Source organism: Crotalus tigris, unplaced genomic scaffold (genome assembly GCF_016545835.1).
Source record: "Crotalus tigris isolate CLP2741 ecotype Arizona unplaced genomic scaffold, ASM1654583v1 scf7180000017666.27876245, whole genome shotgun sequence".
NCBI classification, from domain to species: Eukaryota; Metazoa; Chordata; class Lepidosauria; order Squamata; family Viperidae; genus Crotalus; species Crotalus tigris.
Window position 1 is genome coordinate 5430764 of NW_024096551.1, and position 118442 is coordinate 5549205.

The following is a 118442-nucleotide window of genomic DNA, read 5'->3' on the forward strand; positions in this document are numbered from 1 at the left end:
GAGGACGGTTGGTCACCTTAAGATTATTGAATTTTATTTCAGCTTTGTACTTAATCTGTACAATCCTTATTCAACAGACTATATACTATACTATACTATACTACTTTCATATATCATTTCTGAATTTCCTAACACTTGCACTCTTTTTACTTTTCATATATATATGACTAATAAATGTGCAGCATTCTGCTGAAAATAAAATTTTAACTAAGATTGTTAAATCTTCATGCATTGCTTTTCACAATAAATATAGAGAAGCATTAAGCAGTTTGATGTAGTCATTCATATTCAAATTCATATATTTATTTTTTAATCTTACTGTACCTATAGATGTTCCCACATTGTACCCAGTAAACATTTTATTATTCCTTCTTAAATCACATCAATCATCTTAAAATTTTAAAAAAGTCATGGGGTTTTATTGTCAATATTTTGAAAAGTAAAATTTCTATAATACAAATGGAAGCTGCATCAAAAATTGCAAGGTATATCCTGTTCAGCATTCCAGAAACTATGTCCATTCTGCTTTCCCAATAATTAGACATTTTCTCTTCATACCTGTAGGATTTTTAGCGTATACATCTAGGTTTTTGGTTCTGTCATTAGTCATCCAGTTCTTGATAGCCTTCAACTTCCACTAATCATAGCTTAAGCCAGAGATTGTACCACTTTTAGGATATGCCACTATTCGAGTACTACCAGTGGCATAGCAGGTGACCATGGCCTGCTTGACGCTACTCACTGGACAGAGCTGACTCTAGACGGCTGGGTCAGAACAGAACAAGTCGCACTGGCTAACTCAATATGGGGACAATTTGATGCCCCACAAACTCCTTGCCTTCCCAAACTGCTAACAACCAAGTGCATGCGCGTGCGCACACACACACACACGCACACACACTACATTCCAGGTTTGTGGACTTTTATTCACAGAGGAAGGAGAGGGCCTTGTCCCCAAGCCCAGACATGGTTGGCAATTTGCTAGGTCAGATATGGATACAAGTCTCCAAGCTTGGTGTGTGTGTGTGTGTGTGTGTGTGTGTGTGTGTGTGTGTGTGTGAGAGAGAGAGAGAGAGAGAGAGAGAGAGAGAGAGAGAGAGAGAGAGAGAGAGAGAGAGCACGCTAAAGAGATGTTCTTTTCCCAATCCCAGACATCCTTGGTGTTTCCCTGTCTGGTGCCCCTTCCTGGCAAAGCAGGAGGTGGAGGATGTTTGCAGGAAGCAGTTTCCTCTGAATCCAACTTCTGGCTTAACAGATCTCTGTTAAGAGCAAGAGGAGGCAGCAGGGGAGCAGCACTCCTGGGTCCTGCACAAGGGAGGCTGGCCCTTCTCAAAAGGGAATTTCCATTTCCAATTGTGGGTGGTAAGAATGCTGGCTTGTTGGTGCAGCCTTCCCTCACACAGCTCCCCTACCACCCCCTCCTCCTCCAGAGATCTGCAGGGTAGACATGGATCTGGAGGGCAAGGTGCAGCCTCCATATTGGCTACTTCTACTTCTCCAAGCCCTCCTCAATTAAACATACATTATATAAAACACAGCCAAAAAGAAAACATAGTTAAATCACTAATTACAGCTCTTCACATATTTTCTGGAAAAAACACCTTTATTAATGTTAGGAAGGAAGAGCAAACCTTATTAAGGAACTCTTATCAGGAAGGGAATTGAAGACCCCAAAAGGTCTCATTCTTTCTAATCTGCCTTCCCTTTGAGTCTTTAGTTCTCGTTATTTTATTATTATGTATTTAAGAAGACGATCAAAGGCCTCTGTAACTCAGGATACTCACCTTAAAATCAGAACCCAGAAAAATTTAGTTACTTCACAATATGCCCTATGAAGAATGAAGATAATCTTTGGGCCCTGAGAGCATGCAAGTATTAAATCAGAATATTAGTAGCACACCTGTCAGTAACTGGAAGTGCATGTCCATGTACTTCCCTTTCCTGTCTCGCAATCCATACATTCTTTAATTTTCAGACACATCTTTTTCTCATAAGCTCCTTAAAAAACCAACAAGGTATACTGTAATTAGCAGGAAAAATAAATCTAACACTCCTGAATTCTTGCCCCAAGAGGGAAAGAAAAGTCCACAGCCTGCAGTTTACTAGCAAAGTTGTCAAACAACATAGTTATTGCTGCTAAAGGCAAGAATAAATAACAAATCAATTTTGCAGCTCTCTCCTGTTACTACATCCTCTTACCTCCAGAATGTGACCTGGGATTGCACAAGGGGCTAGGCTAAAATCTGGTTGAGTAGTTTGCAGCCCGGTGTTCAGTACTGACCTTGCCAATGTGATTTTAATCGCCCAGGAAGGGATAGGAAAACCCAAGGAAAACTTTGCAATCAATATACCATGGTGAACTCTGCTTGTTTTGCCCTATTTTGATTCTCCTGCCCAGTAGCAGCCCATCGATTTTAGAACTTCATGGCCATAAAGACAGAGGCCTTCAACTTCCCAATCCCTGCTTAGAGAGGGATTTTCATTTTAGCCAGGGTCAGGCCATACTCCCCCAATCAAAGGAAAACCCCAAATCCGGAGGGCTAGAAAGCAGCCCAGCCACTGCACCCCTCCGGTTCCTTCTCCTTGTCCCCTGGGCAAAGACGTAGCCATTGCTCCTCACCATAGCTGGGGCGGGACTTGCAACTACCTCTATCCAGTAAAGCAGCATTCCTCCAGGACTCCCTTCTGCCACCATGCCAGCAGCCCCGACTAAAGGCCGTGGCTGCAACCTCGCCCTGTCAAGGAAGGGGGCGGTAGCTGAGACTACAGCAGATCTGTGGTATTATGTATTTTTTCATGTATAGTCCTAGAGGAGATCAACCCTGACTGCTCTTTAGAAGGCCAGATCCTGAAGTTGAAACTCAAGTACTTTGGCCACCTAGTGAGAAGGAAGGACTCACTGGAGAAGAGCCTAATGCTGGAAAAGATTGAGGGCAAGAGAAGAAGGGGACAACAGAGAATGAGGTGGCTGGATGGAGTCACTGAAGCAGTAGGTGTGAGCCTAAATGGACTCCAGAAGATGGTAGAGGACAGGAAGGCCTGGAGGAAAGTTGTCCATGGGGTCGCAATGGGTCAGACATGACTTCGCAACTAACAACAACAACAATTTTGTGGAGCTAATATCTACTGAAAAATAGCAACATACATGAAATGAAATCAAGATGAAAAAGGAACTCTAAAATATAGTGGATTTTTAATAAACATTCTTCATTCTCAATGGATCTTATGTCAATAGGTATATAGTTATAGAAATATATTAACGGTAAGAGAAATGAAAACTAATCAATAAATCAAAAGTTTAAATTGTATGGTTGAACAAAGAGATTTAAAATTTCTCACCAAAAAAGAAATTCACACTAACAATGGGAGGAAAACTGAAAAATTCGGATGCAACCATGTTAAACAGTATTATTAAGCATATAAAGCACTGTCATATTCACAATAGCTTAAATAAGATGTCCATTTTAAGAGTAAAACTAAGCGGCAGAAAATGCAAAGAGGTAAGAAAAAGATTTCTCAAATGCAATGATTGTTGGTTCATGGTGAATGTTTGCAACATTTGCCAGTCACAGCTGGTTTGATGCAGAATATATTTTCCATTTGGAATCTTAATTTGGATTCTCTTAAGTGGTCATTTCAACAATATGAAACGATCAATAAGACATAATTTCTCTTAAGTGCTTATTTAAAGAATAAGGTATAATCAAATATTTCTTGAGAATATAATCCAAGAAATATTGGATTATATTTTATGGTTAAATTTTAAAAGAGAACATTTCTCTTTGTTTATAAGAAGGAGTCTTTCTCACCACTACAGATAGTCCTTGACTTATGACCATAACGGAGCCTACCCATTGCAATCACAAGTGATGATGGCAGTTAAATGAGCAGTCTTGCTTTTTTTTTATTAAAAGTTTTAAAGATTTTATACAATATATACCCCAAATCTCTCCCACCCCTCCCACCCTTCCCCCACTTCCCAGAGCTGATTACAGGGTTACAAATAAATAATCATAATCTAACTAACATTACCCAACTATACAAACAATCAAATCCATAACATACTTTAACTCCTTTTCAAAATAAATATTAACAAATTAAATACGAAAATAATAATACAATTAAACCATAAAACTAAAACTAATATAAATTCTACCATATTAAACTATTAATAATAATCTAAAATTTACTCATAAGCTAGATAATACTTTTTAGTCTCATATTTATTCTGAATATAATCTATCCATCTTCTCCAAACCGAGATATATCTTTCTTGTGAGTAATCCTTCAAATAAGCGGAAAATTTTGCCATTTCTGCTAAATTAGACACCTTGAGTATCCATTCTTCCATAGTAGGCAAAGAATCTTTCTTCCAATATTGCCCCACCAATAATCTTGCAGCTGTTATAAGATTCAACATCAAATTAATTTCTTTATCATCAAAATCTACAATAACATCTAATAAAAATAATTGTGGCGTAAACTTTATCTTTCTCTTAAAAATCTTTTGAATGTTCCACCAAATCTTAATCCAAAAAGCTTTTATGTTTCTACAAGTCCACCAAATATGAAAATAAGTTGCATTAAGCTATCACATCTCCAACATTTGGGCTATAAATTAGGATACATACAGGACAACTTTTGAGGATCCAAATGCCACCTATAAAACATTTTATAAAAATTTTCTCTTAAATTTTGAGCTTGACTAAATTTTACATTTCTAACCCAAATTGTCTCCCATGTATCCAATAGAATCGGCTCTTGAATATTTTGAGCCCATTTTATCAGAGGCAGTCTTGCTTAATGACCCCACCCAGTATCTGATGCAGTCATTAAACAACTGGCATTTAGAATTAAAAGAGAATAGTTTCTCTTTAAAAGAAGGACCCTATCTCACCAGCTAGCCTCCAGTTACAATCATACTGAAGCCTGTCAATTATGGTCACAAATGGTGATGGCCATTAAGCAAAATACTCTACTCTGCTTGATGCAGTTGTTAAATAACCTTGTAGGTCATTAAACAGTGTATGGGATGTGTTGGGTGGAGAGGACCTGGACAGCTTAGCACAGGCTCAGGTCTGCCTGCCTTAGGCTCCCAAGACTTCTCCCATCTCTTGCGACTTCCCACCCCTTGAGGTCCTCACACAGGCCTTGAGCCTACTTTCCACCCATCCACCCCACTGCAAGGATCCCCGCAGGTCTTTTCCTGCCCTCTGGGTCCCTGCAGGTCCTTTCTCCCCCAGCAGGTTCTTGCAGGGGTTAGGCCTCTTTCCCACTCCCCATCACACACATATCTTTTGAAGATTTCCAGACCTCTGGAGCATACCTCAGTGCCATACAGATTTCCTCTGCTTCTATCATTCCCAGTGTTCTATTTTCCTATGTGTACAGGAATGTTCTCTGTTAACTCTGTTTTGCCAGTAGAGTTACAAAATCTTCTAAATACTTAGATCTTCTGGCTCTCTGTGACCTCCTGACTTCTGGGTACCTACCAAGTACCCCTTGACTGAGGGGTGATGTATGCTTGTCCCCCTTGCTACACCCTGTAGTGATTCCCAAGGACTGTGCTCCAATGCCTGGCCTGCTTGCTTGCCCACCGGGCTCGTCAGGCCAGGGCTTCTTTCTCTGTTTGACCTGGTTGTCCTGCCTGGCTGCAGGCTCTCTGGCCCTCTTAAGTGACTGTCACTGTTGGGCAATTCTGTAGAACCTCCCAGGTCTGTCCTAGACCTGTCAAGAGATTGTCTTTCCCCTTGTTCCCGTTCTGTACCCGGGCTTGTTGGGGTTTCAGTGCTGTCCCAAAACTCAGTTGTCCCCTGAGTGATGTCAGAGGTGTTGTAATCGGGATTTGGTTCCTCGACCACCTCCCTGTGTACTTGCCCCCTTCTAGGGAAAGGGGTAGTGTCAGGCCAACTAGAGGGAATGTGTGCCAGCTCTCTTGCAGGGTGTGATTTGTTTGGACGCTCCCGGATATCCTCCCTGACTGGAGTACTGAGTGATGCGGATGAGTAGTGATTATGCCCCCGGGGTGACTCCCTGGCTGGAGTAGGCATTAGTGCCTGAGTTCTAGTTGGGCTCCGTGAATTCCTGTTTGGAGCACTCGCGGAACGTTGGAATGGGCTGTCTGTAGCCTCCTCGTTAATGATGGGCAGCAGCCCGTACTCTTCCCTTTGCCCTAAAGGGTCCCCCTCCCCCCCTGGAAAAGACCCAGGAATCTCAGTGGGAAGGTCCCGTCTAGTGCGGAGCTGGTCGATGTGTCGACGCAGGACATGACCGTTGTCCAGAGACACCTCGTAAGACAGAGGACCTGTGACTCTGGATACAGTGGCAGGGACCAATGAATGGCCAGGCCCATAGTTACGAGTCCAAACTGGGGCACCCATAAGCAGTTGTCTAGGTGCCCTGGGGCGTGTGAGTGTGGAAGGAAGTCTGTCCGGATGCAACCGGTCAAGCTTGGTGGTCAGTTTGCGCCCCCAACGAAGTTCAGCTGGGCTCCTCCCGGTAGAAGTGGACGGTGTAGTGCGATAAGAAAGGAGGAAGTCAGCCAACCTGTGATGCCAGTCTCCATAGATAATTTTCTTCAAGGCGTCCTTGGTGATGCGAACCATGTGTTCAGCCATACCGTTGGTGGACGGGTGGAAAGGCGCAGAGGTGGCATGACGAATCATGTTGGCCTGTAAGAAAGCTTGGAATTCAGAAGAAGTGAATTGAGGGCCATTGTCAGACACGAGGACATCAGGAAGCCCGTGTGCAGCAAAAATCCCCCTCAGTACTTGAATAGTCTTTGCAGTGGTGGTGGAAGAGACAGGTACAACCTCAAGCCATTTTGAATGGCTATCAACTAGGACCAAGAAGAATTGACCCTGAAAGGGCCCAGCGTAGTCAATGTGCACCCTAGACCATGGAGACTGTGTTTCCTCCCATCTATGTACAGGAGCTTGGGGCATTTCAGGGCGCGAGCGTTGACAAAGGTGGCATGCATGCACCTTAGCTTCAATGTCTCTATCTAACCCAGGCCACCACAAATGGCTGCGCGCAAGCGCCTTCATGCGTACAATGCCAGGATGACCCTTGTGGAGGGAACCAAAGACCCTAGTCCTCATTGAGGTAGGAATGACAACTCTGCTTCCCCAAAGCAGACAACCCTGGAAGGTGGACAATTCGTTCCTTTTGGACCAGAAACTCTGAAACTCAGTGCCAGGACAGCTCTCTGGCCATTCAGATAAAACCCAAGCAAGGACACGTGAAAGTGTGAGATCTGTGGCTGATTCAGCGGCCACATCCCTGGCATCTAAAGGAGACTCAGGTAAGACCTGAATGGAGAGGATATTGATAGTTGGTGCAGGATCAGCTTCTATTACCGGCAGGGGTAATCTACTGAGGCCGTCAGCATGGCCCATTTCTTTCCCAGGTTTGTGAAGTAAGGAAAAATCGTAGGCAGACAGAAAGATAGACCATCTCAGCATTCTGGGGGAGATGATTTGGGGAGTTTGTTTATGTGTAGTAAACAGCCCCAACAAAGGCTTATGGTCAGTGAAGACCGTGAAATGCCTGCCATATAGGAAATCATGGAATTTTTTGATTCCAGCAACAACAGCTAAAGCCTCCCTGTCAATTTGAGCATAATTTCGCTTTGCAGAAGACAAGGTTCTGGAGTAATATGCAACAGGAACCTGAGTTCCATCTGATCTGAGGTGGCTTAGTACGGCTCCCACCCCATAAGGAGAAGCATCACAAGCGATGCACACAGGAAGGGATTCATTGAAATGTGTAAGCACACTGTTAGAAGTGAGTAAGGCCTTAACCTCATTGAAACTTGCTTCGTGTTTTTGTGACCACTGCCACACTGCCTGTTTGTCCAAGAGCCTATGAAGAGGCTCGGCTACACTAGCCTTGTTTGGAAGGAAGGAGTTGTAGAAGTTCAGAAGGCCCAGAAAGCCCTGTAGTTCGGCCTTGGACTTTGGCCTAGGAGCATGCATAATAGCTTTCAATTTGGATTCAGCAGGGTGAATTCCGGTAGCATCAATTTTGAATCCCAGAAAATCTGTAGAAGGCACCCCAATTTTACATTTGTCCTTCTTAAGTTTGAAGCCCGTTTTCCTGAACCTCAGCAGGACAGCCCTTAATCTCTCAGCTAAGTTGTGTGTAGAGTCTCCTGCAATTAAGACATCATCAAAATAGGGGCAAATCCCTGGTATACCCCGTAGTGTGTTTTCCATTACACTTTGGAAAATTCCAGGAGCGACATTAACTCCAAATTGTAACCTCTTTATCTTGAATGCCCCCCTGTGGGTCACAATGGTTTGAGCTACAGCAGCATCATCATCAACAGGCAGCTGTTGATACGCTTGAGCTAGGTCAAGCTTTGCAAAAACGCGCCCCCCCTTGAGGGAGGCCAGGATATGACTGACCACAGGAACAGGATAGGCATGTTGCTGCAATGCCTTATTCAGAGTGCATTTGTAATCTGCACAGATACGAATGTCCCCATTTGCCTTAAGAGGCGTGATAATGGGGGTCTCCCAAGGACTGGAGTCGACAGGTTCTAAAACTCCTTGCTGAATCAATTTGTCTAATTCAGTATCAATTTTACCCTTTAAAGCAAAAGGAACCCTTCTTGCTTTGATTCTAATAGGGGTGACAGTGGGGTCTAACTTCAGTGACACAGGGGGTCATTTGTACGTGCCCAGCTGGGGGCTGAAAACATCTACAAATTCTTTGCAGACTTCTTGTAGGTCAAGTGTTTGCAAACTATTGAGCCCTGTGACGTGTATTCCCAAGGCCTCAAACCAATCGAGTCCTATGAGACTCATTCGTTCCCCCCCTACTACTACTACATCTAGTGGACCTTCAAAATCCTTATACTGTACGTTAAGGGTGGCCTCCCCCTTAACACACACTCTGGAGTTTTGAAAGTCCGTTAACACAATGTCGGAAGGCCTCAGCTTGGCCTGAAATCCGCAGCCAGAACAAATCTTCCTAAATGTGTGCATGGAAATGATCGAGAGTGCAGACCCCGTATCCAGTTCCATAGCCAATGGAACCCCTTGTAGCTTCACTTTAAGTTACAGCTTTTTCTTTATGGGCTTGTGTGTGCCTGTCTTGTAAATGCTTTTTCGCGAAGTGCAGAACCCCACCCTGTTTTGGCTGGGAACCCTGGTACCTTTCAGGCGCAATTCTTCCCGAGGTTGTACCTTCTGACGGCCCAGACACACAGCTGCAATGTGTCCCTGTTTTCCGCATGCCCTACAGATAGCGGAGCGGAATCTACAGTCGGTCCTCTTGTGGCGACCTCCACAACCGAGGCACTTGGGGAGAGCTGAAGAGCTTCCTTTCTGTTTCCCTTCTTTCGTGGGGTAAAGACGATCTACTTCATCGTCAGGATCCTCCTCTGGGTTCCTTTGGGCTCCTTCCTGGTGCACGGACGCAGCCTCTGGAGTGCTTTTGATCGGCCTCATGTTCTTGATGGCGCCGCCAGCTGCCTCTTCTGCAGTAACCTCTCTCAAGGCATCTTGGAATGATAAGTCTTCTTTAGCAAAAAGTCTCTGTTGTAATTCTCTCTGCCTCAGTCCGCATACAAATCTGTCTCTCATCCGTTCTTCTAGATCCTTGAACTTGCAGTGTTTAGCGGCTTTTCTCAGTGCAGCAATGTATTCTTTGGCTGATTCTCCGGGTCGCTGATCCCTCTGTTCGAAGGTGTGGCGCCAAGCAATGACGGACAGCTTGGGCTGGAAGTGTTCCTTGAGTAGTTTTTTTTTTAATTAAAAATTTTTATAAATTTTTACAAAAAGACAAAAAAAAACAATACAATAAACAAAACAAAACAAAACAACCCTTCCCCAACCCTCCCCAAAACCCCCACTCCCTCCCCCCCCCGGAGCTTCCCAGAGCAGAATATAGGTTTAATTAAAAAAAATTAAAAAATTATATGAAAAAAAAGAATATAACACTAAAATATATGTGTATATATAAAAATAAAAGTTATAAAAAAGCTAGATGATATTTTTTATATCCAATTTAAATTGTATAAACTTTATCCATTTATCCCAAACAGCAAGAAATTTCTCTTTTAAGAAAGCCGAAATCTTTGCCATTTCCGCCAAATAAGACACTTTAAGAAACCATTCCTGCAAAGTAGGCAAAGATTCCTTCTTCCAATATTGTCCTACTAACAGCCTTGCGGCTGTGATCAAGTTCAACATCAATATAACCTCCTTTGTATCACAATCAGTAACTATACCTAGTAAAAATAATTGTGGAGTAAATTTTACCCTCCTTCTAAAAATTCTCTGAATATTCCACCATATCTTAATCCAGTTTTTTGAGATCTGTGTAGTTAACAGATTCTAGAGGTACGGGTGCTGCTATGTTTTCAGCGATTTCGAATGCGTCTTGACTGCAAACGCACAGCAGGGCGGCGGCCTTCAAACTATCTTCTCTTACTTTGTTGACTTTAAGATAGTTTTCCACCCTGGCTACGTAAGACTCCCATCTTTCCGGATGCGAGATGTCGAATTCTGAAAGTCTTCCTACTTTTGCCATTTTTGTAGAAAAGGAAGGGTCTATCAGCCAGCCTACCCCCGATGCTCGCTGGATTGGCGGGTAGCTGCCGAGTCAACGCCGTTCCTACCGCTCAGGACTCTCTCGGGTAAGCTTACACCTGTCTTCGGTCGATGTAAGGCAATCCCACCTTCGTTGCCAGTGTTGCGTCCTTCGCGAAAAGGCAATGACACGAGAAGCAGTTGTAGTTCTGAGGAACTTCTTTATTTCTGTTCAGCATACTGGTTACAAGACGCCGACAACGCCCAAATCTCCCGGCCTCTTTTGTAGGCCATTCCCGGGCCAATCTGCAACATTTGGCGTGCCAGCACCCGCGCATGCGCGCACGTGCTGGTGACAGCCAGTCTGGTCCCGGGCAGCTTGCACCTGCCCAGGACCGTTGCAATGCCCCGAGCCTGCTTCCACAGGCTCAGGACATAACAAGTTCCATCTTGCATGTTTTTGTTAGCTGTTCCCTCAACAGGTATGCATATTTTGAAGAAGCAAAAGACTCACATGGTAGCATCTAAAAATAGGGGAGAAGAGGAAAGGCTAGAATCAACATACTGCAATTTGAATGGTAAAGGTCTCATTACATTTAAGACTTCAAAAATACAGTATCTCAAATAGCAAAACTTTAGAGTAGCATAGATGCCTTCTATCAAACCATGGGGGTGGGCTGGGGTACAATCAACCAAATATGAATCCTGGCTGCATTAAAATCTGAAGTGTGATGAGCCCATTAATATGTGTTAGAAATGTGTTGTGCTGCACCTGAAATATTTACTGTATTTAACTAGCAAAGCATATTGGGACTTTTTGTCTAATATTATGAGAAGACACAAGTAATGTGTCTTAAATTTCTGAGAAGTCAGTAAAAATCAAGATTAACCAGTTGTGTATCTTTTTTTTTAACGAAACATTTTTTAAAATCAATCTTTTTAGGCCATTTGTCTAGTTAAACATACTTTAATTGACTCTATTACATTATTTTTCTAAGGGCAAATAAATAATGACTTACTGAAATATTGCAAATACGAAAATCAGTTATCTACATGTGTGATGGAAAATTTGGGATATGAATTTATCTTGGTTGGTCAAGAAAATCTTTTCTTAAAAAGATTAGCAAAAAAACTGCAATAAAGTTACTCCTTGAATTCTACAGTTACCAAACATAATGCCTACTTCAGTCTTGTTTATAAATTGTATAAATTTTGATCTTGGTCCAATTATTCTCAACCTAGGAAGCAGGCAATGGCAACCCTCATTTCTGAAACCTTGCTAAAACACCTGCAGGGACTTATTCACATAGGGGTCAAACACCGATCTGAAGGCACACACACACACACAAAAACACAAAGAATCCATATTGGAGTGTTGTGACACTATGGTCATCTCACAAGCTACTTGCAGCCTACTCTGGACCTTTGTATGGTCAGCTGTATGCAGCATACCCACTGCAGTATATGTACTATGCTGCAGCCCTTGTAGGAAGGATGGTGAATGAAGTCATCATCTCAGGAAAACATCTTCCAGATCACTCAGACCTGTGAAAAGTTATGGAAAGACTCAGTATTGTTACTGAAACTTTGTGATCCATTGCAAATTCTTGGGTGACTAAATTTAAGAATGCATTTGAGGCAGTTGTTTTCCTTCAATACATCTTCCACCCAAGGATGCTTTGTAACACTGGCCCACTTGTTGTGTCTTCTTTCTTTCAGCAGTTGCCATCTTATCTTCCTCTGACGGCCAAGTAATTGTTCTTGCTTTTTACACATTTTCTTCCAATGACGTTTCATAAAGAAGCATATTTATGCTTCAAACTATTATTGTGCAAATATATTTTGCCATATCAATTTAAAAGATGAGACCCAGATCATTTTAAAAAAATCCTAAATCCCATATATAAAACCGTTCCCTTCTACTGCTTGAGCATCAGGCTACAAAGTGAGATACTGTGAGTCCTAGCACACCTGATGCACAAAAGCAGCTGTGTGACCTTGGGCCAGTTAGTCTCAGTCTAGGAAGCAGACAATGACAACCCCCACTTCTGCAATCTTGCTAAAACACCTGCAGGGACCAGTAAACCTAGTTGCTAGGAGTCAAAAATTGATTTGAAGGCACAAACACACAGATAAATTATCCAAATTTGAGTGTTTTTGATACCATGGTCATCTCACAAGCCACTTGCACTTACTCTGGCCCCTTGTTTGATCAACTTTGTGCAGCAAGGCCACTACAGCATTTGTTCCATGCTGCAGCTCTTTTTGGATGGATGGCGAATGAAGTCAATTATCTTACTGATTCATTGCTGGTTTTTCTCCCTATCAACCAGCTCCTTGACAGATTGCCAGAATTGTTATTGAAGCAGGGAAGAAGGACACGTTCAGGTCTCTCTTTTGATTCATGATATGAGAAAGCAACAATTGCTTGTCAATAAAGCTACTTCTTGAATTCTACAGCCATTAAATATACAGTGCATACTTCGGTCTTGTTTCATAACCTTTGTATATGCAAGTAGAATGAAGAATCCTGCATAGAGCAGAAAGAAATAAAACCCAATTTCTTAGGGTCAGAATATGTTCCAGTGTCATTTTCACACTACAGGCATAAATTAGGTAGAGAACCCTCATCTTTCTGGTTGTTCTCTACCTAGGCCAAATCATCTATGATGATGTGTAAAATTTGCGAAGTGTTTCCTCCTTGATGATTATGACGAAATGTTTTGCTGCACAGATGTATTTTGATAAACAATATCTCTTTCCATAGTAAAAGTGGTTTAGTAAATATACTTATAAATCAGTCACTCAAACCCTGAGTTCTAATTTTGACATAAGCTTAAACTCTCAGTAAATACAGAGAGTCCTTAACTTACAGCATTCATTTAGTGTTCAAAGTTACAACAGCACTGAAAAAAGTGACTGAAATGTTTTTTACATTTTTGACTGTTGCAGCATCCTGTGATCATGTGATCAATATTTGGACTCCTGGTAACTGGCCTCTATTTAGGACAGTGCTGTGTTTGGGGTCATATGACCAACTTTGCCATCATTAAAGTCAATGGGGAAGCCAGATTAATTTATCAACCATGTTGCTAACTTAAGAAGTGATTCACTTAATAACTATGGCAGAAAAAAACAACTGTGATAAAGTGAGGAAAAACTCACTTAAAACCTGTCTTGCTTGGCAACGTAAACTTTCAGCTAAATGTGGTTATAAGGAAAGGACAACCTGTATGTGCAAATTCCTCTTCTGAGTTTATTTCTGCAGCTCCTATTTTGGACATTGAGTTTGCCAGGTGTAGTGCCTTTATTTTAAGCATCTCGGTCCTAGTTGTGTACTATATTGCTCTTTATGGAAAAAACTGAAAAAGGGAAAGTGGCATGTTTGGTAAAGAAGCATCTTTTCATTTTGTAAAAAAAAACTTGGAGGCATGAAATTTGGAATAGTCAACAGGGAAGAGTTTGCTGACCCGATTGATTTCAAACAACCATCCTTCTTTCCATTCTTTTGATAATGTTATAGCATCAAGGTTAGACTTACAGATAGCAAGTTTATTTTATTTTATTTTTCTTGTGAGGAGTTTATTCCTTCGCCTCTATGCTTAGTTTATCTTACATGCCAAGGAAAAAGACACACAACAGAAAGTGGATGAGAAGGAAGGAAAAATAAGACATTCTGATCATTTGTATCAGTGGTTCTCAACCTGTGGGTCGGGACCCCATTTGGGGTCGAACGACCATTTCACGGGGGTCGCCAAACAACGCAGTCCGCCATTTTTTCCCCCTTTTCCTTAGCTGTGCTACTCCCTTTTATTATATTGGCTTTTGAAAGCCAACAGAATAGACTCTCTTGAATAGAGTCTAATTCTATTGGCTTTCAAAAGGCAATAGGAATTGTCCAGGCTGTCTCTGCCCTGCTGAGCCCGCCAAAAGTCCCAGTTTGCAAACGGTGCTGCACCAGTTGAGTAGTGCTCGACTTACGACCGGTTGGGGGTTGTGGCATTAAAAAGGTTGAGAACCACTGATTTATATGAATATTTTATTTTAAAGCCACTGTGAGAATGGACTTAGAATAATGATATTGAGTTGCATAAAATAATTACATCTGTACTCTGATTTTCCAACCTACAATAAGTATATGTTGATGATTAATTTAAATTATAAAAAATATTTGAATTAATGTCCCAGAAATGAAGGATGAAAAATAATATGTTTAATATTTTTCTTCATTTGTGGGATTTCTTAGTTGTTTTAGTAATCAGGTAATCTTTCTCACTTCATAGAATAGAATAGAATAGAATAGAATAGAATAGAATAGAATAGAATAGAATAGAAACGAACAGAATAGACCTCGGAAATCTTCTAATCCAGCCCCCTGCTCAAGCAGGAGAAGTTGAACCTCTACCATTTCAGACAAGTGACTGTGTAGTCTCTTCTTAAAAATCTCCAGAGATGGGGTGCCCATGATTTTTGAAGGCAAGCTGTTCCACTGGTTAATTGTCTTCAGTGTCAGGAAGTTTCTCCTTAATTCCAGGCTGCTTCTCTCTTTGATCAGTTTCCAACCATTGTTTCTTGTCCTTCTCTCTGATGCTTTGGTGAATAACGTGACCCCCTCTTCTTTGTGGCAGCCCCTCAAATACTGAAATACTGCTATCATGTCTCCCCTATTTCTTCTTTTCTTTAGATTAGCCAAACCCAAGTCCCGCAGCTATTCTTCATATGTTTTAGTCTTCAGGACTTTGATCATCTTAGTTGCTCTTCTCTGAATTTTTTCCAAACTCTCAATATCTTTTTAGTGATATGGTGACCAAAACTGGCTGCAGTATCCAGGTGTGGTCTTTCTAGAGTTTTTTTAAAAGATACTTTATGTGATCTTGATTCTATGCCTCTTTTTATACAACCCAGGATTGTTTTAGCTTTTTTGGTTGCTGCTGGCTCATAGTCAAGTGATCTTCCACTAGGACTCCAAGGTCCCTCTAACACAGTGGTTCTCAACCTTTTTAATGCCGCGACCCCCAACTGGTCATAAGTTGAGGACTACTCAACGGTCGTAAGTCGAGGACTACTCAACTGGTGCAGCACCGTTTGCAGAATGGGACTTTTGGCAGGCTCAGCAGGGCAGAGACAGCCTGGACAATTCCTATTGGCTTTTGAAAGCCAATAAAATTAGACTCTATTCAAGACAGTCTATTCTATTGGCTTTCAAAAGCCAATAGAATAAAAGGGAGTAGCACAGCTAAGGAAAAGGGGGAAAAAATGGTGGACTGCGTTGTTTGGCGACCCCTGTGAAATGGTCATTCGACCCCAAATGGGGTCCCGACCCACAGGTTGAGAACCACTGCTCTAACAGGTGCTATTTTTGAGCCAGGTCTTGCCCAATCTGTACTTGTATCTTTGATTTTTCCTGCCTAAATGTAAAACTTTGCTTTTTTCCACATTGAAACTCATTTTGTTGGATAGGGCCCATTGTTCAAGTTTGTCAAGTTCTTTTTGAATCCTGAGTTTGTCTTCTAGGGTGTTGGCTACTCCTATCAGTTTGGTGTCATCTGCAGATTTGATGAGTTCCCCTTCAAGTCCCTCATCTAAGTCATTTATGAAAATGTTGAAGCGTACTGGGCCTAAGACGGAACCTTGTGGTACCCCACAGCTTACTTCTCTCCATGTGGATGTAGTGCCACTGAGGAATACTCATTGAGTATGGTTTGCCATCCAGCTAAAGGTCCATCTGGTGGTGATGTTGTCTATTCCACCTTTTTCTAGCTTACCAAGGAGTAGGTTGTGGTCTACTTGATCAAATGCCTTACTGAAATCTAAGTATACTACATCCAAAGCATTTCGCTGGTCTACTAGTTTAGTCACTTTATCAAAGAATGAAATAGGATTGGTTTGGCATGATCTGTTTTTAACAAATCTGTGCTGGCTACTAGTTATAAATTTGTTTGCTTCTAGTTGATCGCAGATCTGTTTTTTTATTATCTTTTCTAGGATCTTCCCAGGTATGAATGTTAAACTGATTGTTCTGTAGTTTTCTGGGTCCGTTTTTTCCCTTTCTTGAAGATGGGGACCACATCAGTCCTTTTCCAATCCTCGGGTAGTTCTCCAGTGATCCAGGATTTATGAAAGATGTGTGCAATGGTTCTGAGATAACATCTGCCAGCTCCTTCGGGTCCCAATGATTTATACTTGTTCTCTTACCATTTTCTTGCTTATTTTAATTTTTGTTTCTAGTTTGTCTTTTGCAGTGTTTTTTTTAGTATGTTGGGCTATAGTTTATTTTTGTGTGAAGACTGATGCAAAGTACGAGTTAAGCATCTCTACTTTCTCCCTGTTGCCTGTTTTTTCTTTGCCATCTTCTCTCTTTAGTGGATCTACAGTTTCCTTGACATTTTTCTTGTTGTTAATGTGTTGGAAGAAACTTTTTTTTTATTATCCTTGATTTCTGTTGCAAGTCTTTGTTCGTTCTTTGTTCAATCTTAGTTATGTGCCCCTCTTTTCATTTTTTGTATTTATCCTTTTTGTCTTTCAGTTTGTCAGAGAGATCTTTCTACAGCCATGCTGGTTTCTTCTTATATTTCTTGTGTTTTTTTGTTAGTGGTATTGTGCTGGTCTGGGCTTTTATGATCACATTTTTCAGAGTTTCCCACTCTTCTTGGGTTGTTTTCCCCTTTAGAATTTCCAACCATGGGATCTTTCCTAGGTTCTCTCTGAGTTTGTTAAAGTCAGCTCTTTTGAAGTTTAAGACACTAGTTTGATTGTTTTCTATTGCTAGTGTTTGCATTATATTAAATTCCAGTATGACGTGGTCACTTTCACCCAAGGTTCTGGCAATTCCCTCTATCACTTCTCTATTAGTAAGGATTAAGTCCAGTATAGCTTAGTTCCCTCTTCCACCTTTTGTGTGACGAAGTTGTTGACTAGGTTGATTGGGAATCTGTTTGATCTCTCAGTAATTGCAGAGTTTGTCTCCTAGTTGATATCTGGATAGTTGAAGTCTCTTATTACTACTGTGGTATGCTTCCTACATATATTTGTTAACTGGTTGGCAAAGAGTTCATCTATTTCTTCTGATTGGTTGACTGGCCTGTAAGATACACTTATGGCAATGTCACTTTTTTTCTCTTTTATATTGACCCATATACATTCTGGAGAGATTTTATTTTTGATCATGTGCATTTTTGTAGATATGTAGTGTTCTCTTACATATAGTGCAATTCCCCCTCCTCTTCTTGTAGACTTGTTTATTTTGAACAATTTATATCCATCCATAAGTCCATTCCATTCATGGGTTTCATCCCACCAGATTTCTATAATGCCAATTATGTCATACCCTCCCTCATGTACTATTGCTTTTAGTTTGCCCTGTTTGTTCCCCAAGCTTTGAGCTTTTGTATATAAGCATTTAAGATTTTTATGCCTGTCTGTAGATATGTTTCTGCATCTCCTGATTGTTGGGATTTGTGATTGGTTTTGGGTTCTAGAGATTGGTCACTCTTCCCCCTCAATTTTAGTTTAAAGCCTTCCTGATGAGTTGGGCCAGTCTTTTTCAGAGTACTTTTCCCCTGTTTTCGTGAGGTGCAGCCCATCCCTTGTCAAGAGTCCTTCACGTAGGAAATTCAGTCCATGATCCAAGAAACCAAAATTTTCTTGGCGACACCAACCTTTAGCCAATAGTTTATTTCTAAAATTCTTTTTTCCCTCAGTCGATGTTGGCCTTTCATTGGGAGTACTGATGAGAAAACTACTTGTGCTCCTAGCTTCTTAACTTTATTGCCTAGTTGTTTGTATTCTCTCACTATTGTACACAAGTTCTTTGTTGTGTCGTTTGTCCCAATGTGGAGGAGGAGGAAGGGGTAGTAATCTATTTTGGTTAGGTTCTCAGCCACATCTTTGATTTTTGCTCCAGGGAGACAACATTCCTCCCTGGATCATATGTCTGGTCTGCAGATGGATAATTCTGTTCATTTGAAGATAGAATCTCCTATAACCAAAACTTGCCTTACTTTTAGGGGGGGTGCAGTTTGGGGTGCTTTTCTGTTTATTTCAGGTGTGTTTGTTGATGTGACATTTTTAGGGATATTTGAAGTTGTTTCTTTGCTAGGTGTTTGAATGTTTTCTTTGAGGGGGAGCTTGTGGGTCTGCGTGTTTCCCTCTAAGGTGAGAAATTGGTTGCTCAGTTTTAATGGGGCTGCTTCTGGTTGGGTTGGATTGGGCAGAACAGTTTTGTTAGTTGTATGCTGCTTCTTTATTTGAGTTTTGTGTTTCCTTCTATGTATGACATACCTCCATTTGTCTTCCTCCAAGGGTTTATCAGTAGGGTCAAATCCTCTGGGAATTATTTGTTCATTATTTGGTTCGGTTTGGGTGGAACTTTATTTTGTATGTTGAGGTTTGATTAGAGTTGCCTCTAAGTTCTTTACTTTTTCCTGTAGTAGTTCACATAATTTACATCTAATGCATCTATAGTTTGAGTGTTCTTTGGGCATAAGCTCATGCATGGAACATGTATTGCATACCACAATAGTATCAATCACCTGTTCCATGAAAATCCCTCTTTTTGGTGGTGGATGTGCTTTGCTGTTAGCCTTGTTTCTAGCTTCTCTGTTTTAGGTAGTTAGGCCTATTTTTTTTCTGTCCTTTTTCTGCCTGTTTTTGCTTGGTTTTGTGCCTTGTTATTTTGGTATAGATAAGTGGTTTTCAACCTTTTTAATGCCACGACCCCCAACCGGTTGTAAATCGAGGACTACTCAACCGGTCGTAAGTCGAGGACTACTCAACTGGTGCAGCATCGTTTGCAGAATGGGACTTTGGCGGGCTCAGCAGGGCAGAGACAGCCTGGACAATTCCTATTGGCTTTTGAAAGCCAATAGAATTAGACTCTATTCAAGAGAGTCTATTCTGTTGGCTTTCAAAAGCCAATAGAATAAAAGGGAGTAGCACAGCTAAGGAAAAGGGGGGAAAATGGCGGACTACGTTGTTTGGCGACCCCCGTGAAATGGTTGTTCGACCCCAAATGGGGTCCCGACCCACAGGTTGAGAACCACTGGTATAGATAAACGTATGTGGTAGTATGCTCTTTGGTTTTAAACGAAAAAGTTTCCAGTTTATATTGAGGTTAAAAGTTAATGTTAGGATAGGGCTATTTAACGAAAAGAAGGGCTGCTTTCTCCCCAACAAGGGATTTGCTTTTAGCTTTCTGCTCTCTGCCTAAACATTCATCTCTATCCTTCCTTTTCTTAATTTGTTCCTTATTTAACTCTATTCTCTCTGCCTTGCTTTTTTGACTGCCTTCCTGTGCTCAGCCGGTCTTTCTCAGTTGCCTCCAGCCATTGCTCCATCTTCAACATTTAGCCAGGTTCTCTTTTTTTTTCTTCTTCTTCTTCTTTTTCTGCAACCAATGACAAGCATAACTGAAAATGCTGCCATTGAAAATTCATAACCATTTTCTGCTCTTTAGTTCCATATTTTTACTGGTTTGCATATCTTTTATATAGAATCTTTGTGGACAGTTGCTTCAAATTTTTAACTTTGATTACCCAGACTTGTGAAAGATTATGGAAAAGATTTAGTATTGCTACTGCAAATTTGTGATCCATTGCAAAACCTTGGATGATTTTTGGGTCCTAATCTAAGGCTCCATTCGAGGCAGTTGTTTTCCTTCAATACATCTTCCACCCAAGGATGCTTTGTAACACTGGCCCACTTGTTGTGTCTTGTCTCTTTCAGCAGTCGTCATCTTATCTTCCTCTGATAGTCAAGTCCTTGTTCTTGCTTTTTATACATTTTCTTCCAATGATATTTCATAGAAACATATTTTTGCTTCAAAATATTGTTTTGTAGATTTTTATGGCTTATCTATTTAAAATAACCAAATTCATTTTTTTATATACACTGGTTGAGCATCAAGCTGGAAAATGTGAGTCCTAGCACACCTGATGCACAAAAGCAGCTGCATGACCTTGCGTCAGTTACTAATTCAAAGCCTAGGAAACAGGCAATGACAATTCCATTTCTGCAATCTTGCTAAAACACCTTGTGGGAGAAATTCATGTAGTTGCTAGTAGTCACAAACTGATCTCAAGGCACATACACACAAATACAAATTATGCATACTGGAGTGTTTTGACACTATGGTCATCTCACAAGGACTTGCAATCTGCTTTGGTCCTTTGTATGGTCAACTTTGCACAGCAAAGCCACTACAGCACTTGTTTCATGCTGCAGTTCTTATTGGATGGATAGCGAAAGAAGTCAATCATGTCAAGAAATCACCTTCCTGAACTACTGCAGATTTCAGCTTTCAGCTCAATGTGGTCATAAGGCAAGGACAACCTGTATGTGCAAATTCCTCTCCTGAAACCCAGGATCTAAAACAAAGTACTTCTTTAAAAGAGTATGTCTTCTAAGCTAAGAAAGAAGGATTTGTTACATAGAATTGAATCATCCAATAAATGATTGAGTGCTTGATCACTTTTATTCTTTACCAACAGGTGTTACCTTTCTTTATTTCTGAAGTTCCTATTTTGGACATTGAGTTTGCCTTTGCTAGTGCCTTTATTTTAAGCATCTCGATCCTAGTTGTGTACTATATTGCTCTTTATGGAAAAAACTGGAAAAGGGAAAGTGGCATGTTTGGTAAATAAGCATCTTTTCATTTTTGTAAAAAAAAACTTGGAGGCATGAAATTTGGAATAGTCAACAGGGAAGAGTTTGCTGACCCGGTTGATTTCAAACAACCATCCTCCTTTCCATTCTTTTGATAATGTTATAGCATCAAGGTTAGACTTACAGATAGCAAGTTAATTTTATTTTATTTTTCTTGTGAGGAGTTTATTCCTTTGCCTCTATGCTTAGTTTATCTTACATGCCAAGGAAAAAGATACACAACAGAAAGTGGATGAGAGGGAAGGAAAAATAAGACATTCTGATCATTTATATAAATATTTTACTTTAACAGCCACTGTGAGAATGGACTTAGAATAATGATATTGAGCTGCATAAAATAATTACATCTGTACTTTGACTTTCCAACCTACAATAAGTGTATGTTGATGATTAATTTAAATTATAAAAAATATTTGAATTAATGTCCCAGAAATGAAGGATGAAAAATAATATGTTTGATATTTTTCTACATTTGTGGGATTTCTTAGTTGTTTTAGTAATCAGGTAATCTTTCTCACTTCATAGAATAGAATAGAATAGAATAGAATAGAATAGAATAGAATAGAATAGAATAGAATAGACCTTGGAAATCTTCTAGTCCAGCCCCCTGCTCAAGCAGGAGAAGTTGAACCTCTACCATTTCAGACAAGTGACTGTGTAGTCTCTTCTTAAAAATCTCCAGAGATGGGGTGCCCACGATTTTTGAAGGCAAGCTGTTCCACTGGTTAATTGTCTTCAGTGTCAGGAAGTTTCTCCTTAATTCCAGGCTGCTTCTCTCTTTGATCAGTTTCCAACCATTGTTTTTCGTACTTCTCTCTGGTGCTTTGGTGAATAACGTGACCCCCTCTTCTTTGTGGCAGCCCCTCAAATACTGAAATACTGCTATCATGTCTCCCCTATTTCTTCTTTTCTTTAGATTAGCCAAACCCAAGTCCCGCAGCTATTCTTCATATGTTTTAGTCTCCAGGACTTTGATCATCTTAGTTGCTCTTCTCTGAATTTTTTCCAAATTCTCAATATCTTTTTAGTGATATGGTGACCAAAATTGGCTGCAGTATCTAGCTGTGGTCTTTCTAGGGTTTTTTAAAAAGATACTTTATGTGATCTTGATTCTATGCCTCTTTTTATACAACCCAGGATTGTTTTAGCTTTTTTGGTTGCTGCTGCACACTGCTGGCTCATAGTCAAGTGATCGTCCACTGCAGATTTGATGAGTTCCCCTTCAATTCCCTCATCTAAGTCATTTATGAAGATGTTGAAGCATACTGGGCCTACGACGGAACCTTGTGGTACCCCACTGCTTACTTCTCTCCATGTGGATGTAGCGCCACTGAGGAATACTCATTGAGTGTGGTTTGCCATCCAGCTAAAGATCCATCTGGTGATGATGTTGTCTATTCCACCTTTTTCTAGCTTACCAAGGAGTAGGTTGTGATCTACTTGATCAAATGCCTTACTGAAATCTAAATATACTACACCCATATTAGCATTTCACTGGTCTACTACGTAGTTTACTTTATCGAAGAATGAAATAAGATTGGTTTGGCATGATCTGTTTTTAACAAACCTGTGCTGGCTACTAGTTATAAATTTGTTTGCTTCTAGTTGATCGCAGATCTGTTTTTTTATTATCTTTTCTAGGATCTTCCCAGGTATTAATGTACTTTGACTTTCCAACCTACAATAAGTGTATGTTGGTGATTAATTTAGATTATAAAAATATTTGAATTAATGTCCCAGAAATGAAGGATGAAAAATGGTATGTTTGATATTTTTCTTCATTTGTGGGATTTCTTAGTTGTTTTAATAGTAGGATTAATTTTTCTACCAGCTTCACTTCTTTTTCTGCAACCAATGAGAAGACACTAATTGTAAAAGCTGAAATTGTAAATTCATATTCATTTTCTATTCTTTACTTGCACTTTATAAATGCCATGCAAATCTTTTAAGTAGAATCTTTATGGACAATTGATTCAAATTTTGAACTTTGATCTCCCAGACTTGTGAAAAGTTATGGAAAGACTCAATATTGCTACTGAAACTTACTGATCCATTGCAAAACCTTGTTCACATAGGGGTCAAAGACAGATCTGAGGACACACACACACAAAAAAACACAAAGAATCTATATTGGAGTGTTGTGACACTATGGTCATCTCACAAGCTACTTGCAGCCTACTCTGGACCTTTGTATGGTCAGCTGTATGCAGCATACCCACTGCAGTATATGTACTATGCTGCAGCCCTTGTAGGAAGGATGGTAAATGAAGTCAATCATCTCAGGAAAACATCTTCCAGATCACTCAGACCTGTGAAAAGTTATGGAAAGACTCAGTATTGTTATTGAAACTTTGTGATCCACTGCAAATTCTTGGGTGACTAAATTTAAGAATGCATTTGAGGCAGTTGTTTTCCTTCAATACATCTTCCACCCAAGGATGCTTTGTAACACTGGCCACTTGTTGTGTCTTCTTTCTTTCAGCAGTTGCCATCTTATCTTCCTCTGACAGCCAAGTAATTGTTCTTGCTTTTTACACATTTTCTTCCAATGACGTTTCATAAAGAAAAATATTTATGCTTCAAACTATTATTGTGCAAATATATTTTGCCATATCAATTTAAAAGATGAGACCCAGATCATTTTAAAAAAATCCTAAATCCCATATATAAAACCGTTCCCTTCTACTGCTTGAGCATCAGGCTACAAAGTGAGAAACTGTGAGTCCTAGCACACCTGATGCACAAAAGCAGCTGTGTGACCTTGGGCCAGTTAGTCTCAGTCTAGGAAGCAGACAATGACAACCCCCACTTCTGCAATCTTGCTAAAACACCTGCAGGGACCAGTAAACCTAGTTGCTAGGAGTCAAAAATTGATTTGAAGGCACAAACACACAGATAAATTATCCAAATTTGAGTGTTTTTGATACCATGGTCATCTCACAAGCCACTTGCACTTACTCTGGCCCCTTGTTTGATCAACTTTGTGCAGCAAGGCCACTACAGCATTTGTTCCATGCTGCAGCTCTTTTTGGATGGATGGCGAATGAAGTCAATTATCTTACTGATCCATTGCTGGTTTTTCTCCCTATCAACCAGCTCCTTGACAGATTGCCAGAATTGTTATTGAAGCAGGGAAGAAGGACACGTTCAGGTCTCTCTTTTGATTCATGATATGAGAAAGCAACAATTGCTTGTCAATAAAGCTACTTCTTGAATTCTACAGCCATTAAATATACAGTGCATACTTCGGTCTTGTTTCATAACTTTTGTATATGCAAGTAGAATGAAGAATCCTGCATAGAGCAGAAAGAAATAAAACCCAATTTCTTAGGGTCAGAATATGTTCCAGTGTCATTTTCACACTACAGGCATAAATTAGGTAGAGAACCCTCATCTTTCTGGTTGTTCTCTACCTAGGCCAAATCACCTATGATGACGTGTAAAATTCGCAAAGTGTTTCCTCCTTGATAACTATGACGAAATGTTTTGCTGCACAGATGTATTTTGATAAACAATATTTCTTTCTATAGTAAAAGAGGTTTAGTAAATAATCTATCCATTTAGGTCATAGTACTAAAAACTCAATCAGCATTAAATTAATCATGAAGTAATCTGCTTCTGAAACTTATGATTTGAGCTATGCTATGCTATTCCTTTTCTTCTAATCAATTTTAAAAATCTATGGAGGTGGTCCTCAACTTGGTCATTTAATGGCCTTTTAAAGTGATGACCTACTTCCTGAAAAATTACTTATTATCCAGGGCTGAAGTTATGGTCATTACAGCTCCCCTACCATCATTTGCCCTAAAAATTGACTACACAGTCACTGTAGTGCCCCCTAACCTATCTCCTCCCCAGCCTTCCACTAGATCCCCACAGGCCTTTCCCCCTCAAACTAAGTCCCTGCATACCTTTTCTTCTCCCAGGGGCTCCCTGCAGGTGTTAGGCCTGATTTCCATTTCACCATGTCCCACACCATCCTTTTCACTTACTTTTTGAAGAGCTGCAGTGTCTTCCACAGTCCTTGAACAGATCGCTTCTTCCTACAGCTGCATGACACAATTCTGGAAGCAGCCATCATGTTCTCAGTGGCTAAACTGAATTCTGGTAATTGGAAATATGGCGGATGCTTCCAGAATCATGCCCCATGGCATGCTCCATGAGCAACAAAGTGACCTATTCTGCTTCACTAATGGAATCTGCACAGAGCTGTGAAAAGTTCTGCAGTTTTCTGCAAAGAGCAAAGAGCATTAAAAAAGCAAATGGAGCAGTTCATCATTGGGCTGCATGAAGTGACTGCTATTTTGGTTCATGCTAAAAATGGTGGCCATTTTCAGAGACAGGTACAAGGTCCAGGGATGCATGGCTTGTCTTCCTTCTTCAGTATGAGGTCTGCAGATCTTCCAAAGGTAAATGTGCAATGGGTGGCAGGCATGTGGGGAGAAATTCCAAGGTCTGTGAGAAATAGGTGTGGCAGGATGGGCAGGGGAGGGGACACTGAAGCACCTTGCAGTCAATGGTAAGGGCAAATGAAAATAGGAACTCTAGAGTGTCCACTTTGGACACAGTTTGGAAGTAGCTTTTGGGGGTCTGTCATAATTTTAAATGGCCACTAAGCAACCAGGACTACAACATTTCTTGTGGACCCTGGTCAAATAATCATGAAGCGAATAGTTGAACAGAAACAGCTAGAAAGCAACTCATGAAATCAAAAAACGATTCAGCCATTAAATAATCAGCTGGTCTAAGCTGTAAACCTCAATGATTTTTACTACATGCTGATCATAGTTCAAGAGATTTGGTCTTTTAAAGCAGGGACCAGTTCTGGGGAGAGTTTTTTTCCACAGACCGGAGGGTGCATGGTTTTGTGTGCTGCCTGCATCTCATGGATTGGGCTTTGCTTGTTTGTGCTGCCCAGTTGCTGGCATGCTGTGGCCCAGTATTGGTCCATAGACCAGGGGTTGGGAACCCCTGTTTTAAAGTGAATCTCAATCATTGTATTTTATTTCAGTTTTGTATTTGTTCATGTACTGTATCATTTCTGAATATCTAAATTTTATCATAATAATACATAATAAGTATTTTCAGTGGTAGGATTCAAATATGTGAACAACCAGTTCTCTGTGTGGATGCTGCTTCCAGAAGTCCATTCTGGCTTGGGCAACAACTTCATTGGAAGAAAATGTGTAAAAAGCAAGAACAAGAACTTTGACCATCAAAGGAAGATAAGATGACAACTACTTAAAGGGACAAGACATAACAGTGTTACTAAGCATCCTTGGCTGGAAGCTGTATTGAAGGAAAACAACTGCCTCGAACGGGTTAAATAAGGTCATCCGAGATTTTGCAATGGATCACAAATTTTTAGTAGGAATACAGGGTCTTTTTCATAACTTTTCACAGGTCTGAGTGATCAAAATAAAATGAACTTGCTATCCTGTAAATCTAGCCTTAATGCCATAAAGTTATGGAAAAAAAATGGAAGGAAAGATAGGTGTCAGAAATTTTTAAAACAAGTGTCATGAAAATTCTCTTCTGTTGATTAGTCCAAATTTCATGCCTCCAGTTTAATTATATAAAAATTAAAAAATGCCTCTTTACCAAACATGCCACTTTCCCTTTTCCAGTTTTTCATATAGAGCACTACAGTACACCAGGACTAAGATGCTTAAATATAAAGGTACTGTACTTGGCAAACTCAAACTCCAGCACAGGAGCTCCACCACTTCATGGCTTCTTCAGAAACAAAGGCTAGGAAGGATAGTTGGTAAAGAATAAAGATGATCAAACATTCAATCATGTGTTGGATGATTCAGTTCTATATAACAAACCCTTCTTTCTTATCTTAGAAGACATACTCTTTTAAAGAAGTACTTTGTTTTGCATCCTGGGTTTCAGGAGAGGAAATTGTACATATTCACTGAGAGTTCAAGATTAGGTGAACATTTGACCTCAGGGCTTCAATGTCTGAATTATAAATATATCGGCTGAATTACATATATTCCTTCTATTATTATCAAACTTCAGCCATTATCTTTTCTTTTCATGTGGTGGTCTCCCATGAAGAATAAGACACGCACGTAGGTATCTCGGGATGAGAGCCTAGAGCTGACTCCCAGACCCCCTTTTATTGTTACTATCGTTTTTTACATCACACAGCATAATAAAAAAGCGTTTACTAGGGCGGTTACAATATATCACATAACACACTTTCCAGATGCAAGGTTGTGCAGGTGGATGATGATTCATCCACCCTGTTCCCCGTGTTCTTATCAGAGCCTGTCCAAATGGCTGATGGATGTGTTCCGTGGCTAGAACGGTCTGCTTTGGTATGTGAAGGACTTTATGGGAGCAAGTCTATAAGCACATCTATGCAATTACTCCCACATCTCCCCCTTTTGTGTTTTTTCAATGTTGCCTTCCTCCAGTTCCAGAAGGGATCTTGATTCACTGGTTAAGATGTCCTTCCTAGTGGAGGGCGTAACATTTTTGCACATTTGCAGGAGGGAGGGAATACATTGAATGCAACAACATAGCAATACAATTAATATCAAAATGGTTACTATAATAGAAATCAAAGATCGTAGCCAGGATCCATCCGGTAGCCAGGACCAAAGGGCACCCCAAATATCCACGGTGCCTGATCCATCGCTGAGTAAGGGATTGTTTTGGATCATAGATTCCATTTTTCTTACTGTAGCAGAAATATTAGGTTGAAAATCATGTATATATATACAACAATGAGAATGAATTAAAGCACATACACCACCTTTTGCTGCTAAAATAATATCTAAAGCATACCGATTTTGCAAAACTACTTCCCTTATTTCCCCCATTTCTTGATTAATCATTTTAATGCTGTTGATTGTTTCATTAAACATATGAACAGTCCAATTGTTAAGCAAATGAAGGTCCCTATAGTTCATGGCAACTCCTAGATTGGGCAATATTCCTCTGCTGATTTGAGTCTCTAAACTACCACCCAATGTTAGGGGTGGATCTGAGGAATCAGTATCACGTTTGTCCCGCAGGCATCCATCAGGGAGATGAGGCAAGGCATATACAGCAGGGGTCAAAAGGCCCAGTGTACAGGTGCCTTTCCAATCCTTAGGCACCTGGCGATAGGCTCTACGGCCACATAGTAGCCACATATCGGGTAACTCATAATAACCCTGGCGAGAATCATTAGCAAATGTTATTATGGATTCCATGTCAAGGCAAGCCATGTAGGTACTGACGTTCGTCCATTGATTGCTTCGATAAGTGTGTTTATCTTAGTAAGGTTGCTTTTGATGGATTTGCATTTCTTTGCTGAATTCCATATAATAACTTGTTGACAATTACTATAATTTCCCAAATAAGTGGCAGTACTGAATAGTCCTGTGCTATAAAAACAAAATCTGGCAGGTTCCATTATACGAGCGCCCACAGCATATGTCATATTCAATGTCTCTGTAGTTACGTTCCACAGCTGCTTCCATCCTGTTTCATTGAACGGGATGGCATGAAAAATAAGGCCACCACGACTGTCACCAGGAATTTGCATGCAAATCCAACAGTTTGTGAGGTTAAGTGTAAGAGCAGTGCGCCTGGCATCCCGTACAAAAGCATTAAAAGCCCACAGTCCCTGATCCTCATATGCCTGGCTGAGGTGGTGTTCGCTGAGCCATATAAGGATGAACACAACGAGCTGGAGTCCAAATGATCTCGCCATGGTCATCTATTGCAGCGTATCCTCGACCCCAGGTAATGAGGGAGGCAGGCCCTTTCCAGGTGGGATCAGGCAAACGTCGATAGTATACCTGGGGGCATGAAGAATCTGTGGGAGAAGCAGAAAAATGCCTGCTGGCGGCGGTTGAGCCAGGGGTGCCAGAAACATTCAAAAAGTTTAAGGTAAAAAGTACAAGATTAAGAGTGTTTTGTATCCCACGCAAGCTGGGGGTATTTTCCCCTTTCTTTTTTGCATGCATGTCTAGAGCCCTTTTTACAGTCTGATTGGCTCGTTCCACGTTCGCTTGACCAGTGGAGTTATATGGAATGCCAAATTTATGAACAATAGACCAGCAAGAACAAAACTGCGCAAAGGAGGTGCTGGTATAAGCAGGACCATTGTCTGTTTTTATTTCTTTTGGGTTGCCCAGGATAGAAAAAGTACGAATACAATGATTAATAACATGTTTAGCAGACTCACCCCGTTGAGGGGTGGCCATAATAAAACCTGGATAGGTGTCAATGGAAACATGCAAATATTTCCAGGGGGCAAATGGCAAATATTGCGTAACATCCATTTGCCAAAGTTGACAGCTCTGTGTCCCTCTTGGGTTGACCCCTTGAAGAACAGAGTGTGCTTGGAGGCTGCAGGTGGGACATTGTTGTATGATAGCTGCAGCCTCCGTAGCCATTAAAGAAAATTGTTTCATTAAAGCCTTCTTATTTTGATGAAAATACGAGTGGCTGTCCCATGGGGTTGTGGGAGATAAAACAAGGACAGAAACGTCCTGGTGAGTCGAGGCGGCCGAAGTGGCAGCATCCGCTTTGGCATTACCTTCGGAGATAATACCGGGGAAAGGTTGGTGACTTCTAATATGAGCAGGAAAAAAACAAATAGAGCTGGAATGAAGAAGGGATTAGAGTGTGAGAAATAAACTAAGGAGAGAGTCATCCAATGAGGGGGACACATATGAGTCAGATAAAGAGGTGAGAACTTTATATACATAAAGACTATCTAAAATAAGATTAAAAGGTTCAGAAGAAAAAGTTTGTAAAGCTAAGATTGTAGCGGCAAGTTCAGCACGCTGAGCAGAAGTTTGAGGAGGAGTAATTTTTGTGTGCCATTGTTCACCCTCCTTCCATACACATGAACCATATGTCTTGCTGCCATCAACATAGAGTGTGACAGCATTAGGAATGGGGGGAAGAAGAAATAGGGGTATGCAGAGAAATTGAAACATTATTAAGGAGTTGGAAGCGAGGGTCAGAGGGAATATGACAGGAAACAGATCCTGCCCAATCAGCAAGAGAAAGTTGCAATACATCTGAAGAGGCAAATAAAGATTCCCATATAGTAAGAGACATGGGGACATATAAAAAAAATATCAAATCCAATTAAACATTTTGCTCGAAAACGGCCCTTCGTAATTAAAAGAGCAAACATACATGGCAGTGGATTGATAGATTTGCGAGGGGTATTGGGGAGGTGAATCCATTCAACAATGGAGACCCTCCCCTTTTGATGTTGGAGAAGGGCAGCTGTAGGAATAGAGGGAGTATTAAATATAGCTAAAGACAGAGGCTCATTGGGAATGGCTTGGTCCACCCAGGGGGTGGAGAGGGCACTATTAATTAAGGCAAAAACATGTTTTTGAGTGGGGTTAAGAACAACAACAGAGGAGGGGGAAGTGTGGCCATGCAGAGCCAAAAACAAGGGTGCCAATTGGGCAGTGGTGACTGCAAGAAATGGGCACACAAAATTTATGGTGCCCAAGATTTGTTGTAAAGCAACTAAAGTGAGAGGAGAAGGAAGGTGGATGGCAGGGAGTACCGAACAGAATGAGAGGCTAGGACTTTGTGTCCCAGATATAAAAAAGGAGAATGGGTCTGAACTTTTTCCGGGGCGACAATAAAGCCATAAGAAGCTAAAATCTGAATGAGTTGGGGGAGGACAGTTTGCACCGTGCCGGGAGGACCTGGTGCGGCTAGGAGAATGTCATCCATATAGTGATAGAGCAAAAAGTTAGGATAGGATTTGAGAAAAGGCAACAAGGCAGCGTCCACAAAAGCTTGACATATAGTGGGGCTGTTAAGCATGCCTTGGGGAAGAACAGTCCATTGATAGTGAGGAGTAGGTCGGGACATGTTAGTTTGAGGCAAAGAAAAGGAAAAAAGTTGTTTGTCATCAGGGTGTAAAGGAATGGTAAAAAAACAGTCTTTTAAATCAATAACTGCCAAATCATAGTCTTTGGGGATCATATTTGGGTTGGGCATTCCGCACTGTAGTGGACCCATGGGTTTAATTATTATGTTGATAATGAATAATTCTCCAGTTGCCTGATTTCTTCTTGACTACAAATACTAGGGTGTTATAAGGACTGGTGGTTGGTTCCAAATGGCCAGATTGTATTTGCTGATATACCAGTTTCTGCAATGCTTCCTGTTTTTCTAAAGTAAGTGGCCATTGGTCTACCCACACGGGGGTGTCAGAAAGGAGCGTAAGCTTCATGGGTGAAGGAGGCATTATTAGTCTTCCAGAATTAACTTCGCATCAAATTGAGAGAGTAAGTCTCTGCCCCATAAATTTGTGTGAAGGGGGAGGACGACAGATTTAAATTTAGCAGAAATGCCTTTTGTAACTCGTTGTGCAGTAAGCCAATTTTTACTGGAGCTTGCTTGTTGAAGTCCTCCCACTCCCCTGATTGCTGGTGAGAATTCGAGGGGCCAGTTAGAGGGTCATTCAGCTGTTCTTATGACTGAGACATCCGCACCAGAGTCTACAAGACCAGAGAAGAGAATGCCATTGATTAAAAAAGGAATCACCGGTTTTTGGAGAGTAATTTGCTTTGTTAGTGCCAATAAATCAGAGGAAGAATTCCCAGAGTGAGGTGCATAGGCAGCCTCTGGAAGGGATGGCACTGCACGGGGTAATAGAACCAAGCGTGCCACCGTATCCCCCCAGTTCATTGTGACAGGGAGATTGGTATAAAATTGGACTTTTAGGGTGTCTCTATACGTGGGATCTATCATACCTGGAAGCACAAACACTCCTTGTTCCCGGGCAACAGGTGTGGGGAGGATCATTCCCTCTGTTTCCGGAGGCAAGGGTCCAGAATAAAGGGTTTCAGCAACCATGAGTAGGTTAGGAAATGTAACAGAAAGATCAGAAGCCAATTTTAAATCAATGCCAGAAAAATATTGCGAAGCAGAAGAAGAAGTAGAGTCTGAAAAGGATGCAGCCTTTGGAGAGGGGTTAGCTGCAGACCCCTCTGTTAGTTTTCCCGATTGAACTGAGAGGAACGACAGTGATTGGCCCAATGAAAACCCTTTTTACATTTTGGGCACACAGTTTTGGGCTTGGCTCCGGGGATCGAGCCGCACCGCCTCCTGGGGCTCTGCATTGCTTTTTAAAATGACCAGGTTTTCCACAATTGAAGCAAGTGCCTTGGGGTTGATTCCCCTTTTGAATTGCGGCTGCAAGAGTGTCCATTTGAAAAGCATTGGTTCCCACAATGCGGCAGGCTTTAAGAAAGTCCGCAAGGGTTGCCGTGGGGCTGGAAACAAGTGGTTTAAGAATGGACTGGCAGTCCGCATTTGCATGTTCATAAGCCAATTTTATGAGGATTTCATTTGCCACATCTCTGTTAGAAATTTGACGCTCAATGGCAACTTGCAGGCAATTCACAAAGTCTGCATAGGATTCAGTCACAGTTCGGCGAATGGCAGAAAAAGACTGAATCGGGGTGCCAGACTCATCAACGTGAGCCATGGCGGAAAGAACACAAGAATTAATGATCGGAAATGCAAAGGGGATGAAAGTTTGAGCCTGAACATTAAGGGTAGCAAAAGTGCCTTCTCCGAAGAGTTGTTCCGCTGTCCATTGTGAACCTGGGTGATTAGCTCTGTTTTGTGCCTCTCTCTTATATTCAGATTCAAAAACTACGTATTGCGTTCCGTTAAGAAGCATGCGGAACAGATCTTTCCAATCTTGAGGCAACATTCAATATGCGCTAGCAACTGAGTGTATCAGTCCTCTAGTACAGGAACTGGTTATGCCATAATCTTTTGTAGCCTTTTTCAATTCCCGGATCATAGCCAGGGGAAGTGCTTCCCAATCAACCACTATGCCCGCTGTGGTCTGTTGGTAAGTAACAGGGAACAACTCTGTCTCAGATAGGTCAGAGACGCACAAATCACCATTTTTCAAAGCCTTTTGATAAGCGCCACGGATGATTCCGGGCCGGGAGACAGGCAGTAACGTGGCAGGAACAGGAGAGGCTGTTTGTTGTTTATCAGGATCCATAGAAATTGCAGGGGCAGAAGGAGGGTTAAAACCATCTCCAGGTGGCAAGGGAGTGGCCAACATAACAGATGGACTCTTGTACAGTGGAGGGTCTAATAAAGGCTGATGAGGCGAGTCAACATGGGTTTGAATCAGGGTATAGGCAATTTTCCAAACGCACAAAATCTATGGTGGGGCTCTTGGAGACTGATGGAGGACGGTGCCAATTTTCCTCCATGTATCTACTTTTAAAGATCCAGACTCTGGATAGGATGAGCAATTAGCCCATACATAAGCAAGCAATTTAACAGCCTCAGATTTAGAAAGGTGACTGGTTACTTTCTGTTCCTGATCAGTAAGATATTTTTTCCTGCCAAGTAGTCTCAGCTCTTCCACATGATGCTTTTGAGCATGAGACATTCCACACACCCCATACTTACGAAGAGGAATCAGTCGCCAGCAACTTCGTCGGGTGCACCAAGCCTATTCCAGGCGATAAGTAAAGGGTCGGCAGGGACGTATCCCTCAGTGGATCACGTCGGGGTCACCAGTTGTGGTGGTCTCCCATGAAGAACAAGACACGCACGTAGGTATCTCGGGATGAGAGCCTAGAGCTGACTCCCAGACCCCCTTTTATTGTTACTATCGTTTTTTACATCACATGGCGTAATAAAAAGGCGTTTACTAGGGCGGTTACAATAAATCACATAACACACTTTCCAGATGCAAGGTTGTGCAGGTGGATGATGATTCATCCATCCTTTTCCCCATGTTCTTATCAGAGCCTGTCCAAATGGCTGATGGATGTGTTCCGTGGCTAGAACGGTCTGCTTTGGTATGTGAAGGACTTTATGGGAGCAAGTCTATAAGCACATCTATGCAATTACTCCCACATTTTCACAGAGCATTATTTGAATCAAAGTGAAGCTGAAAATATAAACTTCTTAACTATACATTTGCTTATCTCTTTCAGGTTCACAAACAAATTAGTATTTGAAGGTAATATGCGATATGGGAAGAAATATTGTTAACCAGAACAGGTCTATGCAGCAAAATATTTTTTCATTTGATCAGTTGGGCAATCAAAGTGGCATAAATAATAGTATTTCAATTTTATCCCTACAAAAGCCCAATGGGAGAAGTTGTGCTAAAAGGCAGTGCCAGATGTAAAGTTACCCAATCACTTCCATTATTGCTTTGTGAGATTTGAATCTGGGCTTTTTAAATTGTGTGTACCAACTAAGTGGGTAATCTTAAAACTTTAAGATGTATTACTTCTGTCTTCTCATAATATTAGAAAAGTTCCATTATGTTTTGCTAGTTAAATATAGTAAACATTTCAGGTGCAGACATCACATTTCTATCACATACTTATGGGCTCATCACACTCCAGATTTTAATACAGGCAAAATTCACATTTGGCTGATTGTCTTTCACCCATCATCCGATTTGATGGAAGGCATATATACTATTCTAAAGTTTTCCTATTTGAGATATTTTGGAAGCCTTAAATTTAATGAGACATTTACCATTAAAACTGCAATATGTTGATTTTAGTCTTGTCTCTTCTCTCCTATTATTTAGATGCTACCATGTGAGCCTTTTCTACTTCAAAATGTGCACACCTGTTGAGGGAAGATACAACAGTCTGATTTCAGTGGCTCTGAAAAACGTTCTTACTGGGCATAGAGTGCCCTCTTCTGGCACTTTTGAGATACTTCTTGGGCTACCGCAGCCTGTTCGTATTTCTTGGATCCTCTGAGACAAGAAGGGTGGGCTGTAAGAAAAGATCCTGTGGGAAGGAAAGGATCCGTCTTTTAAACAAAGAAAAATGATCCTCTTTTAATTCCAGCTCCCAGTATTTCATGGATTGTAGACCAATTCTTTATGACTGCTAAGGGGAATCCAAATTAAAAAATCAAAATGGAAAATATATTCTGCGTCAATCCAGCTATGACCAGAAAAGTTGGAAACAGTCACTATGAACTGTTGCATCTCAGAAATTGTTTTCTCATCTCTCTGCATTTCCTGCCTTTTAAAATGGGCCTTTCATTTAACCAGCCGTGAATATAAGTTTGCTTTTTATGCTTAATAATATTGTTTAAGATGGTTCCACCCCAATGTTTGGATTGTGCTGCCCGTAATTCACACTTTTTTGGTGCAAAATTTTAAATGTTCTTGTTCAACCATATAATTTAAATTTTACATTCTTTTGATTTGTTTGGTTAGTTTTCATTTCTCCTACTATGTATTTTTATTATATTTTATAACTGTATGCTTATCAATATAAGGTGCATTGAGAATGAAGAATGTTTACTAAAAATCTATTACATTCTAGTGTTCCTTTTTCATGCTGTTATACACAATAGTCCAGGGGTGTCAAATTTCCGATCCACGGGCTGGATACATCACATGGAAGCTGCGCCTACCCCATTGCCAGAAATGGCAAAATAGTCCCGATTATGTCGCATGACGTCACATGACATCGTGAGTTTGACATGTCTGCTATAGTCAATTTATACTTATTTTATTACTAATGTACATGAAAATACAATTCTTTATTATGATCACAGAAGCCGTATCAAATTATCTAGAATGGGTGAAAGAAGAATTCAATATATAGTAGTGGAGAGAATGAAAAATAGTTATATTGATTTATTTTTTAATACTATTATGCATTTATAAATCTACACATAATGCTTAGAGAAAATTCTAGTACATCTGTTTTGAAGAAAATACAATTTTACTAGGGATTTTAAAAAATGATGAATGTTTCCTCTATGCAGTCATGTCCAATTCTAGGGGGTGGTGCTCATCTCTGCTTCTTAGCCAAGTGAGCCAGCATAGTCCGAAGACGCTTCCATGATCATATGACTGTATGCTGAGGTGCATGGAATGTTTTTACCTTCCCACCGAAATGGTATCTATTTATCTACTCACATTTTCAAGTTTTGAACTGCTAGGTGGGCAGAAGCTAGGGCAAGTAATGGGAGCTCACCCCCTCAAATGATGCTGCTGGACTATTACCTGAGAACATGAATGACTATCCTTGGTGTTCGAATGTATAGATAAATTTATTTTTCTATTGATTTCTAATGATGAAATGTTTTAGCTTTAGAATAAAACAGCACAATATATAGGGAAGACTGGGTAAATGACTGTCTGCAATATGCTGGGAGAAATTTATATTTTTCAGGAGATATTAGCTTCACAAAATTTAGAGAGCAATACATGGAAAAAGAGCAGTACATAAAACAACCCTTGTCCAAGAGAACAGAAGCATCATCCCACCTTTCCTTCCAGTTTCAAGGCTTCGGAGAAGAGTCAGACTTTTAAAGAATGGTTAAAGGCAGGCAAGGTGGGGCCTATATGAATATCCAGGGGATGATATAGTTCCAAAGCACAACAAGATCCCTGTGGCTAAACTAGGAATTGCACTGCATCCAAAGCTACAGTATATCTTGCCTAAATAGTCTCAGGCTGAGGAAAGGCATCAAAATTAGCCTGCAGCAGTGCAGCCAACTCCTTGCCTTATTTCCACTCAATATACTTAGCATTTTGATTTTGAATGGCTTGACCTTTCTAGAGCAAAAATACTAATTAATATTTTTATTAATACAATTGATTAAGAAAGTTAATTACTGAGGCTTCTGGTTTTGTGCAGTTAGTACAACAGCTGAGGAATTGCGGGGCTCCGCACCCTACAGCTGATTTCTCTCTGTTTGGGGACCCTAAATGGGCCAAAAGCCACCCCAAAGAGGTGGCAAAGAAGGAGAGAAGCCCTGCCAATTGTGGAGAGACGGCGGTTGATCCAGACATCTGGGGAAAGCTCTCCAGAAACCAGCAGAAGAAAAGCTAGGGTCATTGGTGAGTCTAGCCTAAGCTACATGCAGCCGAAGCCAAAAAGTACTAAATTAAGCGTAATCATAAATAGTGTGATTGAATCAGAATACTGATTTTCTCTCTTCTACCTGATTGATTTCCTGAAAAAAAACAGAAGTAAAAATCCTCCAAAAGTGAAGGGGGGAATTTCTGTTCCACCTCCTCTAAACGGAAGTGACGAATTAAATTTATGGGGAATCGAATTATACAGAAATGAAATCAATATAAGACTTAAACTTGGAAAGTGTGAAATCGATGGATTATGTTAAGGTTCTCTTGACAAAAGATTATTGATGGAAATAAATAGTAATTATTTATTTTGAAAACTGAAAAATGAACTGATACTGATATCTAGTGGTGGATGAAAATACTGCCCTAAATATACAGCCCAGAAAAAAAACTTGTTATTGTGACCTTCGAAGCTTTAACTAAACAAAGAACAGCTGCAATAAAAGAAAAGAAAACATTATGGACTATCTACAAAACAAGAATTATAAAACTTGATCTTCCTGGATTATAAATACTTTTTAAACTGACTTTAAAGCAGTTGGCAGAGAAAGGAGAACTTTGATTTTTGATCATTATGGAGCATCAGAGGTCTGCAGAAAGAACATATCAAGAAAAAAATAAATACTTCCCAGGAGGAAATGTATGTTATGTTACAACAAATACAAATGACATTAATTTCAAACCATGAGAAAATTAAAAATAAATTTAAAAACTTAAATGAGTACATTCTCAATTTAACAAACAAATGATCAGAAAACAAAAAAGAGAGATCAAGTAAAGCAGATAATTGAACATAAACTAATGGAAAGAAACTTAGGGATGGAATTTAATAATGGAAGGAACTGTGATGTAATCCAGATGGAGAAAAGCTTCCAGGAAATACTAGACACAGAAAAGATAACCTATACATCAAAATTCCAAGAACTTGAGAGAAAAAAGGTGATGGGAGAAACTAAGAGGAAAAAATAAAAAGATCTCTGAGGAATATTCCCACAAAAATATTCTAGTCGACTTATCTTTTGTACTGACAACAACATCTACAAAACCAAGGGAAGATCTTGGGGTTCAGTGGAATATACTGATTAGGAAAAATGTTTGGCAAAAAAAAAAAGGGCTAAAGCCAGAATCAAGACATCAGATGATGGTATACTTAAAGACTAAGCACTTGTTTGAATATGGTTAAAGAAATAAAATTTTGAATACAAATGAATTTTAGCTTAGGAAGGATAGGCTCCTTAAACAATACAGTATTTTTTTCCTCTGATATGAGAAATACAAATTTATATGAGGGAAATGTACTAAATGCTTAAATATAATGGATTTTGAAGACTTGAATATGCTTAAAAAATGAAACATTGATTATAAATGTATTCTAGTTTAAGAGGAATATGGGGTTTTTTAGACAATATATTATCTCTGTTCTTTGTGTTTTCTGTTTCGAGATATGGAAAATATAAGTGTTGGTATGGTTCATGTGAGGAAAAAGACTTCAATATATAAGTGTAATTAATAAAATTTTAACAGGTAAAATGTTTTCTTTTGAATATTGAGGGGAAAATAAATTTAAATGAGAACTCTAAAAACAGGATCTATGATAAGGTGATCTAGATCAGAGGTCCCCAACCTTTTGGACACCAGGGACCTTCTGTGAAAAGAGGTTTTTCCGCAGACAGGAGGGTGCGTAGTTTTGTGTGCTGCCTGCATCTCTCAGATGGGGCTTTGCTTGTTTGTACAGCCTGGTTGCTGGCATGCTGCGGCCCAGTACTGGTCCACGGATTAATTAGAAAAGAAGCTTAATAATGAGGTAGAGGATATTCATAGATATTTAATTATCTTCTAAAATTATCAAAAAATGTACTAATTTAGGGTTGATAAAGCAGAATATTTTTGGAGGAAGAGAAAATCAAGGAAAGCTACTATGTAGAATATGGAAATACAGAAACTAACTGTTATTGATTGTTTGTATATACAAACCCAGACAACACACTCTTTACCAAATATTGATGGTGATATGTAAAAACAACCCAATAAAACATTTTTTTTAAAAAGAGAAAGTTAATTACTGCTTCATTGAAAGCCATTTAAGGTTTATACCTGCCAAGCAAGAGTTATGTAAGCGTGATTCACAAATAAACTTGAAAACTTTACAAAGAAATGTATGGATATCTGTTTCAAATTAGTTCTAAGCTCAAAACTTATATGTAGTTTATTAATGATATGAGAAGCCAGGGCTCAGGAATATAGATTATTAATGTTATATCCTGAGGAAAAATTCACTCAGTATTGGATATATAGCAGTTACATCAAGCACAACAGCAAAGTAATTTTCTTCAGGGTAAATCTGGCCTATGCAAGCAGCAAACAGATATACACAACACTTTAAAAAACAGTATGGTGTTTCTTCCGCCTAGGGAAGGATGAATTGTCTTGAAGCAGATAAATGTTACATGTCAACTTCTCTTTGGGTTCTCTCAAATGCACAGTTGAGGCTTGTTGGGAAAAATTACAAGATCCTAACAGGTAACATACTGCAGTGTAACTGTCTACCTATGGCAACAGCATACAATAGATTGTCTTACAAACAACTCTGAGTTATTTTTAAGAATTTTTAACAAATAGTTTTTAATTAACTCTATTGATTCCAGTTCAAATTCCCATCAGTATTGTGCCTGGTCTAGTGGTTAAAACTACAGACTAGGAAATGAGTTCTATTCCTCCCTTAGGCATGAGTTCTATTCCTCCCTTAGGCATGGGTGACTTTGGGTCAGTTGCTCATGTTCAATTAAAAAAAAAAAAAAACACGCCCAGCGCTTGCGAGAAAAAAATGCTAGAATGAAAATATTATTTAAAGCAGTTTTTCCTACAGTTTTTCCTGTAGGCTGGAATGATGGGAGAAACCAATGTAGGGAAAGAAGCATTATAAGGAATCCAACTTTTCTTGCTTTAGGGTTGCAGTTATTTAATACAAAAATGGTGCAATCTGGAACTAACTCACTATTCAATTTATATATCTTCTTTTTTATTATCTTCCACAAAATTACCATGGTTAAAACTTAACTGGGAATAACTATTACTGGATACCATATAATTACAATTACAAAATTTTTAATAAGTGCTTAGTTGAATTCTCCAATGGTGCAAATGATGAGGAAAACAGAAACTGCCCCAACCCCAAATGGCAGAATATAAAGGATGTATTAAATATCAGTGAAGAATAAACTCACAAGGATATATTTTCTGTATTCTCAATGATATTCCAACTTTCCCATTGCAGAGGTATTTTTAAAGGTAAAAATGGAGGAAAAAGAATACTGGAGTGATTTATTTATTTATTTATTTATGAGACTTATATACCGCTTTAAGTGCGAGCACTCTCTAAGCGGTGTACACCGGTAAGCAATGTATATATATATATATATATATATATATATTTACATTGCCCCCAACAATCTGGGTCCTCATTTTACCTACCCCGGAAGGATGGAAGGCTGAGTCAACATTGAGCCAGCGAGATTTGAACCGCTAACCTGCTGAACACAGTCAGCTAAAGTGGCCTGCAATACTGCACTCTAAATGCTGCGCCACCTCGGCTCATGGATTTATATGCCAAACTCTGCAATGTATCCTTTTCCTCCAGTTATTCCTAAACCTTTTGCATTCAGACTTTCTTCTAGTGTAATCTTAATGCATATAGCACACACAAAAATCCAAACAATAAAATGAATACAAATGAATAATGAAGACAAATCAATGAAATTTTGATAAAAGTGTGTTTATTATAACAGTGTATTTAAAAGTTTCTTCACACATTCGTTGGATACTGTCTGCACTTTCCCAGAGGAGGTACATTTCACAATTTCAGTACTAAATCCATAAATCCACAACTGCACAAATAAAAGTTGTTGTAGAATAATGAAATCTGTATAAAAATGTGTCATAAAAATGAAAAAAAATAAAAAAGATATAATATTGGATTCATTTATGAATAAATATGATCTGATCCCAAATAGAATTCACATACAATCTGGGGGTCAACATTAGCAATCACAAGGTCTACCGTATATGCCGGTGTATAAGACAACTTCCGGAAGTGCTAAACTTGGCGCCAAAGATGAGTTTAGCCGAGTCGTCTTATACACTGGAATACTGGTAGTTTCCGGCGTATAAGACGACGTTTTAGGAAGGCGACTCGGCGATAAAGACAGGGGTCGTCTTATATGCCGGGTCGCCTAATACGCCGGCATATACAGTAATGGTTCTTGTCCACAATATGTATATCTAAAAAAAGCTATCAATAGGACTCTGTATGTCATGTATTATTTATACAACCATAATAGTAGTTTTTCACACTTTAAATGTTATTCAAATTGCTTAGATTTCAACTTGCCAGCATGGTTGGTAAGGTATTATGGTTAGCACCAGGTGGGGAAAGATCACTGTAAATAGCTGAGTCAGGATTTGATTCAGTATTATTATCATAGTATTATCTCTAGCAGATTTACCGTATATCTGTTCAGTCTGAGTCTCATTACAGAAGCGATAGCTTCCACAGCTGTGGAGATGATTCTATAGATATATATGTTTTGTTTTTAAATTGTCTCTTCCACTAAGTATACAGGATAGTTTATAAGGATATCAACACAAGTGCGACCAAGATGATAAAAAGGAAAGCATGACCATTTAAAGCTACAGAATAAAATTGTTATGTATTGTGGTTAAATTACTTAGAAACTATTGGAAACGGTCAAACGGCTGCACCTGTTTAAGCTTCAGGTCTATATGTTAATTACCTTGTCTTTAAACGGGAAATACTGCTTTAATTCTATTGGCTGCCACCTAGTAGTGAGCTGTATAAATAGTTTGGGCTGCTTCTGTTGTGAACTGAATAAAGAGTTGTTGTTTGCACCATTCGCCTCGTCAATGCCTCACCAAACTAGAAACATAACAAAAATCACTATTGACAGCTAGTGCACTAAATACCCAACATATCGTAGATCTAGATAGACTCAAGTTCAGTTCCCAGCTGAGCTATGGACTGTGAGTCAGTAATCATTGTTCTTTCTACAGTACTTATCCCATAGCTTTTTGGATGATAAAAGAAAGAAAGAAAGAAAGAAGAAAGAAAATAATCTCATTTGTGATACAGCTAAACCAAATACATTTAAAAACATCCCACCAAATCAGTAGGAATGTAGCATATATGTTTTAGGTGAAAAGAAATAACCATATTGATCAATGACAGAGCAAAAATCCAGTATTCTTGTTCTCCCAACTTTAGCACCTGGCAGGTGGTACGCAACCCCTAGCCATGTGTAGTGGGGGAGGGAACCAGCTAAAGCAACATCGCACAGACCTGGAAGAGACCAGATGGAGCTTCAGAGCTCGGCAGAAGCCCCAGGATCTGCATGCGTAGCTACATGCTGATTGAAACTTCTGGCACACGCAGAAGAGAAAAGGAGGAAGAGGAGGCAGAGAGATGAGAAGCTACAAAAAGAGCAGGTTTTGGTGGGAGAGAAAAAAAAACACATGGAGAGAGAGAAGAGAAGAGAAGAGAAGAGAAGAGAAGAGGGTTTTGTTAGCGAAGCAGTGAGGAGAGAGCGAGGGGCTTTTGCAAGCAACGTGTGAGTGAATGGAGCAAGAGAGAACTTTTGTGAGCAACGTGTGTGTGGATGAGAGCAAGAGAGAAGCTTGTGTGAGCAACATGTGAGTGAATGAGAGCAAGCTAGAGGTTTTTGCTAGCAAAGAGTGAGGGGAGCCTGTGAGTGAAGGGTGAGAGAAAAAGGGAAAAGTGAGGGGGAGAAGGGAAAAAGAAAAGGCATAGACTCCTGAGTTCCACTGTTGCAGTAGGAAGGAAGCATTAACATTGAACCTCAACTTTTTACTTTTCCATAATATTATAAACAAGCCATTTCTGTAACAACAAATTAATCTAACCAGTAAAGCCAAAAATCCCCCCCCCTTTTTTTTAGTCATCAGGTTTTTGACACCTTGTTAAGCACTGGTGGTACTTGAATATTGTCATGTCCTAAAAGTGGTACAATCTATGAAAAGGTTGAAAAGCCCTGGCATAGGATATAATGTAATGAGCTCTTCCCCAATTACATCAAAATAAACCATCTTTATCAAAATCACTAACCAGAAAAGTATATAATTATGTAAAGAATTTATAGAACTTGAAAAGAAATACATTAAAAAAACCAATTAGAAATAAAATAAAATGGAGCAATGTAACATGAATTAGAAAGCTAAAGGAATAGTTTTAAAACCTATCATAACATTATAAAATTACTTTGCAAAAGTGTAAAAGAACACATAATTATAAAATAAAGGGGAAGAAAATGACATAAACTTGAGTAAAGTTGTCATATTATGTCCTTTGTTTTGAGCCAAATTGCATAATGTTTTTCCATCTGCTTCCTACTAATACAAACCCTGGAATGGAATCTGGCAACATTAAAAGTGACATCGTTATGGTTTGTGAGGAGAAATAAAAATTAGAACTTGATGGAAGTGCAGCAACAAATAAGACACAATTTCAATGTTTCCAAACAAACAGAGACAAGACTTTTCTAGTTATTTGGTATCTCCCAAGAGGGCTAAGGCAGTGTACAGTATTAGAATATACTAAGGTAAAGGTCTTACAATATTTTATAATAGGAAGATTATAATAACCAGACAAATGTTTACACATTTCCTCTTCCCTAAAACAAGGAAAGACGCTAGAATTATTTCTTCGAAATCAATAATCATTATTTACTTCTTACAATTTCTTTTAGCTTTGGTAACATCCCAAAGGGCAGGGCTGTTACAGATTGATCAATATCTTCTAATTTTAGATGGAACTGCCTCCAAAATTTAGAAGTCCCTGAACTTATTAGATTGTTTAAAAATGTTTCTTGCATTATGATGAAATTAAGAAAGTTATAATTGTGACGAACATTTAAGGCACAGCACATTCTGTTTGCCCTAGGGATTTTTAGACGTTTTTTCTATGTCATAATCCCAAACTTATTTCAAACCAGTTTTTTAACTATTCTGGAAGCAAGATGACCATCTACAGTAAATCATGTGGTAGTGCAAAACTGAAATGTTAACTCAGGATTAAGACCTACTGGATTCCTGCAGATCAATGCATCTTAGTTCTTAGGGACAAATGTTCGTCAAACTGTTGAAATTCGAATTCCTGTGCATACCACTTCTAGAATTCCTAGCCAGTAATAAAACTGGAATGAATGTTGCTGAAATTTAATATGAGGTTGAACATCTGAACAAATATACCTTGTTGACATTGCGATCAACTCCTAAGGATTCGATTGTTTTGCATTCCAGAAGGCTACATTTTACATTTTGTATACAATTTTGCCAAGATGGTGGCACTATTTGTAGTCTTGGTAGTTTCCATCAAATTTTCTGTTAATGCTGTAATCCTAGGATACATATTGTATCTCCTGTTTTGCTATGTGGTTATGGACTCCAGAACAATATGTCTACAATAATAGAAGTACTATATTCTCTTTTTTTGTGGATATTAGCTGGACCATTTTATCAAGAGAGGAAATATTCTAGTATGACAAGTGAGCAGTCTTCTTAGCATAATATTATATTCATGCCTTTTGCTTTGCCTTTTCTTCCACAGAGAGCATTTTCCTACCTTTTACTAGATAAGTCTGTTCATTTGGAAGATTATCAGCCTTTTGAATAATAGCTGTTGGAGAAAAAGTGGAAGCCACTATTTTGTGAATGCATCTATCTTTAATAAGATATAATAAAATAGATTACTTAAAAATAAAGAAAAATTAAATAAATGAAATGCACTTTTTGGGGTGTTAGAAGGGGAGTATACATAGGACAAAACCTCATAACTAACAAGTGAATTTTATTTACTATATTTTATTATTATACAAGCATAATGCAAAATCTATTTACAGTTAGTCTATTGTAGAGTGTTTATGTATTTCTATCTATATATGAAGTGACCAAGCACTAAATGGAGCAGTAGTTAAATGCAGTATTGCAGGCAAACTCTGTCCATAGCCTGGAGTTTGATCCTGATGGGGTTCAAAGTGACTCAGCCTTCCATCCTTCTAAGGTCAGTAATATGAGGACCAAGATTATTGGGGGCAATATGTTGACTCTGTAAACTGCCCACAGAGTGCTGTAAAACATTATGGAACAATGCTACTGCTTTTGATATTTAATAATGTACACTAATAAAATCTAGCTATATTAACAGAATTTTTAACCAACTTTTTTTCTCCCCCTTTATGTTTATTTGGATATCCATCTTCTTCTTTATAAAGTTTCAGTTTACTTGTGAATCATGTTTACATAAAACTTGCTTGGCAGATGTAAAGCTAAATTCAGTAGCTGCTCAAATAATTAACAAACTATATATATATATATATATATATACTGGTATCTTAATAGCTTAGAACAGCAATGGCGAAGCTATGGCACAGGTTCCAGAGGCAGCACTCAGATCCCTCTCTGTGGGCACACGTGCCATTGCCCCAGCCTTGCTTCCCCCCGTGACCCCCTCTGTCCTGCAGCCCTCCTGAAGAAGAGTCACCCCCAAGCATGGCCCACGGAGCAGCGCAGCCAAGGATATGGCAGCCAGGCAGCTTAGACAAGAATCTGCCCTCACACCCCATCGTGCAGTTAATGCTGCAGGGCGCGGGTAGAGGATGTGGCCACCATAGCGCTGCTGGGCTGCCAGGGTGATCTGCGGCGGGCCCTGGAGGCAGTGAGTGGTCCTGTGGGCAGGTGGGGTGGGGGATGGGGGACAGAGTGGGGGCGGGGGCGGTTTTTGGGCACTCAGTCTCTAAAAGGTTTGCCATCACTGGCTTAAAACCTTACCAGTTATTAAATCTTGTGATGAAGGTATAGGTCATTTCTTTATATATTTCTTTTCTTTATTATATTCCTTTTTTATCCTTTTCCATGTTTTCTTTTTTGTGCTATTTTTCTTTTTGCTCACTTATTTTTTCATCTATAGTTTTTATTTTTTTTTTCACTTGTAAGGTCTAATAAAATTAGTATCAAAAAAAGTTTAAAGGATATTTGAGGCTGAAATATTATTTATCCTTGAAATACTCTTGGGCTCCAATTTAAAATCCTTCTCCATAATGATGGAATTTAGCTTCTGGAAGGCAAAGCCTTCCCAGAGATAGATATATTGATTTTCCCTTCATACCTGTAAGTTTTTAGTGATAAAAATAAAACCTTTGGTCCCATTATCAGTATTCTGGAATCCTAATCAGGCATCCAGGTCTATAACCTATAATATGACCTGAGCTTCATCTAAGTCAAACTAACTTGTAAGTCATCAGGTAGGACCTATATTATCCGCTTTGAACAGCATTTGGCTACCTCACAATATGTAAAAGCACTTGGCCAGCTAACTGTTAACCAATAAAGTTAGCAGCATAAAATTGAATAAACAGTTTTACACATTTTGCATTGTGTGTTACTTAGGCAGCCACAAAAAAAAGAGAGAGAGATCTTACATTCAGTTAAGGCACCTGGTGCTTCGTCAGGAAGTTTTTGACCTGTATAAAAATATTAGCTAGGATTTTTGTCATTCAGAATCAAAATACTAAGTGCATTGAATGGAGAGAAGGCAATGGTGCAGGTAATCATTCTTTAAAAACCTGACTCTTTCCCCAAGCCTCAAGGCTAGGCAGGCCCTTTTTTAAGCTGTAAGGATATTTCTATTCTTTCAGACGGGGATAGTTTCATGTATGGCTCTTTTTTCATGTATTGCTCTCTAAATTTTGTGGAGCTAATATCTACTGAAAAATTTAAATTTCTCCCAGCACATTGCAGACTGTCATTTACCCAGTCTTCCCTATATGTTGTGCTGTTTTATTCTAAAGCTAAAGAATTTCATCAAGAGAAATCATTAGAAAAAGAAAATAAATTAATCTACACATCCTAATGCCAAAATAATCATTCATGCATTCATGTAGTCAGCATTCTTAGTAAAATTGTATTTTCCAGAATAGTTACTTTCTTTAGAATAGATATACTAGAAATTTCCCTAAGTATTATGTGTAAATTTATAAATGCATAATAGTATTAAAAAATAAATCAATATAGCTATTTTTCATTCTCTCCACTAATATATATTGAATTCTTCTTTCACCCATTCTACATAATTTGACACTGCTTCTGTGATAATAATAGAGAATTGTATTTTCATGTACATTAGTAATAAAATAAGTATAAATTGACTATATAGTGTATCACAACATGAAAAAGGAACACTAGAATGTAGTGGATTTTTAGTAAACATTCTTCATTCTCAATGGACCTTATATTGATAGGCATACAGTTATAAAAATATAATAAAAATATATAGTAAGAGAAATGAAAACTAACCAAACAAATCAAAAGAATGTAAAATTTAAATTGTATGGTTGAACAAGAACATTTAAAATTTTGCACCAAAAAAGTGTGAATTACGGGCAGCACAATCCAAACATTGGGGTGGAACCATCTTAAACAATATTATTAAGCATAAAAAGCAAACTTATATTCACGGCTGGTTAAATGAGAGGCCCATTTTAAAAGGCAGGAAATGCAGAGAGATGAGAAAACATTTTCTGAGATGCAACAGTTCATAGTGACTGTTTCCAACTTTTCTGGTCATAGCTGGATTGACGCAGAATATATTTTCCATTTTGATTTTTTAATTTGGATTCCCCTTAGCAGTCATAAAGAATTGGTCTACAATCCATGAAATACTGGGAGCTGGAATTAAAAGAGGATCATTTTTCTTTGTTTAAAAGACGGATCCTTTCCTTCCCACAGGATCTTTTCTTACAGCCCGCCCTTCTTGTCTCAGAGGATCCAAGAAATACGAGCAGATGGAACAGGCTGCGGTAGCCCAAGAAGTATCTCAAAAGTGCCAGAAGAGGGCACTCTATGCCCAGTAAGAACGTTTTTCAGAGCCACTGAAATCAGACTGTTGTATCTTCCCTCAACATGTGTGCACATTTTGAAGTAGAAAAGGCTCACATGGTAGCATCTAAATAATAGGAGAGAAGAGAAAAGACTAAAATCAACATACTGGAGTTTTAATGGTAAATGTCTCATTAAATTTAAGGCTTCCAAAATATCTCAAATAGGAAAACCTTAGAGTAGCATATATGCCTTCCATCAAATCGGACGATGGGTGAAAGACAATCAGCCAAATGTGAATTTTGCCTGTATTAAAATCTGGAGTGTGATGAGCCCATAAGTATGTGATAGAAATGTGATATCTGCACCTGAAATGTTTATTATATTTAACTAGCAAAACATAATGGAGCTTTCTCTAATATTACAAGAAGACAGAAGTAATACATCTTAAAGTTCTAAGATTACCCACTTAGTTATAAATCAACTTTTTAAATAAATCTTTTTAGACCATTTGTCCTGGCTTAATACAACTGATGCAAAAATATACTTTAATTGATAAAATAATCACTTGCTGAAATATTGCAAATAAAAAAAATCAGCTAGCTATATGTGAGATGGGAAATTTGGGATATGAGTTTATCCTGGTTGGTCAAGAAAATCTTAACCTAAAGGAGATCAGTGAAGAAACTGCAAATTTTTTGAATAACTAACAAACGAAGTATAAATTGCTTGGCAATAAAGCTACATCTTGAATTCTACAGCTATCAAACATACTTCAATCTTGTTTTGTAAATTTTGAACATACAAGAAGATTGCAGAATTCTGCATAGAGCAGAAGGAAATAAGAACAAATTTCTTAGACCAGAACAGTTTACAGTGTCACTGCCAGACTACAATATAACCTAGAGAGAAAACCCTCATGTTTCTGGCTATTCTCTACACAGGCCAAATCAGCAATGAAAATATGTGCAAAATTGCCAAAGTATTTCTTCCATTGATTATTATTTTAAGAGCAAAATTGGAATAGTGGTTAGGATCCCAAGTCAGAATTTAGTAAGGCCAGATTTATATCACACATAGTCATGATGGAAGTGATTGGATGGCCTTAAATATGTCATTGTCTTTTATTTCAATATTTCCCATTAGGTTGTTTTAAAATTGAAAGTGAAAATACTGTGCATGCCACCCTTAGCTGCCTGAGCGAAGAACATGTTACTTTCATTTGCTCTATAGATCTAATAAATATATAAGCGGAACAGATCACTATCAATTCCCTATCGTTCCCCAAATTAAATAATAAATATAAATAGATCATAGAATCAAACTAATAACATAATGGATCTTTCTATGGACTAAATAATGCAAAGAAAATGGGCAACACAGAGCTGGTTGGTGAAACTGATTCATTGGGATCTTACCTGTTGACTGAGTATTACAAGAGACTTTGTAAGAGAGCCATATACTTAGGAAACACATAAATGTAGCTAAGAATCCGAAGACCTATTTTTAAAAAAAGCATCAGCAAAGGAATCATACTCAAAAATATCTTACATTAAGATTCTATAGATTCTAAATAAATAATATTGTGATCAATTGTGATCAGAGGTTAGTAATAAATACCCAAATAGACATTTACTGCAGGTACTGTCAAATGCATACCTCTTTGCCCTCCCACTCTTTTATTCCAACCAGCAGAAATCTGCTTTCAAATTACTGTTTGCAATTTGCAACAAATGATTTTAAGTAATTGGAAAGAGTGAGCTTTGTCCACTATCACCTTTCCAAGACAGATTTTCTTTCTTTTTTCTGCGTAAAGCATGACAGAATGCATTTTCATTATAATGTAATGAAAACACAGCGATCAAGAGCAATGGGAGAAGACAAGAAAGAAATTTCTTTCCATTAATCTGTTTCCATTATCTGGGATGAGTAAAAAATTGAGGGCATGAGAACCCTGGAACAGGCTGCTCAGCAACTAGAGCAATTCTTGTTGTAAATTTGTTTTTAAAATGTGTCCAGTACCAATGATTATTCAGCATGCAGTCACCAAGCTGATTCATTAAACATTAAGTTTAGAGTTCAAACATAGCTATTTTATGAATATGGCATGTACTCGGCTATTAAACAACATTTGAGGTAAAAGAGCAAGCCACAAATAGCTGTTACCCAGAAATTTGAAATCTTCATAACTTCAAAAGCTCTGCAGAATCTGGTAATAGGATGGAGTTTTTTAAGAATGCCATTGTTTTATTTGGGCCAAAATTACAGCCCAATGTATAGTATAAGGCCAGCAATGTGAAAACAATCTATTTGGAGTTCTTGTGCAGATTCCACTGAACTTAATAAAGCGTTCCTCAACCTACAGCACATTAAGTTGAATAATTGCTTGCTTAGTTATTATAATTTATGTAAAAGCAACATAATAAAAAAGATACATAGCTTTCGATAATGGAGGATTAGAACAGTAATGAGAAAAAGCAATGTTAAATATCTTTGCCAGTGTTTTTTAAGATTTATCATACCCAGTCCTCAGTCAATACGTACGCTTGAATATATGAATTCTCCTTTCTTTTAGTGTGCTTATTATGGGGAAAAAACTGAAATATATCTTAAGATCTGATAAAGTTGCTTATACGTAACAAAAAATGGCAAACAGCCTCACCGCTCCAGCTACCAGGCCTGCTGAATTGGAGCTTTTGGCAACTGCCACAATGGATGCAATAAGAAGCAGAATAGTACCGATTAGGTAATGGAGAAACTCCTAAAATGAAACAAAGACAATGTAGTTTAGAAGAAAAGCTACAAAGAGTCTGTACTTTACATCAGAAGGCTATCAAAGGAACATTTCATTGTGACTGAAGCCCCAAGTATAGCTAATGAGTTTATATAACAGAATAAGAGAATTGGGAAGGACTTTGGAGGTCTTCTAGTCCAATCCCCTGTTCAAGCAGGAGACCCTACACTATTTCAGACAAATGGTTGTCCAATCTTGTATTAGAAACCTCCATTTTTGAGCAACCACAACTTCTGCAGGCAAGTCATTCCACTGATTAATTGTTCTCACTGTCAGAAAATTTCTCCTTAGTTCTAGACTGGTTCTGTCCTTGATTAGTTTCCATCCAATTGCTTCTTCTTCTTTTTTTTATTGAAAATTTTAAATTTTACAAAACAATACGATTCACTTCCCCAAACCCCCCCCAACCCTCCCATGCCCTCCCCCGACCTTCCCAGAGCTGAATACAGGCTTAATTAATATTTTTTCAAAAAGTCTTAAAACAAATATAAACCATAAACAAATCTAAATACATTAATTAAAGAAATTGTAAACTAGTTAACAATAATATATGTATAAAAAAAACAAAAATACAAGGAAATACGAGAAAATAGGAAGAAAGAAAAAGGAAAAAAGTCTATAAAATATCTTAAATTTTAAGTATAAGTTATTGAAAAGCTAAATAATATTTTTTTATATCCAACTTAAATTGTATAAAGTCTATCCATTTTTTCCATACCAAAAAATACTTCTCTTGCGATTGGTCTTTCAAGAAAGCTGAAATCTTTGCCATTTCCGCCAAATAAGAAACTTTAAAAAACCACTCTTGCAAGGTAGGCAAAGATTCCTTCTTCCAACATTGCCCTACTAACAACCTTGCCGCTGTGATTAAATTTAACATCAATATAGTCTCTTTAGTATCACAATCAGAAACAATACCTAACAAAAACAGTTGTGGAGTAAATTTTACCCTTCTTCTAAAAATTCTTATCTTAATCCAAAAAGCTTTTATATTTTTACATGACCACCAGATATGATAATAAGTAGCATCCAAACATCCACATCTCCAACATTTAGGCTGTAAGTCAGGATACATACTAGACATTTTTTGTGGATCAAGGTGCCACCTATAAAACATTTTGTAAAAATTTTCCCTTAAATTTTGGGCTTGTGTAAATTTAACATTCCTCACCCAAATAATTTCCCAAGTATCTAATAGAACCGGTTCATCAAAATTTTGTGCCCATTTAACCATACATTTTTTAACTAATTCTACTTCTGAATCCAATTCTACTAACACCCCATAAATTCTCTTAATATGGGTTCGTCTTTGATCTTTTATTTGTTTTAATAAATTCTCATCTTCTCTAAGGAAACCCACATTACGATCTATCTTCCACCTCTCCACTATTTGTCTATAATGAAACCATGAGTAAATAATATTTTCTTGTATTAAATCTTCCAAAGATTCATCCAATTGCTTCTTGTTCTGCCTTCAGGTACTTTAGAGAATAGGTCAACCTCTTCTTTGTGGCAACCCCTGAGATATTGGAATACTGCTATTATGTCACTCTTAGTCCTTCTTTTCATTAAACTCGACATACCCAATTCCCGCAACTGTTCTTCATATGATCCTGTGTGCTGTCAGTGCAACCTCTGGTCAATTAGATTCTTGTCCTCCTGGCTGGTGAAAGCCTGAAGGATGGTGATCAGCAGATGGGTTCATGCAATGAAAATTCCTCACTGCAAGAGGAAACATTCCCAGGAGCTTTTAAAGAGTCCCTGCTTTGTCCTTTCCTTAAAAAACCTTCACCGGAACCCATCTGCTTGGACAACTTTTATTCAGTCTCCCATATTCTTTTTTAGGAGACGGTAGTGGAAAATGTAGTTGTTTGGCAGCCCTGGGGGTCCTGGATGAAACAGATTTCCTAGACTCTTTCAGTCAGACTTGGCTCTGGGACAGAGACAGTTTTGATCATATTCATGGACAATCTCTGGCAGGAATGGGATGGGGGTAGTACAACCATTCTTGCTTTTCTTGACTTCTCAGTGGCCTTTGATACCACTGACCATGATATCCTTTTGGTCCAGCCACATGAGCTGGGGCTGGGTGACACACTTTTGTGCTGGTTCAGTTCCTTTCTTCAAGGTTGGTCCCTATTGGTGTTGATAGGATTAAGAGATCCAGCCCCCAACTGCTTATTTGCTATGTCCCAAAGGGCTCAGTATTCTTTCCTCTCCTGTTTAACATCTACATGAAGCTATTGGGTGAGATCATTTGTTACCATGGGTTCAGATATCATCAATATGCTGATGATAGTCAGCTCTACACCTGGTGACTCAAATTATGCTGTTTCTGCTTTCTCGCAATGCCTGAAGTGACCTGGATGGGGATAACAGAGTTTGACTGAACCTTGGCAAGACTGAATGCTTTTGGAGTGCATGGATCCTCACGATCCGAGTTTTTGCATCCTTAGTTCTGGACAGGGTTGCACTATCTATTCAGATCCAATTTGTAATTTAGGGGTTCTCCTGAATTTACATCTCGTGCTCAAAGAGCAGGTAGCAGGCCTGACTAGGAGATCTTTTGCCGCAGTTTGTGCACCAGCTACAAACTTTTCTGGATCATGAATCCCTGCACTCAGTTATTCAAGTCCTTGTCTGGACTACTGCAATGTATTCTACCTGGAGCTACCCTTGAAATCCATTCAGAAGCTTTAGTTGGTGCAAACTGCAGCAGCAAAAGCAGTCTTTAGTGCCCCTAGAATCATCCATCTCTGCTCCACAAATTTCACTGGATAACAGTCTGCTTCCAAGTACAGTTCAAGGTATTGATTATCATCTTTAAAGTCCTTAATGGCATAGGTCCAGGCTACCTGATGAACTGTCTCATCCCACTAAGACAAGCCTGTCCTACTTTTGCTGGCAGAGAGGGCCTGCTTTGGATACTGTCAATCAAAGAATTCTGCACGATCTCTGCCACAATGTCCAGCCTTTGGAACATCCTACTCTCTAGAGTAATATCTGCCCCATCCTCTATTTTTCTGCAGGAGCCTGAAGACCTCCAAATTCCATCTCCCCCTCTTGCTCTCCACCCACCCATCTCTTTATTATTGTACTGATGTATTTTCATTTTCTTGTTCATTGTTTATTTTCTTGTTCTCTTACTTTCTTTTCTGTTTTGTTTACACTCTTTTCATTTCTTCCTTTTTACTGTTCTAAGGCTCGTGGTGTAGCTCCACAGTAAGATAGGTGGCAAATAAACTAAAAAATGCAAATTTGAAACTATTTATTCATTTTCTTCTAGATAACCTTTCCCAAATGAAAGACAGAAGGGAAAAAATGCCATTCTAATAAAATGGATATGATTGTTACCCCACTGCCTAGTTTTTTTTAAAAAATATAGAAGCATGCACCACTTTTTTTTCTTTGGACAGTTACTACTCCATGAAATCATCGAACAACCCATGTTCCCTTGGCTCATCATTGCAGAGATATTTCCTTACCAGATTCCTCAATGCCTTCAAAAATAGCATGGTTTCTCGTTTATTTGAAAAGTTTTTTTTTAAAGATTCAAGGAAATATTCAAAGATGTACCTGTCTTGGAAATAGCCCATGCTGAACTATATAGAAAACATCAGGAGCTAACCACAAGAAATGTTTTATGACATTTAGTATTATGTGATAAACTCCTTTATGGTACTGTTATGTTGTTAAATGTTCCACAGGAGTCATAGCTTCCAGATTTTGGAGGCATTCTATAAGTTAGGTCATTTGAGGTACCTTGGTTCAGAATGTTTCGCCTAGTTAAAGGTTACAAATATGAGATTTTAGTAGTATATAAATTAAAAGTTATGCATTCAGCATGGTAGATTTTTCAGAAAATATGAAGTTGCCTTATACTTGGTATATCTGTCTTAGATTTTTCTATTGACCAGTGATGGAATGTAATTGTATTTTTATAAAGAGATAGACATTCACTTTCAAACAAGTAGGCCATTCCTCCCTTATTGGTTAAGATACCAGCCTCCTCACCAATTCACACAGGAACCTTCAGCTGTTCAAGAAACTTCAGCTATTTAAGTTTATGCCTTAGGAACCTTGAAAATAAATGGAAAGGAGGGGGAGGAGAAGTGAAAAAATCCAGGTGTTGAGATTTCTCTCCTATCCTCTTTCAATAAATCTTGGATAAAACACTCTGGAAGAATATTGCTTTCTATGATAGTGGGATGGCTAAGAATTTAACAGTCATGGCCAGATGCCTTTCAGGTTTTTCAGTCTAGAGATGTATGGGTCTAAGGTTGGGATATTCTACATGTTGTACTACAAGATACAGTACCCTCTTTAATTGATGATCTTCCACTGCAGTGAGCCTGTCCCTGGTGGGTGGGTATGTCTGCCTAATGCAGAGAGGTAGCAGTGGAAAACATAGAACTAAAATCAGGAAATACAGAGGCCATTACACCTCTAAGCGATTATGTTTGGCAATCTGAAAGGATGATAACTAAACCAGAGCAGATTATGAGTAGCAAAGTGTGTACTATATCTATTCCCATTACCTTGCTAAAAATGCAGGTTACACAGATTGATAAAAATTCAGCCATTTAAACTTTATGAGGACCCAGATTGTTGGGGGCAATGTAAATATATATATATACATTGCTTACTGGTGTACACCGCTTAGAGAGTGCTTGCACTTATAAGTCTCATAAATAAATAAATAAATAAGACATTCAGTGGTTCCTGTTTGTATGTTAATATTTTCCTTAGGTACTAGAAACTATGTATCATCAGATGCTGAAATCCTAAATAATAACTTCTAGTGGAAATTTGGAGTAAAAATGCTACATAGGAATTGCTGGAGTTCAGATACAAGTGTAACAAAACAATTTAATGTAAGCAGTAATCTTTCTGGAAGTTGACAAAGATTATTTTAATTATGGATAGGAACTTACCGCAAGAGGCCAGCTAATGCAAGTCAACTTTCGATAGGCTCTAAAGATGTAGATAATGTAAAAGATGAAGATCATAATTAAGTCACATATGCAGACAATTTCAAAGTAGCTGTATGCACTGTGATCTGTCCACTGTGAAGATCTTATACAAATGAATCCAATCAGCAACAATAACTGTAAGATAAATAGCAAAACAAAACAAAAAGGTTGTGTGAAGATCGCATAAAAGACTACATTCCAAGACTAATAAAATGTTTAGAATTAACAATTTTGAAAAGAAAAAAAAACAATTCCAGGTAAAAGAAGACTAACAATATTCAGGGCTGAAGAAATCATTCAGATACTTCCAAATCAGAATGGATTTTTAAAAGTTTAGAGAATTCATTCTAACTAGTTCTCATTCTGGACTAAAAAGAGTGTGCTATAAGAAATAATCTACTTATAAGATGTTCTTATGTGACAATCGGTATATAGGTGATCCTTGACCATAATTGAGCCTGCGTTTTCAATTATAAGTTATGATAGTCATAAAGCAGATCATCACATGATCATGCCTGATTTTATGTCATTTTCTGTGAGTATCATTAAGCAGATACATTATTTGCTATCGGGCATTTTTCACTAGCAACAGAAAACAAATTCAGATCTCTGGGAATAGCATCATAAATTGTAGTTATGTCACTGCAAATGGCCAGATGTCGAGTGACCAAAATATAGTTATGTGACTGTGGGGAGGGGAAGGTGGGTAACTGTCAGAACTTCGAATCCAGGTTATAAACTCCATTAACTTTTGCAACCTGCTGACTAGCAAAGTCAATAGGGAAGCTAGATTCACTTACCCACGTTTCCCCTGAAAATAAGACTGGATATTGTATTGTTTTGGGGACCAAAAGACCTATTAGGGCTTATTTGGGGGGGATGTCTGACTTTGCGGCCCCCCTGCTGACTCCATCCCATCATCTGGTTGCTCACCTTTGCAACAGAGTAGCACAGCGTGCATCACACCGGTGCCACTGCCACAAAGTGAGGTGAGGCAGGTAAGGGGGTGGAGCTGCACCCCGTATCGCTTACCTCAGGCTCCCCGTAGCCAGGCTCCCCGTAGCCAGGCCACACCCCGCTCGTTGACCTCTCCCCACCCATTCAATGCCCCGGCTGCCTGCCTGTCTCTTCCCTTTCACTACCCTCCCAAGTCAGATGGGCGGGGGAGGCTTGGTCACCTTAGTCTCCCTCCACTGTTTTGGAACCAGGGAGGAGTGACGGCAAAAGGCCTCTGTAGCCGCTGTGCATCAGCCACCTCCACCACTGGAGGTGCTTTCTTCAGTCCACGACGGCTCTACTCTGCAGATCACCTCTCTTCGTGCTGGCAGCACTGGTGCAACATGCGCTCTGCTGCCCAGTTGTGGCTGCGAGCAATCAAATGGTGGAACAGAGTGAGCGGGTTCTTAACTAGGGCTTATTTTTGGAATAGGGCTTTTATTAGCCACATGCCAAAAATCCAGCTAGGGCTTATTTTTTAGGTGGATTTTATTTTCGGGAAAAACTGTGGCAAGTTCCAGAGCACAAACCTAAACATCGGTGAACAGCATGCTTGGAATTGGTGAGAGTACTGATCTTCTTTCTTCTATCTACTATTTAAATCCTTAAAAAGATCCCCAAAGCAAGAAAACCTCCAGAAGTGAAAGGAGGGGACTACATCCCCATTCCCTTACAGACGGAAGCGGCGAATTAACATAAAAGGTGCAAAGAGATATACTAAAATTTGATTTAAAATATTTCAGTCTGGACAAATCTAGGAACTAAAAAACTGTCAAGATTATACCCTAAAAAATTTATGATGGAATTATAAAAATATGTAACAAAAGTAACTTTTTGATTGAAAGAAAAACTGAAAAAAGAAATAACTACTGATATCTAGTGGAGAATCAGAGAATAGAACACTAAGGACCCAGAAATTGGCAGAATACCCAGGAAGAAAAAGTTGTTCCTTTGAATTGCAAATAACCTTGAAGACAGCTGGGAACAAATGAAGAGCCAGCTATAAGATTAAAAAGTGTTTGAAAGAAAACAACAACAACACCTGGACTGTTGCTTAAACCTAAGAACTGTTTATGGGGGAAAAAAACCCCTTGGCTCTAATCTATTAGAGGAGAATTTGCAGGAAGGATTTAAAGTGACTTAATATACTGAATCTGTAATTTTGACTGACTGATAATTGATTTTTGAATTAAAACATTGATGAAGAATTATTTGAAGGGGGGAGACAACATGGATATCACATACGTATCAAAAAATGACAGGGTGCCATATTCAATATTTTCTCCTGAAGGACTTAGCTTGGAAAATCAAGGGCCTCCAGAAACAATACTTCAAGGCAAGATAAATACTTTCCCGGAGGAAATATATGTAATGTTAGGACAAATACAAACAACAATAGATTCAAACCACAACGAAATTCGAAACAACTTTGAGGATTTAAATAAGCATATTTCCAATCTAAATCTACAATTAAAAAATATCTAGGAAATAACAACAAAGGAACAAACAAATCAGATAGCAGATTACAAACTAGAAGAGTATGATCAAATTGATGAAATAACAAAGGAAAAGAATTACAATTTGACACAAAACAGGAAAAAAATCTACAAGATTCTGATACAACAAGAAAAATGGAATTATTAGGAGAACTATTAAAGTTTGGGGGACAGAAAGAATTTATTTTACTTACTTCATCTTTTGTATTCCCAACATTTGTAAAAATATAGGAACTGTTGAGTAAGCGGATTATATCAACTTGGAAAATTACTTGGCAAAAGAAGATCAGAGACAGATACAAGAGATTTGACTTGCCCTACCAGATAGACTATTAACGTGAATAAACATTTGTTTGAATATGGCTAAAAGAACAGAGAATTTCGAACATAAAGGGGCCTTATAACAAGAACGATAATGAGATTTAAGTAATATAGTATGTTTTATAATATATTAAATGTTAAAAGTAGGTTGATGTAACTTTTATTAATAAAATATAAATATAACTATATTTTATTAATAAAATATAAATTGATTAAAACGGATTTATATATAGATATTAAAAGACAGATAAAAAGTATTTGTTGTTAATTTCGAAGTCATGTCCGACCCATCGCGACCCCATGGACAACGTTCCTCCAGGTCTTCCTGTCCTCTACCATCTTCTGGAATAAAAAAAAAGTATAGTATTTTTATAATGCATGACATAAAACAATGGGATGATGTACCTAAATGGGAAAATTTAGACAGTGAGATGACTAATATGAAGAAATTATGAGTGATAAGATTTGGATTGAATATAAGGGAATCTAAGCGAACAAAAATTATAAAAATAGGATGTATGCTGAATTAATGATTATGAGAATATAAGCTGAAAAAATGTTATATAGAGAGATTATTCTTATTTGTATAAATATAAAAAATGCCTATACCTAATCATTTATATATTGAAAATATTAAGAATTATATTTTGGCTAAGGTTGAAGAAGGAAAATACAAATGGGAGAAGGGAAAATCAAAGAAATGTACTATTAATTAATATATTAATTATGGAATTATCAAATTTAATTATTATTGACTGTTAATTATCACTGTCCTTTTTTCTTGTTAAAATATAAACCAAGACAACATGCTATACATCAGGCACTGGAGATTGTTATAGATAAAAATCAATAAAATATCTATTTAAAAAAAACTAGTTAAGAAATTACTAGTTTAATCCAAGACATAACTGCATTGTTTTAAATATGAAATATCATGTATCCCAAATCTAATACCATCCATAAGTTTGGGGATATCCAATACTTCTGGCCTGAGTACTCTTAAAGTATTGGCTCCAAATATCTTTTAGGTTTTTAGAAAGTCTGGTTGGGAAACATGAAGCATGGAAAATTCAATGTATTTTTAAATTGATTACAGTTAGACCTTGACTTACAGCCACAACTGAACCCAAATTTTCCATTGTTAAGAAAAAATTGTTAAGTAATTTTGCCCCATTTTATGAGGTCATAAAATGGGGCTAAACTCACTTAGTAACTGTTTCATTTAGCAACCAAAATGTTGGGCTCAATTGTGGTTGTAAATCAAGAAGTATCTGTATAATAAAATTCATGGAAAATCCTAACTCGACTGTTAAGATTTTTATATGAGATTTTAAGATTCATTGATCCTGCAAATTTAACAAAATTCAACTTAGCGAAGAGTGATGTTTAATTAATTCTCAATTGACATGATAGGGATGCAAAATGTTTCTGTAAGGACCCACCCCACTTTGCATCTTAAGAAGACAGAACTCTTGGAATAGCTCTTCCAACAGGAATCCTTTATTAAGAGAAAATGGTTGCAGGCATGCTAGACAGGACTTGGGGTTCAAGCTCTCCCATTCAAGGTTTTAAGGGGTTCCCCAGTAGTCCCACCCAATCAACCCCCTTTCCAGTGATAGTTTCAAGTATCACAATTCCATCCCCTTTCTTCTTCCGTCTGGATGGAGACTTCAGATAACTACATGAAAGGCAATTACTCTTCTTTGATATGTTAAAGCTTAGAGGCCACAATAAACACACATTCAGTCCTTTGAAGTGTGCTGAAGGAAGTGAGGGCCATAAAGCCCCTTTGCTCTCCCCCTTTTCTCCCTCTTATGGCAGAATCCAGAGAAGGCAGAATTGGGAGTTTCTATGTTTGATAATTAAAGATGAAATATAATTGGATTCTGACATCCGGCCCCTCTTAACAATAAGAGAGATCCACCTGAAAGAAAACACAAGTAAAAAATTTAGTTAGGCTTGTTAGGATACTCTGTGTGAAACTTCTTCAATAGCTTCGGGGCTCTGACGTGACGTTTATGGACCCACTCATTTTGTGAGGCAGGGAGGTGTTTCCAGGCAACTAGGTACTGAGTTGTTCCACGATATCTCCTAGAGTCAAGGATCTCTTTTATTTCGAAGTGTTGTTCCCCCTCCACCATGATTGGAGGTGGTGGGGGGGGGATTTTTGGCCGTAGAGGTGACTGATGCTCTCTTTTCAGCAAGCTGCAATGAAAAATTGGGTGTATTTGCCTGAGGTTTTTGGGTAATTCTAATTCTACTGTTACTGGATTTATGATCCTTTTAATTGGAAAAGGTCCTATATATTTTGGTCCAAGTTTTTTACAGGGCTGTAGGGACTTTAGGTATTTTGTAGATAAGTACACCATTTCTCCTATAATGAATGGTGTAGGCTCAACCCTTTTTTTATCGGCTTGTGCTTTGTATGCCCGCCTAGCTTCATCTAGTGATTTTCTGACTATTGGCCAGGTGTTTTGTAGGTTTTCCATCCATTCTTTCAGTGAAGGGATCGTTGGTTCTTTTGGGGTTAACTCTGGCATAGGGTTGAAACTTTGGCCGTTGGCTATTTGAAAAGGAGTGTAGCCTGTGCTGGAGTGGACTGCATTATTGTAGGCAACTTCTGCAAAAGGAAGTAAGTCCGTCCAATCACTCTGTTGGAAATTTAAAAAACATCTCAAATATTGCTCAAGTACCGACTGGCAGCGTTCCGCTTGTCCATCTGTCTGAGGGTGATGGCTAGATGTCAGTCCCTGAGTGGTCCCTAAGAGGGATAAAAATTCCTTCCAAAATGTAGACGTAAATTGCACTCCCCTATCAGAGATGATGCGTTGGGGTGCCCCGTGCAATCTGTAAATGTGCTGGATAAAAAGTTTTGCTAAGGCCTTTGCAGTGGGAATTTTTTGGCAAGGGATAAAGTGCACCTGTTTGGAAAATAGGTCCGTGACTGTCCAGATAACAGTATTCCCATTGCTTTCAGGCAATTCCACTATAAAATCCATGGCTATTTCCCTCCAGGGGGCTGAGGGACTTGCCACTGGTTGTAACAGCCCTGGCGATTTCCCTTGCAACCTCTTTGCTGATGCACAGGTTGGGCAGCTGGCAACATAACTTTCTATGTCCTTTTTTATTGATGGCCACCAAAATTGCCGTTTAATTAAGTGTAAAGTTTTTACAAATCCAAAATGCCCTGCTGATTTTGTGTCATGGCAAAGTTGCATGAAAGTTAGTCTTTGAGTTGTTGGTATATATAACTTTTCCCCTACCCAAGGCAATCCGTCTCTCATTGTGCACACATGTTTGTTTTTCTGGAACCAATCATCTGTTTCCAAACTTTTTCTGAATTCAATCCCAGTTTGGCTGTCCAGTTGTGGTTTTATTTTGGCTTGGGTTCTTGTGGTTACTGGCGCTGCCAGTTGTGATTCTGCCATTATTGGTCTAGAGTCTGTGGTTCGTGCGCTGTTATATTGGGGCATGCGAGATAGTGCATCTGCCAGGAAGTTCTTTCTTCCTGGTAAATGTTTGAGCTTAAATTGGAATTGGTGAAAATGCTGGGACCAGCGGGCTTGTTTGGGATTGAGTTTCCTGGAAGTTTTCAGGGCTTCTAAATTTTTGTGATCAGTCCATACCTGGAAGGGGATTTTGTTGCCTTCCAGGAACTGTCGCCACGTGAGTAATGCCCAACGTATCCCATAAGCCTCCTTCTCCCATACGGGCCAGCGCTGTTCTGTTTCCGTGAGTTTCTTAGATGTATATGCACAGGGTTGCAATACTGCATCATCATTTTCTTGTAATAGCACAGCCCCCACTGCCACATCACTTGCATCTGCCTGTATTATGAAGGGCTTGTCCATATCTGGGTGCCTTAGTACTGGTTCGGCAGAAAAAAGTCTCTTTAGTCTCTCAAACGCTGCTTGGCACTCCATTGTCCATGTTAGTGGCTGGCTAGGTTTTACTGAGGATGTTCCCTTCGTTTTTAGTAAGTTGGTGAGGGGCAAGGCTATCTGTGCAAATGAGGGGATGAATTGGCGGTAAAAATTTGCAAAGCCCAGGAAACTTTGTAGTTGCTTTCTTGTGCGGGGTGGTGCCCATTCTAATACTGCTCTGACCTTCTCTGGGTCCATTTCAATGCCCTGTGGGGATATGCGATAGCCTAGGTAGTCTATCCTTTCCTGGTGGAATTCGCATTTTGAGAGTTTGGCATATAGGTGAGCGGCTCGCAGCTTCTTTAAAACCGCTCTGACAAGTTTGACGTGTTCTTCTTTTGTTTCGGTAAAGATAAGAATGTCGTCCAAGTAAACAAGGACCCCCTTAAACAGGTGCTCCCTTAGAACGTCATTGATTAATTGCATAAAGACTGCAGGGCCCCCTTGTAATCCAAATGGCAAGACTTTGAATTGATAGCACCCCATGGGGCAGTTAAATGCAGTCTTCCATTCGTCCCCTTCCTTGATTCTCACGCGATAGTAAGCTTCCCTTAAGTCTAGTTTAGAAAAAATTTTCCCTTTCGATAGGTGTGACAGCATGTCTTTCATGAGGGGCAGCGGGTATAGGTTGCTTTCACTGATTGTGTTCAGGGCCCTATAATCCACGCATAAACGTAAAGAGCCATCCTTCTTCTCTCTAAAAAGGACCGGGGCAGCCACTTTAGGCTTAGCTGGTTCAATGAAACCTCTCTCCAGGTTTTTTTTTATAAATCTTTCCATTTCCTCCTTCTCCTTTGGGCTCATGGAGTATAATCTGGGCTTCGGGAGTTTTGCCCCAGGCTTGAATTCAATGGTACAGTCTGTGGGTCGGTGGGGGGGGAAGCTCATTCGCCCTCTCCTCACTGAAGACTTCAGCAAGGTCCCTATATTCCTCTGGTATTTCTGTTAATCTTTTTTCCTCTCCTATGGATGCTTTTTCTATTCTTGATTCTGGTAGCCTCTCTTGGGGTTTTAAGTCCATAGGGTCCCCCTTCGGGAATTTGATTTCTGTCGTCCTCCAATTTACCCAGGGGTTCCATTTTTTCAACCATTCCATCCCTAGAATCATTGGGCATTCCATACCTGGGGTCACCACAAACGTTAAGTCCTCTTCATGGTTGCCCAGGGAGAGGTGTATTGGCAGAGTGGCTAGGGTAGCTGGCACCCCCCCTGCTATGGATCCATCTAGCTGGCCAAATGAGATTGGTTGTTCCAGTCTCCTGGATGGGATGCCCAGATTCCCCACTAGTGTTGGGCTAATGAGGCAGCGGGTGCAGCCAGAGTCTATTAAGGCTTTCACCTTCACAGCTTCGGGCATGGGGGGGATTAATATAGTCACTGTTTTGAAGATGGGTGTGATGCGTCCACTTACCAGGGGTTCGCCTTCCGAGCTGTCATCTGAGGCATCCACCGTCCCTGTGGTGTAGGCTGGAGTTCTTTCCCCTTGGTGAGCAGAGGTGGGGTTTTCTGCAATTTCCATCATTTTCATGGCTGTTTCTTTTGGCTTAGCTGAATACCCTCTGGGTTTGTTGATTGGGGATCTGTCTGGGTTGTGCTGGGGGGCCTTTGAGCGGCATTCTACAGCTCGATGCCCTTCTCTTCCGCACTTGAAACACCCCATCTGCTTCTTGGCTGTATCCGATGATTTCACCGGTTGGTGTGTCAGCTCAGGCGGGGGGCGGCTCCATTGTTTTCCTCGGCGATGCCTCTTCAATATGTCGATCTCTGCTTCCTCTGCCAAGACGTACCATTCCTCAAGTCGATGTGGGTCTCCTCGGGGCAGGCAAGCATCATATAGATCATAGTTTAGTCCGTCTTTGAAACGGCCAAGGAGGATGTCTTCTGGCCAATTCAGTTTGCTGGCAATGGCTCGGAATTCTTGTGTATACTCAGCCACTGGGCGTTTGCCCTGCCTCATCGTTGTTATTCTTTCACGGGCTTTGCGATCAGCCAGGGGGTCTTCAAATCGTCTTCTCAACGAGGACATGAAACGGTTGAAGTTACTGAGTTCTGGGGCATTGGAGTCATGCAGGTTCACCACCCAATCTGCAGCTGGTCCATCCAGGGCAGATTGCACGATCCGGATGCGGGCTTTGTCGCTGGGGATGTCCTGCCCATATTCCTCCATGTAGCTGAGGACTTGGGTTAGGAAAAACCCCAAGCGTGTTGGCTCCCCTTTGAATTTCACCTCCAACGGTGGACGTCTTGGAATGGATCGGTGCCTCCATTGTGGGTGGTAGTGTCTTCCGTCCAGATTTCCATCTGTGGTCCGGTAGGGGGTGGGAGCTCCTGGATCAGTAAATGTCCCTGGGGTTGCAGGTTCCACGTCCCCCTCGGTGTCTCTCCCTTTGTGGCTCCAGGAACTGGGGCGGGCGTAGGGCTCAGGAATCTCCTCTCCTAGGGAGCTGAGAGTTCTCTTCATCAGGTCAATAGCTCTCTCTAGGATCCAGTCTGAGTACGGCATACAGCTTCCTCCCTCTTCACTTGCGTGCAGGGATTTCTCCATCTCCTGCTTCCATTCTGGTTGCTTGGTTCCCCGTCTCAGGGTCACTTTTCTTGATTCCTTTCCCCACTCGCTTTTCTTTCCAACGCCCATCGACCAGCGAGGCTTGTGGTCCTGTGTCTCCACCACTTCTTCTTCTGAGAAATCTGGCCTCTCGGATCCCAACATCTGGCAAGGTTCCAACTGGGTCAGCGGCTCTCTTTCCAGGGAGTTTTCTCCCTCTCTTGCTTCGTTGTCTGACATGGTAAATTTTTGCAAAATCCCCCGGCAAGGGTCTACCTTCCAGGTGGATTAATTTTGCAAGTCCTGTCTAATGTAAGGACCCACCCCACTTTGCATCTTAAGAAGACAGAACTCTTGGAATAGCTCTTCCAACAGGAATCCTTTATTAAGAGAAAATGGTTGCAGGCATGCTAGACAGGACTTGGGGTTCAAGCTCTCCCATTCAAGGTTTTAAGGGGTTCCCCAGTAGTCCCACCCAATCAACCCCCCTTCCAGTGATAGTTTCAAGTATCACAATTCCATCCCCTTTCTTCTTCCGTCTGGATGGAGACTTCAGATAACTACATGAAAGGCAATTACTCTTCTTTGATATGTTAAGCTTAGAGGCCACAATAAACACACATTCAGTCCTTTGAAGTGTGCTGAAGGAAGTGAGGGCCATAAAGCCCCTTTGCTCTCCCCCTTTTCTCCCTCTTATGGCAGAATCCAGAGAAGGCAGAATTGGGAGTTTCTATGTTTGATAATTAAAGATGAAATATAATTGGATTCTGACAGTTTCTTTTTCCTCTTTGAACAAAAACATTTAGAAAAAGTGGGATATTCTATTCTATTTTATTAAAGATTCTACCCAAGAACCGCTGAGATCACAGTGACTACATGGACATATTTTCATGTATTGTGACATTGTCCTCTTCCAAAATTGTTATTTAAATTTCTCCATCTAATTCACAACATTGAGATTTTCAGATGCTCTCATTTAAGGGACATCATTGCTAATCCTGCTGAACTTTTTCAAGATAGGTAAAGTTGGTTAGATACTGTCACTTGCTGTGCACATTTTATTAAAGGAATTAAAACAATTGAAAGAGATGGAGAAATTCACTCATTCCTTCAATCTTGAAGAGGCTGGACATAACTCAGGACACATAGTAATATGGATTTTCAATAAGACAGTAATAATGCGATAACTATAACTTTCAGCAACACATAATTTCTAGATCTTCAAATGCCTGATTTGTGACCGTAATAAGAGATTGAATTCTTAAAAATGCCAAGTATGGTGTTTCTTTAGATTTTGCAATGCCATTTATTTTTTTGTTTAGTTTAGAGGAAATAATTGACTGCAAAATTTCTCACTTTCTAGATTTCTTTGCAACAGGAAACACGTATTTAAGCTTCTTGTTTTAACCACAAGTTGAACTTGATAACAATCAGAGAAAATTACCAATAATTTTACTCTACTGACAAAGTCTTATCTTTTGGGATAGTAATGCAGAAACTTTCAAATACTGTTAAGTTTTCAAATGCTGTAAATAAGATCAAACAGATTCCTGTCAAGCATAGCAGACAACTTTGTCACCCAAAAGGTAGAACAGGGAACTAGAGGGTCAGCCATACTGGACTTAATTCTCACTAACAGAGATGAAATGATAGAAGATGTTGAGTCACAGGAAAGTTGGGAGGGGGGGGAGTGACCATGCAATGTTGGAATTCAACTCTATGTAAGCACAAGCAATAGAACAAAGTCAAACTAGAGTCTTAGACTTCAAAAGAGCTGATTTCAATAAACTTTCAGAGAGCTTGGGAAGGATACTATGGATGAGAATTCTCAAGGGAAAACAACCGAAGGAGCTTGGAAAACTTTGAAAGTGAGAGTATAAAAGCCTAGTCTATCACAATTCCAATGAAGAAAAATAAGAGATCTCAAAAGAAACCAGCATGGCTGCACAAAGAACTCTCTGATAAACTGAAAGACAAAAAAGGACAAGTATAAAAAGTGGAAGGAGCACATAACTAAGGCAAAATAGCAATAAATACCCAAACCTGTAAAAATGGAATCAAAAAAGCTAAGGCTCAAAATGAACTAAGGTTTGTGACAAAAATTAAAAAATAATAAAAATAATAAAATTGGTTTGTATTGTATTGTAGATGGCAAACTATTTCAAAGAAAGAGATCTTATTTTATTTGATCTTGTTTATAATGGGATATGGCTTCTGGTTTTTAGGCTTGAAATAAAAAATGAAATTAGAATTTGAAGATTTAATAATTGTGTAGTTATAGAACTGGTTTGTAATAATTGTAAGTAATGTAAAAAGTTGGTCGTAATTCAGTAATATTTTAATGTGTTAGAAAATATTCAGAAAACAACATTTTTTCTTCACTTTTTTTTCTTGTCCTCCTGCACCCACCTTAATCTTTATTTTCACTATATTTCATGATATAATAAAAATTTACTTATATACATGAATACATGTCAGTGACTCCCTAAAAAGCAAAAAGTGCAGTTTGTGTATTACTTGTCTGATATAAACTCAAACTTACTTTCACATCTGTTCCCCTTACACTCCATCTCCCATTCATTTTGTTCGAAGATTAATCCATTGTCTACTACAGTATTTCTTTGTATAGGATTTCTTAAATCATGTTTAATCAATTAGAAAATAAATTAAAACTCTAGGTGAGTTCTATATCACAAAATAGTGGCAAACTGCCATCACTTTTCAGTAGTAGAGAATAGATTATGAGGCATGCAATGAAGGGGGCCATAGGTCCCTGTGGCCTTGGAGATGCCTGCCTATCCCAGATTTAAATTATAGTGTGATTTGTTTGGGTTCTGCTTGAAATATTGCATAAGGTTATTCAATCAACCATAATTAAACAATTCATATTGTAGAATGACGTATGAACTTTCCAGTGTCTAGAACAGGGGTAGACAACCTTGGCTCTTTTATGACTTGTGGACTTTTAACTCCCAGAATTCCTGAGTTTGCATGGCTGGTTCAGGAATTCTGGCATTGAAGTCCACAAGTCATAAAAGAGCCAAGGTTGCCTAACCTTGGTCTAGAACAATCCTCTCTGTTTCCTGCTGGGAAACCATTGGATGTGCAGAGAGAAGTGGGAACAGCCTCTGCTGCAGCATGGAAGTAGTTAACAAGCCCTTTTTCTTCAAGCAAGTGAAATGTTAATGGAATACTAAAATGCCCTATTTATTTCAGATCGAAATGAAGGAAATTAGTAAATAAGGATAATCAAGCAGGGATGGCTGAACACCTTTTTAGTCCCTAGTGTGCAATTTGTGTCGTTACTTACCTGTCCAAAATTGTTTGCATTTCTAATTCAAGCCTAGAGATTATATTTTCAGCTCCTGAAAGACAAGTCTCTAATTTTCAATGTAGTTCTCAAGATGAATTTGTCAAATAAACAAATAACAAATCTATGCAGGCTACAAACAATAACTCACGTTAGTTATTGAGAGGACTGCAATCATTAAAAAAGGGCATAATAAATTGGGGCATTCTGCCTTACAGTGCTGCGATTTCTTTCTAGTTATTTATTCAACATTTCTATAGGCTTTCCTTTAAAAATCTTAAGCGGCCCTCTTCTCAAGTGTGTGAGCTACGTCTGGCACATTGTTCTGAGCTGCCTGGAGAGACTCAAGATAGAATTAAAACAGACCTTGACACTGGCCAAAATCTGCACGAAGGAGCAGCGCTGCCCCTCTGAAGAATCGGAAGGGACCGTTCCCAGATCGCCCAGCCGCCCTTCTCTCTTCGCTTCAACCCCCCTCCCCGCCCTGCTTTCAGGGGGACTTTGTCGCCAATCAATTCCTGGCGGGAACTGGGGTAACACGTGCAGCGCGTTGCCCGCCCTGAGGAACGCAGCCAGCAGAGCCAGCTGTAGTTGGCTGGGCAATGCAAAATCTTCCTGCCCTTTCTGGGAAACGCCCAACAGGCAAACAAATCCTAGCAAAACTCGGACAGAAGGCGCAGTTGCTCCCGCAGTTTGGCGAAACATTCAAACTTCCCCGCACCCGTCTCTGGGACCGCCTATCCCGTCTCATCCTTACCATTTGGGCCACTTTCAGCATGGCAGAGCAAGAGCTCGCGTAGCCTCTGTCGAATAATCCGGTGTCTGGCCCGTAGGAAACGGGCGGTGGAGCAGAAGAGCTGGGAGCGCCCCCACTGCTGGCATCGGTACGGATGACCCGCATGCCGTGATATAGCCAACACCTTTCTGAACGAATGGGTGCAATTTACTCCCCCCCCCCGAACTATTGCGACACTCCTTAACTCCAGAGGCGGGACAGTGCGGGGCGGGGCCCGGCAACTCTCTGGCTAGGGTCCTCTTGTGCAGTTAGAGCCGGGCGAGGAGACAGGCCCGGGCCAGCTCCTCACTAAAGCCACGGGAGTAAGGTGGAAGGGCGGAGATGCTGCTCCGGGGAAGGGATCACATTGGGGAGGGGGCTCCTGGAGCCTTAACCCAGTGCTGCGTCGTGCTCGATACGCGAAGAGGGAGAGAAGGTAAAACAGGAAGGAGGAGGTGGCAGATGGAAGAAAAGGGCCCCCTCCTCTCTCTGCACACATATACGATAAACAGGAAGTCCATTAAATTGGTGGCGAGGAAAGAGGTGGTGAAATGCTTCGGGGCTGCTGCTGCTGTGTTACTACGAAAGGCTTTCGAAAGAGGATGGGCAACTATTCTACAAAAGCAAGAGCTGGGGAGAAATAAAAACTACATTATGAGGCTAATAAGATAAGAAAGTACTTTTTTAAAAAAGAACTCTTCATGTTCATGCAAAGCAAAACAGTGGAAGAGCAAAAGAAACTGCTGGTTGGAGTTGCAAAGTTTTATAGGCATTCTGCAAGTTTAAGACTGTCCTAGAGTATTTTTAAACCTGTTGGGACAAATAAATGAAAATAGCTCATATAAAAGTTAATTATAATGCAGATGTTAAGAGGGTCTTTCTCCTAAATGTCTTATAGAAGTTGTCAATATAAGAAAAATCAGATATCTAAAGCAAATAGTTCTGAATACCAAGAAATCTAGAAGTGATTTCAAGTGGTGCCATTTATTTTAAAAGAAAAGTCAGTATAAGTTAAGAGTAGATTTATCATATAATTGAGTGCCAATGTTGAAGCAGATCCTTGGCCTGATCCCACAGAATGTAAATTAGGTCTGTCCCTTCTCCAGCTTTGGATTTTCCAATTATAAAGAACATAATAGATACAGATTCTGGGAATTGCAGTCATACTTTTGGAAGTGGCTACTCTGCAGAAATATAAAACAATATGTATGGTCAGTTATAGGGATTTATTTATTTATTAAATTTATTCACCCGCCCATCTTACTGTCATGGAACTCCATATCCACTGGCAACGCTCCCTTATTGAGATTCACTACATAGTAAGTATGTGGCATCTGAAAGAAGCTTCAGGACTCCAACATAGCTAACACTAAAGCTGAGAATTCAAGAAATGAATTTCTCAAGGTGTGCCAAAATTATAGAGCCTTACCCCAACTATACGGATTAAATAAAATAATTTCTAGCTGGCAATTAACTGTGATTTGAGAGCATGACATTAAAAAAAAAGATCCATAATCAACCTTGACTACTGGCAATTTGATGGACACACCAATGCAGTTTTCTCAGAAATAGCATATACTGTAAACAATTTGCCACAATCGCCTTCCAAGATATTTTTCAATTTTCCATAGCCAGAAGCCTTGACATTCTCTGGTAGTCTCATGTTTAATTATCTAATAATCAGAAATACCATGGTTGGCTTCTCTATTTAGACATGGTTAGCTAGATACTACCACCTGCTGACTGTACAATCTATATGGGCTTCCTTTAGCCTAGAATGATTTTGTTACTTATTGGCAGTTTAATGTAATTAATTTCACATGTATTTTAATCTGGTTGTTCCTTCAAGTTACTTAGAGATAATATATGTTGTGCACTCTGCATTTTTACACATAAAAATGTCAGTGGGTGGATTAAATTGAAGAGCCTGACTAATACAGTTTCAGGCTGAATTGTGAAGTATTTTTTTTTAATTTTTAACCAACAAAACAGAACAAAGCAAAACATAATACATATACACACAATATATATATATTCCTCCTTTTTTTACAGCAGTTACGTAACAGTAATCTAATATTTACATTTCCCCCTTATTCTTCTTTAAATATTTATCCTTATAGCCACATTTCTTATTTACATTTTTCTTCCTTCATGTTCTATTTCTAAGAATAATTCATATTATTATTATACATTGTATATATATTTTCACTTTTGACCTTTCCATATTTATTCTCCTCTATTATTTCTAGTCTCCAACCAGATATACACCTTGTTCCATACTATATAATACTCTATGTCTTCCTTTTCTTTTATCTCTTTTGTTAATTTGTCCATCTCAGTACAGTCCAGGATTTTTCTTATTACTTCTTCCTCTGATGGTATATTCTCATTTTTCCAGCACTGTGCATATGCTATTCTTGCCGCCATTATTATATGTAAAATTAAGTACCATACTGCTTTATTATATTTTCTATTTAAAATACCCAACAAAAAGATCTCTGGTTTCCAGTCTACAGCTTGGTCTATTATTTCTTGGATCCATTTTCTTATTGTAGACCAGTATTTTTTTGCAACTGGGCACGTCCACCATAGATGATAATATGTTCCATGTACTTTTTTACATTTCCAACATGTTGGCGAATTATTCTGGAACATCTTGGCAAGCTTTGCAGGTGGAAGATGCCATCTGTAAAACATTTTCAACTGGTTTTCCTTGAATGCCGCCGACATAGTCAATTTTATATTTATTTCCCATATTTTTTCCATTTCTCCAATTCTATATTATATCTGAAATTTTTTGCCCATCTAATCATTGTATCTTTGACAACCTCGTCTTCCATTTTATATCTCAATAGGTATTTGTATAAATTGCTAATTAATTTTATTTCTGTTCCATGTATAATTTTATCCAATTCTTGCGGCTTTTTGGATTTCATATAATTTTTTGTCCTCTGTATATTTAGATTGAATTTGTGTAAATGTCCACCAATCAATCTCTCTGCCAATGTCTTGTTCCATGAATTGTGAAGTATTTAATTGTATATTGCCATGACTGTCACACTAATTCTGAAATCCTTAGGGAAAAAATTCCAAATTCACGTTCAATGTATTTTGGTTGGTTCTGGATCTGTTTGAAGATGACAGAATTGAAGACAAAATTGATTAGTTTCTTTTTTATGCTAGGTTTTCAGATGGTACTGCATTAGTGCTGAATTTTAAGAATTATTGTGCTTCAATGAGGAATCTAGTTATTTTACTTCTTTAATGTTCATAAAATTAAAGAACATTTACATTATAAAAAACTTTTACCATGAACATGGGTAAAGTTTGTAGATTGTAAATTCAATGTCCCACAAAATACTCAGTGTAGTTCCTGGCATGAAGCTTTATTTAGAAATGGGTCCACTTAAAAAAACATAGCCTGCTGATCTTAACCTGTGAAATTAAAATTTTCATATCTATCATAGTCTTTACATAACATAACCAGAATGAACTGGCCTGCTGGCTATTTGAGAAAGGAAGTGAAGTTAACCAGAGATCTGTATAACTCTGGGATACAATATGCATCAGCTTGCCAAAATGAAATCTGTCCATCCAGCTCAGACATCCAGAAAGGATTTGTTAAAGATTCCCCCATGAGAAGTACATTGGGCATCAACAATGGGGTAGCCCAGTGGTGGCAAACCTATGGCACGCGTGACAGAGGCAGCACTCAGAGCCCTCTCTATGGGCACGCACGCTGTTGCCCCAGCAGAGTTCGCCAGAGTAGTGAGCATGTGGCGTTTGGAAGCGATGCGCCAGGGAGTGAGCAAGTGGGGTTGGCCCCCCAGGGATGCCATGCTCACCCAGTCTGCTGTGACCACTGCAGCCATGCCCACCCAGTGGGCCATGCCCCCCACCTCCCCTGAGGGCACCACAATGCTGATGCAGCCCTGGCACTTTGCGATAAATAAGTGGGTCACTGGGGTAGCCCTTCCCCCACCCCATGGATCATTTTTCTTGCATTTTCAGAAGCAAGTAAAAGCCATCCAGTCTAGTTGAGGGTTTGTTTCAATCTGACACAATTCAAACATATTTTAGGAATTTGTATTCATAGTCTGCAATTATGGGTTGTTTGGTAATACATATAATTTATATGTATGTGTGTGTTATTTTGTTGTGCTATTATTCCCCAGCCAGAGAATGACAAGATTTTCTTATTTTTTTTTTAGATTTCTTTTTTAATCTCACCTTTATTTTATAAGTAACTTAAGGGGGTAAACATACATAATACTCTTTACTTCTCCCATTTTCCACACATCAATAATCCTGGGAGGTGGATTGGAAGGAGAGAGATTAACAGGTCCAAAGTCACCCAGCTGGTTTTCATGCGTAAAGTGGGACTGGAACTCAGTCTCCTGGTTTCTAGCTGAGCTCTTTAACCACTACACCAAGCTGGCAAGTTCTACGTTAAATAAAATATACCAAAAATAGGCATCTTCTAAGAACAGTGTCCCCCCTTTCTGTGCTTAATATGGATGAGTACATAATTTTTAAAAAAGTTTGTTGCAGCTACTTCTGAGAGCAAACTCCTATTTTCATGTTAAATTTCAAGAAAATGTTCTCTAAGATTATAATTTTTCCTTTTGTTCTCCCTCCCCCCAACCATAGGCTTCTATTGCAGTAACTTTGGAATATTAATGCTGATTTTTGACAGTGTCAGGTGATGAAATTGTGTTCCACTGATGCAGAATTTTGTTTGTTCAGATCCCTAGAGGGTGAATATATTTGTTTCTCTACTTTGGTTGCATGTAAAAACTCCAAGAATGACCTCTAAGTTTATAAAAGATTTTTGCTTTTAAGGGAAAGTAGTTCAGCTGCAACCATTTTTATACAATATGGTGAAGAACCTCAGGAAGTGAGAGCATGCATGATGACATTTTTAAAGTTTCCACAGTATTCATGTTTTTATGTCAAAACTTTCCCACACAAGTTCAATTTACATGTTTTTCTATAACAGTAACCCTAAGAGATGAACCAAAATCAGCCAGGACTGATAGTGGGATAGATTCCTGATCTTCCAGATGTAGTCAGGCATTTTATATCACTGCACTACATAGATGGATCTCAAAATGGAGCTATCTTTATACTAATGTTGTGACTGATATTAAATCTAATTCCTGATTATTGAAAACTCAAATTATAGAGGTTTATTAACATTTTCACTGATGTTTCTCAGGAACTAGTTTTCAGGGGAATGCTGTCAGCAGCATATGATCTCCTATTGGGCACCTCTATCCTTTCTGAATTTGTTTAATTCCTTATACAATAGTTTAAGATGGCCATCCTCACACCATACAGGAGTAAATTCCAGAGTTCAGCTATGTACTCTTTGGAACAATCTCTCCTCTTTGTCTGCCCCAAATCTTATACCATTCAGACTCATAAGATAATCTTCAGTTCTAGCATTGTGAGAAACAGAGAAATTGTTACCTGCTTTTTCAGTATTACACCATGTATCACATGCTTATCATTTAAGAAAAATGATTTAAAAATAACATCTTTAAATGAAATTATTCATGTCCCTGGTCAGTTAATTCTTTTTTCTCCATCTTTTCCAGATCTAAAGCCAAGTCCAGTTACTAGAATGGAACACAATATTTTAAATGTGATCATTCTACAGACTTATGCAAGTAATGCATTTCTTTTATTCAGTCTTCCCTAAATGTATGCCCCAATGAATTATTAACTATTCCCATCTATATCTAACTGTAATAAATCTGCAGCCTTGAAAGTTATATACATTTGCAAATAATAGGAGGTTCTGTAACAGTAGATTTTGCTAATAAATAAATCATGATTAAACAAGAACATTTTTGAAGAAAACAACTGTGAAGTCCACTGATTTTGTTACAACAGTATACACTATCTAAGGAAATTATATGCATTGATACAAAGAGTAACAAGTTCCGGTTAACAGTGTTTTATCTGAGGATACATGTTTTTCATGTTTAAAAAGCTTTCAGATTTTAAATCAATCCCATCAGATGGTGGTGCTGGTTATACAATGCTCTTCAACACTATTGACAAGAATCCTGAGATCTGGAGCAGCTTTCAGAGACACAATATTGTACGGAAGTGACTGGAGTGGAAACAACATTGAACGGCTTCTGTGCTTTATTCTCTTCCCTCCTATACCATCAATTCTTCCTTCTGTTTCTTGTTTGTGGTAACTGAGCTGTGTCACAATGATTAACTCAAATGAAGACATTAATAAGAGAACTGTGTGTAGAACCATTTCTGTCAGGTGAACTACCCTTTCCATAATTTGCAAAAAGAACCATTTGTTTTTACTTTTGAGTGAAAACCATTATTACCTAAACATTTTCATCAAAATTATATAACATTTACAAACACAGAGATCTCTTTTATTAGAAGAAAATACTTATTGCAAGGTCCGTGATCTCCAAGATACAAAACTAAAGTACGTATTTCCACCATAGCAGGAAGCAACAACGAAGGCAAAGAACTGCATGGGGGGGGAGAGGGGGAGGGACAGAGAGAAAATAATTAGAAAACAGTAAACATCTTCAGCCAGATTTTTACTTATATTTAGGTATAATAGAAGGTATAGTATAAAAATAAATTTAATATCACATTGTTTCCATTCCTAGCAAGACACTAAATTCTGTGGAAGAAATATTATTGAGCCTTAATGTATTCATAGTATTAGGATGACTTTGCAATAGCAATTCCATATTGACATTAGTGAAAACAAGTGACATTTTTGATTGCTATTAACTGGAAGTTAATGAGTAGTTAAATAATATTGCTTTTTTACTGTTTTGTACGTATTTAACAAGTTTGTTTCCATGGTACTTTATTTATATTAACTGTGGCTTAACACTGCAAATTCTGATTTAATTTGCAAGAGAAAAGGAAATAAACATTATTAAATAGTCTTGTATCTAACAGTCCAATAGGTTGGAGAACTGATATTCTCAGTAAACAAAAAGTAAATTGAAACCTAGATGTTCCTCAAAAATAAATCTCATCTACCATGTTTATCCTTGTTCCGTTATACATAGGTTCTAACATTTTACCTAGAGCTTTCCACATACTCAGCCATATATTTATAGCATGAAAGGCTAAACAATACTTTTTTTTTTCTTCTCATGAAGAAAACAAAAGATTTTATGTGTTTGTTTGATTTCCAAAGCTGTCTAATTGCCATGTGACTCAAGCATTTTCCAAATACTGAATTTCATGCATAACTCCAAAATAAGAATTTGGCTTTTCTAGGCAGTTTTGCCCCTTTATGCATTACTGCCTTGTCGTGGCGAAGGGGCTTGCGTAATTCAATGAAGCTATAAGCTATGCCGTGCAGGGCCACCCAAGACGGACAGGTTATAGCAGAGAGTTCTGACAAAATGTGATCCACTGGAGAAGGAAATGGCAAACCACTCCAGTATCTTTGCCATGAAAACCCCATGGACAGTACTAAAAGGCAAAAAGATATGACGCTGGAAGATAAGCCCCTCAGGTCGGAAGGTGTCCAATATGCTACTGGGGAAGAGCAGAGGGCTAGTACTAGTAGCACCAGAAAGAATGAAGCGACTGGGCCAAAGCCGAAAGGACGCTCAGCTGTGGATATATCTGGTGGTGAAAGGAAAGTCCGATGCTTTAAAGATTTTTTCTCCATAGGAACCTGGAATGTAAGATCCATGAATCAAGGCAAGCTAGACGTAGTCAAAAAAGAGATGACAAGACTGAACATCGACATCTTAGGAATCAGCGAACTAAAATGGACAGGAATGGGTGAATTTAACTCAGATGACCATCAGGTATACTACTGTGGGCAAGAATCCCTCAGAAGAAATGGAGTAGCCTTCATAGTCAATAAAAGAATAGGAAAAGCAATACTGGGATACAATCCCCAAAATGACAGAATGATCTCAATTCGAATCCAAGGCAAACCATTCAATATCACAATAGTCCAAATCTATGCCCCAACCACTGGTGCTGAAGAGGATGAAATTGACCGGTTCTATGAAGCCCTATAGCACCTTATAGAATTAACACCAAAAAATGATGTACTTATCATCATGGGGGATTTGAATGCTAAGGTAGGAAGCCAAAAGATAACCGGAATAACAGGCAAGTTTGGCCTTGGAGTACAAAATGAAGCAGGGCACAGGCTAATAGAGTTTTGTCAAGAGAATACGATGGTCATAACAAACACTCTTTTCCAACAACCCAAGAGACGGCTCTACACATGGACATCACCAGATGGTCAACATAGAAATCAGATTGACTATGTGCTCTGCAGCCAAAGATGGAGAAGCTCTATACAGTCAGTAAAAACAAGACCAGGAGCTGACTGTGGCTCAGATCATGAGCTTCTCGTTGCAAAATTTAGGCTTAAATTGAAAAAAGTAGGGAAAAGCACTAGGCCACTCAGGTATGAACTAAATCATATTCCTGATGAATATACAGTAGAGGTGACAAATAGATTTAAGGAATTGGATCTGATAGACAGAGTGCCTGAAGAACTATGGATGGAAGTTCGCAACATTGTACAAGAGGTAGCAACTAAAACCATCCCAAAGAAAAAGAAATGCAAGAAAGCAAAATGGCTGTCTGAGGAAGCTTTGCAAATAGCTGAGGAAAGAAGGGAAGCGAAAGGCAAGGAGAAAGAGAAAGATACACCCAATTGAATGCAGAATTCCAGAGAGTAGCTAGAAGAGATAAGAATGCCTTCTTAAATGAACAGTGCAAAGAAATAGAAGAAAACAACAGAATAGGGAGGACCAGAGATCTCTTCAAGAAAATTGGAGATATGAAGGGAACGTTTCATGCAAAGATGGGCATGATAAAGGACCAAAAATGGCAGAGACCTAACAGAGGCAGAAGAGATTAAGAAGAGATGGCAAAACTACACAGAAGAACTATACAAGAATGAGCTTAACATCCCAGATAACCACAATGAGATGGTCACTGACCTCGAACCAGACATCCTAGAATGTGAAGTGAAATGGGCCTTAGAAAATCTGAGCAACAACAAAGCTAGTGGAGGTGACAGTATTCCAGCTGAGCTATTCAAAATCTTAAAAGACGATGCAGTAAAAGTGCTACACTCAATTTGCCAGCAAATTTGGAAAACTCAACAGTGGCCACAGGATTGGAAAAGGTCAGTTTACATTCCAATTCCAAAGAAAGGCAATGCCAAAGAATGTTCAAACTATCGCACCATTGCACTCATTTCACATGCTAGTAAAGTTATGCTTAAAATCCTACAAGCTAGACTCCAGCAGTATGTGGATCGAGAACTACCAGAAGTACAGGCAGGATTTCGAAGAGGCAGAGGAACTAGAGATCAAATTGCCAACATACGCTGGATCATGGAGAAAGCTAGGGAGTTCCAGAAAAACATCTACTTCTGCTTCATTGACTATGCAAAAGCCTTTGATTGTGTGGATCACAACAAATTGTGGCAAGTTCTTAAAGAGATGGGAGTACCAGACCATCTCATTTGTCTCTTGAGAAACCTATATGCGGGTCAAGAAGCAACAGTGAGAACCGAACACGGAACCACTGATTGGTTCGAAATTGGAAAAGGAGTCCGGCAAGGCTGTATACTGTTGTCCTGCCTATTTAACTTATATGCAGAGCACATCATGAGAAAGTCAGGGCTAGATGAATCAAAAGTTGGAATTAAGATTGCCGGGAGAAATATCAACAACCTAAGATATGCAGATGATACCACTCTAATGGCAGAAAGTGAAGAGGAACTAAAGAGCCTCTTGATGCGGGTGAAGAAGGAGAGTGCAAAAGTTGGCTTGAAACTCAACATTAAGAAAACCAAAATCATGGCATCCGGCCCTCTCAATTCCTGGCAAATAGATGGGGAAGAAATGGAGGTAGTGACAGATTTTATTTTTCTGGGCTCCAAGATCACCTCAGATGGGGACTGCAGCCAAGAAATTAAAAGACGCTTGCTCCTGGGGAGGAAAGCTATGGCAAATCTAGACAGCATTCTAAAAAGCAGAGACATCACCCTGCCAACAAAAGTGCGTATAGTCCAGGCCATGGTTTTCCCAGTTGCAATGTATGGCTGTGAAAGTTGGACCATAAGAAAGGCTGAGCGCAAAAGAATTGAGGCCTTGAACTATGGTGCTGGAGAAGACTCCTGCGAGTCCCTTGGACTGCAAGGCGTTCAAACCGGTCAGTCCCAGAAGAGATCAACCCCGACTATTCTTTAGAAGGCCAGATCCTGAAGTTGAAACTCAAGTACTTTGGCCACCTAATGAGAAGGAAAGATTTACTGGAGAAGAGCCTAATGCTGGGAAAGATTGAGGGCAATAGAAGAAGGGGACGACAGAGAATGAGATGGCTGGATGGAGTCACTGAAGCAGTACGTGTGAATTTAAATGGACTCCAGAAGATGGTAGAGGACAGGAAGGCCTGGAGGAACGTTGTCCATGGGGTTGCGATGGGTCGGACACGACTTCGCAATTAACAACAACAACAACAAGGCAGTTTTATTTTTAGAAGTTATTTTGGGAGGAATAACAATATTTTAGATAGGAAGATTTTTCTATCCTGGAATAAAAGCCAAGAGATGAAAGGAGTTGGAAAATGAAATATATCAGTGGGATGTCAACATTTTTATAGTACCCAAGCATGACCTATTGAGAACAGTAATGACTTGTGCATACATGTCTGCCACAGGGATATAATTATGTGAATTTAATCATTATAATATTCCCTCCATGGAAAGACAAGGGAAGGAATGTAAGACCATACCTACCTGCCTCCATCATTCTACATCACAATTTGCTGCACAAACCATAGTGGCCTAGTTAATATGCTACCATAAATCACAATATCTTCTAAGCCAAGATCAAATCAGCCACTTTATACTTTAAAACGGGCATGTCAAACACTCAGCCCGTGGCCCGCATCCAATCTGCACAGTCCATGCCCACCCTGGCCCTGCAAGGTCAAAACAAATCCTGATATGTCACAATACAGCCTATGATGCGATCAGGTTTGATGCCCCTGTTTTAGAATATACCTAACCTAGACTGATAGTGGCAAGATTACGAAGTCAGACCTGATTAGTATTTGAATGGTAGACTAGCTAAAAATCCCAGGACTGTAGGGTGTTTATTTAAGTAAAGATAGAAGATATTTTTTTAAAATACTTTTGAATCAGTTTTTGACTCCTGGCAACTGCCTAGAGACTATCACTGCAGTTTTCTTGGCCAGATTTTTTGCTACTACCTCCTTTCTAGGACTGAGAGAGAATTATTAGACCAATCACTACGGCAGACTAGAACTCATCATTTCCTGGTTTCTAGCCTGATGCTTTAATCACTACACCTAGCTGGTTCTCTATGGTTTAGTTTTAGTCAAAGAAATTTAGTTTTATAGTAAACTTGGTTATAAAATCTGTAAGAATAGGTAGTTCCACATAAAGGTAGAAAAGTGGCTTAATCTATCATGTGCACAGGAATCTTTTTCAGATTTCAGCTCTACATCCCAAGGTCCAAATAGCAGAGCAATTAAATAAGAAAAACTCTTCTCCTTATTAATGAATAGAGCATTTATTTATTTCATATGTGATATAATCCAAAAATCTTACATGATGTGGCCATTAGCACACTGCTAGGTGGAAAAAAAGCAGGAATTAAGTAGTACTTAAACAAAAAGTAAGTACAATTTTAAGAATGTCTGGTTATTATAAGTTAACTTGAATCTTATATCTGATTTTGGAGGTAAATGAACCAAAGCAAATAAAAATTCTTTCCCTCACTGCTGATATTAAGTTTAAACATGATCTTACCGAAGATGCTGCCCAACTATTATAATTGTGGTAGTCAAGTTCTTTGGTGACTGTACATGCTTCTGAAATAGCAGCAATTAAGTACAAGAGGAGGGCACTGCCGTTAAAATACAGACCCTACAGGATGTAGGAAAAAAAAAATCAGTATTTCCCCCCCCCTGCAAACATTATTCTATGCATTTTGTATCATTTCCCAGTTTAAAGCCAGTCTGGCTGAGCGTGAAGGAGATGTATTCCCTCATCTGAAAAACATCATGTTGGGGGCAAAGCCACTGTAGCTAAATATTTGTCTGAAATAATATCTTAAGGAACTTAATTTCTCAAAGTAGGTTTGCTGGTGAGAAAAGCCTCCAAACTACTGATTAAAAGAGGAAAATCTTTCCCCTAAACACAATTTACAGGCTGTACTCTTCTCATTATTGTGTACACAGCTTCATGTGATACCAGGATGATCTAAGACACTGGTGACTGCAGGAGAATAGTCAAATGGTAACCCTCATATATTTGACTCAAGCACTGACTAAGAACAACACTTAAAGGTTTCTGGCAGGGCTAAAGATCACAATGACTGGGATAAATCAAAGTGAATGAGGCAGAAGGTATATGCAGTCAGATTGGTGTTCTCAATTTTTCTGTGTATATATCCTGCTGCCCTGACAGTGATTTTGAATAGTAACAATGGATTTTGGCATGCAAAACAGTGGATTAAATTGGAATATGCTGCTTTTCAACCCACTAGTGCCAGGGAAATTATAATTTATCAGAAAAGAGAGAGGAAGCCAAGCTTCTTGCAGATATTCTTTTAGAAGCTAATACATGGGGAAAGGTTAATCTGCATTTTACCATGAAGTCTCTCCTAACTAATCCTCCCTTGCCAAACCAATGTTTTAAAAAAATCTGGCTCAGATGCTATGGAGTGTTTCATAAAACGATGCTATGCCAGCAGAACTGTTGCCGTAGGTTGGTAGACTCTAGCCAATAAAAATGCTTGGGAGTCTCCCTGCAAAATGGGAAATACTGCTCCACTTACAATGTGTTGTGTATTTTCTTAAGGGATCTGCATAAGCTTCTACTTCCATCTTCTTAATTTAACAGTGCAAAGCCAAATATTATGGCCTCATCCACTACAGAAATGTTCTGGGAAGTGTCAAAAGACTGCAATGGATCTGTTTGAAGGTGACAGGTTCCTCTTTTTTGCAATATATATTTGAGTTTCCTGTAAAAAACAAACATGTACTCACAACTGTGGTCCATGGCACTTGAGGTATCCTAGTATAGGTCATTGTCATATAGATGATCAAAAAAAAGAGTGTAAGAATCCAGTAAAACACAGCCACAAACATTATCCATCCAAATACAGGATATAGGAAATAGTCTGTTCCAGCAATCAACATCCACACTAGCAATCCTAGAACCTATAAATATATGAAAAAATAAGGTATTGTTATTGAATGCATACAAATAAAGAAGAAATGTATTATTATGGTATGCAAAGTAAAACATCTAAAAATTGTTTCTGAAAATTTTAATAAAATCTGATTTGATTCCAGAATATGAACTTTCAGATTTTTTTTTATACTTCTGCTCCATTAAAAAAAATAATCTAAACCTGTCAAATAAGATACAGCATATACTGTGTTTCTCCGAAAATAGGCCCAGGTCTTATGTTTACTTTTGATCCAAAAGACCCATTAGGGCTTATTTTGGGGGGATGTCTTATTTTTTCATTATTAAAAAGTTTTATAAGTTTTACAAAAAAAACAAAACAATACAAAAACAAAAAACAACATATACAAAGAAAAAACTAAACATTACACAACAAAACCCCCCTTCCCCTACCCCCACCCAGACACCCCCCCTTCCCCCCCCTGAGCTTCCCAGAGCAGAATATAGGCTTAATTAAAAAACAATTAAAAATTATGTTTATAAAAAAAAGAAAATATAACATTAAAATATATATGTATATATATAAAAATAAAAATTATGAAAAGGCTATATAGTATTTTTTTATATCCAGTTTAAATTGTATAAATTTTATCCACTTATCCCAAACAGCAAGAAATTTCTCTTGCGTTTGTTCCTTTAAAAAAGCCGAAATCTTTGCCATTTCTGCCAAATAAGACACTTTAAGAAACCACTCTTGCAAGGTAGGCAAAGATTCCTTCTTCCAATATTGCCCTACTAACAGCCTTGCGGCTGTAATCAAATTTAACATCAATATAACCTCCTATGTATCACAATCAGTAACTATACCCAAGAAAAATAATTGCGGAGTAAATTTTACCCTCCTTCTAAAAATTCTCTGGATATTCCACCATATCTTAATCCAAAATGCTTTTATCTCTCTGCACGACCACCAAATATGATAATAAGTAGCGTCCATACAACCACACCTCCAACATTTAGGTTGTAAGTCAGGGTACATAAGAGACATTTTTTGTGGATCAAGGTGCCATCTATAAAACATTTTATAAAAATTCTCCCTTAAGTTCTGTGCTTGTGTAAATTTGACATTTCTCACCCAGATGGTTTCCCAGGTATCCAATGGAACTGGCTCACCAAAGTTCTGCGCCCATCTGATCATACAATCTTTAATTAGTTCCGTTTCTGAATCCAATTCAACTAAAACCCCATAAATCCTCTTAATGTGGGTTTGTCTTTGATCCTTCACTTGCTTAATAAAATTTTCATCTTCTCTAAGGAAACCCACCTTACAATCCACCTTCCATCTATCTACTAATTGCCTATATTGGAACCAAGAATAAATAATATTTTCTTGTGCTAACTCTTCCCGTGACTTAAACTGCCAGTTTAGTCCATCCCATCTAAGTAGCTGTCTATAAGACACCATATCCATTTTAGCACCTCTTTTTATTCCTTCTATCGCATGCCAAGGTATAGCCCATAATGGTACTTTAAAATCACTTTTATAATATTTTCTCCAAATCCTAAGTAAAGAAATTCTTAAAATATGAGCTTTAAAGATCCAATCCATTTTTTTATTAAATATTAAATAGGCATGCCACCCAAAAAGTAAATCCCATCCCTCTAGATGGAGTATCTCAGGATTTGTCAAATTTACCCAATCACTAATTAGTGTTAGAACCACCGCATCATAGTATAATTTCAAATTCGGTACCTTGAGTCCACCCCTCTCATGGAAGTCTTGCATAATTTTAAACTTAACCCTTGGCTTTTTCCCTGCCCAAATGAATTTATTGAGGCCTTTCTGCCATTCACTTAGATTAATCTCATTCTTCAAAATCGGTAACATTTGAAACAAAAAGAGAAACTTGGGTAGAATATTCATTTTTATCACTGCAATTCTTCCCATGAGGGATAATTGCAACTTCTCCCAATTCTTCAAGTCTTTCTGTACCCTAACCCACAACCTTTCATAGTTATTTTTAAATAGTTTTGCATTAGAAACAGATAACATCACCCCCAAATATTTTACCTTATTAACAATTTCAAAACCCGTCAAATTAACCAAAGTCTGCTTCTCCTGACTAGTCATATTTTTAGGTAGAATTTTAGTCTTATTAACATTAATCTTGAAACCCGAAACCAAACCATAATAATGAATCAGTTGTAATAACTTTACTACAGAATAAGTAGGTTGTGACAAAGTAACCACCAAGTCATCCGCAAAGGCTCTTAACTTATATTCTTTTTTGTTAACTTCTATTCCTTTAATTTCCTGCGACTCTCGAATTTTGATCAACAATATTTCCAATGTTAAAACAAACAACAACGGTGATAGTGGACATCCCTGCCTAGTACCTTTCTCTATTGTAAAAACCTCTGACAAACTTCCATTAACAATAAGTTGTGCCGTTTGTTTTTGATATATTACCGTAAGGGCTTGTACTATCTTTTCACCAAAATTCATCTCTTCCATTACTCTTAACATAAAATGCCAATTCAGTTGATCAAAAGCTTTTTCAGCATCTAAAAATATCAGCCCTGCAGGAACTTGGTTGTTCTTATCTAAGTATTCTAATAAATTGATAATTTGTCTAACATTATTTTTCATATACCTTCCAGTTATAAACCCAGATTGATCTTTATGCACAAGGTAATGCACAACCCTCATAAGCCTATTTACTAAATTTTTTACAAATATCTTATAATCCACATTTAAAAGAGATATAGGCCTATAATTCTTTGGTAAGGTAAGATCTTGATCCTCCTTTGGAATCAATGATATAAAAGCACTACGCCATGAAGGAGGAATCTCTAGACCAGTGATTCTCAACCTTTCTAATGCCGTGACCCCATAATACAGTTCCCCATGTTGCGGTGACCCCCAAGTGGGTGTGGCCACCAATAAGAGGGAGTAGGACAGCTAGGGAAAAGGGAAAAAAATGGCGGACAGCATGGTTTGGTGACCCTCATGAAATGGTCATTCGACCCCAAATGGGGTCCCGACCCACAGGTTGAGAACCACTGCTCTAGACCCTGTAAAATATCATTAAAAAGATCACCTAATGGTTGAATCATCTCCTCCATTAGAGCTTTATAATAAACAGCAGTTAACCCATCCGTACCCGGTGCTTTCCCTGGTTTCAATTGTTGAATTGCTAACGCAATCTCCTCCTTAGTAATTAAGCCATTAATTTCCTGTTTCTGATCCTCTGTCAGTTTGGGGAAACTAGCCTCACTTAAATATTTGTTTATATCTAAGATTTGCACATCGGTAGATTTATATAATTTTTGGTAATAGTCCAAAAAAGATTTCTTAATCAATTCCTTCTGGGAGACTAATTTACCCTTATAATTTATTTTATCTATTATTCTCTGTCTCTGTTTCTTTCTTAACTGATAAGCCAACCATCTCCCTGGCTTATTAGCATTACAAAATGTATTTTGTTTCATAAACAATAAGTTAGTTGCAGCTTGATCTGCTAACAACATATTAAATTGTGTTCTTAACAACTTTACAGATTCTTTGATGCTTTCATCAGAAGGATTTAAGATCAAAGACTTTTCTTTTAATTTAATTTCATCTTCCAATTCTTTACGTTTCTGAATCTGCTTTTGCTTATGACAGTTATTCATTTTTATCAAGATCCCACGCATAAATGCTTTACCTGCATCCCATACCATTGACATTGAAGTCCCCTTATACATATTTAAGGCAAAATAATCCTTTAAACACTCCTTTAACTTTTGAACATTCTTTTCTTGTCTGAATAGGTTTTCATTCACCCTCCAGGATCTTCTTTCCTCTTTTTCTTGAATCAGCTCCATCCAAACTGGACTATGATCCGTCAACGACCTAGGAAAAATCTTTACATTCTTTACTCTATTATATAAGTCCGTTGTAATAAAAAAAAAGTCAATTCTTGAGAAGGATTGGTGTCTATCTGAAAAAAAAGTGAAATCTCTCTCCTCTTGATTACATTCCCGCCAATAATCCCTTAGTTCCCAATCCTCTTTCATGTCAAAAAAAGGCTTTAGGTAATTTTGCCTGTTTAAAAAAAGGAGAAGAACCTTTCTTATCCCTTTGTATATCTAAAACACCGTTCCAATCACCCATTAGTACCACGGATCTATAGTCCAACAAAGTTATTTTTTGATGTAACAACCTATAAAATTGTTCCTGTTGCTGATTTGGTGCATAAAGTCCCACTATAAGTACTTTCTTACCATATAAGCCAAGTTCAATCATCACATATCTTCCTTGGGGATCTGATTCTACCAGACAAGCTGGTAAATTTTGTTTCACATAGATAACAACTCCCCCCTTTTTCCCAGGAGCAGAAGATACAAAATGAGATCCCAGACGAGCATTAACTAAATATTTCTGATCCTTAAGTAAAATATGAGTTTCCTGTAAACAAATAACATCATCATTATGTTGCTTCAAATAATAAAAGATTTTTTTCCTTTTCTGAGGAGAATTCAATCCATTAACATTCCAGGTCAGAAACTTTGCCATCTCCCTTGGCCAGGAGCCCGGAGAAGACTCCTTCAAGATCTGCCATTGCTGCATGTGTTGCAGAACTCTTGGGTCTTGCTCCTCCCACCGGCGATGAAGCACTTTCAGAAGAAGATTCTTTGGCCTCTTTCTTGCATTGCTCCTTCTCCTTATAAGCTGCACGGGTCATTCTCTGCTCTTTAACCTCCGTTTGACGTTGCCATTCAGCTTGCAGCATCCCAGCAGAGACCAGACCTAATGCCTCAGATTGCTGCCCCAACTCTTTACCACTCAAGGATTTCTGAACAGATGAAACTGAGCCTGCACCCAGGACCGTATTATAAAACTCTCTGGCTTTATCAACCGTATTCAATCTATAACGCGTCCCCGCATGGCTCAGAACAATACCCATCGGGATCTCCCATCTAAATGGCATCGATCTGGCTTTAAGCTCATTAACTAGAAAAGAAAAATCTTTCCTATTTCTTAAGATTTTGGATGGGATTTCCTTTAAAATAATAATATCTTGGGAAGCAATCTGGAATCTCTTATTATAAAAGGCTTGTACAATTTCATTACGCAGAGACTTCTTTGTAAAATAAATCACCACATCTCTAGGCAAATTCTTCTGCTTCGCAATCCAAGAGTTGACTCTATAAATTTTTTCCACTTCTCTGCGTAATTCTCCTTTATCCATATTCAGAGCAATAGCTAAGTCAGTAAGCACCATCTCCATCAGATCTTGATTCATGTCTTCCTTAAGGCCTCTAATCCTCAAGGCATACTCCATCTGTCTGTACTGAAACATAAGAATATCTTCTTGTGAAGTCTCCACCTTCCTTTCCACATCTTGAAATTTCACATCAAAAGAATCAACTTTATCTTCCACTTCCTCTAGTCTCGAATCCAGCTTCACCACCACCGTAGCCAAGCCTGATACAGCTGCAACTATATCTTGCCGCAAAATGGTATTATTGTCTTCTAATAAATTCTTTATCCCACTTATCTCTTCTTTAATTTCGGATTTAATCTGTATGACAAATTGCTTCATTTCATCTCTCATTTGAGACACAGCATCTCCCATTATGCCTTTAACCTCTTGTACTGACAGACCTGGCAAAGGAGGGGAGGGTGGTGGCTGAGTCGGTGGTACATGTTTAGATTGTTGTTGTGATTGTGCAGTAGGAGTTATAGGAGAAGAGACCGCCTTAGATGTTATAGAAGGCGGCTGTCTCTTTGAAGCCATTTTATATGACACAGTTCTCACTTCCCTTCTCCCCAAAGAAAGGGGAGGGGGAAGAAAAAAAAAGAATTTTTTAAAAAGACAGCAAAAGCACTATAATCCTTAAAAATCCAAGGAAAAAAGAGAAAGAAAAAAAATCGAAAGAGAAATCCAGTACCAGAAACAAAAAAAAAAAACCAAAAGCAAAATCATTAAAGTCCAGTTCTTTAAAAACAAAAGAGAAACAAAGGGGGAAAAAAAGACTCCAACACTTTCAAAACGCCATCTTATTTCCTCTCTCCGTATCAACAAAGGAAAGAACAAAGGAGAGATAACCAAAACTAAATAAATTAAAAAAAAATCCTAAACTATATAAAAGAATCCTTTAAGCCGCTCTGTCCATTTTAAAAATTACTCACCAGGACGCTATATTCACGGAGATAGAGGCGGCGGTTTCTTTTGCTTCCAAGAAGCAAAAACAGCTGGGAGGCGGAGATCAGCAGGAGCTCCGAGGGAACACTCCTTTCACCCCCTCTAGAAATGAATCCAGAGGGGGTTCAGGGGTTCTACCTCTACTCCTGCGTTCTCTATCCCTTCCCTTTGCCCAGGAAGGGAATTCCGAACCGCGGGCCAGCTGATACGCGCTGCGCTCCGCGATTCTGACACCTTCCCAGCTGGACGGCTACAAGGTAGCCGCCATCGCCCCGTACCGGAAGCTCCTTATTTTATTATTTTTTCATCACAAGACCCAGCCTGGCTGATGCCCCCCCCAGGTGACTCAGTGTGGGGGAGGAAGACTTTGGAAACTGCCTTTCGTTTACATTCATCATCAATATTGTAATCTGTCCCTTTATTTTTCAAAAAAATGATTTGTATTTACCACAATTAGCCTCCTTGAACGCCAATGGCAAGGGGCGGTGTGAATTCTGTGCATGAGCCGCAGAAATACAAACACTCGCATCCTCAAAGCTCACAACACTTCCTCGCTTGGGGCACACCACTGTTTTACAGGTGCACTCAACTTTGTGGCTCAGCTAAACTCTTCAGCTGCAGCAGGCTGCAGTTCCCATCACCTTCAGGAAGCCTGGGCAATGGAAACAGTTCCTTGCAGCTGAAGCAATCTGGCTCGCCCAGGGTCAGCTTGACCATCACAGGCGGCATAGCCCATCCCTGTCCTCCAGCTCTGCCACACATGTGGGAAGAGCTTCCCAGCCTGACCCTGGGCGAGCCGGATTGCTTACAGGGAGAGGCTACGTGTTTCAGGAGAACGACTGCAAAGGGCATGCGTGGATCCCTGCAACTCCTGGAGGCTCCAAGTACTGTTTTTGTCACCCTCAGTTTCCCACTCCACCCCAGCCCCACTAGGCTGATCTGGTGGGCGGGATTGCCTTCCTCCTTCCCCACTGCTACATTGACAGTTGATGCTGCCCTCCTGAGAGGAAGCAAGGCGATTGGATGGCAGCCATGCGATGAATGGAGATAGACTATCCCCCAACCTCAGCCACCCTCTCCACAGAAGTTGATCTGAGTTGGCCAGCCAGGCACCAAAGTGCTACCGAAAACAGTGGAGTCTGTGTGCTTTGTCCTCCTGCAACACACAGCCTCTCCCTATAAGCAATCTGGTTTGCCCAGGGTCAGGCTGGGCATCGCAGAAGGCTCATCCCGCATGTGTGGTGGAGCTGGAGGATGGAGATGGGCCACAGGGATGGGCCAAGCCTCCCATGATGGCCAACCTGACCCTGGGCAAGCCGGATTGCTTCAGCTGCAAGGAGCCTGGACTAAGGTTTTCATTGCCCAGGCTTCTTGAAGGTGATGGGAACTGCAGCCTGCCGCAGCTGAAAAGTTTAGCTGAGCTGCAAAGTTGAACGCACTTGTAAAGCAGTGGTGCACCCCGAGTGAGGAAGGGTTATGAGGATGCGAGTGTCTGTATTTCTATGACTCATGTGCAGAATTCACACTGCGCCTTGCCATTGGCATTCAAGGAAGCTAATTGCGGTAAATACAAATCATTTTTTTGAAAAATAAAGGGATGGATTACAATATTGATGATGAATGTAAATAAAAAGGCAGTTTCCAAAGCCTTTCTCCCCCGCTGGGGGCAACCTGAGTTGCCTCCCAGAGTGGGACGACTCGGGATGCCTAGCTTTCTTTCTCATCCTTCCACAGAAGAAGAAAAAGCTGGCAAAGCCCACAGGGCAATGCTGACTGCTTCCGGAGGCTGCTTCAGGGTAAGGGTGAAAAAGAGAAGTTAATGGTTGAGGCCCCAGCCAGTCCTCATCACCATTTGCCTGCTCGATTCCCCAATCCAGGACAGAGATAGAAAAGAGGCAGCCTCTGCTTGCCTCAGGCATCGGCTTTCTTAACATTCAGGCCACCTCACAGCGGTGGCACCAGCAGCAGGCAAGGCGGGGGGAGGCACGTGATTCAGCCTGCCAAAAAACATACAGTGGGATGGAGTGGGTGGAGTCTTAAGTAGAGCTTATTTGGGGGGGTAAGGCTTATATTAGACCCAACCCCAAAAATCAAGCTAGGTCTTATTTTCGGGGTAGGTCTTATTTTCAGGGAAACATGTTATTAATCTAAGCTGATCATAAAAATACTAAGCAAGTTGAACTTAGATAGATTTTGAATGAGAGATCAGCAAGAAATCTCAGGGCTGTAGATTAGGTTGAAGAGTTGAAGAAGACAGTAACAGCAAACTTTAGCACTGATGCCAAAAAACTATAAATATGTTCAAATAATCACAGGAATCAATACAAAAGTGACTTTAATTTCATTCTATAAATCTTTGCTATACTTGTTTGCTTACAATATCAATGTTAGAACTAAAGTAAAATTACAGCCAGTATTTGTAGGTTCTTCAAAAAGATAATCAGTATTGGAAATATTTCAAAGTGGGGGAAGTAATATAGAAATTGTTCTGGCTGGCATGTATTGGACTCTGTGAGACATCTTTCATTAATATCACCACTGATCAGTCAACTGTTGTTCATTGTGACAATGCTGAGTAGAATTCATTCAGCACACCTTAATACATAGAACCAACTAGCATGCAAGCTATTTAATAGTTTCTATTATTTGATATAATATAAAAAATAGAGAATATTTTTCCAGCAACAGAAAGGAAAGGGTAGAACTTGAAAAAATATAACTTTTGGCAGATTTAGAATTCAAATAAATACTGTTTCATCTTTCCCATATAGAAGTATGAACTGATCACTTCTGAACAAATATGATATCTGTTTATATAACATAAATCAAGTTTCAACAAAAAAAGTATAAACAGTGGAAGGAGATTTCAGATACTGTACTGTGGATTTATTATTAAGGTGCTATGATAATATCATCTTAGTGAGGGACTGAAAATTCATGGATTATACATAGCACACATTGTTTCAACTTTACATAATTAAAGGCGATACCAATCTTTACAGAAAAATACCTGGCATTTTGTGCTATGGTTGGGTTTTTTTTTAAATTCTAAAAAATACTTCAGAACCTTGCCATAATTACCAACAAACCCAACAACATGAGTAATGGTTATTGATGATTTGAGGCTTAGTCTTACCAGTAACATAAATGATGTAAGTAATTTTAGAACAAAAATGTAAAAGTAAAAATAACTGAAAAACAGTTGTAAGTTCTTAAAAGTAGTTAAAGAATACTACAGCACAATCCTGGTTCCATTGATCCCTAAAATATATAAATAATCAGCCTTTAAGTCTCCTGGGTCCCTTTTCTGCTGTCCTAGCCCTGCTTAGAATAGAGGTACCATGTTTCCCTGAAAGTAAGACCCGGCCTTATTTTTTTCTTTTGCCTCTAAGAGGCACCAGGTCTTATTTCCACAGGGTTTCTTTTCCACTCACCTCCAGCACCAACAGCCCTGCCAGCCGGCCCACTTCTTCTGCGGCCAAAGGACCAGCTTCATTCTGCAGCTGAGAATGGAGCTCCAGCCTGCATTTCGCAGTCAGAGGCCTTTCCGGAAGGCCTCTGCAGCTGAGAATCAGTTCTCAGCTACAGAGGCCTTCCAGAAAAGCCTCTGACTGCGAAATGCAGGCCTGGGGATGCCACAGAAATGGTGGGCAGGCGAGGAGAGGCAGGCTGCAGTGGTCAGTGGGTCCAGGGCTTGTGGGGCAGCTCCACCCCCACCCCAGTTTTTTTAGATGTGCACCTCCCCCCAAAAGTAGGGCTTATTTTCGGGGAAGGTTTTACTTTCAGGGAAACACAGTACTTAGCAATCATTTAGGGCCCTTGGGCTAGAACTTTCTGGCTTTAATTTCTGAGGACCAGATCTAGTTGAATTCAGACTTAAAGGCTGGAAAAACTGATTTAGAGAAATAAACAAATTTGTTCATTTCACTCACATTTAATTTCATCTTCTATTTATTTTCTGAATCTGCATTATTCTGTTGAAGGCATTTTTTACATTTTATAAGAATCAGCTTGATTATAAATTCATACAGAATAGCAAATGCAACCACTGGAGGTCACCACCGATCCACAGAGATATTTATTTTGCATCATTAAAGTAATTTCTAAAATATCCTTTGATGAAATTGGGTTAGTTTTAATTTCTGTGCTATATATAAAAGAGCAATTCAGTTATTTAATATTTTATGTATTATTGTACTATTGTATGTCCAAAATTATAAATAATGTTGGACATAAAATAATTTTTACACTTTTCTATTTAATCCATAACAATGCCCAGTCTGAAGTATAATCTCAAGCACACTTGGCTATAATTGGTTCTCTCCATTTAACTTCAAAATCTAAGGGATTGGTTTGGACAAAACTCAGTAGCACTTTTTCATGCGGCTGCTGATAAAAACAGGATCGCCAACATGATCGCCAACGTTCGATAATGGATATGGCACAACAAGAAGAATTTAACACAAGTGAGTTCAGTCAATTTAGTGCTTGAAGCTCAGTATGTTTATCTTTATTTTTTTTTCTGAATTGCTAGGTTTATGAATCCAATTAAGGGTATAATGCTGATTCTCTACAACAGTATCATTTGGAAGTTCTAAGTTAGTCAGGAAAGCAGATCCACCTTGCTGACTTAACCAGAATTTAACAGCACATGTCCACACATACTAATTATTTTTAACTCTCATCTTCAGAAAAAGGCTATAAAGTTAAGATTGTCAGAATAACATAATTTTCTCTTTGATTAATATTTTATACCACTTCCTTTTTTATTAAAACCTTAATAAGCTGATATTCTCTATGCATTAAATGAAACTGATTGCAACCCATAAAGGCATATTAAATATGTTAATATATTAAAATATCATGGTACTTTTTGCTATTCAAAAAATAGGAACTAAGTAATAGTCTTAAGGTTATACTTCTGCTGTCTGGTTCTCATCAATGGCAGAAATGTGTTCCCCCCCCCCAAGAAAAACACCCAGATAATTCCACTTCAGGCATAGTGTGAGGTATGAGGCATCGTTCATTTATTTTGGTCACAGCCTTGAGATATAACGGAGTAAGAGATAGTTGACATTTTTAGCTTGTTCAGGAAAATGGAGGACCACATTTTACTGAGCATGACAAGCTTCAAAATAATATTACATATTTCTTGATTAGAATTTAAAAGGTCAGCCTGGATAGTCTAGGATAAATTATGTGGAATCCATAGCTGTGAATAGGTATGTAATACAGTGAAAAGATTTCCACAGAGTTTAAATGTTTCTTGCAAATTGATTTAAGATTCACAGGCCCAGCCATCTTAGGAAATACATTAGGTTCTAATACCATAGGTATCTAGGGCACACAACAGAACAATCCTTTCATTCTTAGCCACAGTTTGGTAGGTATGTTGAAGAATTACCTACCACAATTATGTAAGCTTACTTATAATAACCTGATTGTTCTTTGTGTTGCAAGCACATGATTGCACATGACAGTAAGAAAGAAAAGGATGCATGTACAGAGGTTGTTGCCTGGAGTTCACAAAGAAGTAGCTTTAAACCATACTAATGTGGTTTTGAATTATTTTCTAGAAGAAATAAAAAGTCTTAAGAATCGTTAGCAGACAATAAAGTGCTTCCAAACTGAGTAACTTCGACAAATGCTGCAGAAAATCCCCTAGAATTTGTCAGAAATAACTATCCTGCAGCCATGAGCGTGCTATGCTGGTGGGCATCAAATATGTCTAGTATGAAAACCATTCTAGACTACTTGCCCAAAGTGTAATATATCTAATATCTCCTAGACAAGGTGGATCTGTATATACTGCAAACAATCCCACATAGAATTCTGGAGTCAGCAACCCTGGAGCCTCCCCCCACATATTTAAGATCTTTCAGGCTGGGTAGCTCCAGCATGTATCGAGGGGCAATCAGACAGAGTTCAAAGAACAGTAACTGGGCTACCACAAAAGAAATAAGCAAAAATGTAAGTCAAGTCTTGCCTAGCTGAGGCCAGCACTACACTGCCAAATTAGAAGCACAGTTAGTAGACTCTCAAAAATTTAAGAGTTTAGCTAGCTCTCATAAGTTTATAAGAACACAGCAGTATTATGGGAGACTGCACTTTTTAACCTCAACTGTTTGCTCAGTGAGCCATGTGCCTACTTAGGCTCTAGATTGCCAAGCACTATTTTAGCTTAACAGTTGTATAATTAACTTACTGCTGACAAACAATTACTCCCAAGGAACTTGGCACTTCAGCATTCAGGCCACTGGATTTCATCATTCTCTCACCTTTGCTCTGGTTTAGATTCCAGCAGCGTGGATGAAAAGGTCCTGGACATGAGGTTTACTGTGGGCATCTGAATTCGACTTCTTTTTTATTTTTAGCTGGGTGTCATTGAAAAAATATTCAAAATATAAGCTTTGGATAAACCTAGGTAGATAATTTTGAAAGAGCTGAGGGTTACAATGCACAATGGGCCAGTCTTCCACACAGATACATTTCTTTTCCCAAGTTTTGGGAAGAATTGAATGTTTCATTTTTAAAATCTATGCTAACCCTGTTTAACAGCTTACAGGATAGATTTTGTATTTTAAGTTTTAAAAAGGCAGAAAATTGGGTTGCAAATTTTACCAATTGTATTATGACACATGTATAGATGGGAAAAGCTCCTCTATTATAAAGCAACCTCATAAATATTTCCCTTGAAATAGAAAGGTCAGTGCAATTTTCAGGTGGAAAATTAGCCCCCAATAATGAAAATGTTTTAAGCTAAGAGTAAATATTGCAATATCTCCAATTATATTTCTAATGGCAGTATTATTTGCTTAGTCAATGCAATGCCTGAATAATCCATATAACATCCTTGTTGTTGCTGTTTTTGTTAAAGAATATCAAACAATGGCTATGACCAAAACCCTTATTTACATAAGCTAGTTTGTTTAAAGAATGTCTAATTGCTTCAAAGGAACAATGCTGTATATAGCTTCTTTGCTCATAAAGACAACTTTGTTGTTTTAAAATCTCCATCTTCCTGTTATGGTTATACTCTCTCTATTTATAGATAGCAGCAGCATTGTTCTGTGAATCTTTTTTTAAAATATAGGAAACTGTCTTCCTAATGCAAATAACAAATGAAAATTGCAATGGCTCCTATTATAATAAAAAAATTACTTTCTCAAAGAAAGAGATTGGACAACAGAAAAGGTATATAAAGTTCTTCAATGGGAAGGAGCAATTTAAAAATAAATTTGAATTTTATTTCCTACGTTCCTACTTTTCTGCAATAGCGTGATTTTGACTGGAGGAACGGACCCTTCATGAATGCTTATGAATTACTGTAGAGAATTTTCAGATACTGTAAGGAAAACAACATAAATGGAAAATTCTTCCTCAACAATTGGCAGCATATCAGCATCCAACGTTCTAAAATATATTGCAAAATTAAGTCTGAACTGAAATGAAAAAATTATTGAGTCACAGGGCCCAGTTATTAAATGTCAAATGACAAAATATTGTGAAGATAACATATATTTGGCAGTGCATTGTAAACTAATCCCAACTGCATTTTTCTCATATATTCAGGCATTTCCAATCAAACTTTTTTGTTTTGCAATAACTTATAACTTAGTATGATGGGTCAGACCCAGTCATTATTCCATAACTCTTAGTTAAAACAAGAAAATGGCTTGAGGTATGAACCAGCCAATGGCAAGACTGGTGTTGAGAAGATGCACAAAATGTCCAATATCATCTTCTGTTAGCCTACTTGTGCCACTAACTAAGATATCTCCAACTTGGTGACATCAAGTTCTGTTAGACTGCAATTACTATAACTTCCATCTCTACCAGATACCAAATAAAAAGGAAGTTGAAAAGCTGGTTGTTAAAAAAAGGCCAACTCCTTGTGTAAAACAATATTTTTCTATAGAATTATGTGAGAAGAGCCGATATTCAATTCATTACTTGTTGACAGAATTCATTAGATGTACTTGGGTATATTATTCTTTTTTAACCAAATTCACTTACCACATAGTTATTGTAGGCATAAAATTAGAGAAGATCCTCAGTATTAGCCCTTAAGCTTTCAAGAAAAAAGACAGGAAATAACTATAGTAAAAAATGATATATTTGACAGTAGGCATAAGAATAATCAGCTGTGGGGTCTTCCTGCTTTAGACAATCTTGCTAACATGCATGTAAACAACTAAAAGACAGTTGAGTTTAGTCATTAAAGATTTCCACTGGACCACAGAGATTCATGTTCAAGTTCTCATGAGAACACAATGCCAGATCAGGCCAAGACTATATTAGTCCAATTATTATAAATCTAATAATTATCATGTTTTATTTATGCATTAAGATAATTATTGATGTCAATAAGTTGACATGAACACTGTTTTAAATGGAATTAGAATAGATGGCTCAAACTGCTTAGTCTGCTTATGAAAATGAACATTTTAGAATTTCAGTCTCCTTTCAGATTATAGCTGGCTGGGAGAAGACAATTTCCAAAATCCATATACTCACATCTGCACTATACAAGAAAATATTTCAGTGGTACATTTAATAATTTAGTTAGCAAGAATAAAAGCCAATGTGCTATTAAAATAGAATATTCAATACTTTATATCCATAAAAGTGAATGTCATAAACTAGCAATAGAACCTGGTACAAAAATTTAAAAATGTTCCATCATTTCTCTAAAATGAGAACTAATACTAATGTATTACATTAAAATACATTTCTAGTTGCCAATGTAGGAAGTTTGTCCAATAGGAAAAAATAAATAAAAACAACATGAACAAGGCATTTAGTCAATTATATTGACTACTGGATCTCCAGACTTCATCTGGCATTAAAAAAAAAACACTACAGAAAAATAGTCGAACACAGTATTATTAAACATTATGTAAATTATCTAAATCCCTAAGCTCCTCTTTCTCATCCCAGAATTTAAGTATTATTTACATTGACAGAAACTTCAAATGCTTACATTGGATTCCTTACAAAGACCAGAATTGTAGACCTTTGTGATTAGAGTTTGTCCATTAACCTCAAGCTGTATGTCTTTAAATGGTATAAAGTAGGCAGAATAATGGTACAAACTCATCCAGTATCCTTTTGTATCTCCACTCCCACCCAAACATAACCACAGGCCCAACATATTAGTGACCCAAACTGGTATCTTAATGCTTATATAAAACTTTCTAAATCATTCAGGCAATGTTATAAAATCACTAACCAAGACCAAAATAATGCTTTTTTAAAAAATTGATAGCCTTGGTAAACCTTTTCCTGACTTTTATTTCGGTCACAGTCATTCAGGTGGAAACAGATCTGAGTGACACCTTCTATCACTTCTTTGTCTAATTAGCACAATTTAAATATAGCACTTAGCAACAACTGATCACATTGAATCTGTACTATTCCTGTATTCTATCGTAAGGCTACCACATGTGACATATTTAGAGATTAAACCCATTTATTTCTCCATATTTTGTTCAAACTTTACCTGAAAGAAAAATTCTTGTGAAACAGAAGCTTGCTCAGAACTTTGTGACATTTCCATTGGTCTTTAAGCTATTACCTTATCTGACTTTTGCATTTTGGATTTTTCCCTAGTGAAGCAATAAAGCCATGTACATTTTTTATTTCATGCATGTTTGAATGTAGTTCTTCATTTGTATTAATTGGCAATATTCCATTAATGCAATGTTAACCAAGTTTAGGCTATGGTTCTTAAGTGCTGCTTGGCAGCTTGCAGATCTTCTGATGTTGCCCAACAAGATCATTTCTTTTCAATGACATCCCATCTAAAAATGTTCAGAAAGTTGACACTATAGCTTAAGAAGGTCTGGTGAACAGAAAGGAAAGGAATCCTATAGTGACAAACATCCATACTGTTATGCATTCATAGCTTTTCAAACCAAGAAGAAATCAGAAAACAAATTGTATTTCATAATTTCCTCAGTTTCCTCAGTTTTTTTATTTTGCCTTTTGCTTCCTAAACAATTTAATTTGAATTTAGCAAAACGCAGTCCTAGGTCTCAGAATAAAACTTTTGGAACCCAGACTTTGGTATAAGTTTAGAACACTTGAAATGGCAATTGTGCCTGAATAATTTGCATACCACTAATGATCTGTTATTGTGGTGGAATGTAGTCAGAGTTCTATATGTTGATGTTGTTACTATTATTATTGTATCACATTTGTTACATTAGCCAGGAAACTATAATGTTAATAAGAGTAGTAGCTTGGCTGCCAATTTACTAGCTCTATTGTGGTGCAAGCTCACGTGCTTCTCAAGGAGGGCGAGCTAGCTTTGCACCAGAAAGGAAGACAAGCAGCACTTCCTGCAGCGTCATCCAAAGCTCCCTCCCTCTACTAAAGCTGCCTGGCAAATGGCCTTTGCAACTAGGAAGTTTCAGAACCAGCAGGAATCCGATTGCCTTCATGAAGCACCAGCTTGTTTCCCCACCAAAGTGGTACCTATTTATCTACTTATAGAACATGCTTTCAAACTGCTAGGCAAGTGACGGAACTCAGCCTACCACAGTGCTGGAACTCAAGCCACTGCAGCAAAGACCATCTCCAGCGTCATTAAGCCATGAGCCACCACATTTCTTATGTCTATAGGTAAAGAGCAATATAAGAAACTACTCAGATGTATCTCTATCTGTTATTATTGTGTTCTTGGGGCCTGACAGTTATTTTATTCCTAGGAATTAGGGGTGCCCAGAGTGTCAAAAACTACATGTGGCAGGCACACTCATATGACTGAAGCCTCACCCCTTTTATTCTAACTTCAGAAGATTTATACATGAGTATCCCGAATTTTGTCCCTACAACATCTAATCTGATGTAGACTGAGCAGTATAATTTAAAATGATTCTATGAGTTGTACAGTTAAAGGGACTTGAGCTGTGGTCTCCCAAGACCAAGTCAAAAACATAACCAATACATTGCACTGCAATGAGATGATGTAGCAATATTTTTCAACCATATGATAAATAAAACAAAGACATTTCAATATACAGTAAACTATCCATTCCCAATCACTGGTTTTTAAACCCGCATAAAACAATATACAAAAACTATTGAAGTTTCCAACTCAGAACTGGTAGAATACTGCATCTCCTGTAATTAATGCAATTATATTAGTGGGTTTTCCAAGTTAATTTTGGAAATGTGTGTTGTTATTTATTAAATCACTATGCCAGGAACAGAGCATATACTTTGAAAAGGAAGCAAAAATTCTAAATCTCTGTCTGGGAGGGGAAAAAAGATAATTCCAGAAATTGGTTTCTGTAACATCTAGCATAAGCCTGGTATTCTGAACACCTATTGAGTTTTATATTTCATGGAAAGATGTTAGGCTATGTCTTGTTTATCTAATGTTTACCTGATAACATTTATTCTTCCTTTTATAACTGATAACACTTATTCCTATCCTTTAAGGATAGGAATGTTCTAAGTTCAAGTAAGAATTATAACTTTCCAACATATTGTGGAAGCTCTTTTAGCAACATCTCTTGCTTGAAATACTTGATCAGGAAAAAATGCCATACATGTTAAAATCAAATGTATAGGTTTAAAATTCAGTCTTGTAAGAAAAATGTAAATGACAAAATGTAACTAACTGAAAAAAATTCAACCTCATTCATCAACTGATTGTTATAAAGAATTTTTAAACTGGCCTCAACAATGGCACTTTCTAAGCAGACTTTTTGACCTTCTAAAGGTTTATCTTGCTCTGCAAATATTTGTTCCAAAGCCTGCTTCTGCAGGACAAAAGGACAAACCTTAGCACAATGTGTCTGCACACTTTTAATATAACTAGACTCTGGAAAGAAATCTTCCAATTGTAATAATTAATTAAGTATTCCTTATTTCAAAATAAAGAAGTAAAATAAATTTTTAATACACTATTGATATCATCAAATAATTTGTCATTTAAAATATATCATTAAAAGTTCAGTTTTAGTAAAACCAGATTAAGTATCTGTTCTTATTTCATATATAATTTTAACAGACTATTAGAACAGTTAATTTTTATCAGTAAAATTTTTGTTTTGAGGCAGAAACTGAAAATATGGTCACAACGAATTACAATTATACTTGTAAAATGTCTTCATAGATATAGCTTAGACCAGGGTAGGCAATCTTGGCTCTTTTATGACTCGTGGACTTCAACTCCCAGAATTCCTGAGCCAGCCATGCTGGCTCAGGAATTCTGGGAGTTGAAGTCTATGAGTCATAAAAGAGCCAAGGTTGCCTACCCCTGGCTTAGACCATTATAAATCATAAAATAAAGATAATATTTGTATTTATGTCATATTTGAATACAGAATAATTCTCTTTTTAAAATTGTGGAAATGATTGATTGTTCTTTTGTTATGACTACAGTAAGATACAAATTTTTAAGAAGCATGAACTTTGTGAAGATAATATATTACAAAGAGTATAGATCCTGGATTAAACAAAGCCAAAAAACAAGAACAAAATGTGCATCAGACTTATTTTGTACACCCTATATTTTTCTTGGTAATATTCTTCTATCTAATAAATATTTTGATAGAATTATGCCTTTACCAAAACAATGTTATGTGACAATGTTATCTTCTATCTACAGTGTGAAAATGGGCAAATACTGTATTGAAATTTGAGTGAGAAATCATTTCAAATAAGAGGACTTGTGATATGCAAATCCTCAAAATGAAATAGAAGTAGATAGGGACTTCTATTCTTCTCCCGTAAAAAATTACTTTAAAACAGACTTTTGCACTAATTCAATAGTGCTGACAAGTATCACATAGATTTTTTGTAATAGCTCAGGGCTGCAATTTCATTGCATAGTGGGTGGTGGTATTGTTGAACCATGGATAGTGGAGGTTGTGTTTAGTTTGTGCAAGTGGAGAATCACATAGTGCTAAGGATACTGGTTTTAGCATCCAAGAGCAACAAGGACTGCTAAAGGGATGCCAGTAATTGTGCAACTGGCTACTTCCTGACTATAACCACTGGAAGAGGAGCAGACAATAGCAGAGCCAGAGAAGTGCTGGAACAAGGTTGCTTGAATACTGTGCATAATCAGATGTTTGATCTCAACCTTTGAAGACCTGCAGATCATCTGAAAAATGGTCTGCATTTATTTCTGGATGCCAGTAATCAGCTGAAAGGAAGGGAACTGAAGACACCTGGTTTGCTGGCTACCAACGGGAGCAACAAAAATGTGAACTCGCTCTGTGGAAGTGACAAGTGACTCTTTGATGTTTGTTCCTCCTGCCTGCTGTTTGGTAGCATTGGTGGCAACCACCTCAAATATTTTTTATTCATTGGGCATATCTGGAAGATCTGAGTAGGCAATAGCAGGAGTGAGATCAGATTCCAGATTCCAGCAATACAAATAAAGCATGAAAAATAATAATAAAATAAAAATTACAAACAAACAAGATAATATATTACGATTAGTAGTGGATTATCCATGAGCAGTTATGAGTCTGCCTAATTTTGCATATGAATTTGGCTACATTCAAAAAAACTACATCAGAGCAATGTGATAACAGCAGTTGTAAATAGAAGAGATCAGTATTTCCTGGTTGTTTTATCAGATGAGGTGGAGTAGTAGGATCAATACACAGTGACTAATATGAGAACTGATCAAAGTCCCGTGGCTTCTGCAGGGCTTACAATCTTAAGTGGCTACCATCTTTTCTTCTTCGCTGACAATTAGGACTACCGGGTGGTGAAACCCCCTTAGCTGACCTACCAGGGTTTTTTATGTACCTTTGATGCTTATCACTGCTGCGCTTGCCAAGGAACTAAATTTTGGAAGTCAAGGGCTTTTGATTGTGGAGTTAGATGGGTGGAAGTGGTGAATGGAAGGCTAAAGGAAATGGTTTTATTACTTCTTGTGTCAGAGGCAAAGAAAGACAGCGGTGATTTCTCCTGGTCACTCTACTCCACTCCCACTTGTAAGAAGGCTCTTCTCATGCAAGAGTGTATTTTGGAGAAGAGGACCAATCTGACTTGCATTATTGAAACCTCTGTGTGGCATAAGCTGGGAACTCAGGAGTCTTTCAGGAATGTGCTCTCCTTGGCATAGCTGAGATCAAAGAGAAGTGGCTGTTACTACCCCAAACATTTTACCAGCTTTCAGAGATTAGGATGAAAGGGTGGCGACAGCCTTGACTGTGCCTGCATGGTTTGTCTCTGTATATGGATGGATCCTGGAGGATCCCAAGCTTTTAGAGGGTATTTGGGAGATGATATGGCAGAAAAGATAGCCAGAGCTATTACTAGAGCAAAAGAAAGAGTGAATAGGTAGGAGCCATTATTAGGGAGCAAACTGCAGTAATAAGAACATAAACTTTGCTAGTTTTATGATATCAGTGGACTGCTATCCAGTGACCTTTTAAAGGTGATTTGGTTCTTGCTGGAGAGGACTGGGTTATAAGATCCCTTACAAGCTGTGAGGTTTTTTTTTAATGAATCTATCGGTTTAAATCAGTTTGAATAGGCACTCTGTGCAGATCCTGTGGCAGTTAAGGTATGATCTAGTTATCTGGAATGAGTTTGATGTTGTTGGTTCTGAAGAACTACACTGTAAACTGGCTCCTTGGAACTGTGGGTGGATATACCTGTATTTTAGAACCAGCCTAGTTGGGAGCATGTAGTTCAAATAGCGGCAAGCTTCCCAGAGAGACAGGTTGGTCTCATTTGCTCTTAAGGAAACAATAACACACACCCTCCTTAAGTAGCCATTGTGGGATTTAACTGTTGGATAATTTCTGATGTATCTCCAATATATCCTTTCCATGGAAGGTTATTGAAAAAGTTGTACTGAAGCTTCAAAAAGAGGATGAAGCAGATTATTTAGATCCCTTTCCAGTGTTTCAGAGGTGGCAAAGTACAGAAACAGAATTGGTTATGATTGTTGAAAACCTGTGGTGGAACTGGGATGGAGTGATGAATTGACCCTCGCTGATTCTCAGTAGAATCAATCCTAACAGTGCAAATTATGAGGGATTATAAAGTAGGCAGTCCAACAATAAATTTAAAGTTCAGGATCATAAAATACATTCCCTTGCTGCCTAAAGGAGATTCCAAAATTCTCTTGTGTATGAACAAAGAATATATAGAAATTGCAACAGATGCAGGAAAATCTGTTGTAATTGCTTCATTGCCTAATATTTGCAGATTTCTTGGCTGCAGATGAATTACAAGTTTACTATTATCTCTAAACATATTTGGCTATATTTAATGTAGCGTATTTGGATTTTTGTCTTACTATAATGCAATCTAATCCAGGAAAGGAAACTACAGGGTATTTGTTCACACTTTATGTTAATCTAAAAGTAAATTAATCACATAGTTTAATATTGAATATGAGCTTTAATCAAACTGGCTGGTTCATACACGGAGATGAAAAGAAGCATCACAGTCAGTAATCTATAGCAAGTTTCCAAACTTCCTAAAAGTAATATAATTGATTGTGACACAACAATAAAATATACATGGCAATAAATTCTGTGGATGCTGGATCACTGATAACTACTTCGTTTTGTGATACTGTTTGTTCCACAGGTTGCCTAGAGGAAACACAGAAATAAATTCAAGTACTGGTTTAAAATGTACCATAAACAACTGCTTATTTGCTTCTGTTTTCTGTCTCTATTGTATCAGTCATGGGTGTCCAACTATCAGTCTATCTGACACTTGCTGAAGTCCTTAGGTTTTACCAGATTGATAATGAAACCAACAATTTAAAATGGCAATTCTTAACACATACTCACTTGGAGATATTTTATGTGCATTTAAATGCACATACATGACAATCGATATTAATGGAACTGAAGTGTGAAGCAATTTTACAATATTAATCATGACTTAAATGTTAAGCATTTGAGGCCCCCAATCCCATTTTCACTACTTGCTTTGCGAATTCCTTGGAATCCATCTGAATTATTTTCAGGGCTTCTCCCCAGAATTGTGGGAAGCTATATCCCATTCCAGGGTCTGGGATATTCCTGGTTAGGGCTCAATTTTCAGGCTTTACTTATTTTCAGGTTTACTATGCCAATCAACTGAAACTAAAATTGCCTTTATTACACCTCTCTCATAAACTTGCTATGTGAAGTGTCCAAGTCACTGACCATTAAAGTAATAAGTTAAACCAAATACTATTACAGTAGAATTCATTTCCCATTGAGTAGTGCTACTATAAACAATAAACCACAATTAGAGTTTTCACATAGCCTGCAAGGTGAATTAGAATTAGGATGACCTGACTCACATATTATATTTAATCAAACATGAATAATTTGAGGCCCAGGACACATGCAATTCCTCCCCACAACTAGCCATTGCAAAATTTCCTCCCAATTTTAAACACTCAAAATTTAAAAGACATTTTTAAAAAATGAATAGCCCAAACTTTAACCAAAACCTCTCCACTAAACCAAAGAAGTTCAGCTCTACTTACATATCATCCTTGGTCTATTCAGTGGGGCCTTGGTTATTCTCCTCACCAAAATGTCCCACTGCCATCAAAAAATGCTGATTCCTGCACTAGGCTGTATCTTATTAGTAATAATTTAGTGAATAAAATGCAATTAACTGGGCTCATACTTTGCTCTAATTTTAAAGTCCAGTGAACTAGAAACACTGAGACAGCTGTAATAAGTATTTGCACTGATATATAACTTTGGAAACACTGAGGGTGTGGAATATGCAGGATTATTATCCAAAAGTCAATGCATAGGAAAAATAAATATAGAATACAAAGAAAATATCACTCCCAAATGGCAGGAAGCACTGTATAAAACAAATACTGTACTAAGAAACAAATACATAATGGAACAGAATTAAAAATCTTAGTAAGCTTTTCCAAGCTCATAGAGCTTAAATGACGCTTCTATGGGAAGAAAACATATTTAATTTTTTTTTAAAGACAAGAGAATTTCTTACAGCATTGAGCTTATGTTCTTCTTGTTTGTTCTGCAAATCTTCATTCAGATGAGGTTATCGCTACACATTGCATTTGACCTTCAGATCAGTAGCATGCTATTGCCTCCATTTTACATACAGCTTAGTATAATGTCAATGGAATTACTATGCCTGAAATTTTGGATCAGGAAAATGAGAACTTAGAGAACTTAGTTAGAAGCAACAGCACTTCCCACTGATGGGAACCTGGCTCTTCATCCTCCCTGTGGAAGTGAAGCCTCCTCAGTGCTAAGGTAAATGGACCGCACACTGAGATAGGAAGATCAAAGGACAATCTAAAAAAAATGGGGCTTCCCTACAAAAGTTACTTTATGTGAATGTGGAGAAGAACAGTCCATCTCACATCTGCTATGGTACATACAACATCTATGGAGGAAGACTCAGGCTGGCAAGAAAAAATGCTGTCAGCGTAGTCAAATGCTGGGTGAATGTCAATTTAGTTTTAATCCTATTTATTCTGTATAATTTTTCCACATGCTATATTTCTATGACCCTATTTTATTTGCGCAGTCTTGAATGTTTTGTCTATAATTTGTGCTAAAGTACCATTTCAGAGCTCCCTGTAATATAACAGAAATAGCCATACAGCTGCCCTTCAAAACAAACACTTTACTCCCATCCCCATTTAATTAACAATATAAAATATGGCTATGGAGAGGGGAATGGGACACTGGATAGAGGTTGATATTTGGAGTCTCTCTTGATCAGTAGGAAGGACTATTGTTTTGCTCTGGTGTTCTTGGCATGTCAAAGTGAGCAGTGGTGAGGACAATTAGGGCTAGTTCAAAGACTAACAATATAGAAGTTCCTGTCTGCGTGAACAACTTCTGGACAGTTTCTTATGATCAATTATGATCAATTCTCCTGTGTACACAGAATACCTTCTTGAGTTTTCTTTTGTAACCTCCAAATTTAATCTTTATGGACAACAAAGGCTAATTAGCAAATTTACCTTTTCTTACTTCTACAACAAGATAATATGGAAATTGCTTAAATAATATATTTGACTTCAAAGATTTCAGAATATTTTGATATTTGTACTCTCGTTTATATTACCAGAAATGTAGAGCATGCAATCCTTTACATGCAGATCCATAACCTCCCCCTCAAAGAAAACATGCAGATACCTAGCAAAGAAACAACTTCAAATATCCCTTTAAAAAGTCACATAAACAAACACACTTGAGATAAACAGAAAAGCACTCCAGACTGCAGCTTCCCAAAAAGGGAGTGTTGGTAATACTACTTGTGCTCCTAGCTTCTTAACTTTATTGCCTAGTTGTTTGTAATTTCTCACTATTGTATTCAGGTTCTTTATTGTGTCGTTCCTCCCAATGTGGAGGAGGAGGAAGGGGTAGTAATCTGTGAGCCTAATCAGTGTGGTTAGGTTCTCAGACGCATCTTTAATTTTTGCTCCAGGGAGACAAGATATCTCCCTGGATTGTATGTCCGGTCTGCAGATGGATGATTCTGTTCCTTTGAGGATAGAATCTCTTATTGTCATCAGTACTCCCAATGAGAGGCCAACACCCACTGAGGGGAAAAAAGAATTTTAGAAATAAACCATTGGCTAAAGGGTTGTGTCGCCAAGAAAACTTTGGTTTCCTGGATCATGGGCTGCATTTCCTATGTGAAGGACTCTTGGCAAGGGATGGGCTGCACCTCATGAAAATAGGGGAAAATGTACTTGGAAAAAGACTGGCCCAATTCATCAAGAGGGCCTTAAAGTAAAATTGAGGGGGAAGGGTGACCAATCTTTAGAATCTCTAGAACCCAAAACCAATCATAAATCCCAAGAAAACAAATCAAAGAATGAGGTAGGCAGTGATGAGTAAAAAGAAAAACTCAATCAGGAGATACAGGAAACATACCCACAGATAGGCATAAAAGTCTTAAATGCTTATATACAAATGCTCAAAACCTGGGGAACAAACAGATTGAATTAGAAACAATAGTACACGATGGAAGGTATGACATATTTGGCATTACAGAAACCTGGTGGGACGAAACCTATGAATGGAATGGACTGATGGATGGATGGATGAATACAAATTGTTCAAAAGAAACAGATCTACAGAAATGCACATGATCAAAAATAAAATCTCTCCAGAATGTATATGGGTCAATGTAAAAGAGAAAAAAAGTGACATTGCATAGGTGTATCTTACAGGCCACCCAACCAGTCAGAAGAAATAGATGAAATCTTTGCCAACCAGTTAACAAATGTATGTAGGAAGCATACCACAGTAGTAATAGGAGACTTCAACTATCCAGATATCAACTGGGAGACAAACTCTGCAGTGACTGGGAGATCAAATATATTCCTAACCAACCTAGCTGACAACTTTGTCACATAAAAGGTGGAGGAGGGAACTAGACGTAAAGCTATACTGGACTTAATTCTTACTCATCGAGAAGAAGTGATAGAGGGAGTTGAAGTTGCCAGAACCTTGGGTGAAAGTGATCATGTCATACTGGAATTTAATATAATGCAAACACTAATAATAGAAAACAATCCAACCAGTGTCTTAAACTTCAAAAGAGCTGACTTTAGCGAACTCAGAGAGAATCTAGGAAAGACCCCATGGATAAAAATCCTAAAGGGAAAAACAATCCAAGAAGCATGGGAAACTCTGAAAAATGTGATCATAAAAGCCCAGACCAGCACAATACCACTGAAAAAGAAAAACAAGAAATTAAAGAAGCAACTAACATGGCTGCACAAAGATCTCTCTGACAAACTGAAAGACAAAAAGGACAAATACAAAAAATGGAAAGAGGGGAACATAACTAAGACCGATTATCAGCAGACAGCCACAACATGCAAAGATGGTCAGGAAAGCAAAGGCTCAGAACGAACAAAAACTTGCAACAGGAATCAAAGATAATAAAAAAAGTTTCTTCCAACATATTAACAAGAAAAAAGTCAAGGAAAATGCAGGCCCACTAAAGAGAGAAGATGGCAAAGAAATAACAGGCAACAGGGAGAAAGCAGAGCTGCTTAACTTATACTTTGCATTAGTCTTCACAAAAAAAGAAACTATAGTCCCACATGCCAAAAAAATTACTGCAAAAGACAAACTAGAAACAAAAATTAAAATAAGCAATAAAATGCTAAGAAAACACATATCTGATATTGACAAATATAACCACTGGGGCCTGAGAGATTACATCCCAGAGTTCTGAAGGAGCTATCAGATGTTATCTCAGAACCATTGCACACATCTTTCATAAATCCTGGAGCACTGTGGAAGTACCTGAGAATTGGAAAAGGGCTGATGTGGTTCCCATCTTCAAGAAAGGGAAAAAACGGACCCAGGAAACTACAGACCAATCAGTTTAACATCAATATCTGGGAAGATCCTAAAAAAGATAATCAAAAAACAGATCTTTGAACAACTAGAAGCAAACAAAGTTATAACTAGTAGCCAGCAGGGTTTGTTAAAAACAGATCATGCCAAACCAATCTTATTTCATTCCTTGATAAAGTGACTAAATTAGTAGACCAGCAAAATGCAGTGGATGCAGTATACTTAGATTTCAGTAACGCATTTGACAAGATAGACACAACCTACTCCTTGGTAAGCTAGAAAAAGGTGGAATAGACAACATCACCACCAGATGGATCTGTAGCTGGCTGGCAAACCGTACTCAACAAATAGTTCTCAATGGCACCACATCCACATGGAGAGAAGTAAGCAGAGGGGTATCACAAGGTTCCGTCTTAGGCCCAGTACTCTTTAATATCTTCATCAATGAATTAGATGAGAGAGTTGAAGGGGAACTCATTAAATTTGACACCAAACTGGCAGGAGTAACCAACACCCCTGAAGACAAACTCAGGATCCAAAAAAATCTTGACAAACTTGAACAATGGGCCCTAATCCAACAATGGAGAAAAGCAAAGTTTTACATTTAGGCAGGAAAAATCAAAGGTACAAGTACAGATTGGGTGAGACCTGGCTTAAAAACAGTAACTGTGAGAAGGACCTTGGAGTCCTAGTGGATGATCACTTGACTACGAGCCAGTAGTGTGCAGCAGCACCAAAAAAGCTAATACAATCCTGGGTTGTATAAACAGAGGCATAGAATCAAGATCATGTGAAGCATTGGTACCACTTTATAAAACCCTAATAAGACCACACCTTGAATACTGTAGCCAATTCTGGTCACTGTATCACAAAAAGAATGTTGAGAGTTTGGAGCAACTAAGATGATTAAAAGCCTGGAGACTAAAACATATGAAGAACGGCTGCAGGATTTGGGTTTGGTTAGTCCAGGGGTAGGCAACCTTGGCTCTTTTATGACTCGTGGACTTCAACTTCTAGAATTCCTGAGCCAGTTTGCCTGGCTCAGGAATTCTGGGAGTTGAAGTCCATGAGTCATAAAAGAGCCAAGGTTGCCTATTACTGGGCTTGTCTAAAGAAAAGAAGAAATAGGGGAGACATGATAGCAGTATTCCAGTATTTGAGGGGCTGACAGTGAGAATAATTAACCAGTGGAACAGCTTGCTTCAGAAATCGTGGACACTCCATCACTGGAGATTTTTAAGAAGAGGCTGGACAGTCACTTGTCTGAGATGGTACAGATCCTCCTGCTTGAGCAGGGGGCTGGACTAGAAGACTTCCAAGATTCCTTCCAGGTCTATTCTATTATTCTATTCTATTCTATTCTATTCTATTCTATTCTATTCTATTCTATTCTATTCTATTCTATTCTATTCTAGTCTAGTCTAGTCTAGTCTAGTCTAGTCTAGTCTAGTTCAGTTCTAACATTTTTTACTGAGAAATATGTTTTATAGTATTGAGTGAAATTCACTCCCAAATAACAGAAAAGTGGATTCTAGCCAAAAACTTTTATCTTTAATACAGTCTACAATCTGTACACAAAAGATAATTCTAAAATGCCATTACTAGTTTTTACCAACATTCTTTGGTAACTCCCTATAAAAGGAGTTAACATTTGATAAGAATGCTCTTCCTGCAGTATGAAGCTATTTCCCCCAAATCTATGATGACTCCTTATTAGTCTAGTTATGCTTGGAAACAATGGCAAAAGGATGCATTGAATAAAAATGATATTTTTATTTTCAAGATATCAATGAACCAATGTAACCAATTAAATAGTTTTTGCATCAATCCATAATAATTTACAAAGGTAGGGCAAAGTGCTCATCGAAAAACAAGTAGAACAAAGTGTTTTAGGTTCTTGTAATTATTAATCACTTAAAAGCAAATGGTACTGGGGAAAGACATGCACATACTCACCCACCCAAAAATTACAATGGTATCTGTGTAATCCTTTGAAATAAAATTCATCATCAAAATGATAGGTGACATTTTTGTTTTATATGTAAATAGCTAGATCACGCTTGGCCAATAAAAGTATATTCTGCTATTAAAACTATTAAACATATTTTAATATACAAATATAATTAAATATATTACATATTAAAAAAAGACCCAGTTTGGTTTAGAATTTAAGGCACCAAGAGAGCGTAAATTCTATTCTTGCTTTAGGCATGAAAGCTAGCTGGGTGACTTAGGACTAGTCTTGCGTGACGTATCGCGACTTTTTCCCCATTGCTGGCAATGGGATGGGTGCGTTTTTGGCATGATGCATCTGGCCCGTGGGCCAGCAGTTTGACATGCCTGGGCTAGTCACTTTCTCTCAGCCAAACCTACCTCACAGGGTGTTTGTAGTGAGGAAAATAGGAGGAGAGAGTATTATATGTTTGCTGCCTCGAGTTTTTTAAATAAAAAATACAACGGAGACAAGGTTAAAAAAAATAATTAAATAAAAAATGTTTCCATTGTACAGACTGGATGTTAAGATTATATTAGCAGCACAACAATAATCCCTCAGTTTCCAATCACTAACAGGAACTTTGGCAGAACACCACACTAAGGGTGTGGCAGCTAATGAGTGTTTCAAAAAAGAACAACAACTGACTATTCTTTAAACCAGAGCTGTCTCGAACCTCTTCATCAGAGGCAGCTGAAGCAAGAACAGTAAGTAGCAACTTGATTGTCTGACTACACTCAAACTAAACTCCTATAAAAAGAACAGTTTTCACTATCTAAGCACTTTGGACTCATTGAAAATTAATGCAAATTTATTTGTTAATTTTAAATAAATAAATACAAGGTTGGACTTTAAAACTGCCTTTGTTCTACTTGTTGTTGTTAATTGCGAAGTCGTGTCCGACCCACTGCGACCCCATGGCTGAGTCAAATGCTTTATTTTCAGTCTTACTATCCAAAGAGCACCATCATTCAGTTTCTTAATGTGAAATGAAATTATAGAACTGCTTCACACAACCCAATCAACAAATGGCTCACATAACACATTAACTCAAGATTGGTTAAGTTGTTTTGCTGAATATGCTCCAGTTGACTGGACAGATATATTGGACTACCTATAAACTACAGTTAACTACAAATAGTAGTTAGTAGAAATATTGGACTAACTATATGTAAACTACAGTTAACAAACTACATAATGGCTAACGCATAAACATCAATTAACATTAGGGCACAGTGTATGGCCTTGTTCTGTATGTCTTTAGTACATTTAAATTGGATTGTATTTAGGATGTGATTACACCTCAGCTTTCAGGCTCAGATTTCCAGAACAACAAAATTTCAGTGATCTAGTGGTTCAAGTACCATGAAAAAGCTGGAGACTGTGAGTTCTAGTCCCACGTTAGCCATGAAAGCCAGCTGGATGTAACTCTTAGTCAAATTTACCTACAAGTTGTTGTGCGGAAAACAGGAGCAAGAAGTAGTGTAAGATATGTTCACCACGAGTCATTTAGTAAAAAAGATAAAATAAAGTGAGATATAAATAAAGTTCTCTATATTTTGTCTACTGGAATGCATATTCCGGCATACAGTGTCATATGGGTTGGGATGAATTAGTGTATTATGGACTCTAACTATTCATAAATAATGATTTATGTCTTAATGTGCTGTGTGAATCCAACCAGTTGTAATTTATCAAACCATGACACCATGCTTTACTTTGTCTGGACCTGTAAAATAAATAGGATTAAACCTGATTAGTACTTGTATGGACAGTATCTGATATCTCAGGGTAGTAGGTTAGACTATATTCAAAAAAATATCTTGGAAAAATGAAATAACAAAACTAAAAAAAGAAAAAGCCCTTCTTGGCCACAACCAAGATTATAACACAACTCAAAGTCTGGACTTGATTTTTATGCGAACCAATGTATAGTGCAATGTAGCATAATTAGTTAACTATGATTGAAAAAAAGTTTGATGTCTGAATTTACCCTGTGTATATTTTCTCAATGGAAAGCACTCTTATGAAGGGGGGGGGGAAACCTTGGATTCAAGATTATTTAAAAAGATCACCTGCTTCCACATGATTTCCCCCCCCCCATCTGTTCAGAGATCTCATTTCATTTTACCTTCATCAGAAATTTAGATAGAGAGAATGAATGTAAATCTGGTTTCAGAGAAAGTGCATTGCCTTCCATTTATATCAGAGGTGGGGAACTACGGCCCCTTTATGACTTGTGCGCTTCAACTCCCAGAATTCCCGAAACATCATTGAAGTCCACAAGTCATAAAAGGGCCACAGTTCCCCATCCTGATTTATACTGACAAAATGTCACCTCAATTTCTCAGGCCTCTATAGGAATGTCTGTTTAAAGACTTTCACTTGCAGCCAATCTTTGCTGAAGGTTGGATTTATTTCAGCCTTGTTCTTTTTAACAGCTTCTATCTTTTTTCATCCATACACTCATAATATCATTTTCTGCTACTTTTTCTTACTATTGTTGAATTCCTTTTATGTTGATTTATTATTGTATACTTTTATGAAGTTCATGAATTCTATTTTGAAGCTATCATGGGAAGCAGACTGTTAAGTAATAGAGAAATGTAATAAGAAACCATACAATAATATTTAACTTTCAGACAAAAACATGGGTAAGCATAAGGCTTACCTTGACAATTTTACTGCTGCTAATTTTAGTCATCATATATATTGTACAGCATTTTAATATTGGTGATGCATTTTTTAAATAAGTCAAATACATTTGTTAATTATAAACACAATCATAGCACACTGATTTATGACTCCTGCTTTGTTTTGTAGTGCAATGGTTATCTGCTGATCTTTTAAATGTTACAACTATTTTAAATTATGTTATTCATTAAGTTGCCTATTGCAAATACTAGGGTTGTGGGGATAAATATTTAAATCAGGGGTGGATAACCTGAATCCCATGGTTTCAGCTTATAATTCCTTCCCCCCCCCCCATTCCTCATTTATCTTTCTTTAGCCTGCTCTGAATGCACTAAATTTTAGAAGTGCTGCTGACAAAAAAAAATGTTATTTTCTCCTATCATTTTAACTCAGACAACACAGAAAGTTAAAGTCTTAAACTGACTTTCACAGCTGGGGGGCATTAAAAAAAACCCACAGCCTAGCACAAAATGCCTTAGAATCCAGGCTCCATCTCCATGTTGATGCAGCTGCCTCATTTGGCATCATATTCCCTGACAGTGAAGACCCAAGTCTGTCAAAAATGTGTAGCTGTGGCTAAGAAGGCCCACCATTATTTTTAATATATTGTATGAAACCAGTAAATAGACAACATAAATCTTTGCTAAGATACAAAATACCCCCAGCTTTCTACTGTAATTCTGATAATGAAATACTCCAAACATCTCCACATTCCCTTCTCTTCCCAGCTGCACTTCTACAGTGCACATTACCGGAGTGGATTTCTGGACTGATGTCTGCATGCCTCAGCAACATTTTACGTCTTCATGGTCAGTAGGTTAACAGAATAAGATGTGACCAGATGTACTAAACTGTTTATAGGAATAAAGTCTGTCCTGAATGCATAGTGTTATTCTGCTCCAGGAACAACAACAGGATTCAGCTGATGCTGAGGCAGTCCTTGGTAATCCAATATCCATAGCAATTATTTGATCATCCTATATTCCCACTTGAATAAAACTGCTGAAGTGAAACCCAAGGAACGTCCCATCTTTTTCATTCCAGCACTGCAAAGTGAGAAAATTTATACATGCTCCAGCCAGCTGAACATATTCTCTGTACAAGCTTTCAGCTGTCCTAGTTCTGACTTTTTCCTCAACAAATGGAGAAAACCAACTACTAAGAGTGTCAACTAGACATATAGAACGGAACTGAACTGCAGAGTAAGAAATCAGATGTAGCACTTCAGAAAAGGATCCAATTTAACAGTGGCTGCCTATAGATCTTATCTTATAGGAAGACAGGAAAACTCTTCTAGCTTTTCAATAATGGCCCATAAAGCAATAATTCTTACCTTTCTTTTCTGCAGGGCAGGGGAAAAATATAGAGGAAATCTATTTATTACAAAGCTTCAGGGAAATAAATTACATGAGTGGGCTTTAATAAATTTATTAATCCTTAATTTGCTAGATGTAACTATATTCTTGTCTCTGAAGTAACTGACAAATAGTGTTATTTTTCTAGGGGGGAAATCTTGCCTTATAAGATTTACAAAGAAATTATATGTTGCTTGATTATATAATTTGCACAAGGCTTAATATAAAATGGTTCCACCATCAATAGTCCTGATATATCTGAAAGTTTTGCACATATTCAGGATACTCACAATGTGAATTGACTGTATGTTTTCATTTTTTGCCTCCACGTCAGTCTTGGTGATTATATGAACAAGTTCCTGCAGTATTCTTGGCAACATTTTTGAAGGGGTTGACTATTGTCTTTGTCCTAGGGCTTACAGCCAAAACTGATCCAAAGTCACCCAGCTGGTTCCTAGCGATTAAGGTGCTCCCAGTCCAGCACCTTAACTACTAGACCGAATTGGCTTCTACACAAGTCAAAATGAATAAATCAGATCCTTCATAGTTTTAAAATATGGCCAAGTTTTCTGAAAGCATGTCATTATAAGTTAATTCATTACATTGCTTAGACATTTAAAACATCCTTCTGAATTTTGAGGCCTCGTCTTTAGAAAAACTTAAAAACAATATGTGAAAAGAAGTGAAAGTAGCAAAAAGACATGTTTCGAAAGGTTTTAAAGAGAAGAGGGAGAAGGCTGCCTAAATTTAAAGCTTCCGCCTGACTTTCAGGCAAATGTTCTTTCTTGCCGGTTATCTCGGCTGGGGAACTTATATGTGGTTTGCTTTAAGTGAAGAGTGGTAGGAGGTGGAAGGTGGAAATTTCAAATCCTAGTAACTGTGTTAACAAAGTTAAAACAAACAACCCGATTTCCTGCCCTTGCAAGTCATACTGACCAATAAGCTAAGCACGTGGTGTGCGAACACAAAGCCCGTAAACCAAAATGGGGCTTGAGGTAACGTGAGAATACACGCTTTTGTTAGCGCGTATGTTTATATTCAGAAGCCAAGTAAGTTTGTGGGATTTATTTCTACCAATATAGATTTGCATTGCCTACGACGGCCTATTGGAAGTGCTAGACTTACTATCTCAAACACCATGAGGACTCCAGGAATCGTCTTCAGAAATTCTTTGTCATAAGCGAGCGTGCTGGATCTGGACGTGAAAGTAGCCGCGAAAGAGCTGCTGGTTGTGGTCACGGTGTGCGAACTAGCGCGCTCCTGCTGGCTCTCGCGAGGTGGCTGTTCCATCTTCAGCTGCAGCAGGAACACCGTCGAGAGCCTGATCGCTTGCTGCCGCAGCCAAAGGCAGGCTCTTCAGTCCGAAAGCTCTGGACCTGTAGCCGAAAGTTGCCGTCCGGAGAAGCAAATTACGCGCAGGGTTGTTCGGGATATGGGAGTTTTAGCGCAGTGACCGCAAACCTCTCCTGTGAAAAGCCCCGCTGGCGGGACTCCCAGGGGCAGAGCTAAGGGGACGCACGCGGGCGGGGAGGGGAGAGGCTTCCGTCACCTGGGGCCGTGCAGTTTGGGGAGGGGGTCGGGGAAAAGGAAAAACGAAGGTTACGCTATTTCCAAACTCTATTGCTGCTTGTTCCAAATTGGCTCGGTTTGGAATTTTGCCGAGCTAATAAAGAAACGTTATCTTGACCGACTTCACTGTTGACTGGGAATACTTATCTGGGTAGGCGCCTCTGAAGTGAGTTCGAATTCCGAAAGAGGTAATAGAGATATGGCTGGATCTAACAGAGATCTTGAAGGATTACATCAGAAAATAGATAATTGTCGGTTGATCAGTATCTCCTTCACCTTCTCCTGTTCATTATGGTTGTTAGCTACGAGAATCACAAATTCAAAACCAGTTGCAAATACTAATTTCTTGTATGTTCTCCTTGATTTTTAGTATTCTTGGTTTTGCTTTGTTAGTAGAACAACCGCCCCTCCTTAGAACCTAAGGGGACTTTTTGAATTTTTTTGTGAGCCATTTTAAGTTTTAAATAGTTTGTAAGGCAGGCTGCACATTTTAATAGCAGTGAAGGTAGCATGCTAATGTTTTGAACATAGGCATACTGCATGCTTGGCAAACAGTTAATACAAAGACTATATACTTGATCAAACTCAGCATAAAAAATGGATATTAATGCTATCCCTGATGTAATGCCAACTTCGATTTATCATGTGGCACTACCGAGTACATGGATAATAAAACAAGCTGGTCTTCAACAGAATTGTGCACTTTAACAAAATTACACTATCAATGTATACTTCTCTTGTTTGAACAATCTACAATTCCATGGCCATAAGCTATATTTGGAATTTTAAAAAATATAAACTCCTGAAAGACTAAATTACACCTTTAATTTTTCCCAAGGAAACTACATTATCCTGCCCATGCAGTTACCTAGAGATGGGTTTAAATAAAAGTAAATTTTACTTGCAGTATGCAGCAATTTTCACACTGGGTGGTTTTATATCAAATATATTTACATATGAAACTTGTGACATATTTATGACATTCCCACAACAAGCTAAGCTAAATTTGCCCAGTTTATTGAATGCATAACTGTTGGTTCAGACAAGCAAACATATATATTTTGGCTTGAATCCAGCCTATAGTCTTTGCATCACAGTAATTGCAGTTCATTGTTGCTTATCTCATGACTAATATTTTAAAGGCACATGTTATAATCCCTTAGGGATTTGCAGTTTCCTGCCTGGTGCCCTCCCCATTGCTGCCTAGGAATTATTGGGCAGGAGGGAGAATAAAGATTTTTTTATTCCATCTTTATTATATTTATAAATAACGGAGGGCCGATAACATATCTAATACTACTGCTAGTTTTCTCATAACAACAACCACATATGGAGAGTTGGATTGAGAGAGAATAACTGACCCAAAGTCACTCAGCCAGCTTTCATACTAAGGTGGGACTGGAACTTGCAATCCAGTGGTGCCTTAATCAAAAAGCTGTGCATATGGAAAGTTTAATAAGAGGGGATAAACATGTTATTCCTATGTTGATATTCTGGTATTTTATGCTGTTTCTAAATCATCAGATATTTTTAAAATCAGCCCTCCTTTCTGCAAATTTTAGTTTGTATCCATGAAGAGGATCATACTTAGTCCAAATGTCCTCTCAGTGTTGGGATCCAGATTTGCATATGGGTGTCTGAACCAAAAACACATAAGCTTGATTAATTTTTATATAAGCAATATTGGAGAACAGAGATCATGCACTTGCACCTCTGTACACTAGAATCTATGCAGCGAAGCCCCTATATAGATTTGGAATTCTGCTTGTGGTCACTCGTCATGTTGAGAGGCTAAAGTTAGTGGGCATAGTCCTATTTTATATACATGCACATGCATTTATATATGTGACAGATGATTCAACAAAGATGTATTCTTTTTTTACCCTTGTTAGGAGACACGCATGTATTTTTGCAGAAACGTACTTAGTACAAATGATAAAGAAGCTAATTTAAAGCTTGTTTATAAACTCATTGTGTTAGGCAGGTTGTCCCAATTTGAG

General features: G+C 38.4%; 2 protein-coding genes across 4 annotated transcripts; both read right to left on the reverse strand.

Moving 5' to 3' along the window:
* Positions 1–46024: 46024 nt before the first annotated feature.
* On the reverse strand, positions 46025–69524 carry CMTM7 (CKLF like MARVEL transmembrane domain containing 7). Of its 2 annotated transcripts, XM_039336322.1 has the most exons (5): positions 69101–69485; positions 55714–55887; positions 50648–50746; positions 49404–49485; positions 46025–48112 (listed from the first exon to the last, which is right to left on the reverse strand). In XM_039336322.1, exons 1-5 carry the CDS (start codon positions 69242–69244, stop codon positions 48099–48101), a joined length of 513 nt encoding a protein of 170 aa, XP_039192256.1. In that variant the 5' UTR covers positions 69245–69485; the 3' UTR covers positions 46025–48098. The 2 variants fall into 2 exon arrangements, with proteins under 2 accessions (XP_039192256.1, XP_039192255.1); XM_039336321.1 differs by having other exon boundaries at positions 46025–49485; positions 69101–69524.
* Positions 69525–73317: 3793 nt separating this feature from the next.
* Positions 73318–116383, reverse strand: CMTM8 (CKLF like MARVEL transmembrane domain containing 8). 2 transcript variants are annotated; one of them, XM_039336324.1, is made up of 5 exons: positions 115999–116137; positions 115164–115382; positions 82187–82360; positions 80946–81062; positions 73318–75626 (listed from the first exon to the last, which is right to left on the reverse strand). In XM_039336324.1, the coding sequence occupies exons 2-5, from the start codon at positions 115251–115253 to the stop codon at positions 75543–75545; spliced, it is 465 nt and encodes a 154-aa protein (XP_039192258.1). In that variant the 5' UTR covers positions 115254–115382; positions 115999–116137; the 3' UTR covers positions 73318–75542. The 2 variants fall into 2 exon arrangements, with proteins under 2 accessions (XP_039192258.1, XP_039192257.1); XM_039336323.1 differs by lacking the exon at positions 115164–115382 and having other exon boundaries at positions 115999–116383.
* Positions 116384–118442: the final 2059 nt, after the last annotated feature.

Bases quoted from the DNA above. Each gene is read 5' to 3' on its own strand.
- CMTM7 (XM_039336321.1), bottom strand. From the start codon at position 69,244: ATGCGGGTCATCCGTACCGATGCCAGCAGTGGGGGCGCTCCCAGCTCT. The intron at 50,747-55,713 runs GTAAGTTCCTAT...GTTTCATTTTAG, and splicing joins GCATTAGCTGGCCTCTTGCG to GAGTTTCTCCATTACCTAAT. The intron at 49,486-50,647 runs GTGAGGCTGTTT...TTTTAAAAATAG, and splicing joins CAGGCCTGGTAGCTGGAGCG to GTCTTCGGATTCTTAGCTAC.
- CMTM8 (XM_039336323.1), bottom strand. From the start codon at position 116,163: ATGGAACAGCCACCTCGCGAGAGCCAGCAGGAGCGCGCTAGTTCGCAC. The intron at 82,361-115,998 runs GTAAGTCTAGCA...ATATATTTATAG, and splicing joins TCCTCATGGTGTTTGAGATA to GTTCTAGGATTGCTAGTGTG. The intron at 75,627-80,945 runs GTAAGATCATGT...CCCCCCATGCAG, and splicing joins ATAGTTGGGCAGCATCTTCG to TTCTTTGCCTTCGTTGTTGC.